General features: G+C 48.2%; 8 protein-coding genes, 1 long non-coding RNA gene and 1 other non-coding gene across 25 annotated transcripts in view; 8 read left to right on the top strand and 2 right to left on the bottom strand.

Moving 5' to 3' along the window:
• SLC7A8 (solute carrier family 7 member 8) overlaps positions 1-28994 on the top strand; it is a 49815-nt gene extending 20821 nt beyond the window's left edge. Inside the window, exons 1-9 of one of the 3 annotated variants that reach the window (XM_025442997.3) lie at positions 5940-6090; positions 14434-14559; positions 16662-16815; positions 17448-17571; positions 19030-19133; positions 23058-23154; positions 24179-24328; positions 26188-26365; positions 26850-28994. In XM_025442997.3, coding sequence (XP_025298782.1) covers positions 14535-14559; positions 16662-16815; positions 17448-17571; positions 19030-19133; positions 23058-23154; positions 24179-24328; positions 26188-26365; positions 26850-27007 — 990 coding nt within the window. In that variant the 5' untranslated portion in view covers positions 5940-6090; positions 14434-14534 and the 3' untranslated portion in view covers positions 27008-28994. Of the gene's footprint in view, positions 1-5939; positions 6091-14433; positions 14560-16661; positions 16816-17447; positions 17572-19029; positions 19134-23057; positions 23155-24178; positions 24329-26187; positions 26366-26849 lie in introns of those variants that run through there. The other 2 variants (XM_025442996.3, XM_025442998.3) reach the window with 2 other exon arrangements.
• LOC112658216 (U1 spliceosomal RNA) lies at positions 15257-15418 on the top strand. The gene has a single exon (XR_003135608.1). It is a non-coding gene; the product is annotated as a U1 spliceosomal RNA (small nuclear RNA).
• Positions 28995-33736: 4742 nt separating the features above from the next.
• Positions 33737-36049, top strand: CEBPE (CCAAT enhancer binding protein epsilon). 2 transcript variants are annotated; one of them, XM_025443735.3, is made up of 3 exons: positions 33737-33960; positions 34705-34918; positions 35504-36049. In XM_025443735.3, exons 1-3 carry the CDS (start codon positions 33872-33874, stop codon positions 35837-35839), a joined length of 639 nt encoding a protein of 212 aa, XP_025299520.1. In that variant the 5' UTR covers positions 33737-33871; the 3' UTR covers positions 35840-36049. The 2 variants fall into 2 exon arrangements, with proteins under 2 accessions (XP_025299520.1, XP_025299519.1); XM_025443734.3 differs by having other exon boundaries at positions 33809-34918.
• Positions 36050-43328: 7279 nt separating this feature from the next.
• LOC112657772 (ciliated left-right organizer metallopeptidase) lies at positions 43329-50180 on the top strand. Its single transcript, XM_049113584.1, has 14 exons — positions 43329-45262; positions 45575-45668; positions 45758-45809; positions 46113-46256; positions 46530-46655; positions 46866-46950; positions 47097-47242; positions 47318-47489; positions 47830-47899; positions 47975-48071; positions 48175-48447; positions 48677-48906; positions 49070-49246; positions 49783-50180. Exons 1-14 carry the CDS (start codon positions 44962-44964, stop codon positions 49988-49990), a joined length of 2175 nt encoding a protein of 724 aa, XP_048969541.1. The 5' UTR covers positions 43329-44961; the 3' UTR covers positions 49991-50180.
• C8H14orf119 (chromosome 8 C14orf119 homolog) lies at positions 50131-54027 on the bottom strand. 2 transcript variants are annotated; one of them, XM_025443922.3, is made up of 2 exons: positions 53887-54027; positions 50131-51595 (listed from the first exon to the last, which is right to left on the bottom strand). In XM_025443922.3, the coding sequence occupies exon 2, from the start codon at positions 51592-51594 to the stop codon at positions 51166-51168; it is 429 nt and encodes a 142-aa protein (XP_025299707.1). In that variant the 5' UTR covers position 51595; positions 53887-54027; the 3' UTR covers positions 50131-51165. The 2 variants fall into 2 exon arrangements, with proteins under 2 accessions (XP_025299707.1, XP_025299706.1); XM_025443921.3 differs by lacking the exon at positions 53887-54027 and adding an exon at positions 53402-53717.
• ACIN1 (apoptotic chromatin condensation inducer 1) lies at positions 53745-88721 on the top strand. Of its 9 annotated transcripts, none has more exons than XM_025443916.3 (19): positions 53745-54071; positions 55495-55560; positions 57388-57499; positions 57910-58029; positions 66945-67033; positions 68683-69942; positions 70616-70831; positions 71334-71449; positions 79129-79270; positions 82812-82854; positions 83731-83861; positions 83995-84111; positions 84628-84769; positions 85298-85443; positions 85845-85952; positions 86091-86198; positions 86441-86765; positions 86877-86977; positions 87786-88721. In XM_025443916.3, the coding sequence occupies exons 1-19, from the start codon at positions 53760-53762 to the stop codon at positions 88110-88112; spliced, it is 3981 nt and encodes a 1326-aa protein (XP_025299701.1). In that variant the 5' UTR covers positions 53745-53759; the 3' UTR covers positions 88113-88721. The 9 variants fall into 9 exon arrangements, with proteins under 9 accessions (XP_025299701.1, XP_025299700.1, XP_025299702.1 ...); XM_025443915.3 differs by having other exon boundaries at positions 83728-83861; positions 83959-84111; XM_049113580.1 differs by having other exon boundaries at positions 53892-54071; positions 83959-84111.
• Positions 88722-89576: 855 nt separating this feature from the next.
• CDH24 (cadherin 24) lies at positions 89577-99748 on the top strand. 4 transcript variants are annotated; one of them, XM_035719691.2, is made up of 14 exons: positions 89579-89741; positions 90355-90419; positions 91252-91556; positions 91748-92042; positions 92197-92316; positions 92390-92557; positions 92714-92901; positions 93295-93548; positions 94502-94638; positions 96905-97026; positions 97105-97216; positions 97473-97721; positions 98295-99326; positions 99437-99748. In XM_035719691.2, exons 3-13 carry the CDS (start codon positions 91356-91358, stop codon positions 98792-98794), a joined length of 2346 nt encoding a protein of 781 aa, XP_035575584.1. In that variant the 5' UTR covers positions 89579-89741; positions 90355-90419; positions 91252-91355; the 3' UTR covers positions 98795-99326; positions 99437-99748. The 4 variants fall into 4 exon arrangements, with proteins under 4 accessions (XP_025299083.1, XP_035575584.1, XP_025299082.1 ...); XM_025443298.3 differs by lacking the exon at positions 90355-90419 and having other exon boundaries at positions 89577-89741; positions 91862-92042; XM_025443297.3 differs by lacking the exon at positions 90355-90419.
• A 2938-nt stretch (positions 99749-102686) lies between these two features.
• On the bottom strand, positions 102687-104209 carry PSMB11 (proteasome subunit beta 11). The gene has a single exon (XM_025443362.3). The coding sequence runs from the start codon at positions 103911-103913 to the stop codon at positions 103065-103067; it is 849 nt and encodes a 282-aa protein (XP_025299147.1). The 5' UTR covers positions 103914-104209; the 3' UTR covers positions 102687-103064.
• A 4900-nt stretch (positions 104210-109109) lies between these two features.
• On the top strand, positions 109110-114877 carry PSMB5 (proteasome 20S subunit beta 5). Its single transcript, XM_025443303.3, has 3 exons — positions 109110-109367; positions 110090-110396; positions 114371-114877. Exons 1-3 carry the CDS (start codon positions 109170-109172, stop codon positions 114655-114657), a joined length of 792 nt encoding a protein of 263 aa, XP_025299088.1. The 5' UTR covers positions 109110-109169; the 3' UTR covers positions 114658-114877.
• A 14780-nt stretch (positions 114878-129657) lies between these two features.
• On the top strand, positions 129658-137833 carry LOC125755657 (uncharacterized). The gene is made up of 2 exons (XR_007412660.1): positions 129658-129752; positions 131758-137833. It is a non-coding gene; the product is annotated as an uncharacterized LOC125755657 (long non-coding RNA).
• Positions 137834-138340: the final 507 nt, after the last annotated feature.

Raw genomic sequence — 138340 nt, 5'->3', positions numbered from 1 at the left:
AGCAGAATATCCCTAGCTACCAAGCAGTAAAAAAAAAAGACCATATTTTACATTTTAATTAAATAAAAAGCTTTCTCCCTTCTCCAGAGCATGCATATTAGTGGGAGGAGGAACTTAGGAAAGAGTAATACGAGGTGTTGAAACTTGGTTTAAAGTGGTTTGGGTGCCTTCTGTGATTTGCTTGGAAAGTTTCTCTTTTCACTACTTTGCAAATAAAGGACTATCTTTTCTCTCTCTCAATCTCTCTCTATATACATATAGAGATATATATGCATATATATATACACATATAGGGAGAGAGAGAGAGAGAGAGAGTCGACTGTGAAAACTTCCCCTTATTTTCACCCCTCTCCCCTGCCCAGGAGCCTTGCTAGCAGTGGACAGGTATCCTTCCAGTTCTTTTTTTTTTTTTCTTTTAAGATTTTATTTATTTATTCATGAGAGACACAGAGAGGCAGAGACACAGGCAGAGGGAGAAGCAGGCTTCATGCAGGGAGCCTGACGTGGGACTTGATCCCGGGTCTCCAGGATCATGCCCTGGGCTGAAGGCAGTGCTAAACCGCTGAGCCACCTGGGCTGCCCCCAGGTCTAAGTAAAATACATCTCTCCGCGTGTGTCTGGGCATATAGACATATATATTGCTAGATTATTTCTGCAGCTTGCTGTTTTATCACTTAACTATCTCTTTTGGCTATTTCCTGAGTCTCTGGCTATAAACAAAGTGGTCCCAGTGACACTGAAGGAGCATCAGGTGTTCTGGGGGTCCCCCATGTGTGCTTCTTGCTTCCTTACTCTGGGTTTTCCTTCAGGATCTGTTTGTCTCCCTGTCCTTGGGACTGGGCCCCTTCCACTCAGGCAACTCCTGACCTCCTTCCTCTTCTTGGGGGCTGGGGTCATGTCCGGGATCTGAAGTAGAATTTTTTTTCTTCTCATTCAAGTCTCCTCTTCTCCCTGAATACCTTTACTACAGAATTTCCTTCTCATTTCTCTCCCTGAGGGAACAAGAGTGCCCTGCATGCATTTCACAAGTCAAAAACAAAACAAAACAAAAAAAACAAAAAACAAAAAACAAAAAAACCTGCTTCTTATCTTGCTTTCTATCTTTCTACTGAGATTCCTAAGAGGCTGGTTTTTTAGGGCTTCAGATTTCTCCTTCTCTTCTTTCTCTTCCTTCTCTTTTTTTCTTCTTCTCCTTTTTCTCCTGCTTCTCCTTCTTTTTCTTCTTCTCCCTCGAGCAATTTAGAAGAGAAAGGACTTTATTGTACATATAACTTTTAACCCTGAATTGCTTTCCAATTCCTCTGTGATAAGTTCCTAGGTCCTTGATGCAGAATGCTATGATCGATAAACCTGTGTGTTGTTTTGCAAGTCTCTTGCAAATTAATCCCTTGACATCAGAGGGTTCTAGTCTTTCCTAACTTCTAAGTCCCTTAATCTCGGTTCATTTTCCTTTGAGGTTTCACATTCTCTAGCCCCAAAATTATCACCATAAACTAAACCTGTTGCCTCAGGTGCCTGAGCAACAATGCCTTCTTGCCCTCATTGGCCCCTAGAGTTCTTTGGGTGTCTCATTATCCTTGTACATATGAATCCAGACAAATCCAGACTGCCTACATTTGATTCCCATACATCCAAGTCATCTTCTTTTTCTGTACATCTTCTAGCTAGCCAGCATTTAAACTCTAAATACAGTTGATCCTTGAACAATGCAGTGGTTAGGGACACTGACTCCTGAACAATTGAAAATCCACATATAACTTTTGACTCCCCAAAACCTAACTACTCTTAGCTTACTAATGACTGGAAGCCTTACCAATAACATAAACAGCTGATTAACACACATTTTCTTTTTCTTTTTTTTTAAAGATTTTATTTATTTATTTATTCACGAGAGACACACAGAGAGAGACAGAGGCAGAGACACAGGTAGAGGGAGAAGCAGGCTCCATGCAGGGAGCCCGACATGGGACTTGATACCGGGTCTCCAGGATCACACCCTGGGCTGAAGGCGGCGCTAAACCGCTGAGCCACCAGGGCTGCCCAACACATATTTTCTATGTTGTATGTATTACATATACCATATTCTTATAATAAAGTAAGCTAAAAATGTTATTAAGAAAATATAAGGAGAAGAAAATACATTTATAGTACTGTACTGTAGAAAATCCACATATAAGTAGACCTGGTCAGTTCAAAACCATGTTGTTCAAGGGTCAACTGCATTTTGAAAAAATCTCTTAATTTTTTACTGAGGGTCAATTTGACTAAAACCCCATTTTTCACTTTTATGATTCCTTAGGACTGGCTTTCCTAGGAAAAAAGAAACTGCAAATCTATCAGTTAATCACCATACTGAGCTCCTACATGGAGAGTGGAGATAAGGCATTATTTATACAGAGTCTGAGAAGAGAGTAAAGGCTAACGAAGAGATTGGTGTACAAACAAATAATTACAATACAATGTGATAATAAAAGTGTTTGCAACACAGAGAAAGGAGCTTTAAAGTTGGGGGAGGAATGCTAGGAAAGGCTCCCAGATAAAGCTAAATCTCACAAGATAAATAGATAGCTCCAGATAAGCATGAAATAGAACAGCCAAGTAGAGGGAAGGGCACCAGCAAGACCTGGCGTGAGAGAAATGACCTGTTGGAGAAAAGCAAGTACTTTTGTGTAGAGAAAAGTACAGGAGATGAGGCTGAGCAGGTGAGCAGGAGCAAGATCTGAAAGGATCCCGTATATCATGCAGGAGAGAGTGGGCTTCGTCCAAGACATGGGAACCACTGAAGGATTTTGGTCAGAAGAGTAACATGATTAGGTTCACATTTACGTGAAAAAAGGACTATGACACTTGAAGCAGGGAGACAAGTTAGCAAGCTAAGCATTTTGTCCAGGCTGGAGAAGTTCTGGCCTGAAATAAAAGCTAAATTACAAGGTAGCAAAAACAAGAAAGATTTCAGTAGAATTAGCTGTACATAGTGACTGATTGACTACAAGGAGAGAGCAATCTAGTTTATCTAGTACAAATCAAAATGAAATATCTCAACTGTCTACCATTTACAATGAGCAGTCACAATGTGTTCTGCATTTCTGCCTTCCACTGCCCCCACAAAGCCCTGGGGAGACCTTAGCAGGTCTTTGGTTGGAAATCTTCCTCAGGGTGGCCACCTCAGGTGGCTGCTCCAAAGCCTGCTCTAGAGCAGTATGGCTTAGAAACAGGTTAAGACTCTTGGAAAGCATTATATAAACGAGAATCTCAACACTGCTTATTCAACAAACATTTGCCAAGTACCTGGGATGTGCTAGATACTGTTCTGAGCTCAAGAGATACAACAGTGAACCAAAAAACCCTCATTCTTGTTTGCAGCAGCAGTAGGGAACTAAGCCTTAATCAGCATTTATTGAGTCCACTTCTGTGTCCTCTAAGTGCCACAGAGGATACAGAATCATTCAATCATTATCAAATATTAGTGTCTGCTCCAGGAACTGTGTTAGGCATAAGGATACTTAGTTCCTGTACTAAGGAACCCACGATCCACTGGATGATTCTGGCAAGTACACAGGGAATTTCAGTTCTAAGTGTTGTAAATCCCCAAGAAGACAACATCCAGGCTGAGCTAGATATAACAGAAATAGGGGTAGGGACGTGATTGAGGAAAATCTTGGAGAAAATTACATGTAAGTTGAGGAAAGACCAGTTGGAGATAGCCAGGCAGTATCCAGCATGGAGAGAAAAGTCAAACAGGATAGGGTGGGGAGAATGTTATAGAGGGAAGGATTAACATGTGCCAAGGTCTGGGGACAAGAAAGAACATGGCCCCCTGGGGGAACTCAAGGTATTTCAGTATAGCCACAGCATAGACTAGGAGGTAGGAGGTATAGATAGAAGTGAAGATCCAGCCATGAAAGGGCTTTGTAAGTGATGTTGGAGAGATTAAACTTTCCCCTAAGAGCAATGGGAAGGCATTAAAGGGTTTCAAACAGAGGACTGACATGATCATATTTATGTTATTTAGAAGACTCATGGCTGCAAGGGTGAAGGATGAATTGGAGAGGGGAATAAGATCAGAGGCAAGGAGACCAATTACAGTGTGGTTACAGAAATCCAAGATAGGGATGACAATGATGTGTATTGGGGATGGAGCTGTGGGAATAAACAGAAAGATATATTTGGCATTTACAAGGTAGAAATGGCAGGACCTAGTGATTAGAGTGATTAGGGAGTCAAGGATGGCACATTCTTGTTGGAATGCAGGTGAAATAAATCGAGGACAACACTGGATCATATTTTAATGCCTTGCCATTGGTGTGGTTCATACTGGGTTGAGCCCCTTTGCCTTTGCAACCCTTCCCATTCACTCTCTAATACTCAAGATCTGATGCTGGGACTTGAGGAAGGCATTCCATGTGCTTTGGACACCACGCCTTTAATGGCAGAGTGAACACCTGCTTTTCAGGGCCATTTCACCTCCTCTCTGCCCTATATGGCTTCTGGAGTATTCCTTATGCTTACAGCCCTGGAGTGAAGGTATCTTCATTATCCTCATCTTACATTTCCATAAGACCAACCCAGTCTTGAACTCTCAGAAGAATAACTATTGGTAAGTGCTTTATAGTTTATATATCACAGTATGCAATTATAAATATCACAGTGAATTCTAGACTTTCATGGAGGTCTTCTTCCCTAGAGATGTATTGGTGATGTCCATTGGTCTAAATCCAGTTTCATTCTCAGACCAGGCTGTTTGTCCCCACCAGCTACCTGAGAAGTTAGGGTCTTTTTAGTTTCAATATGCTTCAGTTCCTGGTCCAGATCACCTCCTCTTTCCTGGCTTTCCATACCGTCTCTTCTGGTCTCCAACTTTTACTCTCAGATTAGAGTTTGGTGTTCAAAGGGTGCACATAGCCAAGTCCTGGAAATTGGGGAATGAGGAGCTTGTTTCTGGGAATGCATCTAGCCCTACTTGGGAGAATAACAAATGGAATTGAGGCTTCCTGAAACAGGTCTGTCTCCCCTCCTTTCCAGCTGCCTCCCAATTCCTCCCTCTGCCCCCAGCTCAGAGGCCATGTTTAGCTTATGCTGAAGAGAGAACTACTCAGCTCTTGGAAAATGCTGAGCTGGGAGTTTGGGTTTTCTTGGCTAAACTAAGTACCAGATGGTGATTCAGCAGAAACTCCAGGTCTAGCAACTGGCACAGAGGGGTCAGGGGAAGAAAGAAGGGGAAGAGAGAGCTGGGAGGGGGGTGGGGCAGCATGGGTAAGAGCTTAGCTTGAAGAATGCTTCCAGATGAAAGGGGCTGGAGAAGGACAAAATGTTACTGTAGCATCGTAGCAAGATCTGTTTCACAGCCTCATTGTGGCCTTACAGAAGCTGGGATCAAAGCATAGTTTATAGGGAAGGGCTCATTTGATTTATTTTAGTATAACTGCTGTTGCTTTGTTTTGGTGTCTTTCATCAGTCAAGTTATTTACATGTATCATAATACAACCTTTGTTTTAGGTAGGCAACAACTTGAGACTTTATAATGCAGCTCCTCATCCCAGATGAAAAATGTCTCACCCTGGGCACAGCAAAGGATTCTAGGAAGCTGGCTGCATCTCTGCACTCATACCCCACTTTCCCTCCAGGTCTGTCTGAGGACTCGGAGAAGGAAAGATAGCTCAGGCTGGCCGGCGTGGGCAGGCCTGGAACCTTATCAGAGCCTTGGGTTGTGTGCGTTAGAACTCAAACAGGGTTCTGTGTTTTCACAGTGCCTTTTGGCAGCCAGCACTGGTAACCTGCTAGATCTGGAAACGGCTGAGGTTAGGCAGGCCAAGCCGAGGCAGCCTTTCCCCAATTAGAAACACGTGCCCAGATCCTTCCAGGAGCAGGAGGGGGAGAGGCAGCCAGTAGCCCGGTCCAGCCTATCACAGAGCCCTGTCACCACACCCCCCTCGTAGGGGCTGGGTGCTCACCAGCAGCTCCAGCTTGGGCACCATGGACACCAGGGGGTTGGTCTGAAGGGCGGCACCTCACCCCTTTAGCTCCAGGTCTGGAGGGAGGCAGGGCACCACGGCAGAAGGCTGAAGGTGGAAAAGTGTGCTCCAGCAAAAGGTGAGGCTAAGAAACCAATGCTTCTGGCAGGCAGGCCCCATAACCCAGGTGAAATTTACGGCTGTTTCAGAGGGCTGGGCGCTCCACCCAGGAAAGGTGCTTATTTTGAAGTTCTGGAGAGGAACAGGGTGTTCTGACTTCTACAACTTGGCGTCACAGCTTCCCTTTTCAGCAGCTGTCTGCTTAGTCCATTACATCTTTATTTTTTCTGTCCTTGCCTTCTCTCGAGCTCTTTCTCCCTCACTCATAACACTGTGTATTGTTCCTCCTCTTCCTTAATCCCTGCTGTCGTTTCTCAGGCTCACTCTTCCCCTCTCTTCCCCACTACCTGTCTTTATGGACTTTGGCAAGTCTGGGCATTTTCCCCCCTTTTTATTGCCTGTTTTCTCTTATCTGAAGAGACAGAGAGGCCTAGTTCTGGAAATGCTAAAGGAAAACAAACCTTTCCAAGCTGCCTCCAGCCCACTCCTGAGGAAGATAGAAGCCAGCAAGACCAAGAAGTCCTAAGAAGTTCCCAGAGTTCAAGAGAACACATGATGGTGACATAGACAAGGGGCCAGAGAAGGGAATACAAGGCAGGGAGTCAGGTCTGCCAGTGGGAAAGAATTTTCTAAAGCTCTGGAAGCAGCAGTCTCTCAGGGGTAGCCTCTTAGTCTTCCCCCTTTTGCCACATTGGCATCTTACTTCCCACTGTCCTGGAAACAAATTAGCTAGTATCTTCAGGTGACTGACTCAAGCATTTGAGCAATGATCATGGGTACCATTGACAGGAGCAGGGTGAGACAGAATGTGGGAATGGGCAAAGAGTAAGTAGAATAATGTGTATGTGATAAAAGAAAGGCTGACATAGGGGCAGAATAAGCAACTGGGAATTGGAGGGAGGGCAGGGGGACATTAGCTGGGGTCTTACTCCACTCGCATATAAAATGAGTTTCTGAATCTCTCAGGTCATTCCTGGCTCTGATTGTTCATGAGGCTAGAAATGTGCCTCTGGATAGTAGGGCACAGTTCATTCTTCTGAGCACTCTTTTTAGAACAATCAGTCCATGGAGATCCCTGGGTGGCTCAGCGGTTTAGCGCCTCCTTCGGCCCAGGGCATGATCCTGGAGACCCGGGATCGAGTCCCACGTCAGGTTCCCTGCATGGAGCCTGCTTCTCCCTCTGCCTGTGTCTCTGCCTCTCTCTCTGTCTCCTCTTGAATAATAAATAAAATCTTAAAAAAGAACAATCAGTCCAGCCCCCTATCCAAATGGCCACGTCCTGGCTTTCACCCCATCACACCAGAACAGTGTGGTCCATGAAGGAGAAGCTGGCTTGGCAAAAGGAATGGGATTGGTTTAGGGATCCATGTGGGAAGGCATTCATTGGCCCTCTGATGGAGACACAGAATGACCCTTTGCCAGCCCAGCTCAGCAAAAGGCCAGAGTCCTGTATCCAGAAGCATGGGAGCATCTGAAGACACAGCCCTGGTCTGTACTGATTGCAGTCACTTAAAACCAGCCCCACAATTCCCTCCCTAATCCATGCTTAAAATTTTCTAAAGGAAGATTTATTTATTTTATGCTATTGAGTCACTGACGTTCTTTTAAAAAATGGACTGGAGAGATTAATTTCAAATTGTTTCTTTTACCTATAGTCTAAAATGTATTCATCTAAGGTAAAGTTTCCCAAAACATGTTGTTTCTATTCTTCCCTTCTAAAATTTGTAGTCTTTTAACCTTGCCTTACCTCCTGGGGGATTGGGTTGGATTGACTCCACCTGGGAAAGCCCCAGAGCGAGCTCGGTCAGGGTGCTTCTGGTGTTGTCCACTGCAAGATAGCGCACAGTATGGCCTCTCTACCCTTCAACTTGAGGAAGGAACTCAGTCTCAGGACTCTTGAATTCATCTCCTGGATTTCCACCTTGACTTCTTTATGGCCTGTGATTATAGCCTCTGGTCAGTAAAATTAGGAGACCAATAAAACCATGGGGGCAGAGAAGAAAAGAATCACATCTATGAGCCTCCCAGCACTAGAGTCCCCTTGTAAGAAGTTTGGAACTTGGGCCTCTGTTTGTATGTGTGTCTGGGTTGATGTGTGGGCCTGAAATTGTGTGGAATATGGAGGAGACTAGACAAGAGCCTAGAATTGGATGAAGAAGCAATATTGGGAGTGTCTTTTGCCCCCAGATTTTTCTGAGAGTAAAAGCACAGCTAGGATTATTGGAAGGTGAGCCTGTTTACTACTGTTTAGAATTAGGAAGGGAAGGAACAGGAGACAGTAACACTTCAGCTAGAGTATCCTGGGAGTGTGGAAGAGTTGGGATGCTGTTAGGTGATGTAGAAATTTGCCAACAAGGTCAGCATATGGGTGAACTCACTTTCACTGCCTACTTCTAGAGAACACCACCACTTCCCTCCACTGGTATCCTGCAAGGCCTGTGGACAGGCATTCCTTTGAGGTTCTGGGGTGTGCCACCTGGTTGCTCTTTTAAAGTTTTGCTATTTCAGTGTGTGCCACCTACTCTCTGGTCTTTCTGCATGGTGCCTGGCCCTGTATTAATTCCCTGTTGAAGGGGAGCCTGGGTGGCTCAGTGGTTGAATGTCTGCCTGTAGCTCAGGTTGTGATCCTGGCTGGGGTCCTGGGATCGAGTCCCACATCAGACTCCCTACAGAAAGCCTGCGTCTCCCTCTGCCTATGTCTCTGCCTCTCTCTGTGTCTCTCATGAATAGATAAATAAAATCCTTAAAAATAAAAAAAAAAATCCCTATTGCTACTATAACAAATTACCACAAACTTAGTGACTTAAAACTATACAGACTTAGTGTCTTATAGTTCTGGAGATCAGAAGTCCTAAGCTCAAGGTGTCAGCAAAGCTGTTTTTTCTGGAGGCTCTGGGGACTATTGTTCCTTGCCTTTTCCAGCTTCTAGAGACCCCCTACATACTTTGGCTCATGGCCCCTTCTTCCATCTTCAAAGCCCACAGCATGGCTTCTTCAAATCTTTCTTTTTCCCTCTCTGACCTCTCTTTCTGACATTATGTCTTTTTCTAACTCTGACCCTTCTGCTTCCCTCTTATAAGGACTCTTGTGACTACATTGAGCCCATCCAGATAATCCTGGATAACCTCCCCATCTGAAGATCCTTAATGTAATCACATTTGCAAATTTTCTTTTGTCATATAAAGTAACATACTAACAAAATTAGGATCTTGACCTCTTTGGGATAGCCATTTTTCTGCCTCCCACTGGCCCCATGAGCTCTGATGTCATTGTCAGAGGAAGGAAGTGAAGGAGAGGTGTCTGACTCCCCAGGGATCAGAGTCCAAGGATCAGGGCTGGGACAGGGTTTGAGCGTACCTCCTCTGCAGGGAACAGGAGCTTGTCCACCCTCTCCGCAGTGGACAAAGCCCAGGGCGGTGACAGGATCTGCATTGTCATCACTCTGAGAAGGAGTCTACACCTTTCTGCCAGTCTTACAGCTTTCCCTCAGGCAGGGAGCACTGACCCACCTCTTATATCCAGCAGCTGAGAGGCCCTGAGCCCTGGGCTCCAAACAGACCGCAGGATTGCTGGGCTCTGAGTCCCCTACTCCTGATGGTCTTATTTTTTTTTATTCCTCCTGTCACTTTGACGTTAAAATGTCACCTTGTCACCTTTTCCAACTTGGCAAAATAAGTAACCAACCCAAACTCAGAATCTTCTTAAAGTATTGTCTTGAGATTCTTTTCATCTCTCTTTTTTTAAACCCAACAAACAGAAAGGAAACAAAAGAGAAAAAAAGAACAAAGTGCCCAAGAAATACAGATAAGCCCCAGATTCCATGAGGGCCTCTAGAGAAGCAGCAACCACCCTACAGCCAGACAACAATGGACAAGAACCAGAGTCTTATGCCTTTCTATTTACTTTATCCAGCTGAGCCAAAATGAAATTCTCCTTCTGGTTACAGTCTCCCTCTCCTATAGGAAGCACCTCTGATTCCCTTATCCTAAATTAGGGGCTCTTCATGGACAGCCACTGGCTTCCATGAAGAGCTCCTCTGTCACATTGTTGTATGATCATCTTTTAGCTCACTCATTTCCCCCACCTTATGCTCTCAACTTCCTGAGGACAGAGACTTGTGTCTTGTAACTCTCCCACCTACCAGAGTGCCAAGCACATGTAGGCCCTTTGTAGATGATGGTTGGGTAGATGGATGGTTGGATGAAAACCCTCACATTTCGAGCTGCAGTGGCCACTAGTCCCATCTACATGTGGCTTCCCTGAGGTCACTGTTTCTCAAGGATGTAGCATGCAGGGTCTGGCTAAGAAGAGAGAGGGGCCATAGCCATTAACAACAGAAAGGAGCTCTGGGTAGCAGACAGGCAGAAACAGGATGCCTGAACAGGGCAGGGACTCGGCAAGCACCTGACAGTCGGCAAGCACCTGACAGTCGTTGCCTTCCCTCACTGACCTTTCCTCTCCTGGAGGCTCAGGTTTCAGCCTGCTGTGAGGGAAGCTATCCTGTGGTAGCAGGAGACTGAAAGTGCCCTCTTTCCCCTCAGTCACATGCTGTGATCACCCAACTGCAGGGTGAAAGGTCAGGTGTGAGGGCCTGCAGCCATTGTTCTAAGGAGATTAGTGTCACAAGCAAAATGTCTCCCCACCTCATTCTCAGGATTTCTCTTTTTATTTCTGGAAGATCTCTGTAATGGTAAAAGGTTAAATATTAGTCAAGGCTGGGTTCTTGTGAAATTGTGAAGATAAGGTCAGGTGGGACAGAAGACACCCACAACAAGTTTGTTTGACAAATAATCCCTTCCTTCAAACATCTCCCATCCCCTAGGAATACTGTGGAGCTGTTTGAAGAAATCTTTCTAACCGCCTTGACAAGGTACCTCTCTTAAAGAGATAGATGATTTTATGTTTTCTATCCCAGCCCACCAGGAGGTGGCCACATTCCCCCCACATTTCCCATTCTGCTGGGAAAAGAATGTCTGTGAGTTGTCCTGCTCATCCCTTACTTCCCTCCAAGTACTTTCCTATCATCTCCCACAGTGCCGTCTCCTCCCCTTGGTAGAAGACAATTTTCTTCCTTGTGATCACAGTCTGGTTCCTTATTCTGTAATCCTTACCTATTCCTGAACCCTATGGGTTTTGTGTCCTAATCTTCTTTTCATAAATCAATCTCCTTTATCCTTAAGTCATTGCTTGTGTCTGCCTCAACTCCTAGGGCCTGGGGCCCCAGTCTTGTACCTAGTAGTCCTCAGGGCCCTGAGGAGAAACAGATCACAGGCCCTGTTGCTTACAGTGATTTGGGTTAGATTGTCACCAGGCATGTGATCCTGAAATCCTTTTTGAATTGAGTAAGATAAACCAAATGTGTGTTTATCAGAATGTCTCAGTCCATCTGGAACATTCGAGTATTTACAAGTTGTTCTCTCTGTTCAGGCACTTAAAATCCTTCCTCTGACAACATGTTTTGGTTCTCCTTATATGACACCATCTTGGAAAACAGCTCCTCCATGAGGAGTCAAGAGTGTCTACTCTTGAAGTCAAGTTTCCTGTTGTTCTTTTGGTTCTGTGCAACCAACTAGGGATCATGTCTCCTTTTGATGAGATTCCTGGGGAGCAGGGAATACTGTGTGCAATTGTAGAATGTGTAGACTGATCTGAGATTGCCAGGCTAATGAATTGGGGCATTTTCTGTATCCAAGTATTAAATATTTGTTGAGCACCTGCTATTTGCAGGTGTTAATGATGCCCTGGGATTAAAAGCATGTGAAGTCACAGTCCCTACCCTCCTAGTCTACATGAAGACACATCATTATAATACAAAGAAGTAGATGCCAAAATTAAATATAAACAAAGTGATCTGAGAATAGAGAGGAAGGACAAACTTTGTTCCTTGTCTATAAAATGTGGCTGATCCATCTTACCTTGCAGCCAGTGCATTGTCAGGAATAAGTGAAATAATAAAGACTCACAGAACAGGCAACATTTGAGCTGTATCTTGAAAGATGAGGAGTTTGCCAGGTAGGGATGGTGTGGAGAGAAAGGTTACAGATAGATAATAATGTCAGGTCCTTCCCTGTTGCATGGTCTCAGAATCAAGTAAGGTTGGAAAATACTTGAAAAGTAAACACACAGTTTGAGGATCAGGTATTGACATAACTTGATCAACTGCTCAAGTGAAGTCAGAGGCCTGGCCAGAGCTTGAGAAGAAAGCCTGGTGCTTCTACATGTGTGACTTGTACTGTGGAGGACTGGGGCGCGTCCTGGTCACTGTCTCAGAGGAAGGAGAAACAGGAGAGTTTTAACTCCTTCCCTTTGTTCTCAAGGACTTCCTAGCACCAGAAAGGTGAGAGTCCCATTCCTGTGGCACAGGCTCCCTGGGTTGCCTGCAGAGTGTGGCTGTGAAATTGGAGTCCCTCCATCCTAGGATTCAGCCTCTGAACTCTCCTCCAACCCTTGGAGGTTCCATGTTGTTGGATCTCTGTGGGAGCTCTATGATTCCTAGGTTAGAAGGCAGAGTTAAAAGCCCCCATGCCACTAAAGAAAATTCAGGGATAGTGGCAAATAAGCACATGAAAACATGCTCAACATCATCAGTCATGAGGGAAATGCTAATTGAAACCACAATGGGACACCACTACATACCTATTAGAATAGCCAAACTTTTGGAGCTGACAATACCAAATGCTGAAAGGATTCAGAGCAATAGGAACTCACCCACGTTGGTGGTGGAAATGCTAACAATGTAGCCACTTTGGAAAGCAGTTTGGCTATTTCTTACAAAAACATACATTTAGGGATCCCTGGGTGGCGCAGCGGTTTGGCGCCTGCCTTTGGCCCAGGGCGCGATCCTGGAGACCCGGGATCGAGTCCCACGTCGGGCTCCCGGTGCATGGAGCCTGCTTCTCCCTCTGCCTGTGTCTCTGCCTCTCTCTCTCTCACTGTGTGCCTATCATAAATAAATAAAATAAAAAAATTAAAAAAAAAAAAAACAAAAAAAAAACATATATTTAGGGGCACCTGGCTGGCTCAGTCAGTAGAACATGATTTTTGATCTCAGGGCTCTGAGTTCAAGCCCCACGTTGTGTGTAGAGATGTCTTTTTTTTTAAAAAAAAATAACAAAATCTTTTTTAAAAAAAATTAAAAATAAAGTTATACATTTACCTTATAACTCAGAATCTCTCTCCCGGATATTTACTCAAGAGAAAGGAAAACCTTTCTCAAAGTCATCTACAGTCTACTTAAAGACTTCTATGCAATGTTTATAGCAGCTTTATTCATAATAGCCCCAAACTGGGAGCAACCCAGTTGTCCATCAGCCAGTGAGTAGAAAACCGATATATAAAATGGAGTACTACCTGACAATAAAGGGACTATTGATGCACACAGCAACATGAATGGACCTCAAAAGCATCATGTAAAGTGAAAAAAGCCAGACACAAAAGTCTACATATTGTATGATTCTGTTCCTGTGACATTTTTGGAAAAGGCAAAACTATAGGGAGAGAAACCAAATTAGCAGCTGCCAGAGGTAGGGGAAGGGAACTGACCCTCAAAGGAGCTCAACGTGCAAGACAGTGAACTTTTTGGAGTGTTGGAAATGGTCTGTATAGGGGCACCCGGGTGGCTTAGTGGCTGAGCGTCTGCCTTTGGCTCAGGTCATGAGATCTGGGGGTCCTGGAATCGAGTCTCACATTGGGCACCCAAGAGGGAGCCTGCTTCTCCCTCTGCCTATGTCTCTGCCTCTCTCTTTGTGTCTCTCATGAATAAATAAAATCTTTAAAAAGCAAGAAAGAGGGGACCCTGGGTGGCTCAGCGGTTTAGCGCCTACCTTCAGCCCAGGGCGTGATCCCAGGATCGAGTCCCACATTGGGCTCCCTGCATGGAGCCTGCTTCTCCCTCTGCCTATGTCTCTGCCTCTGTGTGTGTGTGTGTCTCTCATGTATAAAAAGATTCCCCCTAACCCTCTGTTGTTCCAAAATCAGGCTGAGGAAGATGACACTCAGGATACACCAGCTGCTGGGGTGGGGGGCCTGAACATACAATGGCCTGAAAAATAAACCCATACTTGCACCCTGGTCAGATGCTGATTTTCCTCAAACCCAGTGCCTACACTTCCATGCCTAATTCTGGCTTCCAGCCCTGGGCAGGGCATGCTCTGACCGAACTCTAATTTGAAGCACTTAATCCCCATTTGTAACCCATTAAGCTAGCCAAAGTTTCTGGACATTGGGGCTGAGCTTGAGGAAAATTTGGCTCGCCTGTTACAATCCCCTCATCAGAAGCAAGGAGCATTTCTGCTTCTGTGCAGAGGGCCACATACAGCCTCATCATAGCCCTGAGCGTATGTTTGTGGGTCTGTCATTTTAGTGCTCCTCACATGGGTCAACTGTGCCAGTGTGCGGTGGGCCACCCGGGTTCAAGACATTTTCACAGCTGGGAAGCTCCTGGCCCTGGCCCTGATCATCATCATGGGAGTTGTACAGATCTGCAAAGGTGAGTATCACTCAAACAACTGGGCCCCACTGAACTTTCTGCTCCTTGCATGTACATACCCCCTACACTGTCTTTGGACATGTGCATGCTGAGATTTCCCTATTCTGGCCTTAAATGATTTTTCTTCACTTGCTTGACAAAGGGGAAGAGAAACCATTTTCCCTGGGGTGGTTGGAAGTTGAGCATGCCCCACCTGGTTTTCAGAGTTCAGTTCTCCCATGCTGACCTCATGATTCTAGCACAGCAAGAGGTAGACCCCAGATATCTGGGCTCCTTTTGTCCTCTTACCACATCCCCAGGGAAGCTCCCTGCATCTTATATTGTATGTTGTCTGTATCTTAAAATGTGGAACAGAGGAGATTTTTACACATTTCAAAATTACTCATAATCTCTATAAGAGAGAGCTAGACATTCCTGGGGCCCCTGCCAACATTCCTCACTGGATTTGGTCCCTTCCAAGTCCGAGTCTGTATTTGGTTTCCATGGGAACCATGGCACCACTAAGCTCTGCCCAGTGTCACTGCCTCCTGTAGAAAGTCAGATGACAGAGAGCTCCCACCTGCCTACAAGCCCTGAAGGCCATGTGGGGTGCCTGGATATTTACTTCAGAAAATATAATTAAGGTTCTGCTGTTATTTTAACCAGTTGTGTTAAGTTCTCTAGCCAGGTCATATTGTGTAAACTTAAATCACTGTGCATACCTACCTGGCAGGGGAGATACCATGATCATGAAGGTGGTATTCCTAGGGCAAGGCTTATCTGTTGCACTATGGATGTGCTGACTCCTGCAATTTCCCCAAACGTGAAAACTGCAACTGCATAATTTGTGGTAGTGGGGACCCATGTTCATGCTTTCCCCTAAAAAAAAGAAAGTGGTTTACTGTGCTATCTTTTCAGAGATAATAAGTCCCTCCTATTCTGGCCCTAATGCTTTCTCCTGATCACTCTAATCTCCTTATTTCCTGTCCAAAGGCTATATTGCAGATAAATAAGTAAAAAATGGGCAGTTACTCTGTGTTACATTACAACATCATCAGTGACCTTTCTTGAGGGCCCAGTTGTGCGCAGGACCCTGTGCTCATGTTGGGAAGACAGTGGAAAAGCTCTTTGCAGAAGGACCCTGTTCTCAGGGAATCTATATCATGAAGGGAGGAGAGACCAGATACCCTAGAAAGAGACAGCAGGTTCTTGACAAAGCAGAGTAAGCCATAAACTAACACGGCATTATAAGAACTTATGTTTGAGTATTTGTTGTTCTTCATGCTTTCTTTGTGAAAATGTATAGACTTGAATATACAGGAAGGTGGTCAAGAGACTGACAATGGCCCTGATTCTGCATGTCCAAATACCACCCCCTACCCCCACCCTCCACCCCCTGCACTGCCCAGTGAACTCCCCTGGCCTTTCCTTCCAAGTAAATTTGCCCTTTATTATTATTGTTTTAAGATTTTATTTGTTTATTTGAGAGAGAGAGAGCACTTAGCAAGCAGGAATTGGGGGCAGAGCGAGAGGGAAAACAGGCTCCCCCCTGAGCAAGGAGCCCCAAATGGGGCTCAGTCCCAGGACCCTGGGATCATGACCTGAGCCAGAGGCAGATGCTTAACAGACTGAGCCATCCAGGTGCTTCTAAATCTGCCATTTTAAAAGAACATTGAGAGGGGATCCCTGGGTGGCTCGGTGGTTTGGCGCTTGCCTTTGGCCCAGAGCGCATCCGGGAGTCCCGGGATCAAGTCCCTGCATGGAGCCTGCTTCTCCCTCTGCCTGTGTCTCTGCCTCTCTCTCTCTCTATGTCTATCATGAATAAATAAATAAAACCTTTAAAAAATAAATTAAAAAAATAAATAAAATAAAAGAACATTGAGAACTGTGCTTTGAATCTGAGCCTGAATTTGGACTTCTGGTTCCCACGTTCTGGGGAAGTCCTAACCTCTGTTTCCCTGCTCCTTTTGGTCATACTTCTCCAATGTGTGGGGTTCACTGGAAACAAGATAAAGAGCTGGATCATCACTGCAGGGAAGAACTGAGATGGGACTAGTCAGGCTAGAGGCCACCAGGCCTCTGGCTCCTTTCTCTGAGCAGCCTCCTGCCCCTTGCATCCACAGGAGAGTATTTCTGGCTGGAGCCAAAGAATGCATTTGAGAATTTCCAAGAACCCGACATCGGCCTCATCGCACTGGCTTTCCTTCAGGGCTCCTTTGCCTACGGAGGCTGGAACTTTCTTAATTACGTGACTGAGGAACTTGTTGATCCCTACAAGTGAGTTGAAATAGCCCAGCTCTTCCCAAATACCTTGAAAGGCCACAGAACCTGCTACTAGGAAGAGAGAGCCAGGTGTCCACTAGCCACTTCTCCACCTCCAGCCCCTGTTCTGACCATGACCTGGTCTATGCTGAAGAAACAGTTATTTCCTGGGAACTTAAACCACCCACCCTGCCAAAAGGAGAAAAATGATCCTGTGACTGTCCCAGAGCAGATTAAAAGCTGAAAGAGTGGTGATATAGCACCATTGCCTTAGAGGATGAAATGTGCTAGAGGCCTCTAGACATCTTACTTATCTATCTTGGGACAGGAGGGTCTTTGTGTCTTAAAGTTGGGGGAAAGGGGTGCATCATGGAGATGGCAGGAAGAGATCAACAGATATGCAGCCTATACTGTTTCATTACCTTTAAATTGTCCTGCCAATTTTAAGACAAAATCCCCACCCACCCACCCCCCACCCAGTGAGAGGTAATGTTGTGCTTGCTTCGGCAGCACATATACTAAAATCAGATAGGGAGTGTCACAAAAGGCTGCAAGGTCAGTTTCAAGCAGAAAGACAAGGCACTTCTAAAACCCCAAGATGAGGCAGGTGCCAGGCCTTTCCCCTCTCACCTCCTCTCCTTCTACAGGAACCTTCCCAGAGCCATCTTCATCTCCATCCCACTGGTCACATTTGTGTATGTCTTTGCCAATGTCGCTTATGTCACTGCAATGTCCCCCCAGGAGCTGCTGGCATCAAACGCAGTCGCCGTGGTAAGAAATCTCACAGTCCCTGAAACCAGGAATGTTGACATAGACTTGCCTGATTGGCCCCACTCACTTTTCCCTGATCCATGAATTTGTGGAATTGGAAGTCATCCCAAGTTCTCAGAGCAGAAACCACAAGTCCAGGGCCCGGCGCAAACTGACAGCCATACTGAATACAGAACAGTGACAAAGCAGATCCAACTAGTTGCCACAGGCTATATGGCCAGCAAAACTAAATTACTTACTATATGGCCCTTTACAGAAAAAGTTTGCCAGCTCCTGATCTGGGGCACTTTAAACTCTAAATGTGATGGTTGTATAAAGGAGGCAGGCTCCTCCTCAGAAAGATATAATCTTGCCCAAGACAACATCATTTTTCTCTGCCTTCGTTTCTTCCTCTGGAAATCATGCAGCCTGACCCCTTCTCTCATCATGGAAAAGTGTGTGGCAGTAAACAGTTAGGAAGTAGAAATGATCTGTGCTCTTTGCGGAAAGAGATCATGCAGATCTGAGGTAGTGGTGTCTTTGATACCCAGGGAAAACCTGGGAACCATGCAGTCCCCTCACCTGACTTCACCTGGGCCCCGACACCACCTTGCCAAACTGTCATCACATGTTTCATCTCAAAAGACTGTAAATAAGGAGGCCCTCTAAGGTCCTGTGGCAGCCTATTTCCATGACCACCAACCTAACCCAGCAGAATATTCTAAACAACCCGCCCCCCATAATGTGCTAGAAATCGAGTTTGTCCTTGGCTCAGAGAATATAGAAAAGGCTAGGCCCTTGACATTTTACATTCCTTCAGTATAGGCAGACTAATCTATAGCTTTACTGCCTCTTTCTCAGCCTACATAGTAGCTTGTTCTTATCATGTTTCCCTTCTTATTATTTCATTTAGAAATTCTCACCCTATAAATTAGAAACCATTTCTATTTTACAGATGGTAAAACCGAGTCTCTAAAATTAAGGACCTTGCTCTAGGTCTCACAGCCCCAAACTGCTGGACTAAGATTTGAACCCCAACCTGCCTAATTGGTGTACAATGTACGTGAGGCCTGGATTCACACAGCTGGCTTCTGATCCCGGCCCTCTACTCCCTGAGTTTGTGATCTTAGGCAAGCTACCTAATTACTTTGTGCCTTAGTTTCCTCATCTGTAAAACAAGGAGAACAAATGTTAGCATATCATCATCATTACTGTTGTTATTATTATTATTACCACCATGCACTGTCTTCTTCAGTTAATAGCCCCAAACACTTATTAAATCCCCATTGTGTGTGATTACTGTGGAAAGGGAAGTGGTGGTACGGTACAGGAGGGGCTGGGGCATGCAGCCCTCCGTGAGGACCCTAGTAGGAAAGACTCAGCAAGGGTAGAGATGGGAGGGAGCCTTCCCAGCAGTGATGTACAAGTGGAGGGTTGTAACCTCACCTTTTCTGCTCATCCCCTTGTTTTCTCTCCTAGACATTTGGAGAGAAGCTCCTAGGGGTCATGGCCTGGATCATGCCTATATCTGTTGCCCTGTCCACATTTGGAGGAGTCAATGGGTCTCTCTTCACCTCCTCCCGGTGAGTGTTGTCCCGGTCCTTCCTGGGACGGGCCATTCTGCTGTGCATATCGCTCTGTGTATACGTAAGGGGCTTGTCTCCGTCAGCAGGGGTCTGTGTGGGCACTTGGGTGGTGCCCTTTTGGGGGGTGATTGCTCACAAAAGGGCATTTGTGTATCAGCTTGGACGCAGAGGGGTGTGTGCTGCTCACGTGGTTACCTGCGATGTGTGTGGCTTCACATGTAGAGGCGAGAAGCCCTGTCCCACCTCATTTCAGTAGGAGCAGAGGGCTGAGGAGGTCCCAGGCTGCCTGATGCAGGCCTCGGTCTAGGCACTCTGATTGGCAGCAGGACAGTGTCTCAGCAGCAGCCCCCAGACCCCCTTTGCTACTTGCCTACAAACAGGCTACACTGGCTTAAAAGGAACCCCACTCTACAAGGGACCAAGAGGGACATAGCCTGGGCCTCTGGGCTGACCTCTCATGGAAGTTCTGGGACCAGCCTGCAGGTGGGATGGATCATTCTCCCTGCTCTAGACAGGTGGCTGTGGGCGGCCTTTCCATGGCCACTCAGGAGACTCAGGCAGAGGGTGTAAAGTGAGGGAAGTGGGGAAGAGCTGAAGGAGAGCATTTGTCAGGGATCCCTGGGTGGCGCAGCGGTTTGGCGCCTGCCTTTGGCCCAGGGCGCGATCCTGGAGACCCGGGATCGAATCCCACATCGGGCTCCCGGTGCTTGGAGCCTGCTTCTCCCTCTGCCTGTGTCTCTGCCTCTCTCTCTCTCTCCGTGTGACTATCATGAATAAATAAATTTAAAAAGAAAAAAAAATAAAAATAAATAAAAAAATAAATAAAAAAAAAAAAGGAGAGCATTTGTCCAAAGCCAGGCCCCCAACTCCCAAACTCTCAGGGAAGCCAGAAGCTCAAGTGGGTCTAGGAATCCCTAGCTCCTGACTCTATACCCCAAGGAATCTGGCCCCTACTCAGAATTTCTTCTCTCCATCTCTAGAATGAGCTATTGAGACCAGTAGACGCTGGATGGTTTCCATTGGTGGTGTTCAAGGGTCCCATCACATTTCTGGGAAAGTTCCCTTGCCCCTAGAGCACAGTACCACTTGAAAAATACAGCAAAAGCAATGAGTCTGTGAGTTCAGCTGCTTCCAAAGCCACCCATTACATCAGAAGGAGCTCTCATAAAATGTCAAGGGGGGATCCCTGGGTGGCGCAGGGGATCCCTGGGTGGCGCAGCGGTTTGGCGCCTGCCTTTGGCCCAGGGCGCGATCCTGGAGACCCTGGATCGAATCCCACGTCAGGCTCCCCGTGCATGGAGCCTGCTTCTCCCTCTGCCTGTGTCTCTGCCTCTCTCTCTCTCTCTCTCTCTCTCTCTCTGTGACTATCATAAATAAATAAAAATTAAAAAAAATAAAATCTTTAAAAATGTCAAGGGAGTGCCATGTTTTCAAGACCCAGGGCAGGAAAGAGGGTGCGTGGGTGTCCCCTGTACCCCAGGACCCTATGAGACTCACCCACAGCAACCTCATATGCCTGTTACACAGGAGCAGTGGCCACCTGGAGTCCCCAGCAGAGGGCGAGCAGTGGAAGAGCAGTGACCCATGAGGCTCTCTGGGATCTATTGGAAGAGAGTGACTGGCTACAGTCACTTTAGAGTGGGGTTTGTCCCTCGGGCAGGCCAAGCAGCGGTCTGCATGCATGCGGTATAGCTGTATGTGCATGCAGGACATGGCAGCCCTGGTGTACGAGGCCTCTGATTTAGAAGCACAGCTCACCCACGAGGCCTCCTCTGCTTATCTTTCCAGTTCCTTCCTTCCTTCCTCCTCCTTCCCTCCTTTTTTCCTCTCTCTTACTCTTTTTTTTTTTTTTCTCTTACTCTTTTGTATTTGGTATATGGAGAGGATGACCCTTCCTGAGAAATAGGGGTGTGTGTGCGCGTGTGTCATGCTTAATGTCATCGTCTCCTCTGTTGTCAGCTAGCAGGACATGGATTGTCTCTTGTGAACTTGACACTTACAAATCCTGTCGGACCTGGACAATCACACTTGGTCCTGGCTGCATGTGGAGGAAGGATGTGAATGCGGGGCCCTGGCTATGTGCATGATGAGGCCCGCAGAGCACCTGGGGCTCCGTTGAGTGCATGAGGCTGCACCATAGAGGGACAATGTTGTGTGGCTGCATGAAACTAGTAACAGTGGCCTAGGTAGTTGATGGCAATTGAAGGTGATGCACTTGGGGCCATAATGGACTCCCACACTTCTGCCAAACTGCTGTTGTTAGTTCCACTCCTGCTCACACACAAATTACAAAGGAAGTGACAGGGTTTTTTTTTCTTCAGAACACACAGTGTGCTGATTCTGTGCCTTTCTGTCCCCATTACACCATCTCCCTCCTCCTACCCCTTAGGTATTTCTTTCTCCCTACAAAATCCTAGAGAAAAGAAAAAGCTGTCTAATTCATACTAATATGTAAATGACTCTCAATGGCTTATAATATTCTCTTCTCTGGGGAAGGGGAAGAAGGACTCCCTTTTATGTTAAAATTTATCTTTTTAAAAATAACTTTTAAACATCAACATCCTGTCTTGATATTGTACTATAGTTTGGCAGTATGTTACCAGTAGAAACAAGGTGGATACCTAGGATCTCTCTGTATTATTTCTTCCAACTGCATGTGAGTCTGTAATTATCACAAAAAAGTTTAATTTTTAAAAAGGGTAAAAAAAATCATTTATATTCCAACTAAAAATTTCATATCTACTTTAGAAATTAAATTTTTTAATAAAGCCTAAGGAAGAAAATTAAAATTACTCATAACCCCATCACCCAGAGATAATCAGTTGGTATCTTTTTATATGACCATAATTTCTAAATTAATTAGAATCATACTGTATGGAATCATACAGTTTTCAATCTTGTTCTTACCATTTGACATTGTATTGTGAGCATGTCCTCAGGTGATGATTTTTTTTCAAAACATTATTGTGACTGTGAAATATCCCATTTTATAGATATATCATAACTTATGTAATCAATCTCTTACTTTGGGGCATTTATGATATTTCCAATCTTATTTTATCATCAAAAGATCTTTTATATATAACTTTCACTAACTATTTCCTTTAGATGGCTTATTTGGGAATAGAAAAAGTAGCTTAAGAGTATAAATTTTGGGGGCAGCCCGGGTGGCTCAGTGGTTTAGTGCTGTCTTCAGCCCAGGCCCTGATCCTGGAGACCTGGGATTGAGTTCCATGCCAGGCTCCCTGCATGGAGCCTGCTTCTCCCTGTGCCTCTGTCTCTGCCTCTTGCGTGCGCTCTCTCTCTCTCTCTCTGTCTTTCATGAATAAATAAATAAAATCTTTAAAAAAAAGAATATAAATATTTAGGGTACATGCATGGACCAGTTGGTTAAACATCTGCCTTCAGCTCAGGTCATGATCCCAGAGTCCTGGAATCGAGTCCCACATCAGGTTCCATTCTCCATCCCCGCAGTGGCAACTACCTCCTGACTAGAGTATCACTGTTTTTAAGGCTTTCTATGGACAGACAGTTCAGTCCCCATCTACCAAAGAACCTATATCCCATGAGGATGGGGGAAGCCCATTTTTAAAGGGACTAAGGTCTTGTGAGACCTATAAACGGAAGGCACAATTATCAGTAGCCCCAGGAGACCCAGACCATACTTAGGGTCTCCATGCACCCAGAGTCCATCCATTATTCACTGGCTGCCTCTGGCTTGCCTGCACCTGCACTTATAAACATGGGTCCTGTGACAAGTGGGCTGGAGTGTGCATGAGAAGGTGGGTACCTGGTTGGGGTGGAGGAGATGCTCCTATGTGAGCAGAAGATGGGTATGGATAAGGGAGACTGGGCTGGGGAGGGAGCTTCCTTGGGTGGTCTGTGGGCCATCCCAGGCTGACCTGCTTTTCTCTCTACCAGGCTGTTCTTTGCTGGAGCCAGAGAGGGCCACCTTCCCAGCGTGTTGGCCATGATCCACGTGAAGCGCTGCACCCCAATCCCAGCCCTGCTCTTCACAGTAAGGGCCTCTCCTCCTGCCAGGCCTACCCACACCCTCCCTCTTTGCACTTGCTCTAAGCTAGGAGTTCACATTTCCCACGCACACCCCTGTCACCCTCCTAGTCCACTCCTAGGTTTCACTGAATCTTAGATAATCAGGCAGATGGTACACATGGGCTGTGTGAATATCAAGAAAAATAACAAGGAAAGACCCTGAGTCCTGAAACACCTTTAGGCTCTCACCCTGGCTCATTTCCATTCTCCCATCTTTTTGGGTCAGACTGAGGTGACTGTCTCACAACTGTATGGTCTCAGAAAGAAACCTCCTCTCTTGGCTCTCCCCTGCACCTGTTACCCACAGGGTCGCAGCTTCGGGCCCCCACTCCTGGCCAGTCTCATATACCCCCACCCCTCCCATCAGTCTTCATGCCCAAGGAGTCTCTGCCTGTCTGTCTCTCTGGCAACATCGCTGAAAAAATCCATCGTTACAGGTACATAAGAAAAATCATAAAAAAAGGAAGACCGGCAACTAAAAATGGAGAAAAGGAAACTTGGAATAGGGAAGAAATAAAGATAGAATGGCCCAAAGTAGAATCATTTAGGGGGTAAAAAGAAAAAGCGAAGACTTGTCCCCACTGAGTCTTTTAATTTTTTTTTTCTTTCTGGATCCTGAATAAAATATTGAAAATTACTTTGGTCCATCAGAGAAGCAGTTAGATCAGGACAATAGAACTCTCAGGAATCAAGTGCATTCATTGTACATTAGAGGGAGCTTCAGAATGTTAGATACAGGACGAAGGCCTTCGTGATTGGTTAGCTGTGAAGGGTGCCTGATTATCACTCCTACAGTGAGAAAGAACTTCCTGGCACTAAAGGTGTTAGCAATGGCCAGGGTGACTATGGGAGGCTGCAAAGTCTCTATTTTGAGACAGTCATCATAAAAGAGCATCATCTGCCTAGAGGCAGTCCCCTGACCTGTAAACAGCTCCACCAGCATCCAAATACCTTACTGATCACTGATGAGCTTCTCCCGTTCCCCACAGTGCATCTCAACCCTGCTGATGCTGGTCACCAGCGACATGTACACACTCATCAACTATGTGGGCTTCATCAACTACCTCTTCTATGGAGTCACAATTGCTGGACAGATAGTTCTTCGCTGGAAGAAGCCTGATATCCCCCGCCCTATCAAGGTGCGAGAACCTCCCCTTGAGATCCCTTCCCCTTCCTCTACTGGTCCTAGCGGCAGCTGAGATTTTTAATCAGCTTGTTCTCAGCTGCTGACTACAGATATGATCTACCATCCCTATGATGGGAGCAGACCCTTTGGACAGCAAGGGCCATGTATGAATGGGGACGGCATTTCCATTTTCTTTTCTTTTCTTTTTTTAAGATTTTATTCATTTACTCACGAGAGACACAGAGAGAGGCAGAGACACAGGCAGAGGGAGAAGCAGGCTCCATGCAGGGAGCCCGATGTGGGACTCGATCCCGGGACCGTGGGATCATGCCCTGAGTTGAAGGCAGGCGCTCAACCGCTGAGCCACCCAGGCATCCCCATTTCCATTTTCCACTGGAGACAGAACCAGAGCAAATTGTAGCTGGAAGAATAAGTTAGGTTAAATGATACTTTCATCAGGTGGTTCCTTTGTTTTCTATGACTCTTATGAACTCCAGTTGATTTTTCAAGGCTTCCTATCTTTCCAATATTTCCCTGAACCCCCTGGTACAGCCAGTCTCCTCTTCATCCCTCCAGGTGTCTGAGTTCACTTGAGCTATGTCTCCATCCCAGAATGAGTTTCCTTCTCCCATTTGCCTATATCCAAATTAGAACCTTTGACCACATAGGCCTCATATTCCTACTCTTCCTTGAAGCTTCCCAGCCCACTGCAGCCCCCCACGAGACTCCCTTTTTATTTTTATTATTTTTATTTTTTTTTTGAGCCTCCCTTTTTAAACTGCTATGGCCCTATATGTAGTAGGGTGCCTGGTGAGCCTACTGATGGCTGCAAGAGATAACTATGTGATGGCGATGAACGGGATTGCTCAGAACAAAATATGCAAGAGCGCTATAGGATCTCCTGCAAATTAGAGTACAGCCCTGAGCTATTTGAAACATCCTATTCTGGAAACAGAGGAGACTAGATCCTTCCAGAAGATTCTTCTAGCTAAGGAATTCCAGCTCTCCAAATCTGTTTTCCACCACCACCTTCCTACCACTCTTAGAAAGCCTGCTAGAGGGATGACAAGGTAGGATAACCCATCCCTCTCCCAACCCTTGCATACCCTCTGAGAGGAGATGACAAGGAAGAGAAAGGCAGCTGAATCTAGAGTCTTGAAGAAGACTCTACTGGTAACTCCCACCTGTGGCCAACAAGATTGCCAACAAGCCCATAGAGCTAATGCTTCTTTCTGAATAAAATCAAGGCCCCAGACTACCTTATACTATGGTAGGTTTCCTGCCTTCTCAGAGCTTGGCAGACTCATCATCTCAGATTGCTTGAGAGAAAAACATTGAGACTGGTCCTGGCAAGAAAAATGGACATTTGCCATGTGGCGCCCAGATGAGAGCCCTACCTAGAACCAGGGAAGGGGAAGGAGCCTGATAGACCCAGGCCACTTCCTTCTTGCCCCTCACTCATTTCTCCACCTTTCCTCCACTTTAGGTCCTCAGTATATGTATGTATGTGTATATATATATATATATATATATATATATATATATATATCAGGATATCGGTCCCCATGGGCTTCCCTGGCTGAGGCATAGATGATAAGGCCTTGTTTGAGTCTGCCCAGGAGAAAAGAGATGGGCAGTGAGGATCATTCCCTCCCTAGTTTGCCCCTCCTCTACTGTCCCAGTACCTAAGTTTACCAATATTTATTGACATAGCACTTGATTTATCAGGGCTTAGGGTGTGGGAGCCACAGAGCTGAGTGAAGCCCAGCCTTTGCCCTCAAAGGTACTTCCCTGTGGATTGAAAAGAAGGAGGATGCCCTGATTCTGGCGAGCCACAGAGTCCACATAGCTAATAGCACGTCTGCTCCACAGATCAACCTGCTGTTCCCCATCATCTACTTGCTGTTCTGGGCCTTCCTGCTGATCTTTAGCCTGTGGTCGGAGCCCGTGGTGTGTGGCACTGGCCTGGCCATCATGCTGACGGGAGTGCCTGTCTATTTCCTGGGTGTTTACTGGCAACACAAGCCCAAGTGTTTCAATAACTTCATTGGTGAGTTGTTAAAGGCGCCGGGTAGCTAGAAGATCTCCTCATCTGGGTTAGGTCTCTTGGTCTAGGAGGCTTAGGCTTAGTGCACAGAGCTCTGGAGAAGAAGATGAAGCAGGAAAGGGTGGGTGCCTTCCCAAGAGACTTCTGAGGAGAGGAGAACTGCTGGTGTTTGCACACAGACCCTAGTCTTGGAGGCATAGGCAACCTGACAGCCATTCTGCAGGAGCTGTTCTGAGTAGAGGCCAGTGGGGAGCCTCGAACTGGTGGTGCCCAGGCTTAGGGAAGGTGGGAGACTAGGGCAGTCTGCTGGCTGCCTGGAGACCCAGGAGGAGACAAGGTGACTGTCTCCTGGAATAGGAGTCTCCTGAGGACACTGGGAGCCCTACTGAGGCAGCACCTGGCATAGGGGAGCAGAGTGAGGCCTTGAGGTCTGCTTGGCCGGGTCGGTGGGATTCTCAGCACTGACCTGTTGGGTAACCTCCCATAGAGTCGCTAACCCTGGTGAGCCAGAAGATGTGTGTGGCTGTGTACCCCGAGATGGATGCGGGCTCGAGGACAGAGGAAACGAATGAGGACACAGAGGAGCAGCGGCAGCCCATCTACCAACCCACTGCCTCCAAGGACAAGGAGCAGCCCCAGCCCTGAGGACTGCCATCCCCTCTCAGCTGGCTCCTCCCTCCTACACTCCCTCTTCCCCTCCTTTCCTGCCTAGGTCCCCCCAGCACACACACACACACACACACACACACACACACACACACACACACCTCTGCTTCTGTCAAGCAGGGGCAGGACCTGGGTGTGTGTGATAAGAAACTATAAACAAAAACATTGACATTTGTACCCAAAGAACCAGCCTCTCAGCACCAGGGCCTGTATCCAACACCCTCACTAGGGCTGCTCTAAGCAGTGGGAGAAGTGTGGAGCTGCTGGGGGTACCCTACAGGGCCTTCCGCACTCCTCCACTTGCATCCTTGGGAGCCCAGTTCAATACTGCCTTCCCCCCACCCCATTCCTGAGCCCAACAGAGGCCTCTGCTCAGAGAACTGGAACAGAACAACAGTGAATCAGTTGGGGAGGGACAGACTCAAGCAAATCTGTCGTCATTAAAGGTCAGCTGGAGAGAGCTATATCACCCTCCCTTCACTAGGGACCCAAGAAATCAGAGCGATACTTCCCTCTCACCCTCTCCTCTCCCCCTCCTCATGGTAACATACCCCCACCCCAGCTTGGGCTCCCTGTCCAGAGCAAGGTTCCTGTCAGGACACCACCTCCCTACTGAGCTATGGACCAATGAGCAGGAGAACTGCCCCCTCCTCCTAGCCCCAAGCCAGGCCTGTGGAACAGATTGGGAAAGGCTCAGATTGCAGAAACCCAGCCCTGCCCCTCTCTCCTGCATCCTGACCCCCACTCGGTGCCAAAGCTTCTTGAAGCCAGAAAGTCTTCTTATTTTCAATGTAGTGGACGTTTCTCTCCTAATGGCAAAGCTGCTCAGCTCCTCCTCCCTCCCTGCTCCACCGAGGAGCGGTCACTCCATTACCCCTGCAGCTACACCCCCAACATACCCCCATGGAGCCAGCACTGCCAGCACCCCCATCATGCCCTCACCCTCCTCTCCGGCTTGGCTGTGGGACCAACCGGTGTGAGGGCTCCCTCAGCCCTTCAGGCCCGAAAGCCAAGCCAAATCAGCCTTAAATCGCCTCCCATCCAAGAACTGGACCTAAAAATACTCCCTGATTTCTAGCCCTCAGGACAGACTTGGTATGAAAAACCTTCCTGGAATGGAGGGTGCTTTCTCACCCACCTCCCAGAAGTGCCCATCCCCTAACCTCGGAGACTGGGGAGGGAGTGTCTTCTGAAGGCCAGTTCCTTCTTCCTCCCCCAACCCCAACACCCCCCTTTCTGGTCCCACCGCTGCCCCCCTGTCTTCAGACAGCCTCCCACGCAGGATGAAAGGGCAGTGGCTGAAGGTACCCATCTTGGAGACACGTTCTCTTTGGTATATGGACTTCTGGCCGTCCTGTGGGCAGAGGGTGCCTTTCCCTGCCCTCCAGAGGAAGGCCACCGTGTTTACCCTGGGCCTTGCAGCCTCCCTGCCATACCTGCTGTGCTAAGCAGGAGTCCCCCCTTCCCTACCTCCGCGTACTATCTGCTTAGACTAGAATATGTGGGGAATCCTCCTGGCTTGCTTGGCTCTCCCAGCTTCCCTCCTCACCTGCCTGACACCCCTACCCCCACAAGGTTGGTGAGATGTCAGGTTTAGTTTGAGTTCTGGTCCCTTCTGAGTGGACCCCAGGTGGGCTGGGGCTGGCCCCTGGCGGGTCAGGGGACCATCCTCTTGTTCCCTCTTCTCATTCCTCCAACCTCCATCCCTCCTTCAATTGTTGGGGTTTATTTGTCTGTTTGTTTCATAAAGTGAATGCCTTACTTTTTGGATAAATATTTTTGAAGCTGGCATTTTTATTTCTTTTGGATTTTTTAATGTAAGGTTGTTTGGGATGGGGAAGGCATTAGTTATACCTGGAGAATAATCTTCCATTGTTGAGTTGGTTCAGAGTTAGAGTTTGTTTTGTGGAGGGTTTGTTTTTTTTTTTTTTTCTTTTGATGTAATAAAATTTTAAATGGAAATGAAGGTGGTGGTGGTGACAATTCAATGGTCTTCTGAGACAGAGTCCCCAGGCATTTCCTATCTTCATCAGGAGGTCTCTGGTTGCCAGGTTCCTTCCAGGATGACATTCCCAAAAGCCCTTGCTCTGTCCCAGGGACCCGGTGCCAGCACATTCAAACATCTATCTCTCAGGTTTTGGGGGGAGGAGTTGGTTTTTGTTTTTTAACTACCTCTCATTTCTTCAGTGAAGTCACAAAGTGTTAAGTAAGTTCCTGCTCTGTGCACTGCATTGAGAGCCTGGAAACTAGCTAGGGAGAAGAACCGCGTTACTGCACAGGTGGGAAGGTGGAGGACAGCACCGAGCTGAGTGGGGGGAGGCAGAGGCAGAGTGGCTCCAGAACTGCTCGGCAAAGACTTCTGGCCCTGGGGCAGCTGGCACCAAGTAGGAAAGGAAGGGACAGGCTGAGCCTGTGGAGAGATGCCAGGGGGACTTAGGAAAGCACCCAGCCAGACCCAAGGGGTTTGACAGGAGGGATTAGGAGGTGAGGCGGAGTCCCCTCAGCTGCATGGAATCGAATGAGAGAAACGTGTCTAGTCAAGGACTAGGAAGGCTGTTGAGTGAGGACAAAGGAACAGGTACAGTAGGGACACATCTGCTGGTGATTTAGGGTTAATTGCTGGAGGAAGTTGATGGGATTAGACCCAGTCCTTGCTTGGAGTGCCTCCTTTGTGGGCAGCTCTCCCTGTTGCCTGACCTGGGGTGGCAGTACTCCAGAGACAGCACTTCTGACAGACATGGGGTGGGGGGGTGTTTGTTATGACATCATCCTCCACCATCTGGGATACGTGAGGACACAGGCAGACAAGACGCCTCCACTCCCAGTCCCGGGCCAGCCCCAACACTCCTCATCTGTGGCTGGCATTCTTCTAGAGGCCGGAGGCGTGCCAGTCACAGGGGCACAGAGGCTTGGCTCTAATTTCCAGGTCAGCAGCCACTAAACAGCTGTGTGTCCTTGGGCAAGTCACTTAACCTATTTAGCACTTTCTTAAAAAAGAAAAGGGGGGGGGAGGATTGAACCTAATCAAAACCAAGCAGAGGCTAGTCTTATGCAAGAGGCTGTTCTCCAGGTCTCAAATCCACCCTTTTGAACCCCCTCTTCCCCACTACACACACTTTTCCTTTCCATGGGCTGCCAGCATATTCTCCATGTTGCCCCATTGCCCTCTCCAGTGCCTTCTCACACTGTGGAGACACTTGTTCCTCCTATCCGCCACCACCAGCAGGAGCTCCCCACTCCCCCATAAAGTGACACGTGCTGATCTTTTTAACCTGGTCAATGGGCAAATGTGGGTCTCTCCCAGGACAATGTGCATTTATTTTTTACCCTGTCTTAACCCTGTCAGCCACTTTAATGATAGGAATTCAGATGCTCAGACCTTAGGAAATTTGGAGGTCACTGAAATTGTGGTTCCCTAAGCTTTCATTTGTTAGTCACACAACACACCTGATGACCGTTGTGTCCAAGGAGTTTGCTATGTGCCATGAGAATAGCAAATTATCCCTGAGTTTTCCAAGTCAGCACAGACGCCAAATACTTTGTTCCATGGTCTCCATAAAAATACTCATACTTGGCAATCCACCTTCCCTTAATTTTAATTTGGGCAATATGGTCACTACAGCTGAAGGGGTCCAAAAAATGCATCTGACCTTACCCTCGAGGAGCCCACAAGGAAAAGAAGGCAAGGACGTGCCTGGCACATACGTGTGCACTTTAGGGCCCTGCTGACTGCCGGCTCCGCGGGAGCTGTTGCAGGCAGGAGCTGAATCTTCCAGGTCCCCAGTGCCTGCCCAGGGCCTGGTACCTATGTGCCCAAAAATGCCCAGGTGAGGCTACAGATAGTGTGTCTGTTTAAAACACCCAGAAAAACCACAGGGGGTGGTCAGAGGAAGGGCAGAAAAAGACTGAGCACTCACTGAGACCAGTTGCTCTCTATGCATTTTCTCATTCAAAGTTTAATTAAAGGGGAGCCTGAATGGCTTGGCTGGTTGAGCATCTGCCTTGGCCTGGGTCATGATCCCAGAGCCTCCACAGGGGGCTCCCTGCTCCCCAGGGTGTCTGCTTCTCCCTCTGCCCCTAACTCTGCTTGTGCTCTCTCTCTCTCTCACACACACACACACAAATAAATACAATCTTAAAGAAAAGTTTTTGGTTCTTTAAAAGATTTTATTTATTTATTCATGAGAGACACACAGAGGGAGGAAGAGACACAGGCAGAGGGAGAAGCAGGCCTGATGCGGGACTCCATCCCAGGACCCCTCCATCATGACCTGAGCTGAAGGCAGACCCTCAACCACTGAGCCACCCAGGCATTCCCCCCTAAAATTTAATTAAACAATCCAACAAAGTAGATATTACTACTGCCATTTTACAAGTAAGATAAGTAACTTGCCCGGGGTCAGCAAACTGAGAAGTGACAGAGGCAGGATTTAGGCCCAGGTCTCTGTGACACACCACCACCACCACCACCACCACCACCACGCTTGGCTGCCTCCTTGCTGGAAGGACCTGGTGAAGAGGGTGACCTTTAAACTGAGTTAGAGTCACTAAGGTAATACACATGCATTGTTTCCATTAAGGAAAACAGCAACCAAAGCAGCAAGGAGAAAATGACCCCGCTGACCAGGAAGGGCTGCTTTCCACTCCTGAGCAACTCCACAGAACCCAAGAACCCCCCCAACCCCCAGCTCTTGTCTGGCACTGCCCTCCCAACCCTGTTCCTGTCCAGTCCCCCACCTCCCCCGCCCAGACATCCAGAAGGCCGCCTGCCCCCTCCAAACCCCTCGGTTACTGGGAAACATGATGTCAGTTCTCCAGCAACGTCAGTCAGCCACCAGCCTGGGAGGTGAGGGCCCCGAGATCCTTTATCTCCCCAGCCTTTCTCATTTCCTGCGGCTCTGTTTGCACACTTCCCTGCTTCCTCCAGTGCCCAGCGCCCAGTACCCAGTCCGCGGGCTACTGACGCAGTCTCCCCACCACCCGCACCCCCGGCAGCTGACTGAGGGCAAACAGGGCTCTGTGAGTCACACACAGCTCCCCCTTTCCCTGTCCCTTCTTGCCTGGGGGTTTCATTAGCCCTCTGCCCTGTCGTCACCCCCACTCCACATCAGTGCTGCGTCCTTGTATGACCTTGGGCCTGGGGTTCAGCCTCTCGGCCTTGTTTCCCCTCTTTTATAAGGCGAAGATAAAATGCCCTCGGTCTTCCTACTGTTATAACTCACAGAGAAACGGTCAGCATGGAAAAGTGAATGCTTCAATGACCAAAAAAGCATAACCCCAGAAAATGCCAGGCCTTAACCATCATCATTCCTTCAGAATCGGAGAGGGCTAGAATTTCTCTGCGTTGAGACAGGGCCCTGGCCTGTCTTCTCAGCTCGCCCACACCCCGAGTAACTGCACTGCAAGCCCCCACCCCGCCAGGATTCCCCTTCCTCCTCCTGGAGGCCCAGCAGGGGCCTGCCCTCGCCGGGGCTGTGGAAGGCTGCCCCCTGCCGCCCACCTGCTGCCAGACCGCAGCAGCCCCTCAAGTCCCGAATTCTGGACCCATACTGCCGCCTGGAGGTCACCGGAGGCACTCCTGCCAAACCGAAGTCGTTCAGCTCTGGTACCCGTTTGACGCAAGGTCCTTTGAAACGGAGATGAGACAGAAACCTCCTCATCCGGGCCCTGAGATGTGTCTCCAGGATGCACACAGGTCTCCCCATGTCAGGTCAGGGCTTTGGGAGAGAGCATCTCCAGTTGTGCACAGAAGGCTCCTGGGGTAGCTGGGGTGGTGAGGAGGGAGGGAGAAGCTAACTAGAGGGGTAACTGGCCCAAGGTGAGGGCAGTTTACATCTGCAGACTTTATTTTAGCGTCCAACGCCACACATATCGCCACTGTGGCCTGGGCCTTGGTGAACCCTACTTATTAAACCTCCTGGCCTCCACCGGCTACTCACAGCATTTGCTCGTGATAAAAGAGCCAGCAGCTCGTTTCTGTGTCCTTTGCTTTTCCGGACCTATCGTCCCTTTTGTAGGTGACGGTCTACAAGTAAAAACAGAGCCAGAGCAGCGCCTCTAACAGGAGATAGTGGGCAGTTCCCAGAGGAGAAAGAAAAGGGAAGGTCTGAGAAGGGGCTGAGCATGAGATCAGAGGCGTGGAGCACAGGCTTCTCCTGGAGACCCTGAAACAGTCCCAGGAAGAGACGATGACAAAACAGAAGGCTTCTCAAGCCTCACAAGAGGAAGTGGGCCTGAGAGACACGCATCGAGGTCAGAGAACGGCCATGCAGAAGGAAAGACAGCAAACCGAGCTGCAGTGAGCGCTGGAGCCCTGCAGCCTGAGGCACAGGAAACAAGGCAGAGCCCCGGGACCAGCCAGCGCAGGGGCAGGTGCCAGCCTGAGGCTCTGGCCGCGCAGAGCAGTTGGACGAGAGGCCGCGGGAGCCACCAGAGGGGTGCAGCTGTCCGCTCCTAGGGCCGCAGCCGGCCTGGCCTGGGGCGCGGGGCCGAGTCCTGAGCAGGTGCCTCAGCCAAGCCTTGGCAATCAGCAACAGCGCCAGGCTTCGAGGGCCACCCAGGGCTAGAGCACAAGACGGTTTGGGTTTGGCAGACCCTGCACGAAAACGCAGCAAACAAGCGTGCTTTGCACCACAGGGCCCCACGTAGGGCTTGGTCCCAGAACCTATCACTAGAACCCCCTCCAACAGCGCCCTCTGGCCTGCACCCAAAAGAATGCCCTGGGGGTGGGGCTACAGAAGGAACTGACTGCCCCCCCCGGGGTAGGTGGAGCTCAGCCTTGGGGGAACCGAGAGGGAGGCGTGCCGAGGGAGGAGTTCAACTCAGGCTGGGGGTCGGCACTGGATGAAGGTTTTCTCTGTTCATTCTGACTTGGCACCTCATTCTGCACAGAACTTTTCGGAAGTCGGAGGGAGAAGGACATTCAGAGAGAGGTGTTGCCCTCAGCGAGGACTCTGGAATCCCCTGGACTCAAGAGGGGGTGGAGGGAGGCATCCCCAGAAGCATCGGCTCCCAGGCATCTCAGAGCCCTGGCTTGGACCCCGACCAAAGAGCTCTCCCAAAGGCTACATAGGCCAGGGGCCCCATTTCTCTAAGCCCCCGCATCCCTCCCTCCGGGGTGCACCCTGCCCCTCCCTGAGTCACCCCAGAGAGAGAGAGGGGAAAAAAAGGGAAGAGAAAAGAGACATTGACTACAGAGGAAGGAAAAGCAAACAGCAGAGGAGGGAGAAGAGAGGCCACGCAGGAGTGGGTGACAGAGGAGAGGGCAGATCTAGGGCAGATCTAGGGCAGGGGGAGTTAGGGAGAGGGCAGACAGAGCATCCCAGAGGGTGCCCCAAGAGCAGGGCGGCAGGGGCGGGGAGCAGAGGGGGCGGGCCGGCCATGTCCCACGGGACCTACTATGAGTGTGAGCCCCGGGCTGGCCAGCAGCCACTCGAGTTCTCAGGGGGCCGAGCGGGGCCTGGGGAGCTGGGGGACATGTGTGAGCATGAGGCCTCCATCGACCTCTCTGCCTACATTGAGTCTGGGGAGGAGCAGCTCCTCTCTGACCTCTTCGCGGTGAAGCCGGCACCTGAGGCCCGAGGCCTTAAGGGACCCGGAACCCCTGCCTTCCCCCACTACCTGCCGCCTGACCCTCGGCCCTTCGCCTACCCCCCACATACCTTCGGCCCTGACAGGAAGGCGCTGGGGCCTGGCATCTACAGCAGCCCAGGGAGCTACGACCCCAGGGCTGTGGCCGTGAAGGAGGAGCCCCGGGGGCCAGAGGGCAGCCGAGGGGCCAGCCGTGGTGGCTACAATCCTCTGCAGTACCAAGTGGCACACTGTGGGCAGACGGCCATGCACCTGCCCCCAGCCCTGGCAGCACCCAGCCAGCCCCTGCGCGTCCTCAAGGTAAGAGCAGGTCAAATCTCGTCCCCGCCCCCCGGAGGCTGGAGGGAGGCCCAGTGCTGGTGGGGGACCCTGCGCTCCCACCGATGCTAACAGGTCCCTGTGTGATGTTGCTCTGTGAGACCAACCCACCCCCAAACCCTCTGCGCCTCCCTGTGAAGGCACTCTCCTCCTGAAATGAACCCCAGCGCGTGGCTGAATCCCGGAGTGTCCTGCAGGCCCTGTGGCCAGCCGACCTGCCCTGACCTCAGGTCCCACCAGCTTCTCTGCTGCCCATCAAGCCCCTTCCTCCCGTCTCTCTGCCACCTGCTTCTAGAAGAGGAAATGCCTGCAGATTGTAGGACTAGGGACTCAAGATAGATTGAAGGAAAGTGGTTCTCAGACCATGTGGGAACATGAAGGGGAGTTTTGGTCAGAGAGGGGGACCCTCTACACGCGGCTGGGCATTCCCTGAGAGCCAACAGCTGGCTCTGGATCCCATATCTCTTCGATGCCCAAGTGTGCTCGGGCTGCTGGGATTCCCGCCCGGCCTCCACTCCGCTGCCTGGCCAGCTCTCACCTGCGGTCCCTTTGTGCCTTCCCCTCCAGGCCCCTGTGGCCGCCGCCGCACCCCCCTGCAGCCCCCTCCTCAAGGCACCATCCCCGGCTGGCCCCTCACACAAAGGCAAGAAGGCGGTGAACAAGGACAGCCTGGAATACCGGCTGCGGCGGGAGAGAAATAACATCGCCGTGCGCAAGAGCCGGGACAAGGCCAAGAGGCGCATCCTGGAGACACAGCAGAAGGTGCTGGAGTACATGGCGGAGAATGAGCGCCTCCGCAGTCGTGTGGAGCAGCTGACCCAGGAGCTGGACACCCTCCGAAACCTCTTCCGCCAGATCCCCGAGGCTGCCAACCTCATCAAGGGTGTGGGGGCCTGCAACTGAGCCCGGCTGGCAGACTGTGACACCAGCCCCCCACCCCACCCCGCCCCCCTGGCCCAGCCTGACCCTGGGATCCTGCCCTGCTGAGGCCCTAGAGCCCCTCACGGGCCAAGCCTAACACAGAGACCATGGACAACTGGCAGCGGGTGGCCGGGGAGAGGACAGATGCCAGCATAATGATTCTGTAGCTGAATAAAATTGCACTATGACTCAGCAATGGGCCTGGACACTGGGCCTGGGGGTGGCAGGGGAGGGGGGTGCGTGTGTGGCATGGGGGCTTCAAGGGTGGAGAATGCACGTGGCTGGGTCTGCTACCTCTTGGTTTCATGCCCGTTTAAATGAATGCCCAAGAACGTAGACACACTGCCCCAGCACATCGCATGGTCGGGCAAAGCGTCTGCCACTCTGCTCCTCTCTCCCCCTGCCCCTACCCCAACCCACTCCACCCGTCCGGATAATGAAGATACCCCATGCCTGCAACCCCACAGGACCTGGAGCAGTCTCTGGATACTTCCCTGACAGAGTTCTGTGGCTTGTGGGGAGATCCCAGCACCACCCAGTCCCTTATGCCTAGGCCTGAGAACCCCAGCACCTTGCAATATAGGTCTGGAAGCTCCTGTCAGCTTCCAGATGGTTCTGCCATACTTATGGTCCCCTAGTTCTGAATCCGGGACTCAACCCCTTCTCTCAAGTTCTACAACTTGAGGCCACCAGGCTGACATCCTCTAGTGGCTTCCTCATTGTCCCTCATTCACTGGGGCTGGGGTTCCCCCATAGCACTTGCTTGGGGGAGGACTCCAGTGGGATAGGCCTTGAGACCTGTTTGTATAAGAGAAAGTTGATAATGAGAACAGTCCACTTCTGCCAGTGAAACCCCTCATGCTAAGTGTTTTCTCTTTCATAGAGCTCCAGCCCAAGAGCCTCCTTCTGCATCTCCCACCAGGTTTTACTATTTGTGTGACCCAAACCAGTTACCTCTCTCTGTGCCTCAGTTTCCCTGTCTGCACCATGGGGGTAGCATCAGGACCCACCTCACAGTGTGGTTATGTACATACACAAACGTGGCCTGGCACATAGTAAGATGAATATTCGTCATTATTCCGTTTTGCTGGCACGGAAAGGACCTCAGGATCTCACCTAAACTTCTCGTTTTGCAGGTGAGGAAACTGAGATCTCAAGGGGAGAAAGGGACTTAGCCAGAGTCACATGGTTGCTTAGAGGCAGAGCCAAATAGCTCCAAAAAAATCACAGATCTTAAGAAGTGCTGGAAGAGACCTCAGAGGATCATCTTGGTGGGCTTTGGCCTCAGACGAACAAGATAGTGTGAGCCGCATCTTACAGATAAAGCAGCTGAGGGCCAGAGGGGATAAGAGACGTTCTCCTGAAGCTTCTCAGTCCCTTTGCTGCATCAGCACATGGCACCTGGCTCTACTCCATGCTCACAGCCTTCCCACAGAGGCACACAGCACCGGGCGGGCCTGACAGTCCCATTCAGTAAGTAACCAGGGACGGTGGACAGAGCCGGAGACGTGAGCCACAGGACACGCTAGTCTCTCTTTGACCACTGAGGATTTTGTAGGCCTCCCTCTGAGAAAGCCTGAGTTAGATATCAAGGAATAACTTCCTTTTTAAAAAAAGTATTTTATTTACTTATTCATGAGAAACACAGAGAGAGGCAGAGACACAGGCAGAGGGAGAAGCAGGCTCCATGCAGGGAGCCCGATGTGGGACTTGATCCGGGGACCTCAGGATCACACCCTGGGCCCAAGGCAGATGTTCAACCACTGAGCCACCCAGGCGCCCCTCAAGGAATAGCTTTCTGAGACAGGGAGAGAGACAGGGTCCTCCCAGTCTCCACTCTGTCTCCCACCCTTGCCCCATCGCCACATCCCCAGCGACAGAGACCTCATACACTTCGGGCATCCATGTGCACTGTGGCTGCCTCACTCAGGACTCAATTCCTTTCTTGCCTTTGCCTCTGTGTCCCTCAGGCACCCTCTCCTTCATCTGTCCCTGGATCCACTGCCCCAGATCTGGTCTGGGTAGATGGATATGAACCTCACTGGATGGTTAATTCTATTCCCTCACCCTTGGGGCCTCCCAAGTTCGTAAGGGGAGGTGCTTGTCTCTGTCTATGTGGATGCCCGGGAGAATCCCGCGCCTCCCTTTCCTAGCCCGGGGGATCGGGTTGCATAAGGGGGGTTTGTACAGAACAGGATAAGTGACTCAACCTCCGGATTTCCTCCTCTCAGCTCGAGACCACTGCCCCTTGACTTATTTTCAAGATTCTGGGTGATGGGACCTGGGTGGCTTCAGCGTCAACCCCATGCTGCTTTCCCACAGCTCTGGACTGGGTCTCCTCCCAGCCCCCCACCCACCCTGCGGCTCCTCAGGGCAGGTGCCTGGGGCACCAGGGTTGGTGAAGAATCACAGTCCCACCCTGAGAAAGGAGCATACCTGGTCCCTGCATGATGACAAGTGGCGAGCATGCCCTGATCCTCTGGCAGATCATGTCCCAGGGAGATGACAGGTAGCCAGAAGCCACACTTTCTGCAGGAGGCTTTTAACCTGACCTCAGTTGGTTTGGATCAAAGTCATTTGTTCAACAAGTATTTGCTGAGCATCTTGCCTGTGCTGGGCCCTCGAAAGGTGCTGAGAACCCTGTGGTGACCTAGACAGACCCAGCTCTTGGCTGAATGTGTAGGAAGATAAAGGCAATAAGCAAATGCACTGAGTGTCTTCCTTTGCCCTTCTAGGTCCCCTCTACCCCGGGTCATCCTGCTGTGTTCCAGGAGGGACAGGACATTGGAGGGCAGCAGGAGGGTCAACTCGAGTGCTTCTCCCCCAGCTCTCTCCTGTCAGGGACGGGCACCCTCCACTGCCTCCTCTCACAAGATCCCTGCCCTCTGGCCTCAGGCGCAGTAATGGAGCTAGCCAGTTACTTCATCATTCCTTGCAGCTTTCCCCCAAACCCTTCCTTCACGCCTCTACAAAGCACCTTCAGAAAATTCACTAATTACTTCATTTGGGGAAACCAAATAAACAAGCAGGGGAGCACCTGGGTGGCTCAGTGATTGGGGCTTCAGCTCAGGTAGTGAGATCTGGGGTCCCAGGATCAAGTCCCATATCAGGTTCCCCACAGGGACCTGCTTCTCCCTCTGCCTGTGTCTCTGCCTCTCTCTCTGAGAAGGAAGGCTATTTGGTGATACCGGGAAGAGAGAGGAAGCTGCCCAAGGTGAGCCAGCCAAGGTCAGTCCTGCAGTGGCTGCTTGTGAAAGCTGCTCCCCTGCTGGTGCACACCTCCCCACCCCACCCTCCATGGATTGCCACACGCCTGGGCCCCCAGGGCCCCCATCCCGGTGTTGCAAGATCCCGGTTGGGGTTGTGGGGGTGGAAAGGGGCCCCTTCACCTCCACCCCTACCCTGGGCCAGCCAGGGAGGGGGCTATGGGATGCAGGGGGCTGTATGGGAGATCCTGAAGCAACCATAACCAAGGCTGGCTGAGGGCCTGTGCACCTCCCCTTCGCCGGCCCCCAGCAAACACACTTCTCCTTTCCTGCACTCTTCCCAAGTAGGGATGGTCTGACTTGGACAGGACTCCCGACTGGCCTGTCGGTGAATGGGCACTATAAGCAGGCCTGGGCCCAGAAAAAACTTCAGTGGCATGGAAAGAGTTCCCTGAAGCTACCCTGCTGGAGATGGAGTGGGCATTTTTAGAGCAAAATGGCTGCAACTGGCTGTCAATTCTGACTTTTGGAGTAGCAGAAGGGTCCTAGGACTTGGGAAAAAGCAGGCTTTCCACCAGGGAGAGCCCCACCTACAGAGCTCCGGCCTTCCCCTTTGGTTTATAGAAACAGAGATCTGAGGTAGGTAGAGGCAGGCTGCACACAGAACGGCTCTCTGACACCCCACAAGCCAAACTTTGCTCCAAGGCCCCAAACTGCCCAAACCTCTGTTGCCCCCCACACCTAGCACTGCTGCCCCTGGCCAGGCCATCCCACCTTGCTGCAATCGGGACGGTTTGCAAAACGCCTGCTCGCTCCCGCTTTGTCACCATCTGAGGTTAGGGCTGCGCTGGGGAGATAAGCCCAGGCCCCACCCGCCGTCCAGAGTGAGCAGCCGGCCTGCTGCAATCGGGACGGTTTGCAAAACCCCTGCTCGCTCCCACTCTGTCACCATCTGAGGTTAGGGCTGCGCCCCAAGATAAAGTCTAGCCCCGCCCCAGGGCTGGGCCTCCAAACCTCTCAAGCAGCGTGGCTAAGAGACAGAGCTCCTGGGAAGCCACTCAGGGTCTGGCAGCCTCACTCAGGCCCAGCACAGAGATGCCTCTGCCTGGTCCTCCCCTCCCTGCTTCTCCCCTCCACCCCTAACCTCACCTCTGCACACCTCATCCTCATTACTGCCCTCTCCCCACACTAGCCATCAGCTCTTTTCACTTTCTACCTCCCATCCCCACCCTCCCTCCCTGCTCATCCCTCCTGTCTCCACAACACACCCATTCCCATATTCATTTGCTCAAAAACTACTTATAACACCTACTCCAGGCTGGACACTTTGCTTGTTATAGAAGCTACAGGGTGAACAAGGAGAACAGTCCCTGCCCTCATGGGGCTTACAGAGCCATGACAGGGACAGACATGCACAATAAATTGATAATTCCAAACAGGCTGTGCTTATGTGGCCAAAGTAAAGGGGTGCATGGGACGGATGTTATAATCAGGGCACCTGACTTAATGGTGAAGGTCCGATGAGGCGTCTTTGAGGAAGTGCCACACAGATGTCTAAGAGGTAAGGAGTCACACTGGGCACAGACTTCTGTGGGTTCCCAGCACAGAAATACATACGAAGTCCCCGGGCAGGCCCTTCCTGGTCACTGACAGAGGCTGGGGCTGGAGACCAAGTCAGAGGGGGACTGAGGCCACATCTCCGGATGGTGGAATCCAGAGCATGAGAGGGAGGAACCATCTCCCAAAAGAAAAGGACATTTCCTGTCCTCGAAGAAAACAGAAGGGACTGCAGCAAGGATAGATGCACCCCCAGGCCGGATGCAGCAGGCGGTGCCACTTCTGCCTAATGGCTCTGTCTCCACCTCACCGGGACTCGAGGGAACTGCCAGCCACTGAGCAGCCTGAGGAGCAGGCTTAAAGGTGTTAGACCCCGGGGGCCGAGATTTTGTTCCTTTTTTAAAATATTTTTTAAAGATTTTATTTACTTATTCATGACACACACACACACACACACACACACACACACACACACAGAGGCAGAGACACAGGCAGAGGGAAAAGCAGGCTCCATGCAGGAAGCCTGATGCAGGACTCGATCCCAGGACTGCTGGATGACGACCTGAGCCAAAGGCAGACACTCAAACACTGAGCCATCCAGATGCTCCAGGACTGAGATTTCTGACTTGAGAGCACCCTGTTGAAGTCAGTGATGACAACAGAGTGACAACAGGCTGACCTCTCTGGGGACCACCCTCAGTGGTCCTTAGCTGCTTGGGGGGGGGGCAGGATGCAGAGGGCAGACAGTGAAGAGGAGTGGGGGGCACTTTTGAAGGAGGGATTTGGTGATGAGCCTGAAACCCAAGGTGGAAAACGAAAAGACAGGAATGGCCAGCGGTTCTTCCATGAGCCCCTAGAACAGCTGCAGTGAACGGCTTGAGCAAACAAACCGTAAGGAAAGGAGATCATATCAGAGAGCATGATGCTCGATTCAGTTATTTCATAGGTGCTGCAGCCTCTGGTGATGATAAGGCTCCTAGGAGTGGCTTACTAAAGTGGAATGAAGAATGTTCGAGACAGGCTAGTGAAGGAACTGAGAGGTCAGGATGCTGGATGGAGCATCCACATGAGCAATGACACCGCCAAGACATGCTTTGCTCACCACCATCCTCTCCCACACCCTGTCTTCATCCTAGCTTGCCTCCACCTCCTCCTCTTCCTCCTTAGCATCCTCACTCCATGTACCTAATCTCCTCCGTCTGCACCCTCATCTCACCTCATCCCATCCCGTCCTCTCCACTTTTGCTCTGTGGTTGCCCCACCTCATCCTTTCCTACCGCTTCTTCCCTCCTGCCTCCACCTGTCGTCCCCACCCCCCTCTTTTTCATTCTGTTCCTCTGAGATCATACCTTTACCCTCCATGCTGTGCCCTTGAGAACACAATGGGAGGCATGGTGGGTTGAACTCCACATTGGGCACCTACCCATGCTGCCTAATTTTGCTGTGCCCTGGTTGTAAAATTGGGGTAATTATAATCATACCTACCGTGGAAGGTTGCCGAAAGGAATACACGTCTAAAGTGTTTGCTAGGGGCCGCCTGGGGGGCTCAGTGGGTCAAGCATCTGCCTTTGGCTCAGGTCATGATCTCAGAGTCCTGGGATAGAGCCCCACATCGGGCTTCCTGCTCAGCAAGGGAGTCTTCTCTCTCTGCCCCTGCCCATTCTTGTGTTCACTCTCTTGTTCACTCTATCTCAAATAAATAAATAAATAAATAAATAAATAAATAAATAAATAAAATCTTTAAAGTGCTTGCAAGATATCTGGGCACAAAGAGAATGCTCAAATAACTGTTATTCTCACCCTCTCTCCTTACCTCCTCTCTTTCCTCCCAGCCACCTTCCCACCTCCATCATCCCTCTGTGCCTACTTAACACCTCTTCAAAGAGGCACAGGCGAATCAGACTCAGCCCCTGCCCACAGTCTAGCAGGGGAACAAGCACAAAAATAAATGTCAGGAGAATATAATAAGCGCCACTTGAAAGATGTGAAAGAACAGCTATTGGATGACAGAGGCGATGCAAACCACCTCTGCTCAGAGGGGAGTAAAAAAGAAATCTCAGCAGGCAGAGACCCTCGCAGCTGGCTCTGGAAAGACGAGGAAGAATTTGCCAGGCAAAGTCAGGAGAGAGATATTCCAGCAGAAGAAACACGAGGTGTTTCTTGTGCTGTTTCTGTTGGGAGGTATGAAGTTCTGCACGCATGTGTGAAGAACCGGAGAAACCCCTGCCCTGGAAGCGGCGCACCCTCCACGCAGCGGCCACAAGGGGGCAGCAAAGCATTAGGCGTGACGGCTGCGGGGCGAAAACCTGAGGCGAGCCCCACAGATGTAGACTCCTTTGGGCCAATCCTGACCCAGAGGGGTCCCCCCCAATCTGGACACCCAGCCAGGAAAAAGGGAAAAAGAGGCATATGACACGTGGAGAAGAAGGTTTGTCTTAGAAAAAGAACAAGAGTCCCCTAAAGATTTATACACATGTCCATGTTGAAAGTGATGTGACTTGGTATTTTATCATGAACACAACGGACACTGTTCTCAGGGCTTTACAAACTTCTTTTTTTTTAAGTGAGCGCCGTGCCCAGATTGGAGCCCCATGTGGGGCTCGAACTCATGACCCCAAGATCAAGTCAGACATTTAACCAGCTGAGCCGCCCAGATGACCCTTAAAGTCTTTGCTTTCTCCTCAAAGCAACCTGGTCAGGTAAGTACAATCACCTGTCTTTTGCAAATGGGCACCTGAAGGCATTCGACCATAGTCACCTAGGTGGAAAGTGGCAGAGTTGGTCTGGCTCCAGTGTTTGGCTGCCTCCCTTGTAACTGGCCATTCCAGCCACAGGTCTGGTATATCAAGGTATAAAATCCAGCCTCCCTAGGAAGTCAGCAGCCATTCTGTAAACTCTTAGCCTGTCTGTAACTAATTAGCTGTGTTGCTTTCCATCATTTTACCCCTGACCTGTTTCCTCAAAAGTTAGGCGACTGGGGGTTTGGGTCTGCTCCTTCATCCACAAACTGATAACTAGGCCCTCTTGACTGTGCCGAGCGAGCGCTGTGGCTACAAAGCTAGCCGGGAAGCAGGTTTGCCTTGAAGGAGTGCAGGATGTGAAGGGAGAGCCGCCAAGCCAGTGATTATTGCGGAAGAGGAGGAGAGAAGCCCCTCCTGTGAAGTGGGCTCCCTCCCATCTGGCAAGTGTGGAATTTGGGCAGGAGGTGTTAAGTAAGAAAGGCTTCCCAAAGTAATTATAGGGAAGGTAGGAATTAGCCAGGCAGGCAGGGAAGGTGGAGTGTCCAGGCAGGGGAAACAGGATGTGAAAGCACAGCATGAGCAAAGAAAACAGGGGGTTCCAAGAGCTGGGTGAGAACATCTTTGCACATATTCTATTAATGTCCATTTTAAGAGGTGACTTTCCCTCCCAGCATGCCTATATATGTGGTTCTTTGAAGCTTCACAGAGCTAACACGGCAGTCTTTCCTAGGAGGTGGTCAATCAGCCAACATGTATTTGCTGAGAACCTACTAGGTGCCCTATACAGATGGGGGAGGTGCCTGAAGGTCTTTCAGTTAGTTAGAGTCCACCCAGTCCTGATATAGGGGCCAGGAACATGCAGAAGCATGCTCACCCATCTCCAATGAGGTAAGTAGGCATCTATGAAGCACAGAGCGACCCCCTCACACCATTATGTTAATACCAACTTTTTAGTTCTGGGAAGGTTCCAAGGTTGTCTGCTCAGAAAGAGGGGAATTGGGATGAGAGATGAAAAAGGGTTAGGAGGGACGCCTGGGTGGCTCAGTGGTTGAGCGCCTGCCTTGGGCTCAGGGCGTGATCTTGGAGTCCCAGAATCGAGTCCCTCATTGGGCTCCCTACATGGAGCCTGCTTCTCCCTCTGCCTATGTCTCTGCCTCTCTGTGTGTCTCATGAATAAATAAATAAAATCCTTTTTAAAAGAAAAGAAAAAGGGTTAGGAGAGATTCCTGGATGAGGCAGGCTCCTCTTGGTAAAGATCAGTTGAGGCTTTGGGAATAACACTGCCCCCTCTGCCCTCACCACGCTGTGCACACACACACACACACACACACACACACACACACACACACACACACAGCTTCCCCACCTTTGGCACCCCCAGGAGGAGGCAGCTTTGGTCCTTGTGGTTTACAGCTGACCTCCTGGAGGGAACTGTAGATTTTGTCAACAACACTCCACATCTTGAAATCTTGAAAAATAAGCAAGAGTGGTGGAGAGGGTATGGAGAGAGATAGTAAAGAGAGGGAAACCAGAAGTGAGCAAGGTGGTGAAGAAAGAAGAAGACAGGATCCAGCGCAGGTTACGGAGGAACACTTGCAAGATGTTGCTGCTGCTGCTGCTCCTGGGGACTGTCGTGAGCAGATGCCTACATGATGAGACACAGAAGTCTGTGACCCTTCTCAGGCCCCATCTCTCCCAACTTGCCCCAAACTTCCACTCTTCCTCCCTCACCCTCCCTGGTTCCCGTGATCCCCAACCCCTGCGAATCCGAATCTGCTATATCAGAGATCCTGCATCCGGAGCTTGGGATCCTGAGGGAGCCGAAATAAGAGGGGGACCCCAAGCCCTGGCCCTGGCTGCAGCCAGACAGGCCACTCAGCAACTCCAAGGGGTCCTCGCAGGTGATTGGAGATTAGAAGGAGGCAGGGAGGGCTGAGAAGCAAAGGGCTAGGGGGGGAAGACAACCAGAGAAAAGGAACTCTTAAGATGTTGAGGGGAAATTGACCACTTATCTTTTTTTTTAAAACATTTTATTTATTTATCCATGAGAGACGCGGAGAGAGAGGCAGAGACACAGGCAGAGGGAAAAGCAGGCTCCCTGGAGGTAGCCCGATGTGGGACTCGATCCCGGGTCTCCAGGATCAGGCCCTGGGCCAAAGGCAGACACTAAACCACTGAGCCACCCAGGGATCCCTACCGCTTATCTTTTTAAGTTCCTCCAGTGCAAGGCCCCCTGCTTCTGAGTCGAGACCCTGCACAGTACTGCCATGCTGTCTGGGGGGACCCGGACACCCCAAACTATCACAGGTGAGTTCATGCCCTTGAAAATGTATATACTGACTCTTTAGGGGCACAGAAATGTCTCCAGCTCACCTACAGATATTCATTCTTGGCAGATGCAGCCTCTTAAACCCAGAGTACAAGGGAGAGACTTGCCTGGGGGCAAAGGTGAGGGCAATTTCTCAGATTTGGGGATCTGAAGATCTCCAGCCTGCCTAGTCTTCTCCAAGACCATTAGCACCAAAGTCACTTAAAGTGCTTCCTAACAAATGTAAATTCCTGAGCCCCTTCTCCCCTAGGCAATTTATTAAATGGGGGGTGGGGGGGAGTGGGCAGGAGTCCCTATTCTGACCAGCTGCCTAAATGACCCTAAGGCCGACTAAAGATAAAGACTGTCCACTCCTCACTCCCAGTACCGTTTCCTATTGTCCTCACCTGCTAAGCTAGATGTTTCATTTCACTCCGGGCCAGATCCCTGATGCCCATCTCCGTGGTTATGCACTGTGGCCAGAGCAGGGTCCCCCACAACTGGTCCAGCCAGATGGGCCTGGGGTCCAAGACACTGATTTTCTCCTGTATGTGTTGGTGGCCCACACTTCCAAGTGCCATGGAGAGGTAAGACCCTAATCAAATCTTTTTCCCTGTTCTGCCTCTCTTAATCTTAAGTATCATGGGGAGGGGAAGGGAGCACAAAGGCAGTTTTAATTAAGTTGTCCTTATTTGAGGTGACTTGGTCATGTTGATGAAATTCGGGTGGGAGCTAAGCCCCTTCGAGCCATCCCTTGGTACTATCCTTGCTGAGTTCCCGGGATGTCCACTTTCAGGAAGATCTCTTCTGTGTACCCCACTTCCCTGCTTCCCATCTACCTTGTCCTGGCCCATCCACAGCCCTCTGTCATAGCCTATGCTGCCTGCTGCCAGCTGGACTCAGAAGACAGACCCCTTGCTGGCACCATTGTCTACTGCGCCCAGCATCTCACCAGCCCCAGCCTCAGCCATCGTGACATCGTCATGGTGACTGCTGCATGATGAATAGAAAGGCGCAAACAGGTTGGGGGAAGGGGACAGGTCACTCAGCTTCCCCCGGAGTGGAAGAATCTACTAAGGATTGGAGGAGAAGCTGCCTCAACTCTAAGAAGAGCTGATTGGGCAGAGGGACTAGAGAGTGGCTAGTCAATCTGCTCCCTCCCCCACCCCCCTCACCCTGCAGTCATTTGTCCTTAGGTCACACTACACGAATTGCTCCATGCTCTGGGTTTCTCCGGACAGCTCTTCAAGAAGTGGCGGGATTGCCCCTCAGGACCCAGCGGTAAATGAGAGGAGTGAGGGCAAGCTTTCCTACGATGTCAACAAGAGGGGATCACTACCATCCCACCAACTCCTTCCTTCCGGTGCTGCTCTACCCTTCCTAAGTCTTCCTCTTCTCATATTGCCTTCTTCGCTTTTTGTGCTCAGTTAGGGAGAACTGTTCCACAAGGCAACAAGTGACACGGCGAGATGAGTGGGGACAGCTGCTTCTAACCACCCCAACTGTTAGCCACAGCCTGGCCAAACACTTGGGAGTGACAGGGACTTCATTGGGTGTTCCCTTGGAAGAAGAGGTGAGAATGAGAACACCTGGGGGTGCTGGAAGGAACGGGGAGTAGACAGGTGGCAACCAGCTACCTCCTCCTTAGGGCCCTTTGTCTTCACACTGGGAGGCCCGAATGCTCCAGGGTTCTATAATGACTGCTACCTTCGATGGTGCCCCGCGCACTCGACTTGATCCAATCACTCTCGCTGCCTTCAGAGATTCTGGCTGGTACCAAGTCAATCACAGCGCTGCACAGGAGCTGTTGTGGGGCCAGGGTGAGAACAAGGAGAATGGCAGAGGGGCCCTCGTGACCTGAGTCAGTTTGGGGGTAGTGAGAGAGATTGGGAGGGATTATCTGCTGGTGTGAGGGATGCTTGGGGCATCATTTGTTCTTTTTTTTTTTTTTTTAAGATTTTATTTATTCATGAGAGACACACAGAGAGACAGAGACACAGGCAGAGGGAAAAACAGGCTCCTCACAGGGAGCCTACTGTGGGACTCAATCCTGGAACTCCAGGATCACGCCCTGAGCCGAAGGCAGCCACTCAACTGCTGAGCCACCCAGGTGCCCCGGCTTTGTTCTGAGGGTTCTCTCTCTTCCTGTCTCTCAAGTAGGAGCTGGCCTGGAATTTGGCCTGGTGACTACGTGTGGGGCTGGCTCCTCAGACTTCTTCTGTACTGGCAGGTATGAGTGCTGCATGGTTGAGGGGCTGTACAGCTGTCAGAGACCCTAGTGTCAGATGCCATCCCTTCCCCACAGCGGAGTGGGCTGCCATTACCTGCATCTGGACAAGGGAAGCTGTTCCTCTGACCCCATGCTGGAAGGCTGCCGCATGTACAAGCCCTTGGCCAATGGGGTGAGATGACTAGAGAATAGAGTGAAACTGAGTGGGCCCAGAGCAGAGTCAACTTCCAAGGCATCTAGGCAAACATTTTTCTGCCTCCTGCCCCGCCCTTCAGAGTGAGTGCTGGAAGAAGGAAAACGGATTCTCACTGGGGGCAGAGAACCTCCATGGGGAAATCTACCATTCCCAGAGTCGTTGCTTCCTTGCCAACATCACCTCACCACTGTTCCATGAGGCCAAGACCAGGCATCCCTCTCAGATCCCATACCTGAAGGAAGCAGAGCTCACTGGCCGCTGCTACTTACATCAATGCACAGAGAGAGGAGCATACAAGGTGCAGGCAGAGGGATCACCATGGGCCTCATGCCTTCCTGGAAAAGCTATTCAGGTGGGCATCGTAAGTGAAAAGCTATGCAGCACATTGGCAAAAGGAAGTTTAGAAGTGCTTGTACAGTGGTACTATCCAACCTATTTCGATGTTCATTCATTTTTTTTTTTTTTTTTTTTACCAGGTACCCACTGAGTCCATGACCCTGACCTAGGCTGTACTTTTTCCTGGGAAGGAGGGCTTGAGCAATTATGATCAAAACTATACCCTGCTATGTATTTCCTTGCAGATACCTGGGTACTATGGTCTTCTCTTCTGTCCCCGGGGTCGACTGTGTCAAACTAACGTAGGTACCAGCACTGTTACTTCACCACCTGTGAGTCTTCCGATCCAAGATGGGTTATTCCAGCTGTCTTTACAATTAGCTGGGCCCCCTGGCGACTCCATGGGGAAGGGAGAGCTCGAAGAGCTGACTGAAGCATTACTACAGGCCCTGGTGAGCAGAGGCGGTGCCAGCAGGTAAAGGGATAGTACAGGCTGAGGATTCATACAGTGGGCCAAGGGAACTGCATAAGTGGGTTACTGAACAACTCTTCAACTCCCACTCCTAAGCCTGTACCTGTTTCAGGAGTTACTCTTCCAGGGACTCTACCTCCCTTAAGAGATCCAAATGTCTCTATAGGTGCTATTTCCACAGCCCCTCCATTACTGCTAGCCTAGTGTTCACCGTGTACATGTGGAAGTCATCTGACTGCCGAGGGCCTTCAGTTGGTATGCTACACAGGGCCCTGACCTTGACTCTCCAGAAACCCCTAGAAGTACACTATGGAGGAGCCAGCTTTACCACAGAACACATCAAGTAAGACAATATTCCAAGTAGTTTTCTTTCAAATCCAGGAGTCCAGATGTTTGAAATTGCATTAAGCACTCACTCCTATGTAGGTCCTAAACAGGGTTATTTCAGAAAACTAATGTGATGACCTCAGGTCTATCACTATGGGACACCCTTCCCACCACAGTAATGGAGTTCCTCATCTCTAGGACATAGGGATCCTAGTCCTCTTCCTTCCTTAAGTACTAATGGGGCACCATGTCTAGCTAGCCAAACACCGTAGTCTAACTCTTCCCTTAAATCATTTCCCCCACTGCCAGGTTAGCTTCTAACAACTTAAGTTTGCTAGGAGACTGGGATTTTTTTTTTTTCCTCTTTTCTAGGAGACTTGGATCTTGGTCTTTTTCCTACATTCAGGTTCTATATTCCTCTGATTTCCTTTATAGCTTACCGATTGGATGAAGCAAGGTTTCATGAGCTCTGTGTATTATGATAAAGGTGAAGCCCTTCACCTTCCAAGCCTGGGCATTATTCCAAGCCAAATATTACCTCTATGTTCCTAGGTTGCTGGCTACCTTGGACCATAATCCCTCCGTGACCCATCTTGCACTGTCCATGGGACTCTGCCTAACACTGCTTATCCTGGTGGGTGCACTGGGAACCATGGCTTATCAGAAACGAGCTACTCTTCGGGTGGCACCATCTGCCCCTCACCATTCACCAGAGCTCCAAGACACAAGAGACCCAGTTGGAGGAATAAGGGAGGTGTGATGTTACCCAAAGCATGACAGGGTAGACAGGGCAGATTATTTCTTGGAAGACAACTGCATGCCAAGTCTACCTTTTCTCAGAATGCCTTTCTCTAGGTATCACCTCTATACTAGCCTTGTAATGAAAAAGAGCTAGAGAAATGGTTCTGAGGATTCTTTATTTTGATACAAAAAATAAACCCTTTAACCTATAGAGTGTCACTTGTTTTCATATCACAGAGCAAACTTACAGAATAGGAATGTTACCAGCTCCAAGAATATCACATATACTTTAGAAGTCATTGCTATTTGGATTCAAACAAACATCAGTGTGGAAGGAGTAACTAATTGTTTCCCTCTCCTGATTTTTTCATAATTTTACAAAATCATCACTAGGAAAGCTAATAGTTGGCATGTCACACAATTATGCCAGAATCTGGAAAGGGCAGTGAAACCAACCATGTGAATCCAGTTAAACTATAAAAACATGACCTTTTATTGTCCTTCTCTCCTGCTTCTGGAGTAGGAAAGCTTTACTTAAAAGCCCCCATGGGCCAGCAATATGCTTGAGTTATTTTTTTTTTTATGCTTGAGTTATAATGTGTAGGTTCCCTCTCATTATACTTGCAAAAGAAGCCACGGAATTCTTCAGAGTCTGATATGTAGAAAGGAGCAAGCGAGGAGGCAGACTGGATTTACTTAGATGGAAAACAATGATGTGAGCAGTCCAGTTGATAGGCTGTTAACATTGAAATAACCAAGGCTTGGGGCACGTGGGTGGCTCCGTCGGTTAAGCATCCAACTCTTGATTTTGGCTCAGGTCATGATCTCAGGATTGTGAAATCAAGCCCGCTTAAATCAGGCTCAGTGCGGGGCATGGATCCCGCTTAAGATTCTCTCTCTTGTCGGGCTCCCGGTGCATGGAGCCTGCTTCTCCCTCTGCCTGTGTCTCTGCCTCTCTCTCTCTCTGTGTGACTATCATAAATAAATAAAGATTTAAAAAAAAAAAAAAAAAGATTCTCTCTCTTCCTTTGCCCTTCCCCCACCTCCAAAGATATAATCAAGCCTGTACAGGTCAACAAGTTCAATCAGCTGATTGGAATACCATCCCTAGACCTTTAAGCGACACATCCGAAGTTCTCACAGTAAAGTTGTGGCTCCATCAGCTGTGATTATCTTCTTTGATTTTAATGTCCATCAGTCTTTACCAGCTGTAGCAGCCACTGCTTGGTAAAACTTTGCCACGAAGTCTGGCTCACTGACCTCCAGCTGCCTGACAAATTCATTGCGCTCCTGCTCAGCCCAACCTCGAAACCACTGATCCCAAAGACGTAGCTGGCACTCAAAGATACAAGGTGGTCGGTTTGCTCTAGACACACTAAGCTGCTCCAGCCCTTCCAGCAGTGGCTGTAATTTTCCTGGCACTGCCTTAGCTACCAGGTCCTGTAGGAAACGTTCACGCTGGGGACCTGACCAACTGGCAAACCAGTGAAGAATACACTTCATCTCCTGGGAAGTGATGTAAGACATTGGGGGTGGGGAAGAGTTAGTAATACTATCTGGTACTGAGGGTAAAGGAGGAGGGAAGGATAGTGGCATTGAAGAGGAAGATGATTCCAGCGGCATCCTGAAAGATAAAAGCACCGTTATATATTCTCTAGATAAAGTAACAAAACACAACTTCCCAACAAGGAATCTTATCACAATCAGCATCTACAGATAAAATTACTTTTCACCAATTTACAGGAACACAACAGGGTACTTCATACTGGTTATTATCCAATTACCTTAGAGAGGTCACTCAAGAATAACTTAATTTCACATTTGCTAACCTTCCTCTTTTTGAAACCATCACTCTCCCCAAAGACTGCTTCTCTCCATTATTCTTATAAAGAATCTAAAAATAATCTACACATTTCTTGCTCATTCTCTCTGGCCTACTTTTATGTTCCAGGTTGAGTAAAGAAAAAAAAGACAAACAGTGATTAACATTGGTGCGTCTCGGGATCCCTGGGTGGCGCAGCGGTTTGGCGCCTGCCTTTGGCCCAGGGCGCGATCCTGGAGACCCGGGATCGAATCCCACGTCGGGCTCCCGGTGCATGGAGCCTGCTTCTCCCTCTGCCTGTGTCTCTGCCTCTCTCTCTCTCTGTGACTATCATAAATAAATAAAAATTTAAAAAAAAAATTTAAAAAAAAAAAAAAAAAAAAAACATTGGTGCGTCTCATCTTAAAAAAGAAAAAAGGAACACATTTTTAAATCTAGTACATGCAGCCAATCTGGACCTAGATGTTAATCATTCCAGAGCTATCAACAGTGAGAGAAGAAAAGAAATCATACATGATGGAAAGAGTGTTTTGTTTGTTTGTTTTGTTTTTTAAGATTTTACTTATTTATTCACAAGAGGCACAGAGAGAGAAGCAGAGACACAGGCAGAGGGAGAAGCAGACTCCCTGCAGGGAGCCTGATGCGGGACTCAATCCGGGTCCTGAGCCAAAGGCAGACACTCAACCGCTGAGCCACCCAGGTGTCCCAGAAAGTCTACTTTGTAATGTGCATATAGCCTCTGAAATATGCCAAGAACGTCATAACATCCATTACTTCCTTACATTTCCAGTAAAGCACCAGGAAAAACTGAAGACCAGAGTAAGTGCCTTACCCAAAATAAAACACAGTAAGAAAAAATAGAAGCCAGTTTATTCCAAACTGGAAAATGTCTAGTTAGTTTGGTAGCTTAGGACCCTAACAAGTGTCACACTGCTGTAGATGTAGGGCAATTGAGGTCTTTGCACACTTTCCTTAAAGTTAAAAGTAAAATACTCATTGATGCCCTGCCACTGATTTGCATCAGTAACGCAAATAGAAGGTGAGACCACTTGAATAGGTTTCGAGCTCGCCAGTTTGAATTTCTAACAATGAAAACCTTAAACTACTTATCGGTGACCTATTTTATTGTTCTGCGGCAATCTGGGAGTATTTGCAGTGACAAGGAAAGGAAACCCTATACTTAAAATTAACATCAATCAGTTCAGTACCCAAACAGTCCGAGACTGCCTTTTTCACAGCGGCCCTACAAGAAGCAATTCCTCCTTAAGGAACTTTATTCTCTTAACTTTATTCTCTTCCTTAAAAGTAAGGAAAAACTTTTGCCGAGTCTTGCGACATGGCCCCCACAGCAAACTCAAGTTCAAGGATTATGACTTCGTTCACAGTCTGGGCCCAAAGACACGGTGCTGCCACTTGCCCGCTCTGGAGGCCAGGTGGCCCGGCATCCAAGGACCCAAAGAGCAACGTAGTCTTGGATGGGAGTGGCGGGGATTCGGAAATGGGGAGGCGGCAGCTGGACTGGCAGCAGGACGGCAACTGGGCCCTACCTGGGTAACCCGCAAACACCGAGTCTGACCCGGCCCGGGGGGGGGCTTCTACTGCGCTTACCTCCCCTTTCCTCTCACAGGGAACCCGGAGACCGTCACAGAGATGCTTAAATTCCAACTGTCGCCGCCGCTTCCATGTTTCCTGAAAACCCTAAGCAGGGCCAGCCCGGCAGCCCACGCACTTCCGGCCCCGGGCCAGCCCCAAACACCCAAGCGCCTCAGCGCCCCAGCGCCTCAGCGCCCCAGCGCCCCAGCCGTAGGTTCGGGGAGAGCCGAGCAACTCCGATTTTGTTATGCCAGAGTCGAAGGCTTCCGAATACATCCGATTCAAAGCCTCGGTACGACGAAAATAACCGAGCTCTGAAAGCAGAGGGTGGGGGGGGCGCGGCTGGGAGGAGGGAAAGAACTGATTGGTGCCGATGTGGAGACGGAAACACCCGAGCAGTTCCGGAGGAACCCGGGGAGTTCTGAGTGGTAATCGAGGGGTTGACTATGGCAGTGGGCGGGGTCAACTCGGTACGTTCCAAGGGCGTTGGCGGAAATTACCGAAGATGCCCGAAGCCGTCGGGACGGACCCGAGTACCTCACGCAAGATGGCGGAGCTGGAGGAGGTGACTCTGGACGGGAAGCCTCTTCAGGCGCTGCGGGTGACCGACCTGAAGGCCGCACTGGAGCAGCGAGGCCTAGCGAAGAGCGGGCAGAAGAGCGCCCTGGTCAAGCGGCTCAAAGGGGTGAGAAGTCGGCGTTGCCGGGGTGTCGGAGGGGAGCGGACCCGGTAGAGACGGGTCTCTGCCGCGGCGCAGGCGCAGTGTCCGGGCTCCGCGCGAGCTCGCTCAGGCCGCCAGCGCGAGCCTCCGGATCCGCGCGCACGGTGGTTGGTGAGGCTCGCGCTGGAATAGAGATAGCGCCGGTTCCCGCCTTAACGGCAGCGGCGCGAGCCCAAAATGGGAGGGTGCGCGCTACTCTCTCGGAGTGTCTTAAGCTCCTTCCTCCTTCCCCCACCCCCTCCTTGTTTGTGTCTGTGGTTTCGGCGCATGCGCTGCAGAAGGAGTTAAATCCCACTACTACCACCGGCGTAGCTGGCCTGAGGGGGGCGAATTGGGCTGGGTCGGAGTTAGGGGTACAGTTGGGCGGAGGGGTGAATGGGGTGGTTGTCGGTGTCCGGAAGAATAGGATCGGGATGTAGAGTAAAATGTCTGCCTGATTAGATCAGGAGGTGAGATAAAGAGAAACCTTGATTTGAAGGGACTCGGTTATAGAGGGGTGTATAATTTATAGGGCATCCAGAAGCAATTTGGGCGGATAAGAGTTTGGTGAATATTGATGAGAGAGGGGGCAGGTTGGTATATGTTGGGCGTTTTGAATCGATTTGAGTAGCTTAGGGTGGGATCGTCATGAGGTGGGTGGATTTGTGTGTATAGATTTGGTGTAAACGGTGGGAAGAGGAGGATGTCTTGGTCTTAACTGGGGTTAATTAGAATACATGGCCTCTAGTACATATTAGTGCTGGGTTGGATCAAGGGTTAGTTTGACAGACCGTTGCCTCTACAGAAGCTGAAGGTTTTGTGTATGTGGATTGGGTCAGCCATAATTTAGAGTCTGTGGTCATTTTGTGCTATAGCCTCCCTTTTGAAATTTTTATAGAGTTGATAAATCTACATGCCACTCTGTTGGAAACAATACAAGTTCATTCAAGTAGATCTAGTCCTGGGTAACTGAGCAAGTAATTCAATCAAGCCAAAACCAGCAGCCCTATGTTGGTTTCCTGTATTTGAAGCTGACTTGAGTATTTGAAGTCATTTTACCTGCATGGCCAGATTTAGAAGGGGCATTAGTCAGAAGTATAGAAGATAATAGGGACTGTAGTGCTGGTTCTGTCACTGTAACTGATTTTATTACATAGCCAGGTCACTTGATTTTCTCCATGTGCCTGCATTTTACATTTGTACATTTGAGAGCAGTAATGGTGGCTATGTTTAAGGGTCTTCTGAAGATGAATGAGAACAGTATTAGTTAAAGGGCTTTTAGGTCCCTGGGAAAAGAGTACAGTTTAACTGTGTATGGTTAGTCATTGCATTCAATGAAGAGTTTGGGGAGGGATTGGGGGGGGGGCGGTTTCCCCTAGTTTCTGACTTTTGCCCTTCTCTGTACCAGGCTCTAATGCTAGAAAATTTACAGAAACACTCAACACCCCATGCTGCATTCCAGCCAAATTCCCAGGTAAGAAAAAAGGTTCGTTAGCTAGGGTGGGCTCTTATGATGCACAGACCTATTGAAGGACATAATGATGTATATTTGATGCTTAATTCCTCACTGGTGTTTTCCTAAGTTCCCTGGGTTGGAAATGTCCTCATACCAGGAACAGTTGAATTTTAATAGAGAATTCCAGAACTGAATTAGAAGAGCTGTTAGTTAATTTCTGATACTTGCAATGATGTGTGCAGAAAGATGGGACTCCAGTTGATTAAGTATAGTACAAGAATCCAAAGTCATTTATTTGCCATTGATTTGGGAAAAGTAGTTGATGTCTTTGAATGTAGTAGATAAGAAGTAGACAATCAATAGGGCAGTGTAAGGAAATACTTGCTGATCAAGAAGTCTGGTGTTGACAAAGATTTTCCAAGAATTCAATCCTTTGGAAATTACCCGCCATTACCAGTGTTAATGCTAACTATGCACTTACTCCCAAACATCATTAATTCCTTGGTTACTTAGGGCAGAAATTTAACCTTTGGAGGTCCTGGGTCCTTCAGTTCCTATGTATAACACGAGAAGGCATTGGACTGTGTACATAGCTTTATACTCCCCTCTTAACTAAATTAGATCTATTTTTATCTGTTATGTATATTGAGTTTCAGCATAAGATTTCTTTAGAAATCATTCCACAGTTTAAAAAAGTGAAACTTTTAGACTGTGTGACCTCATAAGATCATTTTCAGCTCTTAAAATTGCCTCATTATAGTGTGTTACGTACATAAAGGAAAATCCAGGGCTTTGTTAGTGCAGTTTTGTGCAGCTCTGGTACTAGATGAAGTCCCAAGATACTGTGGAAAAACAAGAGAGCCTTCCTAGTCCCTTGTTGCCACTTCATTAAGCTATATCATAATCTAGTAAGTTTACAGATGTTTAGTTAAGAATAGGTTTAAGATAAACTACATAAGTTAATCAGTTTGTGATTATATTCCTTTTGTTCATTGCATTTTAGTCTTTGAAGCTTTGCTTTTATTAACCTAGGATTTTTGCAGCAAATGCTTATCTTTTCTAATACATGCAACCCATACTTCATCAATGTCCGTTGAGTACCAAGAGACCTGTTTCTATTTTAGATGAAAAGAAACATTTACCTTGCTTGGGAAAGAGGACTGAAAACAAGCAATATGTATTCAGATTTTTTTCTTGAGTTCTAGTAGGACTTGCTAAGCAAGAAGGCTCTGGGGAGGAGGACTTGGGAAGAGAAAACTGAAGGACAGAAGAATGCTGTGGGAATCTGTATTGCAGGAAAAAAGTTGGAAAAGGAAGTAAGCTTCTGGATTTTAAATAGTGTTACCTAGGATTTCTTCCCACCCAAAGAAAATAGAGTTAAAACTCTGAAAGCTGAACAGTCATCCCCTTTCTTAATCTCTTGCTTTCATCCTTTACTGTACTTCAATTTTGGACGTTTGACAAAATGGTTCCAGGATAGGTGGAGATTGACCATTTTTATCAACAAAAAATGACATGGTATGAACTAGTATTTTTTCTTGTTATTATTAAAAGGAAGATTTAGATTATATTTAGATAATTTAGATTTTAAGTTACTTGGGCATCACTGGTTGGGAACTAAATATTTAAAATAAGAAATTATGTGTGGTTCCTCTCTTTGCCATCCTTTATGAATCATAGGATTCTTTATTTTGGTTCAACAAAACTTAGAAGAGGGCCTTCAAACATTTTGATAATCTTTCTTGGATTCAAATATAAGAGGAAGACTTGCTCCGTGAAATTTTCTTCCCTGTGTTTTCCTGGTTTGCTTTCCTCGACTTTTCTTTTTCCATGTCTTCTACACAGATTGGCGAGGAAATGAGCCAGAACAGTTTTATAAAGCAGTATCTGGAAAAGCAGCAGGAGCTTCTTAGGCAGCGTCTGGAACGTGAAGCCCGAGAAGCTGCAGAACTTGAAGGTAAGCCCGGACTGTCAGAAGGAGTTTTTCATTCTTAACTCCTGTCACTGAGTAAGATAGGCCTGTTTAACTAGGCAATTTCAGGAATAAGTCAGGCTGAAACTGCTACTTATTTGCTTTGGTAGTTGAGCCAAGTGAGTTGTTTGTTTACCTTTTGTCAGGGAAGAAAACACTTAATTTAACTATCTGTTAGAAGAGGATTCCTGCCAACAGGAAGAATTATAAGTAAATTAAGCTACCCTTTAAATGAGGTAGTTCTTAATCCCAGGGAGTTTTTTCTGTGTACAGTGCTCTTTTTAGTATATGCTCTGTGTCCCATGACTTTGCTTGATTTCCTTCACTCCCCTACATATTCCCACATGATGAGCCCTTCACTCCCTCCCTGCCCCGACCCAATCTGTACTTTGCAGAAGCTTCAGCTGAGTCGGAGGACGAGATGATCCATCCTGAGGGAGTGGCTTCCCTGCTGCCTCCTGACTTTCAGAGCAGCCTGGAGAGACCAGAGCTGGAACTCAGCAGACATTCGCCCAGTACGTATCTCCCTCCCCACTGCGCTGTTTTGTCAATCCTGCGTAGTTGGTGGGGGGAGGTAAGTTACGCCTCCTTTCATGCTAAGCCTCCACTGAAGTCCCAGAGAAATTCTGCGACATTGACACTTCACATCTGTTTGTCATGGGAATTATGTCCTTTTGGAAGTCTGCTTTCACCTCTGTGTCGTGTTAACCTCTCAGAGTGTTTTCTAAGGCAGTATGATGTTTCGTCTCCTCTGTACCTCTTTAACCTCCTATGCCTCTGGATTGAGCAGCAGTCATAACTCTTCACCAGTTGTATAGATTACTTCTTGCACACTCAGTCATACCACCCAAATGGGTATCTGCTGTAGTTCATTAATTCATTCAGCAAGTTTTTGTTGAGTGCCTGTTGTATGGTAGGCACATGCTAGGCACCAGGAATATGGTAGAGAAAAGACAAGTTCCTGCCTGAATGAAATGTATAGCCTAGGGAGGAGATGGACATTAATCAAATTATTATATAGTTACCATTGAGCTATGTGCTCTGAGAGACAGTGCAAAATATCATATGAGCATATTACAGGGAGTTCTAATGCATTGTGTGGAGTTGTTCAAGCAAAATTAGCTTTTTCACATAAAAATTAAGCACCCAGTTTAGTATCTCAAGCAAAAATCTGTAAATGCAGCTTTTATCTTCTAAACTACCTAAGGAAAAAAAAAAAAATACCTAAGACGGTATACTTTTAGGAGAACATGTATATAAGATGTGAATGGTAGGTAGATATGTTAAATCAATGTGTACAGTAAAAGTATTTTGAATATCTATTAATGTTAGTGGTCATAAGGTAATCGTATCTAATATTTTTTAGAATGTGTAGAAGTAACTAACTCGTCTAATTAATATAGAATTTGAACATAGATTTTTAGAAAATACTTAATGGTAGAAGAATAATAAGTTATTTTAGAGATCTGTTTTTCCTCAAGTACTACGTATCTCCATGCTAGAGTATATGGGGAGTTAGCGCATTGTAAAATCTTTTTGGGAGAGAGAAGATAATTGCACATAAAGCCAACAACTGAAGGTGATGTGTTTTGTTTTATTTATTTATTTGTTTGTTTGTTTATTTAAGATTTTTAAAATTTATTTGTGAGAGACATAGGCAGAGGGAGAAGGAGGCTCCCTATGGGGAGGCTGATGTGGGTGGGACTTGATCCCAGGACCCTAGGATCATGACCTGAGCCAACGCAGGTGCCTCTGAAGATGGTGTGTTTTAAAGCGACATATAAATAGTGCAAACACATAGACCATAAAAATAATAGAATAAGGGGATCTCTGGGTGGCTCAGCAGTTTGGCACCTGCCTTTGGTCCAGGGCGTGGTCCTGGATTCCCGGGATCGAGTCCTGCATCAGGCTTCCGGCATGGAGCCTGCTTCTCCCTCTGCCTGTGTCTCTGCCCCCCTCTCTCTCTCTCTCTCTATGTCTGTCATAAATAAATTAAATAAATAAATAAGTAAGTAAGTAAATAAATAAATCTTTTTTTTAAAGGTACATTGGATTAATATTGCAAAGGGTTTTGAATATCAAGAATGAATATGAAATTTTTTATTTTAAGGGGGAAACCATTGAAAATACTTGATAGGAGCATGATTTGATAAGCAACTCTCTTAAATAAGCCTCTCAAAAAAAAAGTTCTCTTTCAGTTCTAAATGTAATTTGAAATGAAAATGAGAAATGGATCCTGAAATAGAAATAAGGTTTCAGGGGATCCCTGGGTGGCTCAGCGGTTTTGCGCCAGCCTTTGGCCCAGCGCATGATCCTGGAGTCCGGGATCGAGTCCCGCATCGGGCTCCCAGCATGGAGCCTGTTTCTCCCTCTGCCTGTGTCTCTGCCCCTCTCTCTCTCTCTCTCTCTCTCTCTCTCTCTGTGTCTATCATAAATAAATAAAAATAAATCTTTAAAAATAAAAAAAAATTAAAAAATAAAAAAAGAAATAAGGTTTCAAAAGCAAAGATTTAAAGGATAACCAGTCCCTTCAATGTTTTTTATCATCAACCAGACTTTTCCTATGGTGGTAATTAATGAAGGGGGTGGGGGAGACAGTAAAAGAGGAGGAAAGAGAGAAGCAAAAAATATGAGATGAATGTAGTAAATTGTAGAGTACAGCTAACAATTCCATTTGTGTTCTTCTGTGTACTCTCTGCCGTAAACTCTCTTACCTCTGATCTTGGCTAGAATGTGAATCTCATAGATGTGGTACAAAATTTGGTCAAGGTCCTAAATGGAGTGATGGTTGGGAGTTCTAGTGGTGTTTAGTTGGATCAGTTGCAATGCCTGGAGTTTGCCCAGAAAATTAGGTTCTTTTAAGATGTGCAGTGTTAGTTTGTTAGTAGGCCAGTAAACTATCGGGATCCCAACTTATTTGGATGTTTTGGGGGTTCTCTCTTTAATAAGATTTTTTTTTTTAAGATTTTATTTATTTATTCATGAGAGACACAGAAAGAGAGAAAGACAGAGAGAGAGGAAAAGACACAGGCAGAGGGAGAAGCAGGCTCCATGCACCGGGAGCCCGATGTGGGACTCAATCCCGGGACTCCAGGATCGCACCCTGGGCCAAAGGCAGGCGCTAAACCGCTGAGCCACCCAGGGATCCCCAAGAATTGGTTTTTAACATCCTTCCTGGCTCTTCTTGACTACTCTCTTCACTACTTTCTTTAGAATTTTCTAGGGTTTTGGGAGACACTATCCACCTTCCATAGTCAGAGTTGTCTGAGTTTGCCTCTAGATCATGATTGGGTGTACTAAAATCCTTATTGCTATAAGTTAATTATTTCAAAAAGAGTCCCAATCTAGGAAAATAGACATTTAAAAATGGATATCAGGGCAGCCCAGGTGGCTCTGCGGTTTAGCTCCGCCTTCAGCCGAGGGCGTGATCTTGGAGACCTGGGATCAAGTCCCACGTGGGGCTCCCTACATGGAGCCCGCTGCTCCCTCTGCCTGTGTCTCTGCCTCTCTCTCTCTCTGTCTCTCATGAATAAATAAATAAAATCTTAAAAAAAAAATGGATATCAGGATACCGCTTCTTTAACAAAGGTATAGCTCCAGGGAATCTTAACCAGCCTTTTGCTTATAGGGCATATAGTCCTCATTCGTTTTTCTCATATTAAATTTGGAAGCTGAGATTCTAGAGAAATGCTAGGTAAGTTACTCAGCTAACATGAGTCAGATTTAGGTTTGGCGTCATTGCCAGATCTCCATTCTCCTAATTCCTGCTTCTTATTCATACCCAGATACCCAGATTCCCTTTGTCCACAGGCTTTGCTGTTATCTCTAGCTACCTTACTTGGGTCCTACAAATCCTGCCCTAGGATTTGTTTTTCATAATGAAGAAACTACTTTGCTATATGGCTCTTATAAACATTCTTCACTTTATTGTCTAGCAGCCTGAAGGCTTCTGACTTTTGAATCTACATTTACCCTTGCTTTTTAACTCCTGAAATACATTTTTTAATTGCATTGGCTCTACCCTTTGCTAAACATACTCAGTTTCTGCACATATTAACATCTGGCTTAAGATACTTAGGTGACTATGTGCCCATAATAGATGTCCCCTTTCCCAGAAGCTTGTATGCATCATGTCAGTTCTATACAGGGAGCTAGAAAGTGAGTCCTCGTTCTCTTTTATCTTGTTTTTTCTTCTTTATATTTTGTATTGCTTACTAATTTCCTGTTTTTACGTCTGAGGGTCCCCTCCAGGCGCCATTTTTTTGCAAAACAGTCATGACCAAAACTTACTGAACAGCCTACATCTCATTGGTGACTTATTACTTAAGTGCTTCCAGAGAAGTAATCATCTAGAATTCTATCACTGCAGTTTTACAGCATCAAAACAACATTATGATCCAATAGAATAGCACTTAGCTTTGAGTAGGTCGAAAAAGAGGCTCTTTGCTTGTACATACCTAATTTTACTTTATTTTATTTTTTTAAATATATTTTTTTAAATTTTTATTTATTTATGATAGTCACACAGAGAGAGAGAGGCAGAGACACAGGCAGAGGGAGAAGCAGGCTCCATGCACCGGGAGCCCGCGTGGGATTCGATCCCGGGTCTCCAGGATCGCGCCCTGGCCCAAAGGCAGGCGCCAAACCCCTGCGCCACCCAGGGATCCCTACATACCTAATTTTAAAATCATAACTCTAAAACTTTTTTAAGTTCCAGGATTTTTGTTTTTTAAATAGATTTTATTTATTCATGAGAGACGCAGAGAGAGAGAGAGAGGCAGAGACACAGGCAGAGGGAGAAGCAGGCTATCCGAGGGAGCCTGATGTGGGACTTGATCCCGGGGCTCCAGGATCATAGCCTGAGCCAAAGGCAGACCCTCAACCACTGAGCCACCCAGGTGTCCCGTCTAAAACTCTTTGACCTGTTTTAGCACATTTATCTCTGACCAACTTTACAAAACGTGTCTTTCCCACCCCTTAATTACATTTATTTATTCAGAGCACACAGGTGCTTACTGAAAGCTGTTAATCACCACACAGCATCTTTTTATTTTTTTAAGATTTTATTTATTTTTATTTTATTTATTTTTTTAAGATTCTATTTTTTTTTTTAAGATTTTATTTATTCATGAGAGACAGAGACACAGGCAGAGAGAGAAGCAGGTTCCATGCAGGGAGCCTGATGTCGGACTTGACTCTGGGATTCCAGGATCATGGACTCCAAGATCACGCCCTGGGCCGAAGGCAGGTGCAAAACTGCTGAGCCACCCAGGGATCCCCAACAGAGCATCTTTAGTATGACTTTAAATATGTGCATATAGGGATCCCTGGGTGGCGCAGCGGTTTGGCGCCTGCCTTTGGCCCAGGGCGCGATCCTGGAGACCTGGGATCGAATCCCACGTCAGGCTCCCGGTGCATGGAGCCTGCTTCTCCCTCTGCCTGTGTCTCTGCCTCTCTCTCTCTCTCTCTATGTGACTATCATAAAAAAATAAATAAATAAAAAAATAAATATGTGCATATAACTCCTGTTTTTAGATTAAAAAGAAAACGAAGAGAATGTTTCTTAGAACTTGTATCGATAAAGCTAGTACTTGAGATAGCTAGACCTATGAATTTTAGCTCTTCATAGGATTTGAAGAGTATGTTTTTCTTCCAGAGGATGGGATTTTATCCTTTTGAAAATATTTATTTTCTTATTACAAAAAGTAGTAGGTAAAAAAAAAAATTTTTAAGTAGTATGTGTTTATTAAAGAAAATTTGGAAAAACTAGAAAAAAACTATTTTTTGCATCATCCATAGTCCTACAAACTAAAAAACCTGAATTGATACTTTGCTATATAATTTTCATCGTCTTTTCTTTGTCTACGTAAAGTTTAAAATATCTGCAACATTAAGATCTATATTATTCCTTTGACCTGGTTAACTTTTTTTTGAGAGTATGCTAGGGGATGTGGAGAGGCAGTAGGAGAGGGAGAAAATCTTTAGCAGGCTCCACACCCAGCATGTAGCCCAAAGAAGGGCTAAGCTCCATCTCACAACCCTGAGGTCAGGGCCTGAGTCAAAATTAAGAATCCAGTGCTTAACCAGCTGAGCCACCTTGGTGCCCCTCTCCTTTTTCTTTTCTAATTCTTAAGCATCTGGATAATTTTAAGACTTATTTTTAAGATTTTATTTTTAAATAATCTCTATACCCAACATGGGGTGTGAACTCACAGCCCTGAGATCAATAGTCACATGTTCTACCAACTAAGGGAGCCAGAGGAAGGTACAGAGATTTTCTATATGCTTTCTACTCCCGCACCTGCACAGCCTCTCCCATTATCAATATCCCCCACTATTGTGATACATTTCTTAAAATTGAAGAGTCTGTGTTGACAAGTCATAATCACCCAAGATGTATAGTTTACCCTAGGGTTCACTGTTGAGTTGTACATTTTGTGGGTTTGGATAGTTGTATAATATGTAATAATTCCAGTGTCATGTAGGGTATTTTCACTGTTGTAAAAATCCTTGATGCTCTGCCTGTTGTCCTGCCCTCTCCCCCACCCCAGCCTATACCTTTTTCTCCTATTTAGTTAAACTACAAAAATAACTTCTTTATTTTATATTTGTATAGGAGCTTTATCTAAAATTAATGGAAAACAATTTTCTTTCAGTTTTACTCATCTTGTAGTTTAACCTATTCCACTTATTTAATTATGATATTATTATTGATTATTACTATCACCACATTATTAACTTCTAAGATTATCCCTCAGTATTTGCTAGAGAATCTGGCCTGCCAGTATATGTCCTAACCATAGATCCTGTACACACATCCATAATGCAAGTCATTATTCACTAAGATATGAAATGGCATATTTTTAGAGATCCTATTAGTGAAGTGATCATTGAGTCAAGTTTTATAGAATATGTGCAGTGTCTTAGTTCATTTTATGTTTTTTTCTTTTACTTACAGAAGCAAAGACAAGTTCATTTTAAATTGCTGGGATATAGAATTAAGACCTTGGGTTAGAGCTCACACCTCTATTTTATTTGCACTGATTTAGTATAGGACTGGGTTTTGTGGATCATTAAAGCCTTTTGTACTATATTAAAATTGAGCCCAATCTGAGTTAAGTATCTGGAATATAATCATATTCAGGCTGTTTTCTTTTTTCTCTTCCTTTTTTTTTTAATATATATATATTTAGATTTTATTTATTTATTGAGACAGAGAGAGAGAGAGAGAGAGATTGGCAGAGACACAGGCAGAGGGAGAAGCAGGCTCCATGCAGGTAGCCCAACGTGGGACGCGATCCCAGGACTCCAGGATCACACCCCGGGCTGCAGGCAGCGCTAAACCGCTGTGCCATTGGGGCTGCCCTTTAGGCTGTTTTCTAAACTGGTTCTCATCAATATTTGCATTCCTATTCTTTGTAATATTTTAATACTGGTAGGAAACTCAGAAATCTTTCAGTCCATCTCTGCCTTTTCCTTGGTCAAGACATTGAGACCCAAATTTGGTTGTGTCTGTGTGTGTGTGTGTGGGGGGGTGTTTTAGAGAGAGAGCACACTTGCATGAGAATGGGGATGGGGAGAGGGAGGAAGAGAGAATCTCAAGCAGGCTCCATATTGAGTGCAGAGCCCAGTGCATGGCTCGATCTCACAACCCTGATATCAAGACCTGAGCCAAAATCAAGAGTTGGATACTTAACTGACTGAGCCACCCAAGTGTCCCAAGACCCCAGTTTTTTGGTTTTTTTAAGGTTTTATTTTTATTTGAAAGAGAGCAAGGGCACTCATACATAAGCGGGGGAACAGCAGAGGGAGCAGTGGGCTCCCCACTGAGCGTGGAGCCTGACATGGGGCTCAGTCAATCCCAGGGCCCTGGGATGATGACCTGAGCCCAAGGCAGACACTCAACTGACTGAGCCATCCAGGCGCCTGGGCCCCAATTTTTTTTTTTTCTTTTTTTTATTCATGAGAGACACCCAGAGAGAGAGGCAGAGACACAACACAGGGAGAAGCAGGCTCCATGCAGGGACTCGATTCTGGGTCTCCAGGATCACACCCTGGGCCGAAGGCAGGTGCTCAACCGCTGAGCCCAGGCGTCCCTGGGCCCAAATTTTTTAAGTGATTTATGCACAATCACCTTTTCTTATGGAATGTGAACAAAATTTTCTTTCTAGTTTTACATGGAGTTATTATTTGAAATGACCTAGATTGGTGGTTTTCAAGCTTTCTTGAACTTATTTTTCCTTTCAAAAAGAATCCCACCTTGAGCACTTTATATAAAACATAATTAAGGGGTACCTGGGTACCTGGCTCAGTCAGTTAAACGTCTGCCTTTAGCTTATGTCATGATCCCGGGGCCCTGAGATCAAGCCCCACATCGGGCTCCCTGCTTTGCGGGAGTCTGTTTCTCCCTCTGCCTGTGTTGTACTCTTTCCCTGCTTGTACTCTCTCACTCTCTCTGTCAATTAAGTAAATAAAAGTCTTTAAAACAAAACTAAATAAATAAAACAGTAATTGAAAGGGCCCATTTCTGAAGCCCTGTCCAGTGGCTTGAAATAATTTCTAGGAATATTAGGGCCCGAAAACAATTCATGTAAGTACTTACTTCATGAGATTATTTTACAAACTGGTCTGTTAATCATTATATTTTGTTCAAAACTAGTGGTAGCGGGCAGCCCTTTTGGTGCAGCAGTTTAGTGCCTCCTGCAGCCCAGGGCGTGATCCTGGAGACCCTGGATCGAGTCCTGCGTCGGGCTCTCTGCATGGAGCCTGCTTCTCCCTCTGCCTGGGTCTCTGCCTCTCTCTCTCTCTTTGTGTCTCTATGAATAAATAAATAAATCTTAAAAAAAACAAACTAGTGGTAGCAATAGGCAATCCAGAAAAATAGTGACAAAACATTTTGTAGAAATAAGCGTGTTTTGTATTTGTGCATCCCTGCTAAACAGTTTGAAGCCCCTAGTAGTTATTTTACAGTTATTTGAGTTATGTCTAATATGTGAATTGTCTTTGGGATATTGAAAATATTCCAGACATCACAGTAGGAATAATCAATAAGACCCTTAGAACTTTTTTTTTTAAGATTTATTAATTTTTTTGGAAAACAAGTGCATGTGAACAGGGAGAGGGGCAGAAGGAGAAGGAGAGAGAGAACATCCTCAAGCCAACTCCCCACTGACTGCAGAGTCCAACTCAGGGCTCAGTCCCAGAACCCTGAGATCATGATCTGAGCCTAAGCCAAGAATTGGCTGCTTAACCAACTGAACCACCCAGGCACACACCCCTCTTAGAACTTTATATAGTATTCTGCGTAGAATTTAAAGAAATGAATATAGATACATATTGACCAACTCATATGCTATAATTGAATTTTAGAAAGCGTCTTCAAATGAATGTTTACACCATGAATCTGACTTGATTTTCTTTCATTTGATAGGAAAAAGCTCCTCTATTTCTGAAGAGAAAGGTGAATCTGATGATGATAAACCAAGGAAAGGAGAAAGACGATCATCCAGGGTCAGACAGGTAACTCAGATACCTGTTAAAGCTTCTGTCACCTCTCTGGGTACTGCTTTGTATATCTCCTTCCATCACTTTTTCAGAGTTGGTGTCTCTAGATTTCTGTACTTCTCTCTCTCTCTCTCTCTCTCTCTCTCTGTCTTTTTTTTTTTTTTTTTTTTAGATTATTTATTAGGGAGTGCACAAGCAGAAGGAGGAGCAGAGGGAGAGGGAGAAGCAGGCTCCCCATTGAGCAGGGAGCCCAATTGGGGGCTTGATCCTAGGACCCTGGATCATGACCTGAGCCAAAGGCAGACGCTTAACAGACTGATCCACCTAGGTTCCCCTGTAATTTTCTTCTTTCTCCTCTTTATCTCACTTTTTTGTGTGTTATTGGGAGGAGCGGTGATTTTGTTTATTTTTGTTTGTGTTTTTTTGAAAAGCACTTGTTAGCATTTAATGAACCTCCCTCTACTTGGCTTCAAGCTAGTAGGATGCAAGTCTCCCCCCACCCTTCATCTTCTCAGCTTTTCTACTGAACAGTGACCTCATGACAGGCTGTTTGGGGAGGTTTCCCTTCTTCAAAACTTTGTCATAGCCTGACTGCACCATGTCACTGATAGGAGCAGCTCCAGTCTTGTTTTTGGCAGTATTTACCCGTGTCTGCTCACTAACTAAAGTCCACAGTGTGTTGGGGTTGACAGATGGGCAGAAGCTCTGGCTTCTCTTAAGTGGTAATGCCTCATTACCAAGGTAACCTAGGTGATATTTGTCAAAGTTGATCCCATGGTGATGCATGCCACCAGCATTGGCCTCCTGGGTGTTTCCAGGGACTTGCCAATGTAGCCGTGGCTCAGGTGGCCGAGGTCTTCCTCAGTTTAGATGGCATATGAGCAGCCCAGACAAAAAGAGTTGTTTTTTTGTTTTCTAATTAGGTCTGTTCAGGTTTTTAAGCAAATATATGAAAACTAAAACTTATGAAAGTTAACAGGCTGGGCTGTATTTCTAAAGTACATTATTAGAAAAGATAAAATTACTCAATTAGAACTTTAAAGCCAGGGACACCTGGGTGGCTCAGCAGTCGCGCATCTGCCTTTGGTTCAGGTCATGATCTGGGAGTCCCAGAATCGAGTCCCATATCAGGCTCCCTGCATGGAACCTACTTCTCCCTCTGCCTATGTCTCTGCCTATGTCTCTGCCTCTCTCTCTCTCTCAATAAATAAATAAATAAATAAACTTTAAAGCCATATGATACAGTGTTAAGTGAACAGAACACAAAAGTGTATCTGTGGTGTGGTTATGACTATGAAAAGAAATGATGGGGAAAAAAGTCAATATACCCAAGTGATAAAAGATAATTATATTAAGTGATGATAATCAGTTCCCCCATCCCCTTCCCTTGCTACTTTCTAGATGTTCAGTGTGTATTTATTTTTAAAGTTTGAAACTAGAAAATGAACTAGTAGCAGTTTCATAAATTGTATTCCTTTTGTACTCTATATTGATTCCCATAACAGCTTGACAAGTCATGCTTGTTTACTGTCACACTTGTTTGTATGGATGCAAGCCTGTATCATTGAGTTTCTCCTTTCTGTGTGTATCTTCTGAGATACTTTTTTTTCCTGTGTTGATGGAGAGCAAATATACTTGGAACCATTGTATATCTTTTCTTTCAGGCAAGAGCAGCTAAACTCTCTGAGTGTAGCCAGGTGACCGAGGAGGAAGAGGATCAAGAAACACCTTCCAGAAATCTGAGGGTCAGAGCAGATCGAAATTTGAAAACAGAGGAAGAAGAAGAGGAGGAGGAGGAAGAGGAAGAAGAGGAAGAGGAAGAGGAGGGACAAAAATCTAGGGATGCACCTGTCCTGAAACAGTTTAAGGAAGCAGAAGAGGGGGAAGAGATGCCCAGAGTAAAACCAGAGGAGGTGATAGATGAGAGACACCAAAGCATAAGATCCCCGGAACAGGAGGAGCTAGAGAGAGGAGGAAGAGTTACAAGGTCCCAGGAAGAAGCGAGAAGAAGTCATGTGGCCAGATATCAGCAGGAAAAAGAGATGAAAACAGTTTCTTCCCTTGAAGAAGAAAAACAAACAAAAACTTCAAAAGGCTTGGAGGAAAAATCAAAGTCCCCTTCCCCTCCTCGACTGACTGAAGATCTGGAGAAGGCTCCTCTTGTGCTACAACCAGAGCAAAATGTCGGTGAAGAGGAAACTCCTCCGCCTTTACTTATCAAGGAAGCATCTTCTCCACCACCTAATACACAACTCCAGACTGAAGAAGAAATAGAGCCCATGGAAGGCCCAGCTCCCCCTGTCCTCACTCAGCTATCTCCTCCTAATACAGATGGTGAGGCCAGGGAGCTATTAATATCTCCACATACTGTTCAGTTGGTGGGACGCCTGTCTCCTTTGTCAAGTCCTGCAGACACCAAAGCAGAATCTCTAGCAGAGAAAGTGTCAGAGGAGAGTGTCCTGCCTCTAGTTCAGAAAAGCACACTAGCTGAATGCTCAACCCAGAAGGGTCTTGAAACTGAGTCCGAAAAATATGTTCAACCATTCCCTTTTAAAATTGAGGAATTAGCACCAGCCAAAGGGATCACCGAGGAATCTCTGAAACAGCTGTCTCTGGAACAGAAGGAAGGTAGAAGGGCTTCTCATACTCTTCTCCCAAGCCACAGATTGAAACAGTCAGCTGACTCATCCTCAAGCCGATCCTCCTCTTCATCCTCCAGTTCTAGATCAAGATCTCGCTCTCCGGACAGCTCAGGCTCTCAGTCTCACTCATCTCTAAGATCCAAGCAGAGAGATGTATCTCGGGCACATACTCATACCAACCCTCGTGGTAGATCTGAGATGGGCTCCCGATCAACATCAGAGTCTAGGTCACGTTCCCGTTCCCGTTCCCGTTCTCGTTCAGCTTCAAGCAACAGCAGAAAAGTAAGTGTGGGAGAATCCTGGGTGCATTGATGTTTTGTCTGTATTCCAGTGTTTTTCAACCCCAGGAGAACCTATTATAATTTCTGGCAGGAATGGGAAAAGCTTCCTTTTATTCCCCAGGTCAGTGATTATGTTCCCATTATTTCTGACTCTAATTTTTAATTCCTTGATCCCTACATAGAGTCCTTTTTCATTTTTTTGAGTCTCTTTGATTCTAAAGTTGAATCATTTACCTATCTCCCTCAGTAGACTATAAACTTGAGGATATGGACATGCCTTTTTATGTGTGTATCCTAGTAACCCAGTATCTAGTTGAGACTTAATAATTTGCCAACAATCGATCCCTGGGTGGCGCAGCGGTTTAGCGCCTGCCTTTGGCCCGGGGCGCGATCCTGGAGACCCGGGATCCAATCCCGCGTCGGGCTCCCTGCATGGAGCCTGCTTCTCCCTCAGCCTGTGTCTCTGCCTCCCTCTCTCTCTCTGTGACTATCATAAATAAAAAATAATAATAATAATAATAATAATTTGCCAACAATCTAGGAAGTCAAGGAGGTCACGGACTCAAACAGGAATAAACATAGGGACAGAAGGGTCCAGTGGAATTGGGAAACTCGGTGACATATTGAATATATACCATATAAAATAATTTGCCTTATGTGCTTCATTTCTTTAGTCTCTGAGCCCTGGAATCTCCAGGGACAGCAGCACCAGCTACACTGAAACCAAAGATCCCTCTTCTGGGCAGGAGGTTGCAACTCCACCTGTGCCACAACTGCAGGTCCTTGAGCCAAAGGAGAGGACTTCCACCTCATCCTCTATCCAAGTGAGACGTTTGAGCCAACCTGAGCCAGCTGAAAAGCATGTGACCCAGAGGTTACAACCTGAGCGGGTAGGCTATTATGTCCCCTCCCTAGGAGGAGATGGAGGATTAGGCATGATTTTCCTTTTTTGTCTTAGTTATAAAACTGAAAGGTCAGTCTAGATAAGGTTCATTGGAAAGGTAGATGGTTGGGGATACCTGTAAGGTTCCACTGAACTCAGTTCCAACTCTCTGGTTGATGAAAGCTCTGTATGAGGCTAGGCAGCAGGGTTCTTATCTCCAGGGCTCCCAGGGTCACTTCCACAGAATGTCTCCTTTTTTTCCGCCCCAGAGGAAGACTTTTCTCAGTTTTCTCAAGAAAAGAATTCTAATAAAATAATTGTTGGCATAGAAATTCTTTAAGCATCATTCTATTCCACTTTCTAAACTAGAATAACAAAGATATATAGGGCAAAGTGTGGAACTACTACTGTGTAAGTCCTGCTCTGCCTTACCAGCTCCAGGTTAAAGAAAAAAACCAAGCAGATTTAAGTATGTTGCTATGGGCATTTTGCTATGTTTGTCCTGACAGGGGAGCCCAAAGAAGTGTGAAGCTGAAGAGGCAGAGCCACCAGCTGCCACACAGCCCCAAACCTCAGAGACCCAGACTGCTCACCTACCAGAATCAGAAAGGATTCATCACACTGTGTAAGTACTCTCTCTCAACTGGGGTATAACAAGGAACTGGGAATATGGAATAAATAGTTCTTTGCTCCCTGGGGTTCTTTGACTAAGTAGTCCTCGTTTCCTTCTAAAATATAAAGGCAGAGCTTTATCTGGACAGAGGCTAGGCTTCAGTGGTTCTGTTGAGAGCTGCCACCAGAATTTTTAAGGTAGTCTGAAAAGTGGTGGTTAGAGCATAAGGAAACCCAATTGGTCATCTGACCAAAATAGTTCCTTTAAGGAGCAGGTAGCGGAGGCTTTGTTTTCCAAACTCAAGACAGTGTAAGGGAGTTGACTCGAGGCATCTTAACTCATAACTCACATTTACTAGCTATATCTGAGTCTGGGAACAGTTTAATAAAGCATACCAAGAATCTACCAAGAAAGACACAGGAGAGTGTTGTGTTTGATTTTTGTTTTCCCTAGTTGTTAGCTGTCTTTTTATTAAGCACAGTCTATCTTAGTTCTTATTGGATATACAGCAAAATATGAAGCATGTATCAAGTCAGAAGTTTGTTTTTGGACCCCTAAGGCCCTTGGTTTGATTTTTACCATTTTCATAATTAATGTGAGCTTTTTGTTCCTTATATTTAATTCTAGAAAAATATAGGTAAGAACAGGTATATCATTCATGCATTATTTTGAGCTAGGTACTATTGAGTTAAAAAGCCATTGAACCCAAGTTCCTGGCTTCAGAGTGCTATGGGAAATGAAAAGCAAAACATTGCAGAAATACAATTGCTTACTTTAGTCATCAAGAATCCTGTACTGCTTTAATGAACATCCAGTGTAGACAGTTGACCTAAAGTTGTTGGTTTTATGTCATTTTAACACTAATCCTGCCAGTATGATTTTTCCCTTTATGTAAAAGTCTAATAATTTACACTCTTCTGAGAGCTTCAGACTATCTTTCCTCTGATTTTCGAGGGTGGTGGGCAGGTGACATTTATTATCTCATTTCTTTTTGACTTTAATACTAGTTTTATTCTTCTTACTATCTATGTAGCTTTCGCCTTGGGACATACCCTTGCCTTGTCTATTCTAATGGTCTTGCCTCTGCTGCCATCTTGTGGCTGTTATTTTTTTGGTTTGAAAGTCAAAAGTTCACTATACTTCCTTTGAAAAGTTTTTGTTATTTCCCCTTTGGGATGGGTACATTATCCTTTGGAAGGGGGTTTTTCTTCTAGGACCATAAAGTGAAAACCCAGCGGATTCTGGAAAGTGTTCAGGATTCCCCAACTACACCATCGATGAGGAAATGGGGTGACACCTTGCCTTCCATATCCAGCAACCAGAGATAATACCTGCCCTCTCCTAACCCATCCCAAGGGGGTACATATCCTTTGTATAATGGCAGTTTTGAAGTAGGTGTTGACAACCTACTACTAATTGGGCCTGAGAAACTGCCTCTTATACACTTTAAGAAGCAAGTAATTTTCTAAAAAGGTTTTTCTTACCCTAAAATTTACTTGGTCTATGAGATCCTGGCAGCAAAACAGCACTTGATGCTATTTTGAAACATCTTTATTTCTGGACTTTTTAGCATGCAAGTCCAGGACAAATGAAGCCTGGAGTCATGTACAGAGTTTTTCTCCCCACATAAGCGTGCCTTTGATCTTCCATTTTATGACCGAGGTAATCTAGTCATATTTATTCCAACAAGATGATAGGCAAGTGACACCTTGGGCTAATACTGAGACTGTCCATTGTTGCCTAGGCAAGCTTCAGTGGAGCAGCCTATAGATGAGAAATGCAATCTGAGCTCAGGAGTAGCTCACACACATCGCCTTTACCTACTTTCCCTCTGCCTGGCTTCCAGATGGCCTGTTCAGCAGCCTAATAAAAAGACATGCCCCAAAGCCTAAACTCATAGGCTATTATGACACAGGATCTGGTAAATGAATCTTTGAGAACTTCGCCTACATTTCTCAAGGCCCTACTGCATCTGATTTACAACACTCCTAGTCTTTCACCCCTCTAGAGTCCTAGTTTTCAGCCTGGTGACCTCTGGAGCCCCTGGCCAATTAAATGGAAATGACTATTTGTAGCTTAACCTTGGTTTTCCTGTCTGTCTCAACAAGACACAGAGCTAGGCCCTGTTGATTCAGTAAAGTGTTTAAAAAAAAAAAAGATTTCAAAGACCTGTCAGCACCTGGAAGAGATTGCTTAACTTTTTCTGTGCTTTGTTAAATCCTTTCTGATTCTGATTGTGCCCTGAGGAATTCTAAATTTATGAGGTAAGGTATCTCATCATTGGTTGGAGCAGGAATTTGTGAGCCCTCAGTCTTGTTTCAATTGAGCATGTTCTAAAACCCAGTCTTCTGTCCACTGTGGATATAACAAAAGTGTCCTCATACAGCAGAAAATAATGCTACTCTGTTTTTATGTTTAAAAAAAAAATAGAGGGGGGAAGAAAAGAACTTTTATGTGAGCAACTGTATTATCCAGCAGTAGTTAATTCAAACCTGAGTTTTTCTAAATACAACCTTCCTGAGTATCCAACTCTCGCAGGCAATAGTAACTTTGGGCTTTTGGCTTATGCTTATTGTCCTTTTGCCTGAGTATGAGGAAGGAAATAGTCCTTTAAGCCAGTGTGACAATGTAATGGTTACTCTCTAGAGGACTTAACAGTGCCAATATGCCAAATGATGCATCATTTTTAAAAGTAGAATTTATTATCATCAATAGCGTTTGTTTACTGAGAAATTGGAATTTAAGATCATACTCCCCAAATCATATTGTCCTTGGTCATCTTAGAACTAGTATACCCCTGCAAATATTCTATATTTAAGTCTCACTGCTTGTCATATCCCACTATTCCGTATCAGATCCTCAGCTCATCCTCATGAATTTTCTATAATAACTAAAGTTCAAACATAAAACATACATGCCTGTAGAAATTTTCTTTTCTATTAGTTTCTCTGATTTTTATTTAGATATGAACTATAATGTGATGTTGTTAGTCTCCAAGTAGTTTTGTCCTTTTCTCCTGAGCTACAAATGCTTTGTGTGCTGTTCAGTTATGGATAGATATCTCCCACCCTCAAGTCCCCATGCAATTTCACAATTTTTTCAAAGATACAGAAATATTTGTGCAAGAACTTAAGTGTGGGAAAGGAGATGCCAGGATGGATGCCTTTTGTTTTAAAAGGGCTGCAAAGAAAAGCTTCATGGGGCTCTGACAAGTAGCTAACAAGGCTTTGGGACTGGTCCTACAAATAGATTGAGTCCCTTTCCAGGGCAATTTTAAGGATTCCTCTTTTTCTTATGAAAATAAAGTCTTAGGAATCCTGGATTGGGGATCCCTGGGTGGCTCAGCAGTTTAGTGCCTGCCTTTGGCCCAGGGTGCGATCCTGGAGTCCCAGGATCAAGTCCCACGTCAGGCTCCTGGCATGGAGCCTGCTTCCCCCTCCTCCTGTGTCTCTCCCCCCCCCCCCCCCCCCCCCGTCTCTCTATGTCTATCATAAATAAATAAATAAATAAATAAATCTTTTAAAAAAAAAAAAGGAATCCTGGATTCCACAGAATTGTTCGTAGGGAAATAGATGGCACAAACTCAGTGTGTCCTAAAGCTATGGATAATGTGGTAAAATTCCTATTCTTGAAAAAGAATTTCCAGTGAAAGAGAAATTGTTCCTCTAAGGAAGCTACTTCTGGAGAGGCATATTTGGCAGCTGAAACTATTTTAGGACAATTGATGGGCAGGGAACATTTATTTGAGGATGTTAAAAGGTAATATCCTCTGTAGGGACTCCATCTAAAAAGAATTTTAAGAAAACTTTGGAAAAAAAAAAAACTTTGGGGCTCCTTTCTGGCTTGGTAGAGCATGCAACTCTTGATCTTGGGGTCATGAGTTCAAACCCCACATCAGGTATAGAGCTTACTTTTAAAAAGAAGAAAACTTTTAGTTCAGCAAGCAATTATTACAGTGTCCACTTGGTCCACACAATGATGGCCTAATTGAGAAATATTTACTGAGCATTTCTTTGTGTTAGGCCGTGGGCCAGGGACTAGGTAGGGCACGTAGTCCCTGACCTTGAGGAATCCTGCAAGGTGGAGGTGAGAGGCAAGTTATCCAGCGGTTATTATACAAAGTGATGAGGCCCTTGCTGAAAACCTGTTAGACCAACTACTGATGCCTTCACATCAGAGAAAGCTCAGTCTACTCTTTAAGAAACCTCCCTAAGTGGTATCAATGAGATAATGGTCTATTAAATGTACATGTGTTTATGCATATCCTTATCGTGACTTGGAGTGTTGTCCAAGCCAAACTCTTAAAGGCAAAGCCTTATCACATTGTTCCATGAGATCGGTATTGTTTTGATTCCCACTTTACAGATAAAGTAATAGATATACAGAGAAGACCAGAGAGACTTGCCCAGTGTCAGAATTTATATAGGAGCACTGTTGGGCCATGATTGGGCCATAGCCAGTTTGACTGCAGAGCTCTGTCTTAGCAGATGGACCACAAATGAAAGGGAGCTTTTATTATTATTTTTTTATTTTGAGAACTTCAAAAAATAGTTAAAAATAAAAACTTTTTATTTTTTTTTTTGAAAGGGAGCTTTTAGAGTAACGTGTAAACATGACCACTTTAACATGTAATTGGCATGTACAAGATTTCAGTGGGGAGGCAATTTTATTCCTGGCTGAAAGCTCTGGTATTACAAATGGGATAATACCAAGCTTTTGATTAAAGACCCAGGAGCTTGTCTTAGCTTTAGACCTCTGCTGCCACAAACTGGGGTGCAAAAGGAGCACCTTTGCAGTCAACAAAGGAGTTTTTGAGCATCTGCTGAGGGCTTTTTTTTTTAATGGTTAAGAGTCAGCTTCATATTTCACATTTAGTCTGGTGAAAATACCCATGATTAATAATTTCCGTTTAGTTCCCAAACACTTTGGGCCCAGCAGACCTCCCCCAACCCCCAGCCATGTGTAACAGCTCTCACTTCAGCTGCTTGTCTGCTTTGGAGCCCCCACCTTGGAGCCCTTGCTCCAAGAAGTGGCCTTCATGCTTCAGCTACCAAGGTCCCCTTGCTCTGTTTATCCTTTTCCTTTCTGGCTCCAGTGGACCCTGGAGCAGGGTGACCTTATTAAAGACTGTGAAACAAAGTTGTCTGTCATCTCTTCAGAGACACCTCTCCCCCTCTCTGCTGGTAATTCAAAAAGGAACTCTGCTCTGCTCTCCTCCCGCCATCCCTGGAGAAAGGACAGGTTGGAGTAATAACACGTGGTCATTGCTTGGGGGTGAGCAGCCAGCTAGCTGCTGTAGTGATTGGATAGTGCCAGTTCTCATCCCACCTCCCCGCATGAGCAGCTGACTGGCTTCTAGGATAGAGGGAGGTGGGCACATAAAAAATTGCTCATGGCCGTCCATTCTGTGTCTCTTTCAACTTTGGCTTTGTTGTCTTCCTTCTTTAATCATTTTTCACTCCCAGCTCTGCTGTTTCCCTTCTTTCTATTCTCTGGACTCTTGGAAGCAAGCAGCTGTAACTTTGTATGTCCTCTCCACCCAGCCCCCTCCCCCGCCCCTGGGACAAGGAGAGCGCACCCTCTCCCTGCGGGCTTAGGCCTCAGTGGCTGTTGTAACCTGAGAAAAGAAGGAAAAAGGCCAGGCCTATTGAGCCAGCAGTGAGCTCCCTGTGGCCTGCCAGAGGATAAGAACCTTGCTCACTCAGCGCCCTCCCTCTTCTCTTTTCCCCTCCCCTGCTGCAGCAGGGCCCTCCCCCATCCGCACACACGGGCTGCTGGGTAAGTGGCAAGATGGCTCCCCTGCATGTCTCCGGCTGATCGCTGCCGCTCCGCCAATACAATAGAGCCAGCCACTACCAGCAGCCTGGCCCTCTTCCTCCTCCTTCTCCAGAGAGACCAATCCAGCCGAACTCGGGGTTTGCCGTGAGGACTTAACGCTTATCTCTTAAAAGCCAGATCTATTTTAGCCTCCCCTCACCGCCACCACCTCCCCTTCCATTTACCATTTTTTGGATCCCCAGTTGCTGCATCTCGATTTTCTCTCTCTGGATCGGGTGGCTGGGGAGGAGGTGGTGGGCTATTGGGACAAGGAAGGTGTTGTGGGGTTTTTTTTTGGTTTTTTTTTGTTTTTTTAGGATTTTTTTGTTTGGTTTTTATTATTTCTTCCATTCCAGAAAGGGATAAACAGCACTTCCAGGGGGAGAAAAAAAATCATGTTATCAGAAAGCAAAGAAGGGTGAGAGCTTCACATTTCCATGTATCCCTTTTCCCCACCGCTCTACCTACCTCATCTTCCTTCTCTTCCCCATGGCTTTCATTCCGTCTTTCGTTTTGGTTTGTTTTCAGTCATTCTGCTTTCCCCTTTGTCCTTCCTGCCTGATTTCTAATTGGCCCAACTTGCCCTCTCCGTGTGGGAAATAGGTATTTTTTAGATAAGTCTTTTCTTTCCATTTAGGCAGTTGAATCGCGTGTTTCTGTGGGGGCCGATTAGCTGGGGGCACAGTTCCGATTTTCCCCTCCCCCTTCCCGTGCATCCCTCCCTGCCTCTCGGGGAGGCTGTTCTGACCTCTGAGTGTCAGTCAGCCTGTTGGGAATGCTGAATTTTCTAGTGGTGGTGATCAACGTGGGGAGGCTTGGTTTCCCCTCCCCTGGGTCTTAGGCCCCTGATTATCTTAATTTGATTTTTTTTCCCTCCCACTGTTTGGGTGGTAGTGGGAGTGAGAGTAGAGATAGAAGTTAGGGATGAAGACAGAAAAAGGAGATGAATAGTTTATCTCAAGTGAATCTCAGGGATTCGTTGCCTGAAATGGAAGCTAACTTGTGTGATTCAGAGTGGGGGTGGGAGGATTCAGTATTTGTAGTTGGTGGAGGGGATGTAAGGTGGGCTGGAGGGTGTGTCCTGACTGGGAGGCCTGCTCTCTTTATCTCTTGGAAGTTGGAATGAGGGAATGGGAGAAACTGGGTGAAAGCCGAATGTAAGAACAATTCCTACACCTCTGAGCAGGTAAAAGTGGCCTGATTCTTCTCTGAGCTTTCAAACTCCAGCAGTTGTAGTTTTTCCTTTTGGTTGAGAGGGTCCTCATTGAATTTTGAACCTTCAACAGCCCTACTGTCCCTGCCCCTCCTCCGCCCCACAATTTCTCCATTCCTGTTGCTTCCAGATCCTGTAGGTCAGTAGGCCTTATTAAGCAGTTGATTATAAACACAAGGTTGGGATCACTTGCCACGGCCATTCTTTCTCGTCTTAAGCAATCAGGCTTCCTGTAATTTCTCATGCAATTTTGTTAAAGATGCCTGTGGCCAGGGGATAGGGAGGCTACAGGGTTGTGGGCAAATCACAGTCACTTTTGAGGGACTGTGTTTAGAGTGGTACGTTTTTCCTTTCCATGTAAGAGTACTCTGGTGAATTACCTAAAAACAGTTGGGAGTCCTGACCCCACATGTCACAGCTTTATCCCATCTGGGCAGTGGATGGATGCGGTTGCTAAGATCTGTGCTATTTTCCCAAGGAAAACTGTTTTCCTACTTTTCCTGTGGGGGCCAGGTCTCTAGTCTCATCTGAAAAGCAACCCTCCCAAACCCACCCAAGTGATGAGGCATGGGGGTTTCCTGACCCAAAACCTAATGTCTTGCTCTCTCTTCCCCTTGGTTCTTTCCTGCCCTTCCCTCCCTACCTCTCCCCATACTATCAGTGAGGAGAAGGAGGAAGTGACCATGGACACAAGTGAAAACAGACCTGAAAATGAGGTTCCAGAACCCCCCGTGCCTATTGCAGACCAAGTCAGCAATGATGACCGCCCAGAGGGCAGTGCTGAAGATGAGGAGAAGAAAGAGGTAAATTTCCAAGCCACCTGTTGGAGTGGGTGGGCAGGAGTGGACCTAGGGGAGAGAGTAGACACCACTTTGGTGATCCCTCTTACACCGTGGGATAGCTTAAAGAAGGGACTAGGCTGACTTGGATCAGGGTAGGGCCAAGGGAGAATTCGCTGGTTTAGCAAGGGACCCCCTTGTGATGGGGACAGGGCTCATTTGTTCCCCTTTCTTTGTTGGGGAAGTAGTGCAGTCCAGACTCTGGGAAGTTTGTAACTAAAGGAAAAGTCCGTTAATGGCCCTTTATCCAAGACCCAGGCCCGGCTTTCCCCTCTCAAGCTGCTTCTCCCTGTGTGGTAACTGTTAAGCTTTCCCTCCTTTTTAAAAGCCTGTGGGAACTCAGCGCCATCTAGTGGGCTTTGGTGGTTCTGAGCTGACCAGCCGCACTGAGGAATTTTTGTTCCTCCTCTGCCCTCTAGTGGTCATATTGCAGAGCTGTAGCTACTTAAGCCAGCGCTTGGGGTGATGATCCCAAAGGCTCCTTCTCCATATCTCGGGCCCCTCTTACGTCCTTTTTTTTGGCATATATATTATCTTGTATCCTGCACCCAATTCAGGGGGCTCCCCCCATCGGAGCCAGCGAAGTCTTCTTGGCTCTTAAAGTAATAGAGAAAGAATTAGCTGGGTTTGGGAGTGGGGTAACAGGATGGGAGGGACTGTCGTGTGTGTAGCCTTTCTTTGGTGTGTGTTGCGGGGGTGGGGGCCGGTGAAAGTGATTTGATGTGCAGAATATTATTTATTACAAGGTCCTTCTTCCCCGTAAAACTTTGTCCAAGTACCTCATGTACGGTAATCCGCCCGTAAAATATAACCCTGCCCAACTGGCCAATCGCTGATGCCGCCTCTTCCTCTGGACCCACCCGCTGCTACTGAGCTGCCCAATCAGAGCCGAGTCTGCTATCCCGGTGTCTTGGCCAGAGGGGGGCATGTATATGGGATCCTGTGATGGGCCCCCTTTTGCCTCCCTGCCTTGCTTACGTCAGGGGGCCAAGAAGAGCACTGTTCTGGAGAGACTTGTTGTATTGAGAAAGCAAAAAGCATTTGGAAAGGGGTGGACTTGCATCATCTCCCTATTTGGGACACCCCAAGAAGAGCTTGTGTCAGTGCTGGGGCGCCTGCCCACATGCCCTTACCCTTTTGAGGACTGTGGGTTGCCTTGTTTGCTACAGACTGTTGGGATCCCCATCTAGGGCACCAAGACCTCCTAAAGAGTCAATGCTTGTGATCACAGTGCCATGCTGTAAAATACCAAGTGGAGGCTCTCGGCTTAATCTGTGACGACTAGGAACCCTGCAGAGAAGTCTAGGGTTTGAGCCCAGGGATTTAATGCTGATGGCAGCCCAGCCATGTTTCACCACTTGCTCATCAGATGGACTTTCCTTTGGTCCCTGTTGTCCATGGTGAAGGGCAGCATGTTGGTTGCTCCAACTTCTCCTCCATCCCTGGAGGCAGGGGTCATCCATCCACCTGACTGGAACCACTGTCTCAGCTGGAGTCCCTGAGGAGATGCCACACACAACTCTCAGAAGAAAAGTATTCTGACCTTGCTGCTGAATGTGTGCCAGGTCCTGGGGCTCTCCACCTACTACCCCCAGGCTGCCTTCATCAGAGGCTCCATGATCCCACTCGGTGAGAGGAGCCCCTCCCCATTTACAGGCAGAGGAGAAAGGGACTCTGGAGTCATCACCTGGATTCCAAGTATTGGGTGGTGGTATTGCTGGATCTTACCACTGGTGGACATAGGGTCCTGCCTGCCTCTCACAATAGAAGGCCAGGACCATTCCTGCTACTCACAGGCCATCTCATCAGGGACTGCAAGATGATGCCCCTACAGGGCTGGGACTGATGTCTCTGCCCCTTTTCCCCCTGTACCCCTCGCTGAGCCTGGCCACCGCCAGTGAACTGTCTTGACATCATGGAAACTGGGCAGCGTCCCCCCACACGTTTTCCTCCCGCCCCCCCTGCGCCCCTGGGAGGACTCTGGCAGTGCCGTGCTGACCACCACGCCGTGCGCCCACCTTTTTTGCCAACCCAACCCCCCACCAATTGCACAGCGCCTAGCAGGGAGGGCTCATTCTGATTGGACCGGCGGTTGACTAGATACAGTACACAGTGAGGTGCGATTGGCTGAACTGAAGATCCCAGGTGTGAGATGGTACCTGGAACATTTGTCATATTCCTAGTTATTTTCTTCTTTATTTTCTTCTTCCTTTTATTTAATCTTTATTTTGATTATTTTCTCTTTATTTTTCTGATTTCTTTATTGGATTTATTTATTTATTTGGTTCATGTTTTTCCTGTTTTAATTAAGACCTTTTTCCTTTTTTTTTTCTTTTTCTTTCTTTTTCTTTTTTTTGTCTTTTTTTTTTTTTTCTTTTTTTTTTTTCCTTTTTCCCTCACTAACTTACCCATCGAGAGTGGCCCGGCTAAGGGTCAGGCTGGCCCTTAACGGAGACCAAGGAGACTTGGTTAGATGACACAAACGGGGCTGGGGGCTGGATGGGGAAAGGGAATTCCATCTAGAGGGTCCTGCCCTACCCTTTAGAAGGGTGGTAGGTCTTAGTTTTTCCAGAAATAAGCATTGAAATCTAAAAATGCACTAATCCCCTTTTTCTCTCTCTCCCTCTTTTTGCTCTGTCCATAGTCTTTCTCCCACTGAGTGGGGCAGAAACTTGCTCAAAGGCAGGTTTGGGAGTTTCTGGTCCTTGGCAGAGCCCCTAAGGCTTAAGCCCTGGTCAGAGAGGAAACAGTAAGGCTCTTTGCTAGAGCTCTGTACAGTGGTTGGAAAGTCGGAGGCTCCCCAGGGGGCAGTCTGCCCCCTCAAAAAAGACCTTCTTTTATCAAAGGCACTTTTAAATTCTTTTCTGCTGGCAGTTGGCTTAGGAGCCTCATCTCCGCTGGATCTAATGCTGCCATGTAGGAGTGTGGACAGTCCTAACTTGCTGCTGTCCAAGTGACTCAAAGCCACTGTCAGTGGATGTCAGGCTGGACATTTGAGAAAAGGAGGAGGCTTACTTTGTTGCAGTGATCATCCCAAAGTTGGTTTTCCTTGTTTCCTCGTGTTTTCTGAGAGTTCTCAAGGAGACCTGGGAGGGCTAGATGACCCAGTTCTGGGCATATCTTGTTGGCTTGGCATTCTCTTGGCCCATAGACAGTGGAAGAGGGCATGACCAATGCCTTTAAAGGGCTGGGAGGCTCCTGAATTCCCCTTCCAGCTTATTTCTGGTTAAGCTAATACACAGGTGTGGTATGGACTAGATGACTTTTCCCTGCTGTGATGTTTGATTTTATTTTTTTCTCTAACTTGCATTGATTCTGCTTCGTTTTTGCCGTTTGCCGCTTCTGTTTTGGTCTCTGTCTGTCTCTGTGTCTCTCTCTCTTTCTCTCTCTCTCTCTCTCTCTGTCTTTGGAGCCTGTGCTAAGACTGCCCCATCTAACCTCCTTCCCCCCTCTCTGTGGGGTGTGTCTCTTTCTCTTCCCCCCCCCCCTTTTCTTCTCTATACAGAGCTCGATGCCCAAATCATTCAAGAGGAAGATCTCCGTTGTCTGTAAGTCTAGCCCCAAATACCTAATAAAGGTCAAGAGTACCATAAAAGTTCATAGAGAAATAGATTCCTGTTCTCTCAGGGGCCTTCTTGGGTCACCCCTTCCAACCCCATTCCCTCCACCCAGCAAATGTATATCATCTTGGCATATGTAGGGTTCCATTTTGAAATTCAGTGACAGGCAATCCCTGTCATTTTTCCCAGGTCACATTTCTTTCTTAACTAATAACACTGTGAGATATCTCACCATTTCCTATGTAGCCCTACATGTGTTTCCTCTTTCAAATATCTGAACCCTCAGAACCAGCAGTGAGTTTGAGGGACTCCTCTATAGTGTTTATCAGTACATCCTTTATTCTGAAGGAGTGTCTAAGGAAATGAGAATGTTCACACCTCAAACAGTAACATTTTCCCAATGAAGAGCTCTAAATAGAAGCATAACAGATCTCTGTAACTTAATATGAAGTCGTAGTGTGGAAATGAGCCTAAAACATAATCAGATCATGTCACGATCTTAAATTAACTTTACTTGGATACCAGTGTCACATAGTCTTGTTTTTCTGCATTCCTGTGTCCTCCTCAGTCCTTCTTCCCTGGCAGTTTAGTTATTTCTACCACTAAAAGTTTAAACTACTCACCACCCTAGTTACCTACCCATCCCTCATTGCCTTCATTGATTAGTTTTTATTGGTCAGGAAGTGGCTCCAGTTCTTTTATTGGTCTCTCTGAAGCATGGTTTCCCCAGTCCCCAAATACAATATCCCTAAGTTAACCTTTTACTGAAATTCCAGTTGAAGTCTATCTGTAGGTGTTATGGTGTGAACCAGCAGAGGACCTAAGACCATCTAACTGTTCGGTCCTATTTCTTGGGGACAGCAGCTACCAAGGGGGTGCCAGCTGGAAACAGTGACACAGAGGGGGGCCAGCCTGGCCGGAAGCGGCGTTGGGGAGCCAGCACAGCCACCACACAGAAGAAACCCTCCATCAGTATCACCACCGAATCACTCAAGGTGAGGTGGGAGGAGCCAGGGAGGGGAGGATGAGACACATTGAGGTGGGAATAGACACGGGCCCAGTGTAACGGGGTGGGGGGTATCTGTGTCCCAGAGCCTCATCCCCGACATCAAACCCCTGGCGGGGCAGGAGGCTATTGTGGATCTTCATGCTGACGACTCCCGAATCTCTGAGGATGAGACAGAACGTAATGGTGATGATGGAGCACATGACAAGGGGCTGAAGATATGCCGGACCGTCACCCAGGTGAGGCTCTTGCCACTCCAGTGTAAGGGGAATGGGCAGTAGACTCAGAGCAGGCAACTAAGGTAGAGTCCTGGAAGGAAATTGCCATCTGTGCAGAGGGTTGAGCTAATTGCCCTTTTAGGGGTCAACAGACTACCAAATCCAACCTGTTGTCTTTAATAAAGAAAATTTTATGAAAGCACAGCTATACCAGCTCCTTTACTCTTATCTCTGGCTGCTTATGTGCTCTAACGTCAGTGTTGGATAGTTGCAACAGAGACTGTATGACTCACAAGGCCTAAAAATATTTCTCATCTTGCCCTATACAGAAAAGATTTGCCCACTCTTGCCTTCATTCTCCTCATGGCAAAGTTGAGGCATTAATCCCAAGATCCAGTGGAGGAGAATGAAATCTTTCCCCGAGCGGAAGGAACATTCTAGGTTGACTGTACCACCCTCTCTTAGGAAACCAGAGGCAGAAAAGCATGTGCCAGTTTGGTGTTTTAAGAATTCTGCCCATTATATGATACCTTACAGGTAGTACCTGCAGAGGGTCAGGAGAATGGGCAGAGGGAAGAAGAGGAAGAAGAGAAAGAGCCTGAAGCAGAACCCCCAATACCTCCTCAGGTGTCCGTAGAGGTGGCTCTGCCCCCACCTGTGGAGCATGAAGTAAAGAAAGGTAGGTGAAGCATGTGGCTCCTTGTATTCCCATAGCACTTTATTTGGATCTCTCTCTCTCTCTCTCTTTTTAATTTTATTTATTTATTCATGAAAGACAGAGAGGCAGAGACACAGGCAGAGGGAGAAGCAGGCTCCATGCAGGGAGCCCAATGTGGAACTCGATCCCGGGTCTCCACGATCAGGTCCTGGGCTGAAGGCAGATGCTCAACCGCTGAGCCACCCGGGCATCCTTGGACCTCTCTTTAAAGGGTTTCATGTTTCCTGCTTTTTATTATAGTATCTTGTGTATGTTTTACCTCCCTCTCCTAGTTATTAAGCTTCTTGAAAGCTAGGTTAAAATCTGTGAGGCTCCGTAATGAGGAGCTTTGCCTAGACGGTACCTTGCACGCTGTAGCTGCTGAACACAGTTAAATGGAAGACTAGATGGAAGAGTGACTGCATGCTAGGGAATAAGAGGCATGGCACAGGGAAGAGAGCCAGTATTGCTCCCTGCTGAAAACTGTTTCTTGTGTTCTCTTTTTGATAGTGACTTTAGGAGATACCTTAACTCGACGTTCCATTAGCCAGCAAAAGTCTGGAGTTTCCATTACAATTGATGACCCAGTCCGAACTGCTCAGGTGCCCTCCCCGCCCCGGGGCAAGATCAGTAACATCGTCCACATCTCCAATTTGGTGAGCCAAAGTCGCTTCCCACAGCACAGTGTTTAGTGTTTGAGAGTTTGAGCTTTGGATTCCTGTTACTTAACTTCAACTCCTAGATCTGCCAGTTAAGTTATTTACTTACTGAGTGACTGGCTTAATCTCTCACAACGGGTCTCCTCATCTGAAAAATGGGGACAGAGTATCATTGTGCAGGGTCATCTAGAGAATTTGCAGAGGGCCTGGTGCATAGTGTCAGTTAGTGTTACTATTCTTCACTCTTCTCTCATTCCCATGTGAGAGTTCCTGGCCCCTGTGCACCCAGACTTTGAGGCTATACTCCTGTACCATATACTTGGGGAAATCTGAAGACTAATTACAGGGGTATTGTTCTTGCCTTTTTCAAGACTCTGAAACTCCATTTTCCTTGGCAGGTGCGTCCCTTCACTTTAGGCCAACTGAAGGAATTGTTGGGCCGGACAGGAACTCTGGTGGAAGAGGCCTTCTGGATTGACAAGATCAAATCTCACTGCTTTGTAACGGTGAGGGGAGGAAGTTGATTCTCTGGGTCGTGGCATATATTTCCTTCTGTAACAATGTGGGCAGGTTTGAGGGCCTTGTGGCAAGTGGGAGGGATTGAGGCCTGTTGTGACCCTCTGCCTTCTCCCTTCCTCCACCAGTACTCAACAGTAGAGGAAGCAGTTGCCACCCGCACAGCTCTACATGGGGTCAAATGGCCTCAGTCCAATCCCAAATTCCTTTGTGCTGACTATGCTGAGCAAGATGAGGTGAGAAACCTAGGGAAAGGAAGGAGGGGAGGGGCAGGGGAGGCCATTATCTGCTAGAATCCAGCTGAGATCCTGGCCAAACCTGCAGTCACTGAGATTCCTTCTCCCTCTTCTCCCTACCCCCTTGGTTCCTTTAGTTGAACCATGGGACTCCAAAATCTATATGCCCTGGTACCTGGGCTCCTTCAGTGGGAGTGTTCTCCTGTCCATCCTGACTGTCCTTGTCCCTCCTCTACCCACAGCTGGATTATCACCGGGGCCTCTTGGTGGACCGTCCCTCTGAAACTAAGACAGAGGAGCAGGGGGTACCACGGCCCCTGCACCCCCCGCCCCCACCCCCAGCCCAGCCACCACAGCACCCCCGGGCAGAGCAGCGGGAGCAGGAGCGGGCGGTGCGGGAACAGTGGGCAGAGCGGGAACGGGAAATGGAGCGGCGGGAGCGAACTCGATCAGAGCGTGAATGGGATCGGGACAAAGTTCGAGAAGGGCCCCGCTCCCGATCACGGTCCCGTGACCGCCGCCGCAAGGAACGTGCGAAGTCTAAAGAAAAGAAGAGTGAGAAGAAAGGTACTTAGCTGTGGGGACACACATACCTGCTAGTAGGTGGGAAAGGGACCCAAATGGGATGGGATACAGGGTCTTCGGGCGTAAAGACTGACTCCTTTGCTTCCACCTCAGAAAAAGCTCAGGAGGAACCACCTGCCAAACTGCTGGACGACCTTTTCCGTAAGACCAAGGCAGCTCCCTGCATCTACTGGCTCCCACTGACTGACAGCCAGGTGAGTGCTCACCCTCCTGCTGCACTCAGAGCAGGGCCCAGGCTTGATGGCAGTGTAGGGGGCAAGTCATGTGACTACTGGAATGAGTAGGCCCAGGCATTGGCTTAGGACAGTAAGGGAAGAAACTTAGCATCACCGAAGGGCAGTCTTAAGAACCAGGTGACAGTATGCCACAGAGAGGCCAGACCCAAGAGTGCAAACAACACAAGACAGGAACTGGAGTTGTATATTTAGGCAGCTGGCTGTGCCAGCCATCCTTGGAAGTTGATTTCAGTTAGCTGAGAAGTCCATTTTATAAACTCAGCAGTTTCTCTTTCATTTCTCTACTTTTTTTTTTTTTTTTCAATTTTTATTAAGTAATCTCTACACCAAATGTGGGGCTCGAACTCATAATCCCAAAATCAAGAGTTGCATGCTCTTCCCGCTGAGCCAGCCAAGTTCCCCTGAGATTTTTTGCTTTTTAAAATTAAGTTTCTTTGTAATGGACCTTTTGGGAATTGGAGGTTGATGGACTCAGCTAAAGAGAAAAGTCGTTTGTTCACCTCTAGGTAGCTAGGGAAGTACCAGAGGTCAGGCTTGGATGGTGCCACTGCCTGTTGTGGGTATAAAAGGTGAACACGTTTGTGTTGGGACCCTGAAGCAAAGACCAGTGTGATTGCTGACACTTCCCCCTCTTCCTGCTTAATTGCAAAGCTGGCAGTGATCCTGAGCTAGTGATCCTGAGTAGGGTCTGGGTACACAGAGACAAAGCAGGACTGGCATGAGTGGGGCTGAGATCCCTGTTCTCTGCCCTTGCTGCCTGCTGCAGATTGTTCAGAAGGAGGCAGAGCGGGCTGAACGGGCCAAGGAGCGGGAGAAGCGGCGGAAAGAGCAAGAAGAGGAAGAGCAAAAGGAGCGGGAGAAGGAAGCAGAACGGGAACGGACCCGACAGCTGGAGCGGGAGAAGCGGCGAGAGCACAGCCGAGAGAGGGACAGGGAAAGAGAGAGGGAAAGGGAGCGTGACAGGGGTGATCGAGATCGGGATAGGGAGAGGGACCGGGAGCGAGGCCGGGAGAGAGACCGCAGAGAAACCAAGCGCCACAGCAGGAGCCGGAGTCGGAGCACACCTGTGCGGGACCGGGGTGGGCGCCGCTAGCTGGGAACACACGAGGGAGAGCTGCAGGCATCAGCCCCTGGGGGGTTCAAGGCCACAGAGGGATAGGTACAATCTCCACCTCCCCAGAACCAGGGGTCTTTCACACCATTTACCCAGTGCTGAAGTATGGCTGCCACCTGTCCCCACATACCAAATGGAGCAGTGGCCATCTTTCCCCCCCAAAGCCCCACCCCCATAACCTATCTCTTGGGAGTTAGCCCTCTCCTCCCTCTCATTTCCCATTGTTAAGTTTGAGAGGAAAGAGCTAGGTTAGGGAGGAAGGTGGTTGGCCCAGAGAGGTGGGGAGCAGCCAGGAGCCCCAAACCTCTCATTTTTCCTCCATCCTGCTCACCACCTCCTTTGGGTACTCACAGCCCCCTCTTGGGAACAGCCGGGGCCAGGACTGGGTCACCTATGAGCTGAATCAGCATCTCCTCCTGAGTCCCAGGGCCCCTGCAGTTCCCAGTCTCTTCTGTCCTGCAGCCCTTGCCTCCTGCCCACAGGTTCCACTTTATATCCACCTTTTCCTTTTCAATTTTTATTTTTATTTTTTTTATTATTAAATGATGTGGTCTATGGAAAATAATAAAAATCTGACTTAGTTTTAAATTGTGTGACTGGCTTTCCTTGGGCGGGGCCTGGCTGGGGGAGACTTGAAGAGGAAGGCTGAGGCGTGCGCTCGGCCGCTTCCCGGGGCAGGCTGCTGCTTCCTGCAGCCCGGACTTCCCGCCCGCCGTGCGCGCCTTGGCCCTGCCCGCCTTGCCGCGGAGGGCCGGGGAAGAGCGCTGGGCAGAGGAGGGCCCCTTTGGAGGCAGTTGGTCGCCTGCTGCCACCTTCAAGGCGCCTTCCGCAGCGGCCGCCAGGGGGCGGCAGCCACTCGCTCAGTGGGCGCCTGTAAACGAGCTTCCCCAAAAGGCTCCACTCCCCGCCGCTGTCGTGCCTCGCTCCCTGACCTGCTCCCTGGGCCCAGCCCGCGGACGCCCCTGGACCCTGTGCCGGCCTTAGCCGCCCGGTCGGCCGGCTGTGCTGCCCCGCGCGGACTCCCCAAATGCCGCCGCCTTGCGGCCGGCCTCGCAGCAGCCCCGGAGGCGGCGCCGGAGCGGAGCGGAGCGGAGCGGAGCGGGAGCCGGGCCTCTCCGCAGCCGGCTCCCAAGTCCCGCCTCACCGCGCGCTCGCCCGTCGCCCCCTGCGGGGGGCGTGCGGGGCCGCTCGGCGCTCCCGGCTGCACCCTCCCCGCAGCCAGCCCTTGGGAGACGCCTGGCGCCGGGGCCTGGACGTCCTCCCGCCCGAGTGCCCCGCCGGCCGCGGCGGGCCCGGCCGGGGGGGCGCCGCATCTGTATGCGCCGGGCGGCCCGGCAGCGCCGCCCCCGCCCCCGCCGCGCGGGCCCGGGCTGGCCGGGGAGGGTCGGAGGCTGGGCTCTCCCGCGCGCCGCGGAGCCGCCTCGCTCCTCCGCAGGCGGAGCCTCCTTCCCCCGCCCCCTCCGTCTCGCTCCCTTGTTCTCGCCGGGGCCGCTCAGACCTGCAGCGGAGCCGCGGCGCCCGCTCGGATCCGCTCGGGGCTGCGCCCCCGGGACCGGCGGCGGGGGCGGGGGGAAGCTCCCCCCGGCCTGGGCTCCACAGCGCTGCCAGGTAAGGGCGCCGGCCCCGGGGTCGGGGGCCCGCCGAGGGGCAGCAGGGGGCCCGCAGCCTGCGGGTGTCCTCGGAGCGGTGCGCTCCGCGGCGGGGAGCCCGCTGCCGGCCCCTCTCCCGCGCTCTCGTTCCCTTCTTCCCTCGCACCTCTCCCTCCTTTCCCCATTTTCCTCCCCGCCAGTTCGCCTCTCCTCTGCCCCTTCCGTCTCCCTGTCGCCCTGTCTTTCTCCACCTCCTCTTCCCCTTTGCCGTCTCCTTCCCCTACCTTTCCTTTCCCGTCTTCTCTTTGCCTTTTCCCGCTCTCCCTTCCTTCCCGTCCCTCCGCTCTCCCTCCTCTCCCCGTTCTGCTATCCTGTTTCCCACTCCTCCAGCCCTTCCCTTCTCCTCCTTCTCCTCGTCCCGCCTCCCGCTCCGTCCCCGGCTTCCCTCGGGCTTCCCCTCTTCTCCCCCCGGAGGGCAAGGACTGGCAGGTGTGTGTCTGCTCCAGGGAAGGAGGGGCGGCAGCACAGCTGCCTGAGGGGTCCCCCCGGGGGAGAGGGTGGACACCGCGGTGGGAAGGGTCCTCTCCCCAGCCGCCTTCCCGCAGCCCCTCCTGGCTTGCCTCCTCTCCCAGATTGAAGTTCCCGAGGCCTGCTCTGACCCCCGGAGCTCAGCGCTGCCCCCGCCAGCCCATCACAGGCAGGAAGCCCTCCCACCCCCGCACCCCCAAGCCTGTTACCTGTGACTCTCTGCCTGTCAGACCCCGGGCTGCCTCCTGGGGTCCCTTTCCTTGTGTCTCCTGCTGCCATTCTGTCTCAGTCTGTGCTGGACGGTGCCTGAGCCTGGGTCTCACGTCAGTAACAGGGAGTCTGGAGTCTGCTCTCCCCTCCCAGCCTCCTGGCCCTGCCACCACCCGCCCCCCCCACTCTACCCCTTCTTCTTTAGGCTCCTGCCCCCTCACCCCACTCTGCCTCCTGAACCCAATCCCCCTTCAAGGACTTCAGCTGGCAGGGTGGGCTGGGGGCAGCACCCGGAGAGGTGGGGTTCCCTGTGGAGGAGGGACTTTCGCTGGCTCTCCACCCTGTCTTAAGCTGCACTCCTTATCATAGCTCAGCCTGACCCCAGACACCCTGAGACCACACCTCCTCGAATCCCAGCCCCTGGATCTTCAGCCCTTTTCCTGGGAGTCCCCAACTCCTCCAGCCCCCCAGCTGGCTGCTTACCCAGCCTGGGAGAACAGGGGCCGGATCTGGGGTTCCATACCCTCTCGGCATCCCACCTTCCTGTTTTCTTCCCCAGCTTCTCTGCTCAGAGTTGACTGGCTAGAGATTTATCAGCTTGTAGGGCTGGAGGTGAATATAGGCAGAGCCTGGGTGGAGGGGGGGGATCAGATTGTGTGCTCTGTCTCAGTCTGGGCTCCAGGCAGTGGGGTGTCTGGTTCCCTGGAGGGCTGATCTTCAGCATCTAATTTGGGTTGGGGGTGGGGAGAGTCAAGGGCTTCCTTGACCCTGAACAGCTACCTGCCCTACAGGTGTGGATCCATGGGATAGCCCCAGCACCTCCACCCTTCTACCCCAGCCGGCTCATGCCTCAGTACCCAGACACAGTGAACAGAGCCCTGGCTGGAGCCCAAACATGTGGGGCCTGGTGAGGCTCCTGCTGGCCTGGCTGGGTGGCTGGGGCTGCATGGGGCGCTTGGCCGCCCCAGCCCAGGCCTGGGCAGGGTCCCGCGGGGGCCCAGGACCAGTACTGCTGCGGAACCGGAGGAGCTGGGTGTGGAACCAGTTCTTTGTCATTGAGGAATATGCCGGTCCAGAGCCCGTCCTCATTGGTAAGGTAAGGACCAGCCCTTCCCGAGTCTGCCCTGACTCTCTAGGCCCTTAGGCCCTGCCCTGCAACTTCACCACTTCTTCAATGACCTTGGGTCCCTCAGGAGTCCCAACGCTCCACCAGTCCTAGACTTAGACTCTTCACCCTTCCTGTCCCTGTGCCTGGAACCTGCTGCCATTTTTCCCTGACCCCTACAGCTGCACTCGGATGTGGACAGGGGCGAGGGCCGCACCAAGTACCTGCTGACCGGGGAGGGGGCAGGCACTGTATTTGTGATTGATGAGGCCACAGGCAATATCCATGTCACCAAGAGCCTGGACCGGGAGGAGAAGGCACAGTACGTTCTGCTTGCCCAAGCCGTGGACCGAGCCTCAAACCGGCCTCTGGAGCCCCCATCAGAGTTCATCATCAAGGTGCAAGACATTAATGACAATCCACCTATCTTTCCCCTCGGGCCCTACCATGCCACGGTGCCCGAGATGTCCAATGTCGGTGAGTACCCCAACTCTGACCGTCCCAGGCCCCATCTCCCAGAGCACCCTCACCTCTCCTCCCCGCATTGCTCTCGTGTCTGGGTCCCCCTCATGTGCTGTTCTTTCCCACCTGGCCCTGCCCCTGCTGAGTGGGGTGCCGGGATCCTCCACAGGGACATCAGTGATCCAGGTGACTGCTCACGATGCCGATGACCCCAGCTATGGGAACAGCGCCAAGCTGGTGTACACCGTGCTGGATGGACTGCCCTTCTTCTCTGTGGACCCCCAGACAGGTAAGGAGAGAGCTCGGAGCCGGGTGGGGCAGCCATGCGGGCAGGTGGCCCCTGATGCGTTGTGTCTCCCCAGGAGTGGTGCGCACTGCTGTCCCCAACATGGACCGGGAGACCCAGGAGGAGTTCTTGGTGGTGATTCAGGCCAAGGACATGGGCGGCCACATGGGGGGGCTGTCGGGCAGCACTACAGTGACAGTCACCCTCAGCGACGTCAACGACAACCCCCCCAAGTTCCCTCAGAGTAAGGGGCCAGGGATGCTTGGGGAGCCATCCTTTGACCACCCCCACCCCCTGCATCTTCGGGAGAAGCCCTCCCCCCAGCCAGACCCCAGGATATGGAAGTGCTGGGGACCTAACAATGTCTCCTGTCATTCCCCTCCCCCCGCGCCCCGTCAAGGCCTCTACCAGTTCTCTGTGGTGGAAACGGCGGGGCCAGGCACCCTGGTGGGCCGGCTGCGGGCCCAGGACCCAGACCTGGGGGACAATGCCCTCATGGCATATAGCATCCTGGACGGAGAGGGGTCTGAAGCCTTCAGCATCAGCACAGACTCCCAGGGTCGAGATGGGCTCCTCGCTGTCCGCAAGGTTAGCCCCCTGCCCCCTGACACTTGCACACGCGTGCTCGTACCTGCCTCCTGCCCCACGAGGCACACTCCTGACCGGTCTAGAACAGACTCAGGACCACTGCATTGGAAATTAGAGATCATGGTCATCTCGTCCTCTTTCAGATGAGGGACTGGGGCCCAGCAAGGGGGAGAGACTGGTCCAGGACTTCAAATGTAGCCAGGCTCTGATGGAGCTGGGGACAGACCTAGTGTCACAGACTAAGTAACCTGCCTCCCCCTGACCACCACGGCCACTGGCCCTCAGTGCCCACCTCTCCTCTCAGGTGGGCTGAGCACTGGATGCATGGGGAGGGGACCTCTCACCTTCCAGGCTTTCCATGTGCCTCAGTCCCTCCCACTCCCTGCCCCTTAGACCCTAGACTTCGAGACCCGTCGCTCCTATTCCTTCCGTGTGGAGGCCACCAACACCCTCATCGACCCAGCCTACCTGCGGCGAGGGCCCTTCAAGGATGTGGCCTCGGTGCATGTGGCTGTGCAGGACGCCCCAGAGCCACCTGCCTTCACCCAGGCTGCCTATCACCTGGCAGTGCCTGAGAACAAAGCTCCTGGGACGCTGGTAGGCCAGGTCTCAGCGGCCGATCTGGATTCCCCAGCCAGCCCAATCAGGTGAGCTGGGGTGTGGGCCAGGGAAGGGCCAAGGGCCGGGCCTCAGGGAAGGAAAAAGGATGGGCCCCCTTCACTGAAAATCCCACTCACCTCCTGGCAGAGGTCTCCCTCCCTGCAGGGCTGGGGGGCTGGGAAAGGCCTGAAGGACCCTCCTCCCATCACCCAATTCCACCCATCCCTCTGGGAAGATGGCCGTGGTGCCTCCCAGTGGCAGGGCAAGCAGATTGCAAGCTCATCTGATGATGCTGTTGCTGGGTGCCTGGATGGCTGCCACTCTTGGTCACTCCCTCAGCCCTGCACATTTCACCCACTTGATCACATTCAGTTCTCACAACAGCCCTGTGAGGTAGGCACGCTCATCCCCAGTTGTTTTAGAGGCCCATCCCTGAGAGGTTAAGTTCTTTGCCCAAGGTCACATGGTCAGTAAGCAGCAGAGCTGGGACCAGAATCCAGATTTGTCTGCCTTGAGTGGAGCCCACTCTTCCCACCTTTCGGCTTCCCTGTCACAGGAATGAGGCAGGTGCTGGTGTCATTCCCATTTCGTAGTTAAGTAAACAGGGGTTAAACCACTCACCCCAGGTCACACAGCTGGCCTAAGGCAGAGCAAGACTGGGGTCCCTGGGTCCCCAGAACAGAGCCCAGAAGTCAAAAAGACAGGCTGTTTATCCTCCCTTCCACCTCTTTCTGTCTCTCCCCCACCATGAAACCCAGTCCCCCCGAGTCTTAAGACAGGCGTTTAATGTTGGTGACTCCTCCAAGTGGTTTGTCTTTTAAGGGGACCCTAATGTGAATTATGGCCCTGGGTACCCGGGGCAGGCTAAACCCAAAGAGTTCAGGCTCTCCGCCCAGAAGAGCCAAGAGGCCCTGCAAGGTGAACAGAAGGGAGGGAGGAGTAGCAGGAAGCTTTGGCCCTGCCCCCAGATCAGCCCCCAGCTCCGCTCCATCTTCCCCAGATACTCCATCCTCCCCCACTCGGACCCAGAGCGCTGCTTCTCTATCGAGCCGGAAGCCGGCACGCTCCGCACGGTGGTGCCCCTGGACCGCGAGGCTCGAGTCTGGCACAACCTCACAGTGTTGGCCACAGAGCTCGGTGAGGAGCCCTGGGCCCCCTGGAGAGGGAGGAGGCCACAGTCACCTGGCAGAGGAGCTGTCCCTGAGCCGGCAGGGGGGAGGCGGTCACTGCCACCATGCCTCACCAGGGCACAGCACTGGGTTCCCAGCCTGGATCATCACCACCAGGCAGGCCTCCCAGTCTCTGAGGCCGGGCTGGCCTGGGCACGAAGGATCTGCCTACACATTCCCTTGACTTGAAATTCACTCCCATACCTGACTTGCCCCATCTGGAAATAGACCTAACCTCAAATAGCTCCTAACCCCTAGGAAACCCCAGGCTGCACCCTGGCAGACCCTGCCCTGCCCTGCCCACTGGCCGCTTCAGGCTGAAGCCAGGAGCCCTGGCAGGGCTGGGCCCCTCCTCTGGAGGCTGACTGGGGGGGCTCCAGCAGCCCCTCCCAGGGAAGCCATGCAGAGAGCCCTCAAGGTAGAAGAGAGGGGCCAGTTCCTTCCCCTGTCAGCTACCAGTCACCAGCAGCTTGGTTTGGCTGCCTCTGGGTGGCCACGGCCCATGGAGGCAGGGAGACCTTCATCCCCTCTGTGAACCTACCCTTATCAGTCCTGCTCACGCCCCAGGGTCTCCTACCATTACTGCCCGTGTCCCGTCTACGAGGACTGTCATTGTGTGCATAGATGTCTGTGTGTGTCACTGAAGAGCCGTATGTATGTATGTGCACATGCAAGTGTGAAATTCCATGTTTGTGAAAATACACATACACACGTACGTGTGTCTCAACTGAGTAGAGTATTTGTGCTTACATGTAATTAGCTGTATGTGATGACAGGTACTCGTAGCTGTTGTATATATTGTTTTGTGTATGTCAGTGTGCGTGGACAGAGTATTTATTGCTTATTGTGTACCGGGTACTGTTCTGAGTGCCAAATGTGGACTAAGTAACGTAATCACCACCACAACTTTATGAGGAAGGCATGTTTATGTCCCCATTTGAAAACAAGGAAACTCAGGCAAAGTGAAGTCAACTAACTTCCCAAGGTCACGCCAACGTTAAGGGGCAGAGCCACCAGATCCTGAGAGGCTGCAGAGTCACAGCCCTTATCTCCTCCACCACCTTGCCTCTCATGTGTAGAATTTTAAGTGGACGGGTTTCTGTTTATGTCCATGTGGCTGTGCGTGACATGGCGTTGCATGCATGTCCGTGCTGTGAATGTCCCTGTGTGTGTATATAGTGTGTTTGTAGTTGCCTGGGTATACATAGCCAACCATCTACATGCATGCGTGCTTGTGTGTGTGTGTGTTTCCCTCCTTGCCTTCTCACCGTCCCACCAATCCTGCACTCCAGCAAACCTGATATCAACTAGCGGGCCCTGGGCCCTTCCTGCGGAAAGGAAGGGAGCCCCGAAGCCCTTGCTGGGGGGCCCACCCAGCCGCCTTTGCCCGGGCTGGGTCCCCAGCCCCTCCCCCAGGGCCAGCCAGCTCTCTCCCCACCTGGGAGAAGACTAACAAACCTGGGAGGTTCAGCCAGGAGAGGTGAGCAGTAGGGTGGGCAGGGATACCTGTTTTCCATTCTTTCTTGGGTGGCATTGGCAGTGAGGAGCAAGTCAGGGTAATGATGGGGAGCCACCTAATGAAGGGTTGTGGGAAAAAGGGGGCCTGTTTATGGCGGTGGCACCCAGGCTGGCCTGGCTCCCAAGGCCGACTCTTAGTCCTACTCATTGCTATACCAGAGCCTCCCAGACCTCTGATGGAGCATGTGTGTGTGTGTGTCTGTCTGTGTCTGTGTCTGTCTGTCTGTCCCACTAGTGCTGTGTATGAAAATGTGTTGTCTTGACTCTGGAGTGACACTAAATGCACTGGGTATCTCGAACATCCACTTCATATATGTTGTATTTGTTTTAAATGCTGAGTATACATCGAATCTATGGTATGAATGTGTTTATTTCAGGCCTACTGTCCGTGTGCCTCCTGTATGGCACCTTCTGTCTACCTTTCATTTACGAGGCATGTGCCCTGCATGTGGGTTACTATATATGTATCTAATGGGTGCTTCATGCCTGTTGAATGTATGTTCCACACTGCATACATCTCAGCTCTTATGTGAATGTTGCATGCTCTTGGTGGTGTTCCATTCATTGCACAACACTGTTGCTTGCATATTGCATGCATATACCATGTGTTGCATGTACATGCTGTGTGCCACATGTGGCACCCCTGCACATGCACCATGTGTGTTGTGTGTAAACTCTGTGTGAGGGGGGTGCATGTGTTCATGTTCTGGCTTCAGACAGCTCCACACAGGTCTCCCGTGTGCAAGTGGCCATCCAGATCCTGGATGAGAATGACAACGCTCCCCAGCTGGCTGAGCCCTATGACACCTTCGTATGTGATTCTGCAGCCCCTGGCCAGGTGAGCTGCTGAGGCAGAAGGCTTGGCTTAAGACCTCCAGCTGCCCACTCCATACAAGGCCTCTCTTCTTCCTCCCAGCTGATTCAGATCATCCGGGCCCTGGACAGAGATGAAGTGGGCAACAGTAGCCGAGTCTCCCTTCAGGGTCCTCTGGGCCCCGATGCCAACTTCACTGTCCGCGACAACCAAGGTGGGTAGCCTCCTACTACTGTGCCCTTGCCCACCTCCCTGCTCTTCTCCTCCCCTACCACGCTCTGGCCCAACCTGCCTAACCCCTTCCCACACATCTGGGCTCCCTCCACCTAACAGAAGGCAGAAGTGGATTTGCACACATTTACTCTTTGCACACCTTCCCCATTGGAAGCTGTCTCCCTAGGCTACACCCACCCTCCTGGGAAGGTGTCTCACAAGGGGGCCCTCTTCCACATACCTTCCCTCTCCCACAGATGGCTCCGCCAGCCTGCTGCTGCCCTCTCGCCCTGCTCCACCCCGCCAGGCACCCTATCTGATTCCCATAGAACTGTGGGACTGGGGGCAGCCGGCCCTGAGCAGCACTGCCACAGTGACTATCAGCGTGTGCCGCTGCCGACCCGATGGCTCTGTGGCCTCCTGCCGGCCCGAGGCTCAGCTCTCACCCACAGGGCTCAGCACTGGGGCCCTGCTTGCCATCATCACCTGCGTGGGCACCCTGCTTGGTAAGTCAGGCCACCTTAGGACATAGATTGGGGTCCAAGCCTGTAGGGGATGTAGAGAGGAGCCAGGCCCCCGGAAATGGGGAAATCCACCCTAGGGTTTAAAGGATTTTCCCACTGCCTCGTGTGTCCAAGAGAAAAATTCTAGCCTCACTTCCCTGACATTACCAATCGGCAATGACAGTAACAAGCCATAAAAAGTGTTTATTGAAGCCTGACTCGGGACCTTGTGTGATGCCCAGCACCCCGCTTGTGCTATTTCATTTCATCCTTTCAAGAGCCCTGAGGGAGACTCTTTCCGTGTTTTCCACACAAGCTCTCTAAGGGGCAGAGAGGTTCAGAGAAGCGAAGCCACGGCCCACAGTCACACGGGGAGTCCGGGGTGCAGTCAGGACTCAGACGAGGGTATACCAGATGTCAAAGCCAGGTCTCACCACCCTTAGGCCTCCCTGTGTCCTCTGTCTTCAACCTGCTCTACCTGAGAGCAGGATGGAAGGGAAGGAAGCAGGCCGCCCCGCCCCCAGCCCCGTGGGCTCAGAGGCCTATGTGCACCCTCCTCCCCCCCCCCCCCCCCAGCCCTGGTAGTGCTCTTTGCGGCCCTGCGGAGGCAGAAGCAGGAGGCACTGATGGTGCTGGAGGAGGAGGACGTCCGCGAGAACATCATCACCTATGACGACGAGGGCGGTGGCGAGGAGGACACGGAAGCCTTCGACATCAGCGCCCTGCAGAACCCCGACGGGGCGGCCCCGCCGAACCCCGGGCCACCAGCACGCCGCGACGTCCTGCCCCGGGCCCGGGCACCCCGCCAGCCCAGGCCCCCCGGGCCCGCCGACGTGGCCCAGCTCCTGGCACTGAGGCTCCGTGAAGCGGACGACGACCCCAGCGTGCCACCCTACGACTCGGTGCAGGTGTACGGCTACGAGGGCCGCGGCTCCTCCTGCGGCTCCCTCAGCTCCCTGGGCTCCTGCAGCGAGGCCGGGGGCGCCCTGGGCCCTGCTGAGCCGCTGGACGACTGGGGGCCGCTCTTCCGCACCCTGGCCGAGCTGTACGGGGCCAAGGAGCCCCCGGCCCCCTGAGACCCGCCCCGGCCCTGCCTGCTGCGTGGTGGGGCAGCCCGCACAGGCCCTCTGAGTGAGCCCCCGGTCCACCCCAGGGCCCAGGCAGGCGGCAGCAGCCCGCGGGAGAGCCCCCCAGGCCTCCTCTGGCCTGTGTCCCTCCTCCCAGCTTCCCCAGGGCAACCTCCTTCTTACCTCCCTCCTCCTGAGTGGTCTGTTTGTCTCCCTCCAGGATCTGTCTCTCTCTGTAGCACTCTCCTGTCTAGGTCTGGATTGTGTGGCTCGACTCTGAATCTCTCCGTTCTTTCACTGTGATTCCACTCTCTCCGTGACTCTGTGTTCGTCTGCCGGATTCTAAATCTCTCACACACCTTCTCTCTGTCTCCCTTGCCCACACACATGCTCTGTGTCTGTCTTCTGCCCACATCTGCCTGCATTCTCTCCGGGTCCCTATGACTGGCTTTTTCAGTTTTTTTCTGTTGTCCATCCCAAAAGCAAGAGAAACTTCCAGCCACTGCTGCCCACCCTCCTGCGGGGGGATGTTCGGCCCCAGGTCAGTGCCTCTAGATGATGAGAGGGGAAAGAAGAGGGTGCAGGCACAGGGATGGCCTAAAGCCCTCCTCCACTCACAACCTCCCACCCTCGGCTCTCCTGTCTTTCCAGACCTGCCCGCATGGTTCCATCCATCACTCATGGCCTCATCCTGGCTCCACTGGCCTCCAGCAGAGAGAGGATGCCAGCCCACCTCCCAGGGCCAGAGCTCCAGCCCCCCACATGGCCGCCTCCCTGGAGCTCTGCCCGGCTGTTGGCCTGCCCTGGGCATCCCAGCTCTGGGCATTGTCTTGTGTGCTTCCCAGGCCCCAGGGGGAGGGGTGGGAAAGGAAAGGGGGAGGCAGCTGGGGAAGGGGAAAAAGGGAGGAAGGGGAGGGGCCTCCATCTCTAATTTCATAATAAACAAACACTTTATTTTCTAAAGCTGGAGCCCTCTTTCCAGTTCTGCATGCAGGTTTCTGTACAGAGCTTCACCGGAGCTTCACTGTGCTGAAGGGCGGGAGGAGAGGCCCAACCCAACCCCTCTGGCTCCCTTCTTCTTAGAGGGGCAGTCCATTCATGTCCCTCTCCATTCAGGGAGTTGTTGGTACCCCCACTGCCAACTCTCCTATCCCTTACTGATCTCAAAATCAATAGGGGACTGGGGAAGCTAGCTATCCAGGGGGCAAGGGGCCCAATCAAAGTCAGCTGGGGTGGGAGCTGAGCAGAGGGCCATCATTTCTCAGTGTACACTCCCTGAGCAGAGGAGGGAGGTCCTAACTCCAGGCAGGGCTCCCAGTGATACAAGGACGTGGGTCAGGACAGGTCCTCATGACCCTCCCCTTCCAGTGTAGGGTGCTGCCACTCTGGGGAAGCTACTCCAGTGGGAAGAGGCCTTCTCTCACACTTTCCATGCCTGTTTGGTTAGGGCAACCAGATAGCAGGAGAACAGGACCCCTGCCCTAGGGCTGGATTGGCATTTACTGTTTAGAGTGGAACTGGACCCCTGACTGGCCAAAGGCCTGTGCAAGAGCAGACCAGCTGTCCCTGGTGAAGGAGCCGATTAGAAGCCAACACCCCAGGCATGGTGTCAGAAGGACAGGGTTTTCCAGTTCAGGGCAGGATGGGCAAACTCTCTGCCCCTTTGGCCTCACCCCAACATCTGCATCAAGCCTTTGGAATAAGTGGAGAAAAGGGAGAGACTGACCCATGGGTTGCTCCCAGGTGGCAAGGCATGCAGGGGCATGGGATGCTGCCCTCACCTTCTCTCCCCACCTCCCTACCAGCTTTCCTGAGGTCTGCCCCGACTCTGACTCCATTAAATTTGGAGGGACAACAGGGCCCATCAGCAAGAGCCCTGGGCTTATCTCTGGTCTCAAATACTTCATCATCTTGAAGGATAGTATCAAAGGGAGTGGAGGGGGGCAGGACCGTGGAAGGAAAGGAGAGGGAGTGGAGGGGCACGCAGACAGGAGAAGGAGGAGCTCCCTTCCTATTCTGCCCTCGCTGTGGGTTCAGTCCACCCCACCCCACCCCACCCTACCCCACCCTGGTTATGGGGAAGTGCAGGGCACAGAGCATCCCTGGGGAGTTAGCTGCAGGCAGTTCCAGAGCCTTTGACAGGGCTCAGGTGGCAACCCCAGGCACATACCACTTTTCCTCGTTCCTAGCGCTTTAGGATAGGAGTGGGAAGATGCAGCCATGGGGAATGAACAGGATGAGCTCTGCCCCCACTTCGTCTCTGCTTTCGACCATTTCTCCAAAATAAGTGACAAGGCCCAGCTTTCTCTCGGATCAGAGCCTGGCTGCTCTCCTTATCCAGGTGTTACTCTTTCTCTCCCAGTCTGTTTCCTGTCTCCTCCCTGGACACCTACCACATCTGGGTGCACACAGAGCTACAGGGTCACTCACTGCCACCAGGACACAGACCCTCATACAACTCTGTGCTTGTATGTATGCACCCTCTTATGCCTGAGTCAATCCCGTACTTGAACCCTGACCAGATTCCTGGACCCTGCCCCGAATGCCAGCCCTCCTGTATGAAGCACCTGTCAGCCACTCCTCCTCCCTCTGCCTCCAGTGCTTTCTTTCCTGAGACTCCCTGGCCTTTCTTCCCTCCTCTTAATCATGCCCCGAAGGCCAGAGCCTGAGGGTGTCCTCTGTCTGGCCAGCTCCAGCTGGAGGAATTCCTAGCAGGAAGTGCAGTGTTAGAGCTTGGGGCTCAGAGGTGGGCTGGAGGCTGAGAGGAGGGGTGTGCAGCGGGGAGGGAGGAAGGGGACTGGTAATCTTGGGCCTGGAAGTTTGGCAGGAGCCGATTGAGAGAAAGAAGGTTCAGCAACCTTCCTCCCAGCCAGTTCTATGTCTTGGTTGACTGTGCTTCCCACCCCACCCCGCCTTGGGCTTTGCCTGGAGAAGGGCAGGGCAGGGAAGGCGTCCCTCCTGGAACTGGGCACAGGCATTGCCCAGTCAGGGCTTCCATGGGAGCTGGGGACGGGCAGGAAGGGCGGGAGAGGATGCGCCAGCCCAATAGTTCTGTCTGGCACGGCCACCTCCCTCTTCGCTTTTCTTTTTTTTAAAAGATTTTATTTATTTATTCATGAGAGACACAGAGAGAGAGAGAGGCAGAGACACAGGCAGAGGGAGAAGCAGGCTCCATGCGCACGGAGCTGACGTGGGACTCGATCCTGAGTCTCCAGGATCAGGCCCTGGGCTGAAGGCGGCAGTAAACGGCTGAGCCACTGGGGCTGCCCACCTCCCTCTTTTCTTCATTCCCCAGAGGGAGGGGCAGGAAGGAAAGGCTGGAAAGGCGGCAAAAGGGAAGAAAGGAAGAAGGGGAAAGAGGAAAAGAAGTCTGGCAGCCACAGTGACAAGCCTGAAGACCTGAACTGAGCTCCCTCGGGCTGTGGCCTTGGCTCCAGGCCCTGGGGGTAGTGGGGGCCGCAGCCTGCGGCCCTGGGGCCTCACTCAGCAGGGGTTTGGCCTGGCTGTTTTCTCCCCCACCTCACTCCCAGGTGCCTGCAGAGCCCTGGGCAGAGAAGGAAGGCGAGAAAGAGGACGGAGAAGGCCAGGCTGTGCTAAAGGAGCGCAGCTCTGGAGAGGAAGGCCGAGCTCTAAGCCTCCTCTCTGCCACTTACTGTGCGACCCCAGGCAAGTCACATAAGCCTTTGAACCTGTTTCCTCTTCGGTAAAGCAAGGATCATTTTTACCTCAGAGCCCTCATGAGAAGGGCATTCTGAAGGAGCTGGGATTGTAGTCACTAGAGTCCCTTGAGGGCAGGGGGGGAGGCCGAGGGAAGAGCAGCCCGGAGAAGCAAGCCCCTTGCCACCCACCACGCGTCCACGCTGCCCTGCCCCCCGCCCCTCTCCCCCTCCCCCCACTCCCCACCAGAGCCTGGGCACCCGCCCCACCTTCTTCCACTCCCAACTACCCTGACCAAAGCGACAAAGTGACAAAGACAAGCATAGGTGAGCACCGGAATGGGAATGGGAATGGGAATGGGAAGCACAGAAGGTGGTGAGGAGGGCCTCGCGGCGAGCCCCACGTGTGTGGTGGGCCGCGGCCCGTGGGGAGGGTCCGCTGAGGGGGGAACGTGGTGGTGGGAAGGAGGCTGGGCACCCGGAGGAACACGCTGGCCCAAGCCGTCGGCAGCGCTGGGAGGCAGGAAGGGATGGGGACTCGGGACGCGGCTGGGGACAGCCGGGGCCAGATGCTGTGAGGCGGCTCCCCTGGTGCCCAGCCCCCAGCCCCAGGTCGCGGCTTCTCACAGCATCTCAGTCCCCGCGGGCATCCTGGAGTCTCCGCGCAGGGTGGCAGGCTCAGCGTGGCCCTCCTCCGCCGCCGCCCCCTCCGGCTCCGGAAGCTTCTGCAGTTCCGAGTAGAGCACGCAGGCGTCGTCGCGTGACACATACTCCCATCCGTCCTCCCGCACGTGGAAAAGGTCTACGGAACCCCCGGAGTAGGCGTCGCGGTGGGTGGCGTGGGCCACGGCGCGCCGGGCCAGGGCGTAGGCCTCCTGGGGGCTCAGGTCGTAGCGGTAGCCGCGGTCCAGCACGCCGTAGGCGTACGGAGACCCAGAGCCCACCGAGAAGACGTTCCCCGGCAGGCGGGTGCCGTCGCTGCACACGTAGAAGAGCGCAGGCCCAGAGCGGTCCCAGCCGCACAGGGCCGTGGCCACGCACAGATCCAGGCCCCGGTAGCAAGACATCATGGCGGACAGGAGCCTGGCGGCGCCGGCCACGCTGGGCAGCCGGCCCTCCCTCAGCGCCCGCAGCCGCAGCTCCCGCCGCAGCACGCGGTACCAGGCGGCGCAGTCGGCCGAGGTGCCGGAGGTGGTGCCCAGGAGGTGCTGGTGCACGGGGATGATCTTTCGTGAGGCCGGACACGCCACGTAGTTGCCGCAGGAGGAACGCGTGTCAGCGGCGGCGATGACTCCGTGCCGGAAGCGGAAGGCCAACGTGGTAGTGCCGTGGGCCAGCCTGGGGCCGTGCAGCCGCAGGAAGGTTTGAGGGTCACAGCCCAGGGGCACGGACCAGCCACCGGCTGGAGGCAGGTGAGGCGATAGCCCCTGGGTGTCGGGGGCCTGCCACTTGCATACGTCCTGCAGAGCCATCCCTGGGGCTGAGTGATGGCTGGGAGGAGGAAGGCAGAGATCTGGGGGCTGAAGCCCGGTGAGGGAGAAGAGACGCTAAGGGGAAGTTGGGCCGCAGCCAGAACCTGCGAGGAAGGCACATGATCTGTGGCTTCACTCCTCGCTACCCCCAAGTCAGGCTTCGGGACTGGCTCTGAGGAGCAGACTCCTCCTCTACGGAGGACTGCTGACAGGTGAAAGGACGAGGCCAGTGAATCTCCACTGCTGGGAAGACGCTGCTCGTGACCCACCTGAGCGTCACCCACGGAGTCTCCTGTCTGTCATCCTCCAAGCAGGTGGAGTGGAGTGAGGGCCAGGGTAACCTCAAAGGAAAGGAGGCTTGAGTGGAAGGAGCACAGCTAGGTCCCCCTTGTTTCTCCTATGGGGGGTATTGGGCATACAAAGACAAATAAGGCTCTGTGTCTGCCCTGAAAGAGTTCCCAGGAGGTGAAGAAAAGTTGGTGCTATAATGCAATCAGAATAGAGTGCTATGAGGAGCGCCTGGCTGGCTTAGTGAGGAAAGCATGCAACTCTTGGTCTCAGGGTTGTGAGTCCAAGCCCCATGTTGGGCATAGAGATTACTTTAAAAAAAAAAAAAAAAAACAGAATACGTGGGTAGCTCGGTCAATTAAGTGTCCAATTCTTGATTTTGGCTCAGGTCATGATCTCAAGGTTGTGAGATAGAGCCCTACACAGGCTCTACACTCGGTGTAGAGTCTGCTTGAGATTCTCTCTCTCCTTCTCCCTCTGCCCCTCCCCTGGCCAATGTGCTCTCTAAATAAATAAATAAATAAATAAATAAATAAATAAATAAATAAATAAAATATTTTAAAAAGTGCTGTGGACACTTCAAGGAAGGAGCCTTTGAGCTTGGTTTTTCTCTTTAGGAGTTTGGGGCCAGGACACTATAATGCTCAGCTCACACTTTCACTTTCTAGTCAGGTGGGGGAAAAGAAATGGACTTAGAGACCAGGACAAAAGAGCAAGAGAGGGACACCTGGGTGGCTCAGCGGTTGACTGTCTGCCTTTGGCCCAGGGCATGATCCTGGAGTCCTGGGATCAAGTCCCACATCGGGCTCCTGCATGGAGTCTGCTTCTCTCTCTGCCTATCTCTCTCTCTCTCTCTCTCTCTCTCTCTCTCTGTCTCTCATGAATAAATAAATAAATAAATAAAATCTTAAAAAAAAAAAAGAGCAAGAGAATCTTTTATGAGGAGGAGGGGAGATCAAATACCTTCCAGAAAGGCAGAGTATAGAGGAACCAGAGTGCAGGAAACTAGAAAGTGGAGCTCTCTTTCTGCTTTTGAGGTGCATATGAACTTCCATCTGCATGAAGACAGCATTCCTGACAGTTCTCTGGAAGTATAGCTCCTCTCATCTCTGTTTGTGTGAAAGTTCTGAGGATGTGGCCAAAAGTATCTAATGGCCTGGCCCTACCCCTTCTGCCCAGTAGTTCACATTAGCAAGAAAGCTGTTTGTAGTTCCAAGGCAAGAGAAACAACTGACCTTGTCCCCATAATACTGAGTCTAAGTCTTGCATCAACCAGGGGCGGGCCAAGGGGTGGGGTTAGTAGACCCTGACAGCTGGCCCTTCAGAAAGATAAAGTAGACTGGGGCCTAGTGACAAGCTGCAACTACTTTCTGGCACCATCTGGAGTATATTTTACTAAATGCTGTAGCTCAGAGGGGTGCGGTGGGAACTGGTTTAGTCCAACAGACTCATACACAAGGGAGAGAGCCTAGACCCTCCAGACACCGTGATGGTGGCACAATAGAGTCAGTACTAAGGGCAAATGCAAATATGTCATGGGAAGACTGGAGAAACCAGGAGGTCACACTAAAGTCCAACCAGTCTTTCTCCCTTCTTTTGCACAGGACCACACGGGAATCTTATTGGAGAGATAAGTATGTCTCCTGTTTTTAAAGACTAAGCCTTAGATGCTATGTTAATGGATGGATTGTCATCTCCCTAGGTCAAACCATTCTCAAGTCAGATCTGGACAGTTGAATGGCCTTCTAGTTGGCCACCCCCTAGACTCCCCTCTAATCTTATCTGACATGTTTTCCTAAGGTATCATTCAAATCCCGTGTCCTCTACTAAAAAACCTTGAAGGGCTACAAGATTAAACCCAAACCACCTTCTTCCCAGGCTGACATTTAAGGCCCATATACTCCAATCCTGATCCACCCACCACAACCTCTTTTCACACTATTCCTAACACATCTCACACACCTCCCCTTCATGTATTTCTTTCATCTATATTTTTTTAAAGATTTTATTTTGAAGTAATCTCTACATACAATGTGGGATTCGAACTTACAGCTCCAAGATCAAAAGTCACACATTCTACCGACTGAGCCAGCCAGGTGCCTCTCTCCTTCATCTGTTTGAATCCTGTCCTACAAAGCCTGGCTTAAGTGCCATCTATTCTGAAAACGCTTCCTGAGGATGGTCTGAGAGAAGGGGCGGCTGTTGGTTTGAGGGACGATGGGACCCAAGTGGTATTTAGGGATATGAATCCACACCTCCTTAGCAAGGCTTTTCTGGTCTCCCCACCTCACCCCAAGCTATACTGATCTCCTCTCTTACCTCTGAACCACAACACTGATCATTCCCCCACCACGCCCACTTTATTGAGATAAAATGGAAATATGACATTGTGAAAGTTTAAGGTATACACTGTGATGATTTGATACATGCATATATTGCAAAATGTTTACCACAATAAGGTTAGTTAACCTTCACTTTACATAATTAACCGTTTTTGTGGTGGTAGTGGTAACATCTAAAATCTGCTCTCTTAGCAACTTTCAAATATACAATAGAGCATCATTAGCTATTGGATCACAATGCTACACATTAGATTCCCAGAACTTATTCTTCCTGTAACTGGAAGTGTGTATGTACCCTTTGACCAGCATTTCCCCAGCTCCCCTACTCCACAACCCCCAGTAACTACCGATCTCCTCCCTGTTTCTATGGAGTTTAGCTTTGTTAGTTTTGACATGTAAGTAAGATCATATAGTATTTTTCTTTCTCTGTCTGACGTATATCTATATATACAGATACAATACGTATAGATAGATGATATACATATATCTATCTATCTAGAGAACTAATACAAGGTAAGTTGGAAACAGATTAAGGAAGGCCTTGAATGCTATGCTGAGGAGCTGAATTTTACAGAACATTTTAAAGCAGGCATGTGATAAGATTGAGAGGGTGTTTTAGGGTGCTGTGCAAAATAAATTAGAGAGTACAGTTTGAGCCCAGAAAATCAGGAAAATATTTCAGTAATTCAGGAGTAGGAAATAAGAAGTCAAAGGTGGTATCAGTTGCAATGAAAAAGAACGTCAGAAGCATTATAGAGGAAGAATCAACAGGAGTTGGCAACTTACTGAATGTGATAGAAAAGAAGAGGAGTTGTCAAAGATGGCCAAAACTTCAAATCTCTGCAACTGGAAGAACATTGTTGTCATCCTCTCATGGATTCACTTGGCAAGCATTTACTAAGTATACAGTGGGCACAAAGATGAATAGTAGAAAAATACCTGTCTTTAGAAACTCATAATCAAGTAGGAGACAAATGTACACTTACAGCCAGGCAAAATGTGAAAGCGTCTTAAGAAAGATACAAATGGGATGCCTCAAAAAAAAACAAAAAAACAAAAAAAAAAACAACAAATGGGATGCCTCAGTGGCTCAGTGGTTGAGCGTCTGCCTTCGGCTCAGGGTGTGATCCTGGGGTCCCAGGATCAAGCCCCGCATCTGGCTCCCTGCATGGAGCCTGCTTCTCCCTCTGCCTGTGTCTCTCATGAATAAATAAATGAAATCTTAAAGAAAAAAAGAAAGGTATAAATGCTATTAGTAGCAGTGTGAATGAACCACAGAGAAAATTCAGAAGGAGGACTAGTTGCATTGCAGGGGGGACCATAAAATAATACCTGCTCTATAAACAAAGGCACTCTGCATTTTCCACACCATCCAAGTGTGAGACGCAGATAAAGATCTTCTGCGTCATTACATTCTGATGGTTGGGCTTGGAAAAGGTTGCCAAATTTCAGCATTAAAAATACAACATATGCAGAGTCTGCTGGGGAAGAGGAGGGGCTGAGTTGGGCATCAGAGGAAAGTGGAATTTAGATATTGATGGATGTTGCTGCTGAAATCCAACAAGGAAGGCCAGACACTGACTTTATAGAACCTTAAAGCAGGACATAACATTTCATACGTTTGTCCACTTCCTTGTTTGTTATGGGTCCTAAAAGGGTTGAAAAATGAAGATGGGTGGAGAAAGGGAGAGACAATGATATATATACTACATTCCTGTATTAATAAAGAGCTTGTCTTAGCAAGCTTAAGTTAGAGAACCTCTTGGTACATCTTTATGAAGCATCAACCCTCCTCTAGGCTCTGAGATGGTAAATGAGTATTGACTCTGTTAGTCAGAGCTGAGTTGAGAACCTAGTTTGTGGATTAACTGATTCCCATACGTTTCCTTCTTTATTCGTCTGCCTTTTAGGCAATACATTACTTATTAGAATTTTCACCACAGTGTGGGAGTAAAGAGAATATTAAATCTTAAAAATTGGTTATGTTCCAGAATTTGAGTAGTGTGGCGATCAAACAAGACGCAGCATACACTTTTATCTTGTTGCAATTTTTTACCACAAAATACTGTAGTTTTAACTAACTTCACAGGACAGTGGCCTCAAAGTACATCATTATTTTACCGAGTATTACATGGTGCCCTTAAACAAAATGCCAACTTCAGTTGCGTTAATAGGATGCTAAAGCCGCACAGATGTAAAGTATTGCTTGGACACCAGGCAGGGCGGAGACGACTTGGAGTTAAAGATTCTGAAAGAATTTTCAACTAGTCACGCCCTTCTCAAAGATGGCCGGTCTCACTTCCCTCACGCAACACGGACGTTTCCAATCGCTTCCTATGACTTGGAGGTGAATTTAATCGAGTATTGCTTGCTTGACCAAAGTTAAGATGACAACAACATCCTTTTAATATTTAGAGGAAGTTAAGCCATTTATCCCCCCGCCCCCCCAATCGGTGAAAATAGTCCCTGGCGTCTGGCTCCTGTTTTTGGAGGCGTGGTTGCCAGGAGTTAAAATGGCTCCTCCCTGAGATACTTTTAATAGGAAGTGAAGCTGTGACGGCGAGGCGTTGCCCGGCGGCTCTCTGATAGGCCTTCTCGCAGGGAATTCCTTGTGCCCTTACTAGACATGGCGCTGGCCAGCGTGTTGGAGAGGCCGCTACCGGTGAACCGGCACGGTTATTTCGGACTCGGGGGTCGTGTGGATCTGCTGGATCTGGGTCCAGGGAGTCCCAGCGATGGGCTGAGCCTCGTCGCGCCCAACTGGGGTGTCGCGGAGGAGCCGGGAATCGAAATGCTTCATGGAACCACCACCCTGGCCTTCAAGGTGCGGACCCAACCGCCGCGCCGGGCAGAGACCCGTGCGCCTGAGCCCTTCCCGGGCTTCCAGCTGGACCGGAGCCCGCGGGGCCCGCGACCAGGAAACCTAGGGGGAGCCTCCCGACCCCGGTGGTTTCGCTGTCTCATTGCCCCAGAGGCCTCGGTTCTCGCTCTCTAGCCGTAGGACCGTGGGGCTGAGGTTAAGTGGGAGAAGAAACCGGGGGCTGCTTGGGGTGATTCCTGGGCAACCCCAGGTGGCTCCGGTCCAGGAAAGGGGAAGCCTCAGCAGCAATGAACATTGGCAGGGGAAAGGATGTTTAACCATTAACTTGCGATTTTGTAAACTAGGTCCCTGCTAGGCGAAGGTAACCCAAAAGCTATGTCATTTGAGGGGGAAGGTTGGTGGGAGGAAGCACTGTAGAAGGAGCCAGACGACCGGGATTCCTGATCCAGCTTTGCAGTAGCTAGCTCTGTGATCTTGGGCTAATCATTCGATCTCATTGAACATCTTTTCCTGATCTATAAAGTGAAATTGAAGTTAATACTGGTTATACCCATGTCGAGGGATCGATGTGAAACTTAGTTGATATTAATATGTGGAAAGCATTTTGTGAAGGGTAGAATGACAGAGATGTTCTGGGTTTCCACTGATGCAAAAAAGAAATGTGAAGGAGATCATTTCCGTGGTCTGATGTGGCCTGCTTTTGTGTTTTCCTCTGATCTTAACAGTTTCAACATGGAGTCATTGTTGCAGCGGACTCTCGGGCCACAGCGGGTGCCTATATAGCCTCCCAGACAGTAAAGAAGGTGATAGAGATCAATCCCTACCTGCTGGGCACCATGGCTGGGGGCGCAGCAGATTGCAGCTTCTGGGAGCGGCTATTGGCTCGGCAATGTCGAATCTATGAGCTCCGAAACAAGGAACGCATCTCCGTAGCAGCTGCCTCCAAGCTGCTTGCCAACATGGTGTATCAATATAAAGGCATGGGGCTGTCCATGGGCACCATGATCTGTGGCTGGGATAAGAGAGGCCCTGGTGAGTTAAGCCACAACCACATGGTTCTTGGGCTGGCACTAGAGAGGAGGGGTTGGATGAACAGGTGAATGAATGAAAGGGCTTTGTGTCAGTGCTGGCGATGTGTTGATTAGGTTCTCCGTCCTTTCTTCTCTTTATTCAAGGAGGTCACTACAGTGTAGGAGAGGGCATGGAGCTTAGACTAGCTGTGTCATTGACTACCCACATGACCTTACATGGGCTGCTCATTTTTCTAGCCAGTTTCATCATCTCTTACATTGGTTAAATGAGGTAATACACGTAAAGCATGTAGTGTCTGGCACATAATGTTTCTCCTTTCTCCCATAAAATAAGACTGACAAAGAGTGTATTTGAGAATTAAATTGGATAATAGACGTAAAAACTCCAGTCAGTGCTTTCTAACAAAAATATAATGCGAGTCACCTGTGTAATTTAAAATTATCTAATGGAGGGGGCCCCTGGCTGGCTCCGTCAGTGGAGCCTGTGACTCCTGATCTCAGGGTGGTGAGTTCAAGCTCCGTGTTGGGTGTAAAGCTTACTTATTATTTTCTTAAGACTTTATTTATTTATTCATGAGAGACACAGAGAGAGGCAGAGACACAGGCAGAGGGAGAAGCAGGCTCCCCGCAGGGAGTCCAACGTGAGACTCCATCCCTGAACTCCAAGATCATGCCCTGAGCCGAAAGCAGAGCTTAATTGCTCGCTGAGCCATCCAGGTGTCCCGGGTGTAGAGCTGACTTTAAAATAATAATAATAATAATAATAATAATAATAAGTAAATGACAATTTTTTAGAATTGTGTAATGGATATATTTAAAAAGTAAAAAGGGGGTATTTTAATGATTCGTTAATCCATAATATCATTTTGGCATGTGCATTAGCCCCATTTCAAGGGCTCAGTGTCACATGTTGCTGTAATTCTAATATACAGGAAGTTAGCTATTTCTCTTCCCCTTTTTCTTTTGGGGAGTCTTTGACCTAAAAGGGGCCTTTAGGGCTCATCCTTTCCTTACTTGATGGAATTACCCTAGGACCTTAGGTCCTATTCTGTCATCTCTGAAAATAAATTCCTTAAGCCTTTTTCTAGTATATAAAAACTTTGCCAGAAAGTTTAACCTTGCATCTGATGTCAGTTCCTTTTCAACCAGTTTGTTTGTTGTTGTTGTTGTTTTAAGTTATATTCATGTAACTAGTCACTACACCCAGTTTGGGGCTCAAACTCAAGACTCCAAGATCAAGAGTCGCACATTCCACAGACTAAACCAGCCTGGCACCTCAGCTTGTCAACCAGCTTTGGATGTCTCTTTAGTCTAGCTGGAATACATCTAGTTACTTTCTGTATAATTTTCCCCCTTGGTGCTTGAAAATAGTTATTCTTTCCTTTTGTTTTTGCTTCATTCATTCACCTGCTTACTGAGTGCCAAGTAAACAACTGGCAAGTGCCTCTGTCAAACAATTAGAGTATAACCAGCTCTTCTCCTTGCTTTGGAAACTATCGGTACACTACTCAGTGAAGAGTGAATGAGTTTAAAAAGCGGATGGGAGGGACGCCTGGGTGGCTCAGTGGTTGAGCGTCTGCCTTCTGCTCAGGGCGTGATTATGGGATCCCTGATGGCAGGGATCCCTGATGTGGAGCTCCCTGCAGGGAGCCTGCTTCTCCCTCTGCCTATGTCTCTGCCTCTCTTTGTGTCTCTCATGAATAAATAAAATCTTAAAAAAAAAAAAAAAAAGAAAAGAAAAATAAGAATAGTGATCCATAGAGCCAGAGAGCTAAACTAGAACCTCAGATGGTGAGCCTGTAGGCACGCTAGTGGCCATGGGACTGGGGCGGTTCGGGGGTGGGGTGCTAGTTTGAGGTAGGCCTTGAAATCCGTGAACCTGAAAACTGATAAGCATTTGGTTCTCCACTGGCTTGCTTTTGAATCACTGGAGAACTTAAAACACAAACCTCATACTTGTTCCCCACCCCAGACCAATTGAAAAAGAATACCTGAGGTAGGGATCTCTGGGTGGCGCAGCGGTTTGGCGCCTGCCTTTGGCCCAGGGCGCGATCCTGGAGACCCGGGATCGAATCCCACATCAGGCTCCCGGTGCATGGAGCCTGCTTCTCCCTCTGCCTATGTCTCTGCCTCTCTTTCTCTCTCTGTGACTATCATAAATAAATAAAAATAAAAAAAATAAAAATAAAAAACTAATTAAAAAAAAATACCTGAGGTAAGTCCTGGGTATCTTTTTTAAAAAGCTTCCTTAGATGATTCTGATGCTCAGTGAGAGATGGGAACCACTGAAATAGGAAGATTAATGATGCCATTGGCAGGCAGGATTTGTGAACATGGGAGGCAGTGTGGGCTGGTGGAGCAGGAGAGAGATGAGTTTGGTTGGTAGTAGAGAGCCACTGAAAGTATTTGAATCTGAACTTGGTGACAAAGGCATCCTGTTGGAAAGGTCCAGCAGGCAGTTGTAATTGATAAAAATGTAGTAAAATCTTTGTCTAAATTTTCATGTATTCTGAAAATTAGCTAATTTCTTCATAAAGGGCCAAGTCGTAAATAATGTAGGTTTGCAGGCCATATGGTCTTTGTCTTAACTACCTAACTCTCCTGCTTTAGCACAAAAGCAGTCATAAACAATATGTACACAAATGGGTATGGCTGTGTTCCAGTAAAACTTTATTTACAAAAACAGGCACTTGGCCTGGCCAACCCCTGATCTATACCAGCACTATCCAATAGAAATAAAATGTGAGCCATATGTGTAATTTTAAATTTTATAATAGGCACATTTAAAAAATTAAAGAAGTTAATTTTAATAATATATTTTACTTTGGAGCACCTGGGTGATGCAGTTAGGCATCTGATTCTTGGTTTGGGCTCAGGTTGTGATTTTGGGGTTGCACTCAGCCTGGGGTCTGCGTGGGATTCTCTGTCCCTCTGCCCTTCCACCCTGGGCGTGTGAGCACACACACACACGTGCTCTTTCTCTCCCTCTCTCAAATAAATTAATGAATCTTAGTATATGTGCTGCCAAAACAAGCACTAATAAATCTTAAAATAATAATTATAATATATTTTATTTTATAGAACCAAAATGTCATTTCAGCATGTGGTACCAGCTTCATTTCAAATACTCAGTGTACATGTCTAGTTGCTCCCATATTGGGCAGTGCAGGTCTTTGTGATATGATTTGGAACTCTTAGGCTCTCTCCTACTGTGTGATGTATGTCTTGTCCCCCAGATAGTCTAAACTTTGAGGGCTAGGATTGTTTTGGGGTATAAAAAAAATTTATTTGGGAGAGAGCGCACGAGCAGAGGTTGAGGGGCAGAGGGAAAGGGAAAAGCAGACTCCCTGCTGAACAGAGAGCCTGATGTGGGGCTCGATCCCAGGACCCTGGGATCATGACTTGAGCTGAAGGCTCCCACTGAACTACCCAAGCACCCCAGAGTTAGGATTGTTTTAAACATAATCTCCCACAGTGCCTGAAGTTCTGTGCTTGAAACCTAAGTCATTTAGATTATACTTGGTTTTTTTGTTATATAGCAAGGACAAGAATAATGAGAAGTGAGATGAGGTGTTACGTTGTAGAATCTAGGAATCTTAATATTCAAGCTTGCTTTCTTTCTTTCTTTCTTTCTTTCTTTCTTTCTTTCTTTCTTTCTTTCTTTCAGATTTTATCTATTTATTCATGAGAGACACAAAGAGAGGGTTAGAGACATAGGCAAAGGAACCTGATGCGGGACTCGTTCCCAGGACCCCAGGACCCGAGCCAAAAGCAGAATGCTCAACCACTGAACCACCCAGGTGCTCCACCCCCCTCTTCAGCTATTTTTAAGTAATTTTATAGAAGTGCTGTTTTCTTGTATATCTGTTGGTCTCTCCTGGGTTTCAAGAGGGAAGGAGAACTTTTCTCAGAGAATGAATTAGATGTCAAAAGGGATGGTCATTTTTTTCCTGCTAACTTCACCTCTCTTTCCAGGCCTCTACTATGTGGACAGTGAAGGAAACCGGATCTCGGGGGCCACCTTCTCTGTAGGTTCTGGCTCTGTGTATGCTTATGGGGTTATGGATCGGGGTTACTCCTATGACCTAGAGGTGGAACAGGCCTATGATCTGGCCCGTCGAGCCATCTACCAAGCCACCTATAGAGATGCCTACTCAGGAGGTGCAGTCAACCTCTACCATGTCCGGGAGGATGGCTGGATCCGAGTCTCCAGTGACAATGTAGCTGATCTACATGACAAATATAGTGGCTCTACCCCCTAAAGGAGGGTGGATGTGGCTCCTACCATTTCTTGGGGTGACTGTTGCTGATAATGTGGATACAGTTCCCCATCCTCTAATGGAGGGGTCCTCAGTTGTATTGATAATTTTTTTACGCTCTGGTGCCGTTGACCTCTATGTGTTACTAGTTGTTAATGACCTACTGCAGAAGTGATTATTTGTTTTACTTTCTTGGATGTTAACATTACACTACTTGACCTTAGCCTGTGTTGTGTCTTTTGTCCACACTGTCCCTCCTCCAAGCACTTTACAGCCAAATAAGCCAGGACAGTGGGAGGGCACTGACTGTAATTACAGGAAACAGTGGTGTGAAGACATTGTCTAGTGAATACATTAGCATCCCCACTCATGAAGCTAATAACAAAGGAGAAGGAGAGGGAGGAGGGAGACACTTCCCGATTCTGTTTGCAAAGAGATGAAAAGTTGATGAGGTGGAAAGATGCACAGGGCTATATGAGGAAGAGCTGCAGAAGAAAAGGCTCTCACCTTGCAGTGGGGGAGGGGAGGCCGGTGCTACACACAGCAGAAAGGTGAAGAGGGGGAGTCTTGAATCTTAAACCAATTGGGAGGGGAAGGTGAGTGTGAAAGCGGTGGTGACTGCAAGCTTGGTGATCCTTGTCCTTTTGGCTCTCTGATGTGCGTACATGTAGGGGACAAGTGGTGTTTGGTGGGCTTATAGCCTCCTGGACAGAAGGCAGCTCGGAATTGTCTCTGGAATGTGTGGGTGGGGAAGAGGCCCTGCTGAGAGAGCACTGGTTGATGTATCACACCCAGCACTGAGGAGGTCCCCAAGCTATGGTGGCAGCAGATGGCAGGGCCTTCTGTTCAAGAGGAGACGCAAGTGTAGGGGACTAAAGGAGGTTGGTGGGAAAGACCTGGGAGTGGAGGGTATAAACTGTACTGCTTTGGTTTTAGTGAGCAGGAAGGGGAAAAGTGGCTGGTAAGGGTGACAGCCCAGCATCCTATTTTGAGCTGAGGGGTTTGAGAAATCAAGGAGGTCAGGCTGCCTACTCCCCACCCCCCAACTCTATCTCTGCCCCCCAACTCTGTATCTTGGATGCCTTCCCTTCCCCCTCAGCCTCGTGCAGTCGAGTATTGATTGATGAGGGCTGTCAGCCAGGAACTGATAGAGCCTTGTTAATTGCATTTGTCAAATGCAGGGAAATTGGGAATTAGTGAGATTGGAGAAGGGAGTTTGGAAAACAAATGGCTCTGGTGCCTAAGGAGACTCATTTTGCTGAAAAAGTGCCCCAGGAGCCCCTGGAGTCAGGGAGCCGCCAGCAGGGGGACCTGGGCCTACTCTACGTTAGAGGGCAGGAGCCATCAGCCAGTGGTTGTTGGTTAGCTGTGTGAGACGCACAAGTCCAGTTGTCTGTCCTCGGATTCAGGATACTAGTTTGTACATCTTTGTTAAAAATTAGAGCCTTAGGGGCACCTGGCTGACCCCACTGAGTGAAGCATGTGATTCTTGATCTTGGGGTCATGAGTTTGAGCCCCACATTGGGTATCAAGCTTACTTAAAAAAATTTAGGGACAGCTGGGTGGCTCAGCGGTTGGGCGATTGCCTTCGGCTCAGGTCGTGATCCCCGAGACTCGGGATCAAGGCTCACATCAGGCTGTCTGCATGGAGCCTGCTTCTCCCCCTGCCTGTGTCTCTGCCTCTCTGTGTGTCTCTCATGCATAAATAAATCTTAAAAAAAAAAATTAGAACCTTAAAAAAATTCTTTTTTTATTTTATTTTTATTTTTTATTTATTCATGAGAGACAGAGAGAGAGACAGAGAGAGGCAGAGACACAGGCAGAGGGAGAAACAGGTTCCATGCAGAGAGCCTGATGTAGGACTCGATCCTGGGACTCCAGGACCATGCCCTGGGCCGAAGGCAGGCGCTAAACCGCTGAGCCACCCAGGGATCCCCGTTAAAAAAAAATTCTTAGGAGAAATTCTAACACCTGAAAGAAATAGAATCAGGTTGAAATAGAGTTGAGGGGGTCCAGAGCCTCAACCACTGAGCCTCCTCCTCCATGAAGCCACATTCCATACCACCACCTCCTCACCTCCACACCATTAGGTATACATACTTCCTGGTACATTTTGGACCCAAAGGAACACAATTTGAAAATTACTGCCCTGGGAAATAACCCCAAGGGTGGAAAGAGAGTTGAAGGTTGGAATTCTTTTACATAAATGAGCATAGGACTCCCCAGCTCATGAAAGAAAAACTAAGTCTAGAGAGAAAAGATGGTCTTGAAACAATGCTACCCTTGCCTGATTTCTGTATCACCCCTAGCTTTGGCGGCAGTCTTGCTGTTTGATGGAAGCACCTATTCTGCACTGGCTGAGTCCTTACATTCAGGCAAGAAAATATACAACCGTCAGTCCCATGTTCTGTTCTGCATATGCCTGTTTCTCTTCCATCCTGGACCTCAAAAAAAGAAAGAATTCATAAGAGATTGATTTGTGGTAGGTCTTCTGGAAAGAAAATAGAGCAGAGGTGGAGGAAAACTGCAAGCATCTAGGCCCACTCACACCCACCCTGTGCAGTTGTGGCTTCTTGCTGCTGAGGGCTGGTGGGGCGCCAGCTTCACATTGATGTGTGTCTCCGCTGTGAGGGAATGATGGATGCTGCACAGCATTGGAGAGATCCTGTCGAGTGAAGTGGACCAGTTCAGGGACTCCCATCAGATTTGTTTCCCAGTGCAGTCCTCTTGACAAAGGATGATGGAAAAGAAATTGCCTTAAATAGCTAGAAGATTAATTTCTCCCAGCAGTTCCCAGGTGTCCACAGGACAGGACTCTTTAAGTGATGTCTGACAGTTTTCCTCCTTCTAACAGATAGCTCAGTGACACCAAAATCTGACTCCTCCGGGTAGGTAATGGGACTAATCTGATTAAAGAGAGAGCAAACACTCTTTGAGGCCTTGTGTTTTTTCTTGCTAGCAGGGAATGCTGTGGGTTGAAGGCAGATGAGCCTCATAGCATCTCCACACTAGGTAAGGGAGGGCTATAGGGAGAATGTACAGGAGGGAAAAGGAAAAGATAGGCGAGGACATGAGGGAGGAGGAAAAAGGGCACAATGAAAGGAAATCAGGGACTGGAGCGTAATAGTTACTGAGTGTTCCCTCTTTAGGCAAAACCAGAAGGTCAATGTCTCTTGATATCCTCCTCAGCTCGCAAATGAGAAAACTGTCAAAGCCATTTGGGGAGTGGAAGTTTACATCCTTTGAGGGAAAATAAAACAACTGATTTATTCTGGTCCATGGATTCTATGTGGTCTGTTAGGGGAGAGATGCAAGAAGTGGGATGAAAAAGGAGTAAGGTAAAAAAAAAAAAATCTGGAGGGAAACTCAGAGGACCGGGGAGCATCTCCCCTGTGTCAGGCTGTCAGGAGGATGATTGGGTCAATGAAGGATTTACACGAGCGTATCTAATCTGGAAGGTACAGTTAGGGATTTTTATGTTATTTTTATTTGTTTCCCTAGAAGAGCCCCTCCTGCCAGGGCTGTAACAGGAGCTGAAGTACTTTGAAACTGACCAGCAAAAAATTAAAAAAAAAAAAAAATTGAAACTGACTAGCAGCAGTGATCTCAGGACATGATTAAGTGCTTTATGATCAAAATATGTGTAGATTGCAGCCCAGTATCTCTGCTGTATTTTTTTGTTTGTTTTCAGAATTCTAGCTTTCCCTTCAGGAAGCCAGGATCATATTGGGAAAGCCTTAATTATAGCAGGCAAGGGGAGAGAGCACACGCAGCATCAGAACTGCCCCAATCAGCAGCTGCTGCCACCTCCCATCTGACCCTGGCCGGCCCTCCCCCCAGGCCCCTGCCTCCCGTCCACTGATTCTCCACATTCCTGCAGTGCTCCTGGGCCTGGCCTCCAGGCTAGGTTCTTGGTTCCAGGGACTATGCCCCACCGAAGCATTTCAATAAAAGCCATTTCTAAAATGTCCTGTTCACAGTTGTTAGTGGGTCAGGCAGAAGAAATTCTACCCACATCAGCTTCTTGGGTTTATTTAACCCAACTCCTTTCTCCCTAAAGCTTCTGCCTCGGATTTGGGTGCCAAGCCTAACTTGATACTTAACCCTTTATAATCCAGATTCTGTCATCAGCCATGAATATCTGACCCAGTTTTTTTTTTTTTTTTTTTTTTTTAAGATTTTATTTATTTATTCATGAGAGACACAGAGAAGGAGGCTTTCTGCAGGGAGGCTGATGCAGGATTCCATCCCCAGACCCCCGGATCACATCACACCCTGAGCTCAGATGCTCCACCACTGAGCTACCCAGGCATCCAGACCCAGTTTATTTGAAGGGAAATAAGACACCATGGATTCCACCTCTTCTGGTGCCCTCCTCTCTGGTCCCCACCCCATCTTCAGTGGCTGCCCTGTCTCTCTATTCTCCCTTTGCTCAATTCCATGTTTTCTCTCTGTCCTCTTTGGGAAAATTCCCTTTTCTTTCCTCCACAGTAAAACCAATCAGTCAGTCGACCAAGTGGTGCTGTGGGCTTTTCTTTCTTTCTTCTTTTCTTTTCTTTTCTTTTCTTTCTTTTTTTTTTTTTTTTTTTGTGGGCTTTAATGTAACAAGAAAAGGTTATCACTAGCTGTGGGGTACCCCAAATGCTGGTATTGCAGAGTGAAACACGGAACGAGAGAATGTGACCTAGAGAGAACCAGAGACAGATGAGCGAAGGAGAAACCGCACGTCCTAGGCTGCAAGAGAGAGTGAGCAAAGTGGAGAGGGAGACTCACATGGCAAGGGGGATGGCAGGAGACAGTGATGGGCAGAGCAGCACTGTGGAAGGGGGGATGGAGACTCCGAAGGACAATTATCGAGAGACCGGGCAGAGAAACGGGGAGGAAGGAAGCAGCTAGAAGCTAATGTACAATGAAACATGTCCCCCTGGAGACAGATAATTTCTCCAGCCATACATAATGAACACGTGGCCCTCTGTGTGTTGCCCCTGTACTGTCACAGTCGCTTACATCCCACAAGAATCTCCATGTCTACCCTGCTCAGGCAAGGTTGGGAAGAAGGTTTGAGCCCTCAGAACCACCTTCTCAACCCAGCCAGACCAAAGACAAGAAAGTAGAACTCCATCTCACAAGAAGAGCAGGGTGAGTGAGGCAAGATCATAGATCCAGTACCTTTTACCTTTTTACTTTTAGGTTCAGGGAGAGATCCTCTCTTCCTTGGGCTCTATACCCCCATCACACATGCATAACTCATCCCATTTTTTCTGTAATGCCCGCAGGTCAGGGCCATGGCTGTTCAAATGGAGAGAAGAAGGCCACAGACTCCCAGAAAGACAGGAATAGCAGGTGCTCTCAGTGGGAAGGAATAAGTAGCTCCAAGGAGGAATTTGTGCAAAACAGAAGGGACGAAAGTCAAGGGGATATTTTTACAACTACTACAGCTCTTTTCCCAGCCTAGCCTCAATACCACCGCTGTCCCAAGGACATTGTATGTTCAAAGCTTCCCCATGCATCCAGAGTCTCACACAATACAGAGGCTCTTCTTGCATGGTAGCTCATCTCCAGTGATGATATGTGGTGGTGACTGATCAGAGGGAGTCCAGTGAGCACCAGGATTCTGTGGGAGGGCTCATAATCACCCCGTGTCTTGAGTCCTGAGGCTGCGCCCCCAGCTTAAGCTCTGGAAAAGAAAGCAGTGGAGCATTTTATTTTATTTATTTTTAGATTTTATTTATCTATTCATGAGAGACACAGAGAGTCAGAGCCTTGTGGAGAGCCCAATGCAGGGCTCAATCCCAGGACCCTGGGTTCACGACCTGAGCGGAAGGCAGATGCTCAACCACTGAGTCACCCAGGTGCCCCGCAGTGGAGCATTTTAAACCAGAACAACAGATTAAACATAGTCCCATAGTAGCCCCCAAAGAAGCCAACTACAGAAAGGTGGCTCAGCCTTGAGTCAGTAGAGCGTCAGTGTGGTCTGTGGAGAGGGGTAGCTGGGTTGCCCCAACTCATGTAAACAGTCACATGGAAGAGCACTTCTGTAGGGTCTCTGGTTATTTTGTGATATGTTTGTCTTCCTTTCAGTCAGACATGTACTGTACTGAACTTTTGTTTGTTCCCCGTGTCTAGCATGGTACAGGCTACTCAGCAGAGATAATATAATACATACATTTTAATGAATAAATGAAGGAAGGACTTTACTATGTGATTCTTCTTTACCCTTCTCAGAACTGTGACTCCCTGTAATTGTTGAATTCCAAGATGCTGTTTGCTGCTCTTTTTTTTTTTTAATTATTTATTTATTTATGATAGTCACACAGAGAGAGAGAGAGAGAGAGAGGCAGAGACATAGGCAGAGGGAGAAGCAGGCTCCATGCACCAGGAGCCCGACGTGGGATTCGATCCCGGGTCTCCAGGATTGCGCCCTGGGCCAAAGGCAGGCGCTAAACCGCTGCGCTACCCAGGGTTCCCTTGTTTGCTGCTCTTAAGCGTATTTTGAAACATACTAATTTTTTAAAAAGCTTTTATTTATCTATTTGAGAGAGGAGGAGAGAGGGACCGAGGAAAAGGGAGAGAGAATCTGAGCACAGAGCCCAAAAATAGGGCTCCATCTCACTACTCATGAGGTCATGACCTGAGCCGATACCAAGAGTCTGATTCTTTTTTTTTTTTTTTAATATTTCATTTATTTATTCATGATAGACACAGAGAGAGAAAGAGAGAGAGAGAGGCAGAGAGAGAAGCAGGCTCCATGCAGGGAGCCCGACGTGGGACTCGATCCCCGGTCTCCAGGATCGTGTCCTGGGCCAAAGGCAGGCGCTAAACCGCTGCGCCACCCAGGGATTCCCCCACAAGAGTCTGATTCTTAACCGACTGAGCTACTCAGGTGCCCCTAATTTTTTAAATTAAGAGATAATTACTGGCTTGGAGAATTTTTTTTTTAAGATTTTATTTATTTATTCATGAAAGAGAGAGAGAGGCAGAGACACAGGCAGAGGGAGAAGCAGGCTCCATGCTGGGAGCCCAATGAGGGAATCGATTCCAGGACCCTGAGATCACTCCCCCAGCCAAAGGCAGATGCTCAACCACTGAGCCACCCAGTCGTCCCTGTTTGGAGAATTTTTTTTTTTTTTTGGAGAATTTTTTAAAAATGTTATGCTACCTCTGCTTATAAATGAAGACAACTGTCATAAAGAGCAGTTTTAATTTTTTTTTATTTTTAAGTAATCTCTACACCCAACATGGGTCTTGAACTCACAACCCCAACATCAAGAGTCTGCACTCTGTACTAACTGAGCCAGGCAGGTGCCCCATGAAAAGCAGGTTTAAGGAGCAGTCCTGCCCATTCCCACCTTGCCCAGATTCTGCACTCCTGCTATCTTTCTCTTCAAATGATAGCATTAGTCTCACACAAAATATGGTCAGGCCCTGAGAATTGAGCTCCTGGGGTAGCTCTGTAGGGTATCTCTCTCTTAGCATGTGTTGTTTTGTTGTTTTCCATTAAACCAATGGGCAGAGGCTTAGCAGATACTCAAGTCTGGTCCCTGGATGTCAGGTGCATGAGTGAGTTGCTCTTTACAAGAGAAGGATTAATCGATGGTGAAAGGGAGGTTCATGTATCACCAACCCCCACACATTAAAAACAAAAGCCACTTTTCATTGGGCTTTGGCTTTTTTCACAATCTAGATTTGTCACTACTTGTTCTTCCTCATGTTTAAAAACATTCTAGGTGGTACTCATTCACATGCACTTTTGAATTTTCTGAGACATTATAACAAAGTCTAAAATAAATCTGGGAAGGCTGGAGTTTGTGAGACTACTTCCTTGACTCAGGAGCTGAATCTAAATATCTAATGCAAAAACATGATCTGTTTTTATTATTTTTTAAATTTTGAAGTGTTTCAAGACCAGAAAAGTTGAAAGAATGCTATAACGAATACCCATGTACTCTTCATACAGGTTCGCTAATTGATATCATTTTGCCACATTTGCGTTATCTCTATATGCATATATCAATTTGTTAATATATATTTTACTGAATCATTTGAAAGTTAAGAGATCATGACATTTTGCCCCTAAATGTGTCTCTTAAGAACTAAGATATTCTCCTATGAAACTACAATACCACACCAAGAAATTTAACATTGATATAATCATATTACCATATGTCCATATTCAGATTCCTCATTTGTTTACATAATGCCCATAATAGTTTTTTTTTCCTGATCCGGAAGTCACATCACATTCAATTGTCATATCTTTTTAGTTTAATTAAGAATAGGCTCCCATATTTGTATATACATGTCTTTTATAACACACTTTTATATATATATTTTTTAAGATTTTATTTATTTATTCATGAGAGAGACACAGAGAGAGAGAGAGAGGCAGAGACACAGGCAGAGGAAGAAGCAGAGGGAGAAGCAGGCTCTGTGCAGGGAGCCCGATGTGGGACTCGATCCCGGGACTCCAGGATCATGCCCTGAGCCGAAGGCAGGCGCTAAACCACCGAGCCACCCAGGGATCCCCCACTTATACTTTTATAGCATTTATCCAGGCCATCATCTGTCATGTGCAGTCTGGATTTGTCTGATTGTTTCCTCTTTTTTTTTTTTTTTAAGATATTATTTATTTATTCACGAGAGACACAGAGAGAGAGAGAGAGGCAGAGACACAGGCAGAGGCAGAAGCAGGCTCCATGCAGGGAGCCTGATGTGGGACTGGATCCTGGGACTCCAGGATCATGCCCTGAGCCACCCAGGGATCCCTGATTGTTTCCTACTGATTAGATTCAGGTTAAATATTCTTAGCAAGAGTAGTACCTAAGTGATACTGTATATTTTCCATTGTATCACTGTCAGGAGGCACATGTCAGTTTGTTATATTACTGGTGATGTGAAGTTTCTCTGCTAGATTTCTCTACTGTTTGCCCTTTGTAATTAATTAGTAAACTAATAATTAGTAGAGTGATTATTTGAAATCATGTGAATGAATACTCTGTTCTCTGACAATTTTGCACCCCCAGTGGATTTAGCGACCATTGATTATCCTTCCTGAAACCATTTTTTGCATTGGTGGTTGCCAAACGCTAGTTTTTCAATTTCTGTCATTTCTTCTACATGCATTAACTATTTAATTAAATTTATTTATTTATTTATTTATTTATTTATTTATTCATAGAGAGAGAGAGAGAGGCAGAGACACAAGCAGAGGGAGTAGCAGTCACCATGCAGAGAGCCCGACGTGGGACTCCATCCAGGGTCTCCAGGATCACACCCCGGGCCGCGGGCAGTGGTTTAGCTAAACCACTAAACCACTGCGCCACTAGGGCTGCCCTGTCATTTTTTTTTTTTTTAAGATTTAAGATTTTTAAAGATTTTTTAAAGATTTTTAAAGATTTTATTTATTTATTTGACACACAGAGAGAGTGTGTGTAAGTAGGCAGAGCGGCAGGCAAAGGGAGAAGGAGAAGCAAGCCCTCCCCAGTGGAGAGCTGGATGCAAGGCTCTATCCCAGGACCCTGGGATCATGCCCTGAGCCCAAGGCAGACACTTAACTGACTGAGCCACCCAGGTGCCCCAGCATTTATCTTTTTTCTCCTCTTCTTTCTCATTCTCCTACGTTTTCACATTTATCTATATTTAGTTTTTTTTTGCATTTTTGATATTTATTTTTTTTATTGATTTCCAAGAAAGATTTCCAGGCTATTTATACAATTTCCTTTGCATTCATTTTTTTAAAAGATTTTATTTATTTATTCATGAGAGACACAGAGAGAGGCAGAGACACAGACAGAGGGAGAAGCAGGCTCCCTGTGGGGAGCCCTATGTGGGGACTGGATCCTGGGACCGGCCGGGGATCATGCCGTGAGCCCTGAGCCAAAGGCAGATGCTCGACTGCTGAGCCATCCAGGCGTCCCTCTGCATTTCATAATCAGTCTGATACAGACATTTTTTTCCCTTTAAAATTTAATCTGCCTTCACTCCTGCTACAGCATAACAGTTCCTTGAGTACAGTTCTTTGCTGCCTGTCTGTCTTCTCTTTTCCTTTACATTATCTTCCACCTTTCAGTAGCTTCTTTCATGTCTCCAAACCTCAACTCTCTCAGACACTTCCCTCTCCAGTGCCTCTGAGGACACAATCTCAACTGACTCTGGGATTTCCTTCCACTACTGTTTTAAAATGCTCTCGGGTGTGTTAATGAATGACTATTGGAAGTAGCTTCCTGGCCCCACTTTAGGGAAAGTTAGATTTCACTGTATGGGCAGTTCCCATGGGATCTTACTGAACAGAAATAGCTTAAAATAAAGAGATCTGCTTGATTCAAAGCCAAATGAGCAGCTTTTCCTCAATTGACAAATCATCTGTAAAGTTTAGCATTTGAAATCTCCAATGTTTTGGAGTTTAAAATTGTAATTTTTTTACGTGAAAAAGATGCATTTTCTTTCTATTCTCATTATCTAATAGCCCCAAAATGCTTTACTCAAACTTTCTACCAAAGATTCCGCTATGACCATAGGGGAAAAAGGAAACGTAAAAAGAAATGGCTTTTCCAACTTAATTCTGGCCTTTGTAGAAATAGACTCATAATTTACAATGTGTCCCAGGAGAGGTGCCTGGATGGCTCAGTTGGTTAAACAGCTGACTCTTGATTTGGGCTCAGGTCATATCTCAAGATCAAGAGATCAAGCCCTGGGCTGGGCTCTGCACTGGACACAGAGGCTGCTTAGGATTCTCTCTCTCCCACGTACCCCCCACTCTAAAAGAAAAAAAAAAAAAATATATATATATATATATATATATATATTTTTTTTTTTTATATATTGGGATATATATATATCCCAAGAGACATTGGTGGGGCAGTGGTATGAACATTCTAATGATCCTTAGAGGGAAGACAGCTTATCTTTCATGGACTCAGAACAGAAGACCAAAAGAGGGTAACATAGAAAGGCAGAGTGGATTTCAATTTAGGCAGAGACTAAAGGTCCAGAAGTCAGGAGGCCTGGATTCAACTTCGGACTCCACCACTTAGTGACCTCAGTGACCTTGAAGTAAATTACCTTCCCTGTCCGTTTTCTCATTAGTGAAAGAGACAGTGTAATAGTACTTACCTCATTGAATTGATTAAATGAGAGAGTGCCTGGCATCAAGTAAACCTTCAATAAATGTCGATTATAGTAATTGTTGCTAACAATTGTTTCCTTCATCCTAACATTTTGAAAATGTTCACCTGTATGTTTGCAGATATAAGATGTTATAGTAGGGGTGCCCAGTTAAGGATCTGACTTTTTTTTTTTTTTTTTTTAAGATTTTATTTATTAGAGAGAGAGAGAGAGAGAGAGAGAGAACATGAGCAGTGGGAGGGGCAGAGGGAGAGGGTGAGAGGCAGACTCTGTTGAGTATGAAGCCCAACATGGAGTTTGATTGATCCCAGGACCCTGAGATTATGATCTGAGCCAAAGTCAGATGTTTAACCAACTGAGCTACCCAGACACCACATGATATCTGACTCTTGATCTCAGCTCAGGTCTTGATCTCAGGGTCATGAGTTCAAGTCCCATGTTGGGCTCCAAGCTGGGAATGGAGCCTACTTAAAATAATAACAATAATAATAATAATAATAATAATAATAATAATAGGGCAGCCCCCGTGGCGCAGCGGCTTAGCACCGCCTGCAGCCCAGGGCGTGATCCTGGAGACCTTGGATCGAGTCCCACATTGGGCTCTCTGCATGGAGCCTGCTTCTCTCTCTGCCTCTCTCTCTCTCTCTGTCTCTATGATTAATCAATAAAATCTTTTAAAAAAATAATAATAATAAATATTTTCCTAGTGATTTCCTAGCTGGCTTGTATTATTAAAAAAAATTGGGATGAGGGGAGTATCTGGGTGGCTTAGTCGGTTAAGTGTCTGCCTTGAGCTTGGGTATGATCCTGGGGTCCTGGGATCTATCCCCACATTGGGCTCCCTGCTTAGTGGGGAATCTGCTTCACCCTCTCCTTCTCTGTGTGCTCTCTCAAATAAATAAATAAAATCTTAAAACAAATTTTTAAAAATCTTTTTATTTATTCATGAGAGACACACACAGAGAGAAGAAAAGACACAGGCAGAGGGAGAAGCTGGCTCCTCACAGGGAGCCGAGTTGTGGGACCCAATCCTGGATCCCAGCATCACACCCTGATCCGAAGGCAGACACTCATCTGCTGAGCCACCCTGGTGTGCCTTAAAAAAATTTTTTAATGAAAAATATGGGAAAAGAAACAGAAAATCTATAACCCTTAGGAATATAAACACTGCTGGGATGCCTGGGTGACACAGTGGGTTAAGCATCCAACTCTTAATTTCAGCTCAGGTCATGATCTCACTGTTGTGAGTTTGAGCCCCACGTCAGGCTCTGCACTCTGTGAGGGGTCTGTTTCAGATTCTCTCCCTCTCTCCTTCCCACTCACTCTCTCAAATAAACAAAATCTTGCTAAATATATAAATAGAATAAAATCTATAATATGAGGGGCACCTGGCTGGCTCAGTCAGAGGAGCATGTAAATCTAGATTACTTAAAAAAAAAAAATCTTAAAAAATAAAAAATAAAAAATAAAAGCTATGCTGTGGAGCCAGTGAGGCATAATAACTAAGAACTTGGGCTATGGAACTAGATTTTCTGGGTTCAGATCCCAGATCTACCTCTTATTACCTGTATAACCTTAAGTCACATTATTACAAATGGTCCCTGACATAGGTTTTTTGTTTTGTTTTGTTTTTACTTTACAATGGTATAAAAGTAATACACATTTAGTAGAAACCATACTCAGAATTTTGAATTTTGCTCTTGTCTGGGGCTAGTGATACGTGGTCATGATGCTGGGCAGAGGCAGTGAGCCACAGCTCCCAAGCAGCCAAGCTATCACAAGGATAAACCAATACACTTACAACCATTTTGTTTTTCACTTTTGGTACAGTATTCAATAAATTACATGAGATAGTCAACTCTTATTATAAAAAGGATTGTGGTAGATGATATTGCCCAACTATAGGCTAATTTAAATGTTCCAGGGACTTTTTAGTATATGTGCTGCTGAAGCAAGCACTCCAGGCACTTTTAAGGTAGGCTAGACTAAGCTATGAGGTTCAGGAGGTTAGGTATATTAAAATCACTTCCATCTTAGTATTTTCAACTTAGGATAGGTTCACCAGGAGGTGACACCATCGTAAGTTGAGAAAGATCTGTATACCTATCTGTACTTGAATCTCTAATATAAAATGGGAATAGGGGGACACCTGGGTGGCTCAGTGGTTGAGCATTTGCCTTCAGCTCAGGGTGTGGTCCTGGGGTCCTGGGATAGATTCCTGCTTCAGGGTCTCTGTAGGGAGCCTGCTTCTCCCTCTGCCTACATCTCTGCCTCTTTCTGTGTATCTCTCATGAATAAATAAATAAATAAAATATTTTAAAATAAATAAATTAATAAATAAAATGGGGATGGGGTATCTGGTTGGCTCAGTTTGTAGAGCATGCAACTTTTTTTTTTTTTTTTTTTTTTTTTAATGATAGTCACAGAGAGAGAGAGAGAGGCAGAGGGAGAAGCAGGCTCCATGCACCGGGAGCCCAACGTGGGATTCGATCTCGGGTCTCCAGGATCGCACCCTGGGCCAAAGGCAGGCGCCAAACCGCTGTGCCACCCAGGGATCCTGAGCATGCAACTTTTAATCTCAGGGTCATTAGTTCAAGTCCCATGTTGAGGGTAAAGCCTACTTAAAATAAAAAGAGAGAGAGGAAAAATATATTATAAAATGAGGGAAAAAATAAAATGAGGAAAATCATAGTAACTCCTCATTACTGTGGAGATAAATAAATTAAATTATTTAATTTATAAATAAATTAATATTTATGAAGTGTTCAGAACAATCCTTGCACAGTAAGTGCTCATGAATGGTTACTATAGAAGACACATTCTTGTTGTGGGATCTGAGTTTCAAAATCTGTGTCTTAGCTAGAAGAAAACTCACTCATTTAATTATAAATGATTTTTTCCCCCAGTGCTTACCAAATGTCTACAATTATGCCAGCTGCTGCAGTAAGAACTAAACCACCACCACCAGTTCCTGAATGGAAAAAGAAAGTTGAAGATACGATCTCTGATCTCAGTTTACTAGTGAGAAATCGCTAAAGTATGTGAAACAATCAAGGTGCTGCTAACCCGAGAAAGCCTGAAGTTCATGCTGATAGGAAAGAAGCAAGTGGTCTGTGTTGACTGAAAGAGCTGAGGAAGCATGCATAAAAACGGACCTGTCGGAGAAGAGGAAACAGGCTTTATTCCGAGCAGACAGGACCACTTGAGCAAGGGAATAAATAATTCGGGGCTGAAAGGGTGAGGGCAGTGGGAATAAGGAGCAAATGAGGGAGTGGGACCAGATCATGGCCACCAGGTCGTCACGCAAGGGGTGCCGCTTTAGGTTCTTGGGAATGCTACGTCAGCTGGGTAGGGCAAAACTGGAGATTCGACGCCGAAAGTCTAAGACGATGTTGGTCTTGCACCTTGCTTGAAATGTTTGTTTCACGTAAAGGTGGGAGTGTCAGACCACAGCCACGACCCAGAGACGTTCTACCTGGAAACCATGAGCTCGGGCCCACGCACCGGGTCCCTGATGCTTAATCCCAGGCTAGAATTTTACTGACTAGCTAACCCAGGTCAGCAACCTGCCAGAATGATGCCGAGGGCCTCGCTCCTCAGGGGAAGGACGGTGGGAAAGGGCGAGAAGGGAGAGAAAGTGAAAGGAAAGGGACAGAGGTGCGGGAGGGCACAGAAGCGAGCCGACCGCCAGGGTCCGGCCGGGATGGGGTCGGGGTCGGGGTCGGGGTCGGCGGTCGGGGGTCGGCGGTCGCGGGGCCCTCGGGGACCCCTGGGGCCGCAGCCTCGGGCGCGGCGCGTGTGCTGGCGGGCGGGGCGCCCCGCGGCCGCCGGCGGCCAATCCGGGAGGGCGTCCGGGGAGGGGTGGGGCTTGCCGGCTCCGGCGCCGCGAGTCCTCCTTTTTGCACACACACGAATACAAAGAGCCATACGACCTTCGGGTATCCTTTTTCCATTTTTTTCCCCTCCTTAATCTGGTGTGTGCTTTCAAAATTTTTAAAAATAGAGATCTGTGGCAGTGCTGGGGTGAGGAAACTGTTGCTAAGGGGAATTTGCGCTTTCCCCCATTTCTTTTTTCTGTCTCTCTTCCTCTTTCTTTTTTTTCTGGTCAAGGTCTTAAATATACCAAGAAGTTGAGAAGCAGGATGGCCGTGTACAACTCTTTCCGGCCAAATTTATAGAGATTTTTTTTTTCTTTTTGTTACCACATTTTAAGAACTGGTAAATTTTTATGGTCGAGGTATTTAAAAATATTCAGCCGCTCGGGGAGTATAGATTTCTTTCTTCCTTTTTTTTTCTTTTTTCTTTTTTTTAGGCGTGGGGGTGAAGGGATAATGTAAATTTCTGCCACGGGCAACGTCAAGGGCAACGTTGAAAGAAGCGGAGAATTGAGACTCCCTCACAAAGCTGTTTGCGTGCGTTTTACACACCCTCCCCCAGAACCAAAACCAAGTGGCTTGAATGTGGCAATTGTCCAAGGCCAATAGGTTAAAAATGTTTGGATATTATAATTGAGACACTCATCTCCCCGGGGAGGGGGGCAAAGCCCTTACAAAAGTGTCTTACATTTTCATGAAGACCGTGTGTGTGTGTGTGTGTGTGTGTGTGTGTGTGTGTTTTGAAGCAAATGATTTCATAAAGATTTATCTTGGGGTTTTGTGCTTTGTGTATATGTACAGTATGTGTATATGTGCCATATCAGGTTTTGTTTTCAAAAGAGATTACCTTTGGTTTTATGTGTGCAAAGTAGCCCTTTAAGATGTGATTTTTGTGTGTGTGTGTTCCCAAATGTGATCCAAACAGGATTTCGTGTGCAAGTTAGAGTTTAGAAGAAATCCTATGTTTAGCATACTCTGGCACTTTCATTTTATGTGCATTTACTGTATTTTTCTAGTCCTCTTTTAAAGTGTCAGATTAATGAATAATTAAATAATTGCCAGGGAGTATATAGTCCATGTGGCAAATGAGGGTAGGCAATTTATTGAAACTGTGGTTCAAAGCCTTCATAGTGACTGTTTTGCCTAAGTGGTTTTGCTTTTTATTGTCTCACGTTCTTAAATGTACAGCTGTGTATATTTTGGCCTTTATGTGTGGTTTGGTTGGTGTGTTCAGAAGGGAAGTTCTCTCTTGGCTTTTTGACAAAATGGTCGTTTATAGGTTGGGATTTGTTCGAAAAGCTCCACAGCTGGCAAAGTGTCAGGAAAATAATCCAGTCAAGTCCAATTCTCAAAAACCGTTCATGGTAGTTGTGATGCGGGAGGGGCGAAGAGGAGGCAAAGGCAAGTAATACAGGAGGGGATAAATGCATTGTGGTTATTATGGTGTTGCATTTTTGGAATAAGCAGCCTTCTCCCCGTGTCTTAGAGTCACAGAGAAAAGGGTGAGAATTAGAGGGCAAAATAAGCGCAGAGCACAGCTTCCTGTTTTGTGAGCCGTATTCTTACTTCATTCTGTTACTGAGCGACTGTCTCCTATTAGGAGTCATACGGAAAATATACTCGAATCTGTATTCATAGATTGGAGTGAAAGCATAGGAAGTATATGGAGTGATGAGGGAGAAACTGGAATGTCAGCAGTGAAGTAGCAACCAGGATATAAAAAAGGATCTCCTGTAGAGTTCAGAGTTCATTACCACAAAGCCTCTGCATGATGATGGGAATGCATTTTCATTCCTCAGCCAGCGCCCTACTCAGTTTTGAGAAGTATTCAGGACGCCTTAAAACAACAGCTTTCAAATTATTTGCCCAGGTCTTGAAATTCATTGTAATGAAAGTGGCCCTCTGTGAGCTCGCTGGGTGTATTTTTATATCCTAACAATGCAAGTCCGATCGGTACTTAATAAATATTGTCTCAGATGTGGAAGGGATCACTCCACAAGTTTGGACCTGCATGCCTATCTTTGAAATCTAGTCCGACTCAAATGACTTTGTGATGGCGGCAGTGCTGACAAATTTTTTTATTTTTTTTTTTAATTTATGATAGTCACAGAGAGAGAGAGAGAGAGGCAGAGACACAGGCAGGCTCCATGCACCGGGAGCCCGACGTGGGACTCGATCCCGGGTCTCCAGGACCGCGCCCTGGGCCAAAGGCAGGCGCCAAACCGCTGCGCCACCCAGGGATCCCCAGTGCTGACAATTTTTAATGGAGTTTTGCTCTAATTCTTTTCCACATCACTGCAGCTTTTTAGTTCTCCGGGGAGAGAGCTCGTCTGAGAGGTACACAACCCAAGCCTCCGACTTGCTAAGCTATTCGATTTTTATTAGGAACCTAGGCTCATATCCAGTGGCCTTGCTTCGAGTCCCAGGGACCTGTCGTCGGCTGGGCCTTCCTCCCAGAGCACCGCTAGACTCGGGTGACTCTGGGAATCCCCGGGACTAGAGATGAAAACTTTGAACTAAGGGGAACGGCCACTTTGCTGGAGGTAGCTGAAAGATCCGCGACCAAGGCCGACAGGAACCAAAAGCCTTCCACCACTCACCACTAAATGTATGCGCCCTATCCGTGGCACTGAATTTATACTCGTGTACACGCAGCTTTGCAACCAGCAGAGAACAAAACCGAGTAAACAAAACAAAGCAAGCTAAAGATGGCGCCCGGCGGCCTTGCAAAAGCCTCGCTGTCGTGTCCTCCCTGAGAAGGCCCCCCCTCCGCGGCTCGTTGAGTGATTGCGGGTTGCAGCCAATACCGTGCCCGGCCCCGCTCCCCCGTCGTCCAGTCGCCAATCGCTGGGGGTCAAAGGACGGGCGGGGCGGGGCCTCCCCGCGGGCGCGCGCTGCGGGGTACACGGGCTGGCGCCGCCGTCCGCTCGCCGGGCCGCGCGCTCGTGTCGGCGCCGCTGAGGCCGCGGCGGCAGCGCGGGGCACACGCGGTGGACGCCCGTGTCGGAACCTGGGGCTGCCGGAGGCCGCCCGCAGCCGGAACTTCCCGGCCGCTCCCGGCCCAAGTCCGCAGAGCGTTTGTGGCCGCGGTGACCGGCGAGATCCCCGATGGGCCGCTTGGGCTGCTTGCCCCCGCCCCGCCCCGCCCCGCCCCGCCGCCCGGAACCCCCAGGGCGCCCTCTGCGCTGGCGCTCAGTGGCGCGTCGCCCCGACCCGTGCGGTCTCCAGGCGGTGCTCGAGCTGTTTTCCCGGTGTCGCGGCGGTCGCCCTGCCCTCCCTTAGCCGAACCACGCTCTCCCCGGAAATGGTCCTGCTGTCCCTGGTGCCCCCCTTGTCCCCTCTGACTAATATCTAATCGACTAACATTTACCCAGGGCTCGCAGGGCACATGGTACAGCTTTAGGAGCTAGTTTTTCACTTTTCAGTTGATCCGCAAATGCAGGACTTGTCCTTCATGTCAAGCGCATTTCTATGAAAATCCTAAACTGGGAATTTTAATCTTACCCAGTTGCATTTTAACAAATGTGAATAAAAAAGACTGCTATACTAGGCAAAAAAACTCGTGTTCCACTTGAAATTTTCGGATTAGTGGAAGTCTTTTCTTAAGATCTCATTCTCCCCTTACGTCTACATCTCCCTTTTTATACCCCTGAAATTGAGGTCTTAGATTTTTCTCTGCAAATCTTTAGGTGGGTCGGTCTTTCAAAATGTAGGAAAGTGTATTTTCTGGTATTTGCTTACCTACTCCCGTGTGATAAAGGGGCTCTTTTTTGACAGAAACGAGTGAGCCCTATTGCACCTCCAAGTGGAGGAATAGGGCTGACCAGCGTATCTAGAGCTTTAAATGGCCATTTTCCTTTTTTTTTTCCTTGAAATGAAAATTATGGTATGAATTGCTGTGCTTTCAGTAATCACATTTAAGGAAGTTCATTGCTAGCATGACCCTGAATGAGTCAAGGGCCCATTATAAAGACATATATCATCAGAGTGATACCATATCATACACATCTATTCAGTAGTGAGGAAACTTTTATTTTTCATAGTTTGGAGGTGAACTCAGTCATGCAGAAAATTCAAACTCAGAATGGGTTGAAAGCAAACAAGGGAGCTGCCAAGAGGATGATATATTTAGTTCTAACACAAATACATGTGACTTGGGAGGAAAGGGGTAGTTAAGATTATGGACAGTCTCACCCTAAACTGTCTGAAGAAGATGACTTTTCTTTCTTTTTTATCTAAATATTTATGAAGAAAATATCAAAATTATTCAAAAGTACATTTTCTGGGCCTCTTTCACATATGTTAAAATTAGACCAACGCTGAATGAACCCCAAACATATATTTTATGCAAACTTAAGTTTGACAGCTGCTGTCACTTTGTGTTGGCAACTCATCAAAAGATTAGAGATCTTTTTTCTTAACATTCAAGTCTAAAAGTTGATAGCATTTTGTAAAAGGCCTGTATATTATTCTGTGATGGTCAGCCTTGCTTTATTCCTTTTTTCCCCCCTTTCTGGAGTGAAAATATGAATTTGTGGCTTGAAAATAAAGTAGCAATATGAAATTGCAGTAGTTGACAGTATTAAAGTGTTTAATAATGGTGGTGTAGACACTGCCCCGATAATTTACTACAGTTTACTGTTGCTTTGCCAAACATTCCATGGATTGCTTCGTGGGTTATTGAATTAAAGTTATGCATTTTGAGAAGTAAAAAAGATATCAGAATAGGGACACCTGAGTGGCTCAGCAGTTGAGTGTCTGCCTTTGGCTCAGGGTGTGATCCCAGGGTCTGGGATCGAGTCCTGCATTGGGCTCCTTGTGGGAGCCTGCTTCTCACTCTCCCTCTGCCTAGGTCTCTGCCTCTCTCTCTGTGTCTCTCATGAATAAATAAATATTTTTTAAAAGATATCAGAATAAAGAGAATAAAGTTTATGCACCTTAATAATGTTGGCAGGGTTAAATACCTGTACACCAGTGTTGGGAAAAAGCAAAAATAGTTAATTGTTAGTTTGGGAGTGTTAGAAAAGAATTTAACAGGTTGTAACAACAGATAATGCAGCACTGTTTATAATAAAGTTCTATTATCAATTTCAGTTATTCATACTGAGGAAAATCTGCCTGTAAATAAAAAGAGAGTCTCAATAGTCTATCTCTTTGTATTCCTCTCTCTCCCTCAATGAATCTTTGCTCTGTATTCATTTTTTCTTCTATACAGTCTCAGGGAAGAGTTACCCTTCCTTCTCACATTGGGATGATCCTATCTAGAAGAATTAAATTCTTTTAAAGTTTTTTTTTTTTTTTTTTTTTTTTTTTTTATTTATGATAGTCACACAGAGAGAGAGAGAGAGAGAGGCAGAGACACAGGCAGAGGGAGAAGCAGGCTCCATGCACCGGGAGCCTGACGTGGGATTCGATCCCGGGTCTCCAGGATCGCGCCCTGGGCCAAAGGCAGGTGCCAAACCGCTGCGCCACCCAGGGATCCCTAGAAGAATTAAATTCTTTTCTAATATCTTCATCCTTTACTTTTTCACAGCCTTCGTTCTTTCAAGTCATTGTTGTTGTCATTGTCTTTTTTTTTTTTTTTAAGGTTTTATTTATTCATGAGAGACACAGAGAGAGAGAGAGGCAGAGACACAGGCAGAGGGAGAAGCATGCTCCCTATGGGGAACCAGATGCGAGACTCAATCCCAGGACCCCGGGATCATGACTTGAGCCGAAGGCAGATGCTCAACCACTGAGCCATCCAGGCACCCCTCTTCTTCCTCTTTTTTTTTTTTTTTTTTAATTTTTTATTCATTTATGATAGTCACAGAGAGAGAGCGAGAGAGAGAGAGAGAGGCAGAGAGAGAAGCAGGCTCCATGCACCGGGAGCCTGACGTGGGATTCGATCCCGGATCTCCAGGATCGCGCCCTGGGCCAAAGGCAGGCGCCAAACCGCTGCGCCACCCAGGGATCCCATTATTATTATTATTATTATTATTATTATTTTTAATGTAGGCTGCAGACCCAACCTTTGGCTTGAATTCTCAACCCCAAGATCAGGAGTCACGTGTTCTACTGACTGAGATAGTGAGGTACCCTTGGTAGTTCTACTTTTAATTTTTTGAGGACCCTCCATACTGTTTTCCAGAGTGGCTGCACCAATTTGCATTCCCAACAGCAGTGCATAGAGTTCCTTTTTCTCCACATCCTCACCAACACTTGTTTCTTGTATTTTGATTTTGGCCATTCTGACAGGTATGAGGAAATAACTCACTGTGGTTTTGATTTGCATTTCCCTGATGATGAGTGATGTGGAGCATCTTTTCATGTGTCTGTTGGCCATCTGTATGACCATCTTGTTTGGAGAAATGTCTCTTCATTTCTTCTGCCCATTTTTTAATTGAATTACTTAGGGGTTTTTTTTTGTGTTGAGTTATAGAAGTTCTTTATATTTTTTGATATCTTTATTGGGTATGTCATCTGCAAATATCTTCTCCCATTCAGTAGGTTGTCTTAGTTTTGTTGATTCTTTCCTTTGCTGTAGGGTTTTTTTGTTTTGATGTAGTCCCAATAGTTTTGTTGTTGTTTGTTTTTTTGGTGAGGGAGAAGGGGGAGGGGCAAAGGGAGGGAGATAGAATCTTAAGCAGGCTCCATGTCCAGTGCAGAGGGTTCAGCCTTAGAACCCTGAGATCATGACCTGAGCTGAAATCAAGAGTTGGATGCTTAACCAACTGAGCCACTCAACCACTCCCCAGTAGTTTATTTTTGCTTTTGTTTCCCTTGCCTCATGAGATATATCTAGAAAAATGTTGCAGTGGCTAATGTCATAGAAATCACTGAATTTTTTTTTTTTTTTTTGCTTTGTAAATATACTAAAGCTCTAGTATTAGAACTTCTGACTTCCTTGTTATTTCCTTCCTTTCATAACTAAATTCTAGAAAACTTGACTTCATGTCTTGTTTGCATTTTCTCTTTCATCTACTGCATAGTATTACTTTCACTATAAAAATTACCTCTCTGGGGCACCTGGGTGGCTCAGGGCGTGATCCCAGGGTCCTGGAATCGAGTCCCCCATTGGGCTCCTTGTGGGGAGCCTGCTTCTCCCTCTGCCTGTGACTCTGCCTCTCTCTCTGTATCTCTCATGAATAAAATATTAAAAAAATATTAAAAAAAGATTACCTCCCTGGTCATCACCAATGACCATTACAGACAAATAAAATGTATCTCCTTAATTTTCACCTTTTTTAGCCATTCTGCTGTACCTGTCACAGTTGATTAGATCCACTTTCTTGAAATTCTTTCTGCTTTGGCTTTCATAACACTTCTTCTCCCACCTCACTGACTATTCTTCTCTTTTAATAAAGCCTCTTGCACAGATTGGCTTTAAGCACTGTCCTTGGCCTTTGCATTTCACACTTTATCCTTATTGCTTGGAGCGCACATTCACTTTCAGGTTCAACTACAACCATCCTGCTAAAGATTCTAAATCTGCATCCCAGCTCTGACCTTCCTTTTTTTTTTTTTTTTTTTTTTCATTCCTAGTTAGTTGCTGTCAGGACATCCATTTAAACATGTTGTTATCGGTTTGAAATTTAACCTTGTTGGGAGCTTGGGTGGCTCAGTTAAGGGTATGCCTTCTCATACATCCTGGCATGCATGCTGGGGGCATGGGGCAGAAAGAATCTCAAGGGGAATCCCCCTGGGTGCAGAGGCCAACTTGAGGGTGATCCCACAATCCATGAGATCGTGACCTGAGTTGAAACCAAGAGTTGGACCCCCAACTGACTGAGCCACCCAGGTGCCCCTCACTGTTCTCATTTCTATCATTTTGTCAATGTTACTATCTTCTGACCCTCAGGCTGATAATCTTGAAGTTGTCTTTTGCCAATATTTCTGTCCCCCATATTTAGTAAACAAAGAAATATGATCAAGTCTTCCTCTAGGATGTTGAACCTTCATTTCTGCAACCCTTATTCTCCACTCACCTTAGGATTAAACAGACTCCTAATAATCTAACTTTTCCACTTTAGGTATCTAAGACAGAGGTCAGCAAATTGCAACCCATGGGCTAAGTCTGGCCTGCCATCTGGTTTTGTATGGCTCATAAGCTAAGAATGGCTTTTTTTTTTTAATGTAAGTGTTAAATATAGTATCTTATGACATTTCTGTGTCCATAAATAAAGTTTTATTGGAACACAGTCATGCTCTTTGTTTATGTATTTATTGTCCGTGGTTGCTTTGTGCTACAATGTCAGAGTTGAGAAGTTGTGACAGCAACCACATGACTTGCAAAGCCAATATTACTTACTGTCTGGTCCTTTACAGGAAAAGGTTTGTTGACCCCTACTCTAGGAGTTTCTTTCTTTTTTTTTTTTTTTTTTTTTTTTAATTTTTTATTTATTTATGATAGTCACACAGAGAGAGAGAGAGAGAGGCAGAGACATAGGCAGAGGGAGAAGCAGGCTCCATGCACCGGGATCCCGACGTGGGATTCCATCCGGGGTCTCCAGGATCGCGCCCTGGGCCAAAGGCAGGCGCCAAACCGCTGCGCCACCCAGGGATCCCTAGGAGTTTCTTTAACATGGTTTTCAAAGTCCTGTGTCAGCTTTCCATATCTTTCTGTTAAGAGCCCCTTTGCTCTGACCTTGCACATGTACCATGTAAATTCTTGTAATGTTTATTTTCCCTCTCATCTCTCATGTCTT

This window comes from Canis lupus, chromosome 8, assembly GCF_003254725.2.
Source record: "Canis lupus dingo isolate Sandy chromosome 8, ASM325472v2, whole genome shotgun sequence".
In the NCBI taxonomy this organism is placed as follows: Eukaryota; Metazoa; Chordata; class Mammalia; order Carnivora; family Canidae; genus Canis; species Canis lupus.
The sequence above is the reverse complement of the archived record's forward strand: the minus strand, read 5'-3'. Positions and strand labels throughout refer to the sequence as shown.

Bases quoted from the DNA above. Each gene is read 5' to 3' on its own strand.
- CEBPE (XM_025443734.3), top strand. From the start codon at position 33,872: ATGAAGGTTTTCTCTGTTCATTCTGACTTGGCACCTCATTCTGCACAG. The intron at 34,919-35,503 runs GTAAGAGCAGGT...CTTCCCCTCCAG, and splicing joins AGCCCCTGCGCGTCCTCAAG to GCCCCTGTGGCCGCCGCCGC.
- LOC112657772 (XM_049113584.1), top strand. From the start codon at position 44,962: ATGTTGCTGCTGCTGCTGCTCCTGGGGACTGTCGTGAGCAGATGCCTA. The intron at 46,951-47,096 runs GTAAATGAGAGG...TTTTGTGCTCAG, and splicing joins TTGCCCCTCAGGACCCAGCG to TTAGGGAGAACTGTTCCACA. The intron at 48,448-48,676 runs GTGGGCATCGTA...ATTTCCTTGCAG, and splicing joins TTCCTGGAAAAGCTATTCAG to ATACCTGGGTACTATGGTCT.
- C8H14orf119 (XM_025443922.3), bottom strand. From the start codon at position 51,594: ATGCCGCTGGAATCATCTTCCTCTTCAATGCCACTATCCTTCCCTCCT.
- ACIN1 (XM_025443915.3), top strand. From the start codon at position 53,760: ATGTGGAGACGGAAACACCCGAGCAGTTCCGGAGGAACCCGGGGAGTT. The intron at 84,112-84,627 runs GTGAGGCTCTTG...GATACCTTACAG, and splicing joins TATGCCGGACCGTCACCCAG to GTAGTACCTGCAGAGGGTCA. The intron at 86,199-86,440 runs GTGAGAAACCTA...CTCTACCCACAG, and splicing joins ACTATGCTGAGCAAGATGAG to CTGGATTATCACCGGGGCCT.
- CDH24 (XM_025443297.3), top strand. From the start codon at position 91,356: ATGTGGGGCCTGGTGAGGCTCCTGCTGGCCTGGCTGGGTGGCTGGGGC. The intron at 92,043-92,196 runs GTGAGTACCCCA...GATCCTCCACAG, and splicing joins GCCCGAGATGTCCAATGTCG to GGACATCAGTGATCCAGGTG. The intron at 97,722-98,294 runs GTAAGTCAGGCC...CCCCCCCCCCAG, and splicing joins CTGCGTGGGCACCCTGCTTG to CCCTGGTAGTGCTCTTTGCG.
- PSMB11 (XM_025443362.3), bottom strand. From the start codon at position 103,913: ATGGCTCTGCAGGACGTATGCAAGTGGCAGGCCCCCGACACCCAGGGG.
- PSMB5 (XM_025443303.3), top strand. From the start codon at position 109,170: ATGGCGCTGGCCAGCGTGTTGGAGAGGCCGCTACCGGTGAACCGGCAC. The intron at 109,368-110,089 runs GTGCGGACCCAA...TGATCTTAACAG, and splicing joins CCACCACCCTGGCCTTCAAG to TTTCAACATGGAGTCATTGT. The intron at 110,397-114,370 runs GTGAGTTAAGCC...CTCTCTTTCCAG, and splicing joins CTGGGATAAGAGAGGCCCTG to GCCTCTACTATGTGGACAGT.